The following is a 127,534-nucleotide window of genomic DNA, read 5'->3' on the forward strand; positions in this document are numbered from 1 at the left end:
TTGCTGAACCTTGCATTGTATCCTGACCATGATAACCTGCCTGATCCTTGTTGCTGAACCTTGCATTGTATCCTGACCACAGTAACCTGTCTGATCCTTGTTGCTGAACCTTGCATTGTATCCTGACCACAGTAACCTGTCTGATCATCGTTGCTGAACCTTGCTTTGTATCCTGACCACAGTAACCTGTCTGATCCTTGTTGCTGAACCTTGCTTTGTATCCTGACCACAGTAACCTGTCTGATCCTCGTTGCTGAACCTTGCTTTGTATCCTGACCACAGTAACCTGTCTGATCCTTGTTGCTGAACCTTGCTTTGTATCCTGACCACAATAACCTGCCTGATCCTTGTTGCTGAACCTTGCTTTGTATCCTGACCACAGTAACCTGTCTGATCCTCGTTGCTGAACCTTGCTTTGTATCCTGACCACAGTAACCTGTCTGATCCTTGTTGCTGAACCTTGCTTTGTATCCTGACCACAGTAGCCTGTCTGATCCGTGTTGCTGAACCTTGCTTTGTATCCTGACCACAGTAACCTGTCTGATCCGTGTTGCTGAGTCTTGATTTGTATCCTGACCACAATAACCTGTCTGATCCGTGTTGCTGAACCTTGCTTTGTATCCTGACCACAGTAACCTGTCTGATCCTCGTTGCTGAACCTTGCTTTGTATCCTGACCACAGTAACCTGTCTGATCCTTGTTGCTGAACCTTGCATTGTATCCTGACCACAGTAACCTGTCTGATCCTTGTTGCTGAACCTTGCATTGTATCCTGACCACAATAACCTGTCTGATCCTTGTTGCTGAACCTTGCTTTGTATCCTGACCATGATAACCTGCCTGATCCTTGTTGCTGAACCTTGCTTTGTATCCTGACCACAGTAACCTGTCTGATCCTTGTTGCTGATCCTTGCTTTGTATCCTGACCATGCTAACCTGTCTGATCCTTGTTGCTGAACCTTGCATTGTATCCTGACCACAGTAACCTGTCTGGTCCTTGTTGCTGAACCTTGCTTTGTATCCTGACCATGATAACCTGCCTGATCCTTGTTGCTGAACCTTGCTTTGTATCCTGACCACAGTAACCTGTCTGATCCTTGTTGCTGAACCTTGCATTGTATCCTGACCACAATAACCTGTCTGATCCTTGTTGCTGAACCTTGCATTGTATCCTGACCACAGTAACCCGTCTGATCCTTGTTGCTGAACCTTGCATTGTATCCTGACCACAGTAACATGTCTGATCCTTGTTGCTGAACCTTGCATTGTATCCTGACCACAATAACCTGTCTGATCCTTGTTGCTGAACCTTGCTCTGTATCCTGACCACAATAACCTGTCTGATCCTTGTTGCTGAACCTTGCTCTGTATCCTGACCACAATAACCTGTCTGATCCTTGTTGCTGAACCGTGCATTGTATCCTGACCACAATAACCTGTCTGATCCTTGTTGCTGAACCTTGCATTGTATCCTGACCACAGTAGCCCGTCTGATCCTTGTTGCTGAACCTTGCATTGTATCCTGACCACAATAACCTGTCTGATCCTTGTTGCTGAACCTTGCTTTGTATCCTGACCACAGTAACCTGTCTGATCCTCGTTGCTGAACCTTGCTTTGTATCCTGACCACAGTAACCTGTCTGATCCTTGTTGCTGAACCTTGCTTTGTATCCTGACCATAATAACCTGTCTGATCCTTGTTGCTGAACCTTGCTTTGTATCCTGACCACAGTAACCTATCTGATCCTTGTTGCTGAACCTTGCTTTGTATCCTGACCACAGTAATCTGTCTGATCCTTGTTGCTGAACCTTGCTTTGTATCCTGACCACAGTAACCTGTCTGATCCTTGTTGTTGAGCCTTGCTTTGTATCCTGACCACAATACCCTGCCTGATCCTTGTTGCTGAACCTTGCTTTGTATCCTGACCACAGTAACCTGTTTTATCCTTGTTGCTGAACCTTGCTTTGTATCCTGACCACAATAACCTGTCTGATCCTTGTTGCTGAACCTTGCATTGTATCCTGACCACAGTAACCTGTCTGATCCTTGTTGCTGAACCTTGCTTTGTATCCTGACCACAGTAATCTGTCTGATCCTTGTTGCTGAACCTTGCTTTGTATCCTGACCACAATAACCTGTCTGATCCTTGTTGCTGAACCTTGCATTGTATCCTGACCACAGTAACCTGTCTGATCATCGTTGCTGAACCTTGCTTTGTATCCTGACCACAGTAACCTGTCTGATCCTCGTTGCTGAACCTTGCATTGTATCCTGACCCCAGTAATCTGTCTGATCCTTGTTGCTGAACCTTGCTTTGTATCCTGACCACAGTAACCTGTATGATCCTTGTTGCTGAACCTTGCTTTGTATCCTGACCACAGTAACCTGTCTGATCCTTGTTGCTGAACCTTGCATTGTATCCAGACCATGCTAATCTGTCTGATCCTCGTTGCTGAACCTTGCTTTGTATCCTGACCACAATAACCTGTCTGATCCTTGTTGCTGAACCTTGCATTGTATCCTGACCACAGTAACCTGTCTGATCCTTGTTGCTGAACCTTGCTTTGTATCCTGACCACAGTAACCTGTCTGATCCTTGTTGCTGAACCTTGCATTGTATCCAGACCATGCTAATCTGTCTGATCCTCGTTGCTGAACCTTGCTTTGTATCCTGACCACAATAACCTGTCTGATCCTTGTTGCTGAACCTTGCTTTGTATCCTGACCACAATAACCAGTCTGATCCTTGTTGCTGAACCTTGCATTGTATCCAGACCATGCTAATCTGTCTGATCCTCGTTGCTGAACCTTGCTTTGTATCCTGACCACAATAACCTGTCTGATCCTTGTTGCTGAACCTTGCATTGTATCCTGACCACAATAACCTGTCTGATCCTTGTTGCTGAACCTTGCTTTGTATCCTGACCACAGTAACCTGTCTGATCCTTGTTGCTGAACCTTGCATTGTATCCTGACCACAGTAACCTGTCTGATCCTTGTTGCTGAACCTTGCATTGTATCCTGACCACAGTAACCTGTATGATCCTTGTTGCTGAACCTTGCATTGTATCCTGACCACAGTAACCTGTCTGATCCGTGTTGCTGAACCTTGCATTGTATCCTGACCACAGTAACCTGTCTGATCATCGTTGCTGAACCTTGCTTTGTATCCTGACCACAGTAACCTGTCTGATCCTTGTTGCTGAACCTTGCTTTGTATCCTGACCACAGTAACCTGCCTGATCCTTGTTGCTGAACCTTGCATTGTATCCTGACCACAGTAACCTGTCTGATCCTTGTTGCTGAACCTTGCATTGTATCCTGACCACAGTAACCTGTCTGATCATCGTTGCTGAACCTTGCTTTGTATCCTGACCACAGTAACCTGTCTGATCCTTGTTGCTGAACCTTGCTTTGTATCCTGACCACAGTAACCTGTCTGATCCTTGTTGCTGAACCTTGCTTTGTATCCTGACCACAGTAACCTGTCTGATCCTTGTTGCTGAACCTTGCTTTGTATCCTGACCACAGTAACCTGTCTGATCCTCGTTGCTGAACCTTGCTTTGTATCCTGACCACAGTAACCTGTCTGATCCTTGTTGCTGAACCTTGCTTTGTATCCTGACCACAGTAACCTGTCTGATCCTTGTTGCTGAACCTTGCTTTGTATCCTGACCACAGTAACCTGTCTGATCCTTGTTGCTGAACCTTGCTTTGTATCCTGACCACAGTAACCTGCCTGATCCTTGTTGCTGAACCTTGCATTGTATCCTGACCACAGTAACCTGTCTGATCCTTGTTGCTGTACCTTGCATTGTATCCTGACCACAGTAACCTGTCTGATCCTCGTTGCTGAACCTTGCTTTGTATCCTGACCACAGTAACCTGTCTGATCCTTGTTGCTGAACCTTGCTTTGTATCCTGACCACAGTAACCTGTCTGATCCTTGTTGCTGAACCTTACTTTGTATCCTGACCACAGTAACCTGTCTGATCCTCGTTGCTGAACCTTGCTTTGTATCCTGACCACAGTAACCTGTCTGATCCTTGTTGCTGAACCTTGCTTTGTATCCTGACCACAGTAACCTGTCTGATCCGTGTTGCTGAACCTTGCTTTGTATCCTGACCACAGTAACCTGTCTGATCCGTGTTGCTGAGTCTTGCTTTGTATCCTGACCACAATAACCTGTCTGATCCGTGTTGCTGAACCTTGCTTTGTATCCTGACCACAGTAACCTGTCTGATCCTCGTTGCTGAACCTTGCTTTGTATCCTGACCACAGTAACCTGTCTGATCCTTGTTGCTGAACCTTGCATTGTATCCTGACCAGAATAACCTGCCTGATCCTTGTTGCTGAACCTTGCTTTGTATCCTGACCACAGTAACCTGTCTGATCCTTGTTGCTGAACCTTGCATTGTATCCTGACCACAGTAACCTGTCTGATCCTTGTTGCTGAACCTTGCATTGTATCCTGACCACAATAACCTGTCTGATCCTTGTTGCTGAACCTTGCTTTGTATCCTGACCACAGTAACCTGTCTGATCCTTGTTGCTGATCCTTGCTTTGTATCCTGACCATGCTAACCTGTCTGATCCTTGTTGCTGAACCTTGCATTGTATCCTGACCACAGTAACCTGTCTGGTCCTTGTTGCTGAACCTTGCTTTGTATCCTGACCATGATAACCTGCCTGATCCTTGTTGCTGAACCTTGCTTTGTATCCTGACCACAGTAACCTGTCTGATCCTTGTTGCTGAACCTTGCATTGTATCCTGACCACAATAACCTGTCTGATCCTTGTTGCTGAACCTTGCATTGTATCCTGACCACAGTAACCCGTCTGATCCTTGTTGCTGAACCTTGCATTGTATCCTGACCACAATAACCTGTCTGATCCTTGTTGCTGAACCTTGCATTGTATCCTGACCACAGTAACATGTCTGATCCTTGTTGCTGAACCTTGCATTGTATCCTGACCACAAGTAACCTGTCTGATCCTTGTTGCTGAACCTTGCTCTGTATCCTGACCACAATAACCTGTCTGATCCTTGTTGCTGAACTTTGCTTTGTATCCTGACCACAATAACCTGCCTGATCCTCGTTGCTGAACCTTGCATTGTATCCTGACCACAGTAACCTGCCTGATCCTCGTTGCTGAACCTTGCATTGTATCCTGACCACAATAACCTGCCTGATCCTTGTTGCTGAACCTTGCATTGTATCCTGACCACAGTAACCCGTCTGATCCTTGTTGCTGAACCTTGCATTGTATCCTGACCACAGTAACCTGTCTGATCCTTGTTGCTGAACCTTGCATTGTATCCTGACCACAGTAACCTGTCTGATCCTTGTTGCTGAACCTTGCTTTGTATCCTGACCACAATAACCTGTCTGATCCTTGTTGCTGAACTTTGCTTTGTATCCTGACCACAATAACCTGTCTGATCCTTGTTGCTGAACTTTGCTTTGTATCCTGACCATGATAACCTGCCTGATCCTTGTTGCTGAACCTTGCATTGTATCCTGACCACAATAACCTGTCTGATCCTTGTTGCTGAACCTTGCATTGTATCCTGACCACAGTAACCTGCCCGATCCTTGTTGCTGAACCTTGCTTTGTATCCTGACCACAATAACCTGCCTGATCCTTGTTGCTGAACCTTGCATTGTATCCTGACCACAATAACCTGTCTGATCCTTGTTGCTGAACCTTGCATTGTATCCTGACCACAGTAACCTGTCTGATCATCGTTGCTGAACCTTGCTTTGTATCCTGACCACAGTAACCTGTCTGATCCGTGTTGCTGAGCCTTGCTTTGTATCCTGACCACAATAACCTGCCTGATCCTTGTTGCTGAACCTTGCTTTGTATCCTGACCACAGTAACCTGTCTGATCCTTGTTGCTGAACCTTGCTTTGTATCCTGACCAAAATAACCTGTCTGATCCTCGTTGCTGAACCTTGCTTTGTATCCTGACCACAATAACCTGTCTGATCCATGTTGCTGAACCTTGCTTTGTATTCTGACCACAGTAACCTGTCTGATCCTTGTTGCTGAACCTTGCTTTGTATCCTGACCACAATAACCTGTCTGATCCATGTTGCTGAACCTTGCTTTGTATTCTGACCACAGTAACCTGTCTGATCCTTGTTGCTGAACCTTGCTTTGTATCCTGACCACAATAACCTGCCTGATCCTTGTTGCTGAACCTTGCTTTGTATCCTGACCACAGTAACCTGTCTGATCCTCGTTGCTGAACCTTGCATTGTATCCTGACCAGAATAACCTGTCTGATCCTTGTTGCTGAACCTTGCATTGTATCCTGACCACAATAACCTGTCTGATCCTTGTTGCTGAACCTTGCTTTGTATCCTGACCATGATAACCTGCCTGATCCTTGTTCCTGAACCTTGCTTTGTATCCTGACCACAGTAACCTGTCTGATCCTCGTTGCTGAACCTTGCATTGTATCCTGACCAGAATAACCTGCCTGATCCTTGTTGCTGAACCTTGCTTTGTATCCTGACCACAGTAACCTGTCTGATCCTTGTTGCTGAACCTTGCTTTGTATCCTGACCACAGTAACCTGTCTGATCCTTGTTGCTGAACCTTGCATTGTATCCTGACCACAATAACGTGTCTGATCCTTGTTGCTGAACCTTGCATTGTATCCTGACCACAATAACCTGTCTGATCCTTGTTGCTGAACCTTGCATTGTATCCTGACCACAATAACCTGTCTGATCCTTGTTGCTGAACCTTGCATTGTATCCTGACCACAATAACCTGTCTGATCCTTGTTGCTGAACCTTGCATTGTATCCTGGCCACAATAACCTGTCTGATCCTTGTTGCTGAACCTTGCTTTGTATCCTGACCACAATAACCTGTCTGATCCTTGTTGCTGAACCTTGCTTTGTATCCTGACCACAATAACCTGTCTGATCCTTGTTGCTGAACCTTGCATTGTATCCTGACCACAGTAACTTATCTGATCCTTGTTGCTGAACCTTGCTTTGTATCCTGACCACAGTAACCTGTCTGATCCTTGTTGCTGAACCTTGCTTTGTATCCTGACCATAGTAACCTGTCTGATCCTTGTTGCTGAACCTTGTATTGTATCCTGACCACAATAACCTGTCTGATCCTTGTTGCTGAACCTTGCTTTGTATCCTGACCACAATAACCTGTCTGATCCTTGTTGCTGAACCTTGCTTTGTATCCTGACCACAATAACCTGTCTGATCCTTGTTTCTGAGCCTTGCTTTGTATCCTGACCACAGTAACCTGTCTGATCCTTGTTGCTGAACCTTGCTTTGTATCCTGACCACAATAACCTGTCTGATCCTTGTTGCTAAACCTTGCTTTGTATCCTGACCACAATATCCTGTATGATCCATGTTGCTGAACCTTGCTTTGTATCCTGACCACAGTGACCTGTCTGATCCTTGTTGCTGAACCTTGCATTGTATCCTGACCACAGTAACCTGTCTGATCCTTGTTGCTGAACCTTGCTTTGTATCCTGACCACAATATCCTGTATGATCTTTGTTGCTGAACCTTGCTTTGTATCCTGACCACAATAACCTGTCTGATCCTTGTTGCTGAACCTTGCTTTGTATCCTGACCACAATAACCTGTCTGATCCTTGTTGCTGAACCTTGCATTGTATCCTGACCACAATAACCTGTCTGATCCTTGTTGCTGAACCTTGCTTTGTGTCCTGACCGCAGTAACCTGTCTGATCCTTGTTGCTGAACATTGCTTTGTATCCTGACCACAGTAACCTTTCTGATCCTTGTTGCTGAACCTTGCTTTCTATCCTGACCACAGTAACCTGTCTGATCCTTGTTGCTGAACCTTGCTTTGTGTCCTGACCACAGTAACCTGTCTGCTCCTTGTTGCTGAACCTTGCTTTGTATCCTGAGCACAGTAACCTATCTGATCCTTGTTGCTGAACCTTGCTTTGTATCCTGACCACAATAACCTGTCTGATCCTTGTTGCTGAACCTTGCTTTGTATCCTGACCACAATAACCTGTCTGATCCTTGTTGCTGAACCTTGCTTTGTATCCTGAGCACAGTAACCTATCTGATCCTTGTTGCTGAACCTTGCTTTGTATCCTGACCACAATAACCTGTCTGATCCTTGTTGCTGAACCTTGCATTGTATCCTGACCACAGTAACCTGTCTGATCCTTGTTGCTGAACCTTGCTTTGTATCCTGACCACAATAACCTGTCTGATCCTTGTTGCTGAACCTTGCATTGTATCCTGACCACATTAACCTGTCTGATCCTTGTTGCTGAACCTTGCTTTGTATCCTGACCACAGTAATCTGTCTGATCCTTGTTGCTGAACCTTACTTTGTATTCTGACCACAATAACCTGTCTGATCCTTGTTGCTTAACCTTGCTTTGTATCCTGACCACAATAACCTGTCTGATCCTTGTTGCTGAACCTTGCTTTGTATCCTGACCACAATAACCTGTCTGATCCTTGTTGCTGAACCTTGCTTTGTATCCTGACCACAGTAATCTGTCTGATCCTTGTTGCTGAACCTTGCTTTGTATCCTGACCACAATAACCTGTCTGATCCTTGTTGCTGAACCTTGCTTTGTATCCTGACCACAGTAATCTGTCTGATCCTTGTTGCTGAACCTTGCTTTGTATCCTGACCACAATAACCTGTCTGATCCTTGTTGCTGAACCTTGCATTGTATCCTGACCACAGTAACCTGTCTGATCCTTGTTGCTGAACCTTGCTTTGTATCCTGACCACAATAACCTGTCTGATCCGTGTTGCTGAACTTTGCATTGTATCCTGACCACAGTAACCTGTCTGATCCTTGTTGCTGAACCTTGCATTGTATCCTGACCACAATAACCTGTCTGATCCTTGTTGCTGAACCTTGCATTGTATCCTGACCACAGTAACCTGTCTGATCCTTGTTGCTGAGCCTTGCTTTGTATCCTGACCACAGTAACCTGTCTGATCCTTGTTGCTGAACCTTGCTTTGTATCCTGACCACAATATCCTGTCTGATCCTTGTTGCTGAACCTTGCTTTGTATCCTGACCACAGTAACCTGTCTGATACTTGTTGCTGAACCTTGCATTGTATCCTGACCACAATAACCTGTCTGATCCTTGTTGCTGAACCTTGCTTTGTATCCTGACCACAGTAACCTGTCTGATCCTTGTTGCTGAACCTTGCTTTGTATCCTGACCACAATAACCTGTCTGATCCTTGTTGCTGAACCTTGCTTTGTATCCTGACCACAGTAATCTGTCTGATCCTTGTTGCTGAACCTTGCTTTGTATCCTGACCACAATAACCTGTCTGATCCTTGTTGCTGAACCTTGCATTGTATCCTGACCACAGTAACCTGTCTGATCCTTGTTGCTGAACCTTGCTTTGTATCCTGACCACAATAACCTGTCTGATTCTTGTTGCTGAACCTTGCTTTGTATCCTGACCACAATAACCTGTCTGATCCTTGTTGCTGAACCTTGCTTTGTATCCTGACCACAGTAACCTGTCTGATCCTTGTTGCTGAACCTTGCTTTGTATCCTGACCACAGTAACCTGTCTGATCCTTGTTGCTGAACCTTGCTTTGTATCCTGACCACAGTAACCTGTCTGATCCTTGTTGCTGAACCTTGCATTGTATCCTGACCACAGTAACCTGTCTGATCCTTGTTGCTGAACCTTGCATTGTATCCTGACCACAATAACCTGTCTGATCCTTGTTGCTGAACCTTGCATTGTATTCTGACCACAGTAACCTGTCTGATCCTTGTTGCTGAACCTTGCTTTGTATCCTGACCACAATATCCTGTCTGATCCTTGTTGCTGAACCTTGCTTTGTATCCTGACCACAGTAACCTGTCTGATCCTTGTTGCTGAACCTTGCATTGTATCCTGACCACAATAACCTGTCTGATCCTTGTTGCTGAACCTTGCATTGTATCCTGACCACAGTAACCTGTCTGATCCTTGTTGCTGAACCTTGCTTTGTATCCTGACCAAAATAACCTGTCTGATCCTCGTTGCTGAACCTTGCTTTGTATCCTGACCACAATAACCTGTCTGATCCATGTTGCTGAACCTTGCTTTGTATTCTGACCACAGTAACCTGTCTGATCCTTGTTGCTGAACCTTGCTTTGTATCCTGACCACAATAACCTGTCTGATCCATGTTGCTGAACCTTGCTTTGTATTCTGACCACAGTAACCTGTCTGATCCTTGTTGCTGAACCTTGCTTTGTATCCTGACCACAATAACCTGCCTGATCCTTGTTGCTGAACCTTGCTTTGTATCCTGACCACAGTAACCTGTCTGATCCTCGTTGCTGAACCTTGCATTGTATCCTGACCAGAATAACCTGTCTGATCCTTGTTGCTGAACCTTGCATTGTATCCTGACCACAATAACCTGTCTGATCCTTGTTGCTGAACCTTGCTTTGTATTCTGACCACAATAACCTGTCTGATCCTTGTTGCTGAACTTTGCTTTGTATCCTGACCACAATAACCTGTCTGATCCTTGTTGCTGAACTTTGCTTTGTATCCTGACCATGATAACCTGCCTGATCCTTGTTGCTGAACCTTGCATTGTATCCTGACCACAATAACCTGTCTGATCCTTGTTGCTGAACCTTGCATTGTATCCTGACCACAGTAACCTGCCCGATCCTTGTTGCTGAACCTTGCTTTGTATCCTGACCACAATAACCTGCCTGATCCTTGTTGCTGAACCTTGCATTGTATCCTGACCACAATAACCTGTCTGATCCTTGTTGCTGAACCTTGCATTGTATCCTGACCACAGTAACCTGTCTGATCATCGTTGCTGAACCTTGCTTTGTATCCTGACCACAGTAACCTGTCTGATCCGTGTTGCTGAGCCTTGCTTTGTATCCTGACCACAATAACCTGCCTGATCCTTGTTGCTGAACCTTGCTTTGTATCCTGACCACAGTAACCTGTCTGATCCTTGTTGCTGAACCTTGCTTTGTATCCTGACCAAAATAACCTGTCTGATCCTCGTTGCTGAACCTTGCTTTGTATCCTGACCACAATAACCTGTCTGATCCATGTTGCTGAACCTTGCTTTGTATTCTGACCACAGTAACCTGTCTGATCCTTGTTGCTGAACCTTGCTTTGTATCCTGACCACAATAACCTGTCTGATCCATGTTGCTGAACCTTGCTTTGTATTCTGACCACAGTAACCTGTCTGATCCTTGTTGCTGAACCTTGCTTTGTATCCTGACCACAATAACCTGCCTGATCCTTGTTGCTGAACCTTGCTTTGTATCCTGACCACAGTAACCTGTCTGATCCTCGTTGCTGAACCTTGCATTGTATCCTGACCAGAATAACCTGTCTGATCCTTGTTGCTGAACCTTGCATTGTATCCTGACCACAATAACCTGTCTGATCCTTGTTGCTGAACCTTGCTTTGTATCCTGACCATGATAACCTGCCTGATCCTTGTTCCTGAACCTTGCTTTGTATCCTGACCACAGTAACCTGTCTGATCCTCGTTGCTGAACCTTGCATTGTATCCTGACCAGAATAACCTGCCTGATCCTTGTTGCTGAACCTTGCTTTGTATCCTGACCACAGTAACCTGTCTGATCCTTGTTGCTGAACCTTGCTTTGTATCCTGACCACAGTAACCTGTCTGATCCTTGTTGCTGAACCTTGCATTGTATCCTGACCACAATAACCTGTCTGATCCTTGTTGCTGAACCTTGCATTGTATCCTGACCACAATAACCTGTCTGATCCTTGTTGCTGAACCTTGCATTGTATCCTGACCACAATAACCTGTCTGATCCTTGTTGCTGAACCTTGCATTGTATCCTGACCACAATAACCTGTCTGATCCTTGTTGCTGAACCTTGCATTGTATCCTGGCCACAATAACCTGTCTGATCCTTGTTGCTGAACCTTGCTTTGTATCCTGACCACAATAACCTGTCTGATCCTTGTTGCCGAACCTTGCTTTGTATCCTGACCACAATAACCTGTCTGATCCTTGTTGCTGAACCTTGCATTGTATCCTGACCACAGTAACTTATCTGATCCTTGTTGCTGAACCTTGCTTTGTATCCTGACCACAGTAACCTGTCTGATCCTTGTTGCTGAACCTTGCTTTGTATCCTGACCATAGTAACCTGTCTGATCCTTGTTGCTGAACCTTGTATTGTATCCTGACCACAATAACCTGTCTGATCCTTGTTGCTGAACCTTGCTTTGTATCCTGACCACAATAACCTGTCTGATCCTTGTTGCTGAACCTTGCTTTGTATCCTGACCACAATAACCTGTCTGATCCTTGTTTCTGAACCTTGCTTTGTATCCTGACCACAGTAACCTGTCTGATCCTTGTTGCTGAACCTTGCTTTGTATCCTGACCACAGTAACCTGTCTGATCCTTGTTGCTGAACCTTGCTTTGTATCCTGACCACAATAACCTGTCTGATCCTTGTTGCTGAACCTTGCTTTGTATCCTGACCACAATATCCTGTATGATCCTTGTTGCTGAACCTTGCTTTGTATCCTGACCACAGTGACCTGTCTGATCCTTGTTGCTGAACCTTGCATTGTATCCTGACCACAGTAACCTGTCTGATCCTTGTTGCTGAACCTTGCTTTGTATCCTGACCACAACAACCTGTCAGATCCTTGTTGCTGCTGAACCTTGCTTTGTATCCTGACCACAATAACCTGTCTGATCCTTGTTGCTGAACCTTGCTTTGTATCCTGACCACAATAATCTGTCTGATCCTTGTTGCTGAACCTTGCTTTGTATCCTGAGCACAGTAACCTATCTGATCCTTGTTGCTGAACCTTGCTTTGTATCCTGACCACAATAACCTGTCTGATCCTTGTTGCTGAACCTTGCATTGTATCCTGACCACAGTAACCTGTCTGATCCTTGTTGCTGAACCTTGCTTTGTATCCTGACCACAATAACCTGTCTGATCCTTGTTGCTGAACCTTGCATTGTATCCTGACCACAGTAACCTGTCTGATCCTTGTTGCTGAACCTTGCTTTGTATCCTGACCACAGTAATCTGTCTGATCCTTGTTGCTGAACCTTGCTTTGTATTCTGACCACAATAACCTGTCTGATCCTTGTTGCTTAACCTTGCTTTGTATCCTGACCACAATAACCTGTCTGATCCTTGTTGCTGAACCTTGCTTTGTATCCTGACCACAATAACCTGTCTGATCCTTGTTGCTGAACCTTGCTTTGTATCCTGACCACAGTAATCTGTCTGATCCTTGTTGCTGAACCTTGCTTTGTATCCTGACCACAATAACCTGTCTGATCCTTGTTGCTGAACCTTGCTTTGTATCCTGACCACAGTAATCTGTCTGATCCTTGTTGCTGAACCTTGCTTTGTATCCTGACCACAATAACCTGTCTGATCCTTGTTGCTGAACCTTGCATTGTATCCTGACCACAGTAACCTGTCTGATCCTTGTTGCTGAACCTTGCTTTGTATCCTGACCACAATAACCTGTCTGATTCTTGTTGCTGAACCTTGCTTTGTATCATGACCACAATAACCTGTCTGATCCTTGTTGCTGAACCTTGCTTTGTATCCTGACCACAGTAACCTGTCTGATCCTTGTTGCTGAACCTTGCTTTGTATCCTGACCACAGTAACCTGTCTGATCCTTGTTGCTGAACCTTGCTTTGTATCCTGACCACAGTAACCTGTCTGATCCTTGTTGCTGAACCTTGCATTGTATCCTGACCACAGTAACCTGTCTGATCCTTGTTGCTGAACCTTGCATTGTATCCTGACCACAATAACCTGTCTGATCCTTGTTGCTGAACCTTGCATTGTATCCTGACCACAGTAACCTGTCTGATCCTTGTTGCTGAGCCTTGCTTTGTATCCTGACCACAGTAACCTGTCTGATCCTTGTTGCTGAACCTTGCTTTGTATCCTGACCACAATATCCTGTCTGATCCTTGTTGCTGAACCTTGCTTTGTATCCTGACCACAGTAACCTGTCTGATACTTGTTGCTGAACCTTGCATTGTATCCTGACCACAATAACCTGTCTGATCCTTGTTGCTGAACCTTGCTTTGTATCCTGACCACAGTAATCTGTCTGATCCTTGTTGCTGAACCTTGCTTTGTATCCTGACCACAATAACCTGTCTGATCCTTGTTGCTGAACCTTGCATTGTATCCTGACCACAGTAACCTGTCTGATCCTTGTTGCTGAACCTTGCATTGTATCCTGACCACAGTAACCTGTCTGATCCTTGTTGCTGAACCTTGCTTTGTATCCTGACCACAGTAATCTGTCTGATCCTTGTTGCTGAACCTTGCTTTGTATCCTGACCACAGTAACCTGTCTGATACTTGTTGCTGAACCTTGCATTGTATCCTGACCACAATAACCTGTCTGATCCTTGTTGCTGAACCTTGCTTTGTATCCTGACCACAGTAATCTGTCTGATCCTTGTTGCTGAACCTTGCTTTGTATCCTGACCACAATAACCTGTCTGATCCTTGTTGCTGAACCTTGCTTTGTATCCTGACCACAGTAACCTGTCTGATCCTTGTTGCTGAACCTTGCTTTGTATCCTGACCACAATATCCTGCCTGATCCTTGTTGCTGAACCTTGCATTGTATCCTGACCACAATAACCTGTCTGATCCTTGTTGCTGAACCTTGCATTGTATCCTGACCACAGTAACCTGTCTGATCCTTGTTGCTGAACCTTGCTTTGTATCCTGACCACAATAACCTGTCTGATTCTTGTTGCTGAACCTTGCTTTGTATCCTGACCACAATAACCTGTCTGATCCTTGTTGCTGAACCTTGCTTTGTATCCTGACCACAGTAACCTGTCTGATCCTTGTTGCTGAACCTTGCTTTGTATCCTGACCACAGTAACCTGTCTGATCCTTGTTGCTGAACCTTGCATTGTATCCTGACCACAGTAACCTGTCTGATCCTTGTTGCTGAACCTTGCATTGTATCCTGACCACAATAACCTGTCTGATCCTTGTTGCTGAACCTTGCTTTGTATCCTGACCACAGTAACCTGCCTGATCCTTGTTGCTGAACCTTGCATTGTATTCTGACCACAGTAACCTGTCTGATCCTTGTTGCTGAGCCTTGCTTTGTATCCTGACCACAGTAACCTGTCTGATCCTTGTTGCTGAACCTTGCTTTGTATCCTGACCACAATATCCTGTCTGATCCTTGTTGCTGAACCTTGCTTTGTATCCTGACCACAGTAACCTGTCTGATCCTTGTTGCTGAACCTTGCATTGTATCCTGACCACAGTAACCTGTCTGATCCTTGTTGCTGAACCTTGCTTTGTATCCTGACCATGATAACCTGCCTGATCCTTGTTCCTGAACCTTGCTTTGTATCCTGACCACAGTAACCTGTCTGATCCTCGTTGCTGAACCTTGCATTGTATCCTGACCAGAATAACCTGCCTGATCCTTGTTGCTGAACCTTGCTTTGTATCCTGACCACAGTAACCTGTCTGATCCTTGTTGCTGAACCTTGCTTTGTATCCTGACCACAGTAACCTGTCTGATCCTTGTTGCTGAACCTTGCATTGTATCCTGACCACAATAACCTGTCTGATCCTTGTTGCTGAACCTTGCATTGTATCCTGACCACAATAACCTGTCTGATCCTTGTTGCTGAACCTTGCATTGTATCCTGACCACAATAACCTGTCTGATCCTTGTTGCTGAACCTTGCATTGTATCCTGACCACAATAACCTGTCTGATCCTTGTTGCTGAACCTTGCATTGTATCCTGGCCACAATAACCTGTCTGATCCTTGTTGCTGAACCTTGCTTTGTATCCTGACCACAATAACCTGTCTGATCCTTGTTGCCGAACCTTGCTTTGTATCCTGACCACAATAACCTGTCTGATCCTTGTTGCTGAACCTTGCATTGTATCCTGACCACAGTAACTTATCTGATCCTTGTTGCTGAACCTTGCTTTGTATCCTGACCACAGTAACCTGTCTGATCCTTGTTGCTGAACCTTGCTTTGTATCCTGACCATAGTAACCTGTCTGATCCTTGTTGCTGAACCTTGTATTGTATCCTGACCACAATAACCTGTCTGATCCTTGTTGCTGAACCTTGCTTTGTATCCTGACCACAATAACCTGTCTGATCCTTGTTGCTGAACCTTGCTTTGTATCCTGACCACAATAACCTGTCTGATCCTTGTTTCTGAACCTTGCTTTGTATCCTGACCACAGTAACCTGTCTGATCCTTGTTGCTGAACCTTGCTTTGTATCCTGACCACAGTAACCTGTCTGATCCTTGTTGCTGAACCTTGCATTGTATCCTGACCACAGTAACCTGTCTGATCCTTGTTGCTGAACCTTGCATTGTATCCTGACCACAATAACCTGTCTGATCCTTGTTGCTGAACCTTGCATTGTATTCTGACCACAGTAACCTGTCTGATCCTTGTTGCTGAGCCTTGCTTTGTATCCTGACCACAGTAACCTGTCTGATCCTTGTTGCTGAACCTTGCTTTGTATCCTGACCACAATATCCTGTCTGATCCTTGTTGCTGAACCTTGCTTTGTATCCTGACCACAGTAACCTGTCTGATCCTTGTTGCTGAACCTTGCATTGTATCCTGACCACAGTAACCTGTCTGATCCTTGTTGCTGAACCTTGCTTTGTATCCTGACCATGATAACCTGCCTGATCCTTGTTCCTGAACCTTGCTTTGTATCCTGACCACAGTAACCTGTCTGATCCTCGTTGCTGAACCTTGCATTGTATCCTGACCAGAATAACCTGCCTGATCCTTGTTGCTGAACCTTGCTTTGTATCCTGACCACAGTAACCTGTCTGATCCTTGTTGCTGAACCTTGCTTTGTATCCTGACCACAGTAACCTGTCTGATCCTTGTTGCTGAACCTTGCATTGTATCCTGACCACAATAACCTGTCTGATCCTTGTTGCTGAACCTTGCATTGTATCCTGACCACAATAACCTGTCTGATCCTTGTTGCTGAACCTTGCATTGTATCCTGACCACAATAACCTGTCTGATCCTTGTTGCTGAACCTTGCATTGTATCCTGACCACAATAACCTGTCTGATCCTTGTTGCTGAACCTTGCATTGTATCCTGGCCACAATAACCTGTCTGATCCTTGTTGCTGAACCTTGCTTTGTATCCTGACCACAATAACCTGTCTGATCCTTGTTGCCGAACCTTGCTTTGTATCCTGACCACAATAACCTGTCTGATCCTTGTTGCTGAACCTTGCATTGTATCCTGACCACAGTAACTTATCTGATCCTTGTTGCTGAACCTTGCTTTGTATCCTGACCACAGTAACCTGTCTGATCCTTGTTGCTGAACCTTGCTTTGTATCCTGACCATAGTAACCTGTCTGATCCTTGTTGCTGAACCTTGTATTGTATCCTGACCACAATAACCTGTCTGATCCTTGTTGCTGAACCTTGCTTTGTATCCTGACCACAATAACCTGTCTGATCCTTGTTGCTGAACCTTGCTTTGTATCCTGACCACAATAACCTGTCTGATCCTTGTTTCTGAACCTTGCTTTGTATCCTGACCACAGTAACCTGTCTGATCCTTGTTGCTGAACCTTGCTTTGTATCCTGACCACAGTAACCTGTCTGATCCTTGTTGCTGAACCTTGCTTTGTATCCTGACCACAATAACCTGTCTGATCCTTGTTGCTGAACCTTGCTTTGTATCCTGACCACAATATCCTGTATGATCCTTGTTGCTGAACCTTGCTTTGTATCCTGACCACAGTGACCTGTCTGATCCTTGTTGCTGAACCTTGCATTGTATCCTGACCACAGTAACCTGTCTGATCCTTGTTGCTGAACCTTGCTTTGTATCCTGACCACAACAACCTGTCAGATCCTTGTTGCTGCTGAACCTTGCTTTGTATCCTGACCACAATAACCTGTCTGATCCTTGTTGCTGAACCTTGCTTTGTATCCTGACCACAATAATCTGTCTGATCCTTGTTGCTGAACCTTGCTTTGTATCCTGAGCACAGTAACCTATCTGATCCTTGTTGCTGAACCTTGCTTTGTATCCTGACCACAATAACCTGTCTGATCCTTGTTGCTGAACCTTGCATTGTATCCTGACCACAGTAACCTGTCTGATCCTTGTTGCTGAACCTTGCTTTGTATCCTGACCACAATAACCTGTCTGATCCTTGTTGCTGAACCTTGCATTGTATCCTGACCACAGTAACCTGTCTGATCCTTGTTGCTGAACCTTGCTTTGTATCCTGACCACAGTAATCTGTCTGATCCTTGTTGCTGAACCTTGCTTTGTATTCTGACCACAATAACCTGTCTGATCCTTGTTGCTTAACCTTGCTTTGTATCCTGACCACAATAACCTGTCTGATCCTTGTTGCTGAACCTTGCTTTGTATCCTGACCACAATAACCTGTCTGATCCTTGTTGCTGAACCTTGCTTTGTATCCTGACCACAGTAATCTGTCTGATCCTTGTTGCTGAACCTTGCTTTGTATCCTGACCACAATAACCTGTCTGATCCTTGTTGCTGAACCTTGCTTTGTATCCTGACCACAGTAATCTGTCTGATCCTTGTTGCTGAACCTTGCTTTGTATCCTGACCACAATAACCTGTCTGATCCTTGTTGCTGAACCTTGCATTGTATCCTGACCACAGTAACCTGTCTGATCCTTGTTGCTGAACCTTGCTTTGTATCCTGACCACAATAACCTGTCTGATTCTTGTTGCTGAACCTTGCTTTGTATCATGACCACAATAACCTGTCTGATCCTTGTTGCTGAACCTTGCTTTGTATCCTGACCACAGTAACCTGTCTGATCCTTGTTGCTGAACCTTGCTTTGTATCCTGACCACAGTAACCTGTCTGATCCTTGTTGCTGAACCTTGCTTTGTATCCTGACCACAGTAACCTGTCTGATCCTTGTTGCTGAACCTTGCATTGTATCCTGACCACAGTAACCTGTCTGATCCTTGTTGCTGAACCTTGCATTGTATCCTGACCACAATAACCTGTCTGATCCTTGTTGCTGAACCTTGCATTGTATCCTGACCACAGTAACCTGTCTGATCCTTGTTGCTGAGCCTTGCTTTGTATCCTGACCACAGTAACCTGTCTGATCCTTGTTGCTGAACCTTGCTTTGTATCCTGACCACAATATCCTGTCTGATCCTTGTTGCTGAACCTTGCTTTGTATCCTGACCACAGTAACCTGTCTGATACTTGTTGCTGAACCTTGCATTGTATCCTGACCACAATAACCTGTCTGATCCTTGTTGCTGAACCTTGCTTTGTATCCTGACCACAGTAATCTGTCTGATCCTTGTTGCTGAACCTTGCTTTGTATCCTGACCACAATAACCTGTCTGATCCTTGTTGCTGAACCTTGCTTTGTATCCTGACCACAGTAACCTGTCTGATCCTTGTTGCTGAACCTTGCTTTGTATCCTGACCACAATATCCTGTCTGATCCTTGTTGCTGAACCTTGCTTTGTATCCTGACCACAGTAACCTGTCTGATACTTGTTGCTGAACCTTGCATTGTATCCTGACCACAATAACCTGTCTGATCCTTGTTGCTGAACCTTGCTTTGTATCCTGACCACAGTAATCTGTCTGATCCTTGTTGCTGAACCTTGCTTTGTATCCTGACCACAATAACCTGTCTGATCCTTGTTGCTGAACCTTGCTTTGTATCCTGACCACAGTAACCTGTCTGATCCTTGTTGCTGAACCTTGCATTGTATCCTGACCACAATAACCTGTCTGATCCTTGTTGCTGAACCTTGCATTGTATCCTGACCACAGTAACCTGTCTGATACTTGTTGCTGAACCTTGCATTGTATCCTGACCACAGTAACCTGTCTGATCCTTGTTGCTGAACCTTGCATTGTATCCTGACCACAGTAACCTGTCTGATCCTTGTTGCTGAACCTTGCTTTGTATCCTGACCACAGTAATCTGTCTGATCCTTGTTGCTGAACCTTGCTTTGTATCCTGACCACAGTAACCTGTCTGATACTTGTTGCTGAACCTTGCATTGTATCCTGACCACAATAACCTGTCTGATCCTTGTTGCTGAACCTTGCTTTGTATCCTGACCACAGTAATCTGTCTGATCCTTGTTGCTGAACCTTGCTTTGTATCCTGACCACAATAACCTGTCTGATCCTTGTTGCTGAACCTTGCTTTGTATCCTGACCACAGTAACCTGTCTGATCCTTGTTGCTGAACCTTGCTTTGTATCCTGACCACAATATCCTGTCTGATCCTTGTTGCTGAACCTTGCTTTGTATCCTGACCACAGTAACCTGTCTGATACTTGTTGCTGAACCTTGCATTGTATCCTGACCACAATAACCTGTCTGATCCTTGTTGCTGAACCTTGCTTTGTATCCTGACCACAGTAATCTGTCTGATCCTTGTTGCTGAACCTTGCTTTGTATCCTGACCACAATAACCTGTCTGATCCTTGTTGCTGAACCTTGCATTGTATCCTGACCACAGTAACCTGTCTGATCCTTGTTGCTGAACCTTGCTTTGTATCCTGACCACAATAACCTGTCTGATTCTTGTTGCTGAACCTTGCTTTGTATCCTGACCACAATAACCTGTCTGATCCTTGTTGCTGAACCTTGCTTTGTATCCTGACCACAGTAACCTGTCTGATCCTTGTTGCTGAACCTTGCTTTGTATCCTGACCACAGTAACCTGTCTGATCCTTGTTGCTGAACCTTGCATTGTATCCTGACCACAGTAACCTGTCTGATCCTTGTTGCTGAACCTTGCATTGTATCCTGACCACAATAACCTGTCTGATCCTTGTTGCTGAACCTTGCATTGTATTCTGACCACAGTAACCTGTCTGATTCTTGTTGCTGAACCTTGCTTTGTATCCTGACCACAATAACCTGTCTGATCCTTGTTGCTGAGCCTTGCTTTGTATCCTGACCACAGTAACCTGTCTGATCCTTGTTGCTGAACCTTGCTTTGTATCCTGACCACAATATCCTGTCTGATCCTTGTTGCTGAACCTTGCTTTGTATCCTGACCACAGTAACCTGTCTGATCCTTGTTGCTGAACCTTGCATTGTATCCTGACCACAATAACCTGTCTGATCCTTGTTGCTGAACCTTGCATTGTATCCTGACCACAGTAACCTGTCTGATCCTTGTTGCTGAACCTTGCTTTGTATCCTGACCAAAATAACCTGTCTGATCCTCGTTGCTGAACCTTGCTTTGTATCCTGACCACAATAACCTGTCTGATCCATGTTGCTGAACCTTGCTTTGTATTCTGACCATAGTAACCTGTCTGATCCTTGTTGCTGAACCTTGCTTTGTATCCTGACCACAATAACCTGTCTGATCCATGTTGCTGAACCTTGCTTTGTATTCTGACCACAGTAACCTGTCTGATCCTTGTTGCTGAACCTTGCTTTGTATCCTGACCACAATAACCTGCCTGATCCTTGTTGCTGAACCTTGCTTTGTATCCTGACCACAGTAACCTGTCTGATCCTCGTTGCTGAACCTTGCATTGTATCCTGACCAGAATAACCTGTCTGATCCTTGTTGCTGAACCTTGCATTGTATCCTGACCACAATAACCTGTCTGATCCTTGTTGCTGAACCTTGCTTTGTATCCTGACCATGATAACCTGCCTGATCCTTGTTTCTGAACCTTGCTTTGTATCCTGACCACAGTAACCTGTCTGATCCTCGTTGCTGAACCTTGCATTGTATCCTGACCAGAATAACCTGCCTGATCCTTGTTGCTGAACCTTGCTTTGTATCCTGACCACAGTAACCTGTCTGATCCTTGTTGCTGAACCTTGCTTTGTATCCTGACCACAGTAACCTGTCTGATCCTTGTTGCTGAACCTTGCATTGTATCCTGACCACAATAACCTGTCTGATCCTTGTTGCTGAACCTTGCATTGTATCCTGACCACAATAACCTGTCTGATCCTTGTTGCTGAACCTTGCATTGTATCCTGACCACAATAACCTGTCTGATCCTTGTTGCTGAACCTTGCATTGTATCCTGACCACAATAACCTGTCTGATCCTTGTTGCTGAACCTTGCATTGTATCCTGGCCACAATAACCTGTCTGATCCTTGTTGCTGAACCTTGCTTTGTATCCTGACCACAATAACCTGTCTGATCCTTGTTGCTGAACCTTGCTTTGTATCCTGACCACAATAACCTGTCTGATCCTTGTTGCTGAACCTTGCATTGTATCCTGACCACAGTAACTTATCTGATCCTTGTTGCTGAACCTTGCTTTGTATCCTGACCACAGTAACCTGTCTGATCCTTGTTGCTGAACCTTGCTTTGTATCCTGACCACAGTAACCTGTCTGATCCTTGTTGCTGAACCTTGTATTGTATCCTGACCACAATAACCTGTCTGATCCTTGTTGCTGAACCTTGCTTTGTATCCTGACCACAATAACCTGTCTGATCCTTGTTGCTGAACCTTGCTTTGTATCCTGACCACAATAACCTGTCTGATCCTTGTTTCTGAACCTTGCTTTGTATCCTGACCACAGTAACCTGTCTGATCCTTGTTGCTGAACCTTGCTTTGTATCCTGACCACAATAACCTGTCTGATCCTTGTTGCTGAACCTTGCTTTGTATCCTGACCACAATAACCTGTCTGATCCTTGTTGCTGAACCTTGCTTTGTATCCTGACCACAATAACCTGTCTGATCCTTGTTTCTGAACCTTGCTTTGTATCCTGACCACAGTAACCTGTCTGATCCTTGTTGCTGAACCTTGCTTTGTATCCTGACCACAATAACCTGTCTGATCCTTGTTGCTGAACCTTGCTTTGTATCCTGACCACAATATCCTGTATGATCCTTGTTGCTGAACCTTGCTTTGTATCCTGACCACAGTGACCTGTCTGATCCTTGTTGCTGAACCTTGCATTGTATCCTGACCACAGTAACCTGTCTGATCCTTGTTGCTGAACCTTGCTTTGTATCCTGACCACAATATCCTGTATGATCCTTGTTGCTGAACATTGCTTTGTATCCTGACCACAACAACCTGTCAGATCCTTGTTGCTGCTGAACCTTGCTTTGTATCCTGACCACAATAACCTGTCTGATCCTTGTTGCTGAACCTTGCTTTGTATCCTGACCACAATAACCTGTCTGATCCTTGTTGCTGAACCTTGCTTTGTATCCTGAGCACAGTAACCTATCTGATCCTTGTTGCTGAACCTTGCTTTGTATCCTGACCACAATAACCTGTCTGATCCTTGTTGCTGAACCTTGCATTGTATCCTGACCACAGTAACCTGTCTGATCCTTGTTGCTGAACCTTGCTTTGTATCCTGACCACAATAACCTGTCTGATCCTTGTTGCTGAACCTTGCATTGTATCCTGACCACAGTAACCTGTCTGATCCTTGTTGCTGAACCTTGCTTTGTATCCTGACCACAGTAATCTGTCTGATCCTTGTTGCTGAACCTTGCTTTGTATTCTGACCACAATAACCTGTCTGATCCTTGTTGCTTAACCTTGCTTTGTATCCTGACCACAATAACCTGTCTGATCCTTGTTGCTGAACCTTGCTTTGTATCCTGACCACAATAACCTGTCTGATCCTTGTTGCTGAACCTTGCTTTGTATCCTGACCACAGTAATCTGTCTGATCCTTGTTGCTGAACCTTGCTTTGTATCCTGACCACAATAACCTGTCTGATCCTTGTTGCTGAACCTTGCTTTGTATCCTGACCACAGTAATCTGTCTGATCCTTGTTGCTGAACCTTGCTTTGTATCCTGACCACAATAACCTGTCTGATCCTTGTTGCTGAACCTTGCATTGTATCCTGACCACAGTAACCTGTCTGATCCTTGTTGCTGAACCTTGCTTTGTATCCTGACCACAATAACCTGTCTGATTCTTGTTGCTGAACCTTGCTTTGTACCATGACCACAGTAACCTGTCTGATCCTTGTTGCTGAACCTTGCTTTGTATCCTGACCACAGTAACCTGTCTGATCCTTGTTGCTGAACCTTGCTTTGTATCCTGACCACAGTAACCTGTCTGATCCTTGTTGCTGAACCTTGCTTTGTATCCTGACCACAGTAACCTGTCTGATCCTTGTTGCTGAACCTTGCATTGTATCCTGACCACAGTAACCTGTCTGATCCTTGTTGCTGAACCTTGCATTGTATCCTGACCACAATAACCTGTCTGATCCTTGTTGCTGAACCTTGCATTGTATCCTGACCACAGTAACCTGTCTGATCCTTGTTGCTGAGCCTTGCTTTGTATCCTGACCACAGTAACCTGTCTGATCCTTGTTGCTGAACCTTGCTTTGTATCCTGACCACAATATCCTGTCTGATCCTTGTTGCTGAACCTTGCTTTGTATCCTGACCACAGTAACCTGTCTGATACTTGTTGCTGAACCTTGCATTGTATCCTGACCACAATAACCTGTCTGATCCTTGTTGCTGAACCTTGCTTTGTATCCTGACCACAATAACCTGTCTGATCCTTGTTGCTGAACCTTGCTTTGTATCCTGACCACAATAACCTGTCTGATCCTTGTTGCTGAACCTTGCTTTGTATCCTGACCACAGTAATCTGTCTGATCCTTGTTGCTGAACCTTGCTTTGTATCCTGACCACAATAACCTGTCTGATCCTTGTTGCTGAACCTTGCATTGTATCCTGACCACAGTAACCTGTCTGATCCTTGTTGCTGAACCTTGCTTTGTATCCTGACCACAATAACCTGTCTGATTCTTGTTGCTGAACCTTGCTTTGTATCCTGACCACAATAACCTGTCTGATCCTTGTTGCTGAACCTTGCTTTGTATCCTGACCACAGTAACCTGTCTGATCCTTGTTGCTGAACCTTGCTTTGTATCCTGACCACAATAACCTGTCTGATCCTTGTTGCTGAACCTTGCTTTGTATCCTGACCACAGTAACCTGTCTGATCCTTGTTGCTGAACCTTGCATTGTATCCTGACCACAGTAACCTGTCTGATCCTTGTTGCTGAACCTTGCATTGTATCCTGACCACAATAACCTGTCTGATCCTTGTTGCTGAACCTTGCATTGTATCCTGACCACAGTAACCTGTCTGATCCTCGTTGCTGAACCTTGCATTGTATCCTGACCACAGTAACCTGTATGATCCTTGTTGCTGAACCTTGCTTTGTATCCTGACCACAATAACCTGTCTGATCCTTGTTGCTGAACCTTGCTTTGTATCCTGACTATAGTAACCTGTCTGATCCTTGTTGCTGAACCTTGCATTGTATCCTGACCACAATAACCTGTCTGATCCTTGTTGCTGAACCTTGCTTTGTATCCTGACCACAGTAACCTGTCTGATCCTTGTTGCTGAACCTTGCTTTGTATCCTGACCACAATAACCTGTCTGATCCTTGTTGCTGAACCTTGCTTTGTATCCTGACCACAATATCCTGTCTGATCCTTGTTGCTGAACCTTGCTTTGTATCCTGACCACAGTAACCTGTCTGATCCTTGTTGCTGAACCTTGCATTGTATCCTGACCACAATAACCCGTCTGATCCTTGTTGCTGAACCTTGCTTTGTATCCTGACCACAGTAACCTGTCTGATCCTTGTTGCTGAACCTTGCTTTGTATCCTGACCACAGTAACCTGTCTGATCCTTGTTGCTGAACCTTGCATTGTATCCTGACCACAGTAACCTGTCTGATCCTTGTTGCTGAACCTTGCATTGTATCCTGACCACAATAACCTGTCTGATCCTTGTTGCTGAACCTTGCATGGTATCCTGACCACAGTAACCTGTCTGATCCTCGTTGCTGAACCTTGCATTGTATCCTGACCACAGTAACCTGTATGATCCTTGTTGCTGAACCTTGCTTTGTATCCTGACCACAATAACCTGTCTGATCCTTGTTGCTGAACCTTGCTTTGTATCCTGACTATAGTAACCTGTATGATCCTTGTTGCTGAACCTTGCTTTGTATCCTGACCACAATAACCTGTCTGATCCTTGTTGCTGAACCTTGCTTTGTATCCTGACCACAGTAACCTGTCTGATCCTTGTTGCTGAACCTTGCTTTGTATCCTGACCACAGTAACCTGTCTGATCCTTGTTGCTGAACCTTGCATTGTATCCTGACCACAGTAACCTGTCTGATCCTTGTTTCTGAACCTTGCTTTGTATCCTGACCACAGTAACCTGTCTGATCCTTGTTGCTGAACCTTGCTTTGTATCCTGACTGTAAGGATTGGTCACTTTACAGACCCACTGGACCTTCAGGGATGACCTAGAAAACCTAGAAGTAATACTCTGTGTTTTCTTTACCAGTACTGGCGTTGAATCTGATCAGCCACAAGTAAAGACGCACACACAGTTTGTGGTTGACAAGCAGATTAATGATTGCCTTTTCAATCATTATATTTATACAGTAATTTGTACAGTCTGCACAGCCGCAGTAGACATAGAAATTCCCACTGATTTACATGATACAAGATTTACATAATACATGATTTAAATAATAGGACTTTCCCAGCATAACATATGACATATCTCTGCAGGTGTTTATGGACAGTTAGGGTGGCACATTAAAAGTTTCCTGTAAATTGAAGAGATGGACAAAGATAGAACAGAATTAGAGAAGTGAGAATGCAGTGTAGCATGACAGGTACAATCTTCAAGCTCTAGCTAAACTAGAATCTTACACATTATACATGGATTCTAAGATGGCTGCAGAAAAGACAAAATGGCTGCCAGTGGATATACTTATATACTTATGCTTAAAATACCCTACAATTCCCTCCTTTTTAGACATTTTCCAAAGGAAAAATGGCTACACAGATCATGCTAATGTTGTCCCCTCCGGAGTAGAATTCTGGGGGATGCAATTTAATTGTATCTTTATAAAAAAATCATACTAATGTCAATTATTTAGCAAATTATTTAGCCTTGTACAGAACTAACATATCAGTGGGCAAGATTCTGGTCACAGTCTCCCAATGAGATAATGGACATATATAACTTGGCCTGCAGCAGGAATATTTCTTTTAGATCAATACAAGCTTATATCAGTACTTACTCCAAGAGAAGCTTCCATCTGCTCTTGTCTAGAAAAGGGCTTTTCTAAATACTAGGCCTTAGGTCGGCCAAGGTCAAAAAAAAAAAAACCCTTATGATAGCAACTAGCTCATGCATAAGGTGGCCATATTTAGGAGAGGGTGGTCTTTGACTTTACAATTTAGTTTACAACCCATTTTTGAGGCATGGCAGACCTTTCCCCCTCCATCAGCCACTGTACTCCAAGCTATCTCTGTATCCTTTACTCAAAGTCGCACACTCCTGTTAACCCAGGGGGTGGACACCAACCCAACTACAATCATACTCAGGTCTTAATGCCCAGAGTACAGAGGCTGAGATCAGAAATACAGGAGTACTGCCTGAACTCACCAAACAAATCAAAACATAGCTACAGGCCTCAGTCCAGGACACATTTGTGAAAGGGAATACAGATCACAGCAAGAGACTAGGGTACAAGGCTGCATGAGACCATCAACATCTCTGGCCTTCCAATTATCCCATATTAAATATACCAATCCGGTTGCTCAAGGCAACTGTGTTGCTGTGAAATTGTAGTCCATCACACCAATCATACTGACCAAAACCTGTTATGCTTGTTCAGCACAAATAGATAAACAAACTCTGACAATTTAGTACAGGAAGGGAATGTTAGCTAATTGACTTTTTACCACAGTAATGGTAAATATCTATACAGACACACTACAAATCAAAGCAGAAAAAGATGTAACTAATAGCAACCGCTGCCATAGATACTCTTTCAAGGTCAGGACTAACAGAACAACTGTAATGATGGCTACCTTCAGATTTAACTATACTAAAAGGACTCTGCTAATCAAACATATGGACACTTCAACAACTATATCCACAATCAGGATAGGACAAAATATAATACTCTAGCAAAACTTAGCAAGACAACTATGGCCCACTTGAATCTACTAAAGACCAAGGTACCAAAAAATAGGAGACTTGTTCCCTGAAAATCGCCCACTGAGATCAGGCCTGCTGCATTATATGGGTCAGTAACACATAAGCGTATGTATATAGATATATATATTTTACTGTCTGATGAATATACAGTTTTATAGTTATCTGGGTTGAAGAAAGAGGTGTGTACATAACGTTTAACCAAAAACAATGTACCACACCGGCCCATTTCACTGCTGATCCAGAGGAAGGCAAAAAACCCTTATAAGGCATAGTGTAATTAGCCCCAAAAAGGGAAAATTCCTTCCCGACTCCAAAATGGCAATCAGAAAAAATCCCTGGATTATTAGCATTTGGCCTTATTTAGTAATTGAGATAAAAAAAAATATCAGCTCATTACATATCAACCCATTATCTAACTTACAAAAAAAACCCTAATCCTAATTTTTACTTTAAGGATGATATAGCAGAGATGAAGGCTGTTTACTTATTCAGAACACATCATTAACCCATAATGTGACTTACGACTAAATCCCATTCTATAATATCCTTAATATAGTGACCCACCCCTTATGGCAGCTGATTCAATCATTGATCTAAGATCGGCATTGAAAATATCCAATCCTTGATCAGACAAGTGAACCCTATCAGGGCGGAATAAGTTAGGCCGGGAACCCTCAAGCTTATTATGCCAGTAAGAAAAACCCCTTATAGCTGGCAGGGATCTAGATAATGCCCTATTAATGAATGTCTTAATGGCCCTTAATCTATCTTGGGGAAAAATCCACACCCGTCTGGGAATGATTTCAGAGAAGACCAACACACATTGGGGAATAATCTCATGAATGCGCATGAAATCATATTTCATGCGGTGTAACAAATCAATAGTGTTAGCTTTACCCACGTCATTCCCACCCAAGTGACAAATAAGAATGTCTGGCATAGGAAATTTCCGCATTAAAGAAGTAACCCTACCAAAAAACATATTCCAAATCATCCCTCTAATACTGAACCAATAGATCATGAAGTTATTTTTAGATAACCCAAGGTTTTCCCCATAGTCACTATTAATAGCTTTCCTACGGGCCCAATACACATAAGAATGTCCCACAATCCATACAATCTTCCTGGGTCTGAGATCCAGATCTTGTTCCATTCTTCAACAGATGACACACGCAACTATGAAACTGATGAAAAGTCTCTTTTTGGGATTCAGGCCTTAGTCGAACTATTTCACCCAAAACAGTGGATCCAGTAAGAAATCCTTCTGTAAAGATAGACTCAGGATAGCCTCAGACTCCCTTCTGGATGGATTCCTCTGGATGGATTCTGGTCAGGCAGCCAGCCAGCTCTTGTCTGGCAAGTTGTTTCTGAAAGAATAAAGAAAAATGTGCGAGCATCATGTTTTTCCCAAAAATCCAATACGTCATTTATTTTTCCTAGTACTTGTAATACTAATAGGATTCATACTCTCCACCATGAACTTCAAAACATACTTATCGGATCTTTCTATGATCCTAACGGATCTCTCGCAATACCCCGTTCGCATGACGTCGTGTCGCTGTACCCGTGCGAGTATGTGACTCCATACATGGCAGAGAGGATAAATTCCCAATGAATTTTTACACCATAATGAATTCCCATTTTTCCATTACAAGTCACACTCTCATTCCATCATACCTTCCACAATCATACCACAAACCCTAAATAGTGATGTATTTAAAGAACTTAGGTGGCCCTAGTGTGATATCTACCTCACTACCCCTTCTTACTACACCACTACATGAAATGACATGACACAGATCACTAGGCCTGGGCAGGGCTGGACATGTGTATAGACAACAAACTAACATGACCGTTCCATATACCTCCTTTCCCCCATTTGACCATACATTAAAGTTATTTTAATGTCTGGTCAGAGTTAGTAAGCTATAAGGCATACTATGAGCAGGGTCCCAGTACAGCGGAACAGTGGGCAGCACTGTCTCCCTGTAATAGGGTTGGGTCCCCTTTCAGATTTAAAGTTACAGACATACAAAGAACATCTATAGTGTCCTTTTCCCCATAGTGCGCTTAAGGTACTACAGCTATGGTTGTCCCCGAGACACACTTCTATAGGCACATATACAAAGAACAGCACTACAGAGACTAGGCTAAGGCCTCCTTACTAAACAGACACTGAACTACAGATCAAGCAGAACTGAAATTAAAATCCTGTCAGAGGTAAAGCTTCTAACCAGCACACTATAAAACAGTGCATTTTTTTCCTCTAGAGTCTTCAGAACAGTGAAAAATCCATAAAATGATTGTCATACCAACATCAAATGATTCTACAGTTTGTAAAAAAAAAAAAAGTTCAAGCACTAAAATAAGCTATTTTCCTAAGGATAAAAAAATGTACTTATTTTCCTATGCTGAGTGTAAGGATTTAATTTAATTTAATTTAATTGTAAGAGTTTTGGGCTTACAAAAAACATATATTCTTATTAAATACAGGAGATGACCACAATAATGACCTGGACCCATATATGAAGCCTTAAATGGCGTTTCTGCTAAAGTATTATGCAGTGACAGCATACTACCCACAGAAACTCAGATACAGGAAATTCAGTGTTTTTATGCAAATCATGCAGACGGATCTCAAAATTGCTTCATAGTTTTACAAATCTACGATCAGATACAATATCTCTGTAACAGTGATACTTAGAAACATCAGAATGTAGGCAGTTGCATTTCATTTTAACAATGTGGTTTTGGAGGAGCATTTTCTTCTTCTCTCTGTGTGGCGAAGAGAGATAGATTTATGATGAGGACTTATTATTATTTTTTATATATTCTGGTGGACCAGACCAGCATGGAGGACTTTACAGAGACTTTACAGAGGCGGCATTTCAACAAAACGTAGGTGTGTTTTTATATAAGATATCTATCTGTTAGGAGTTTTATTTAAAACATTCCCTATCAACATATGAGCAAAATTTTTCCCTAAAAATGCCTAGGAATGATCCGCATTGAACCACTGAATATAATATATGAATCCTATATGACTCTGAAATACAATGTTATTTCAGTAGTCCATAGAAATTCTGTTCAAAAGAACACAACTAACTATTACTTTTTAAAAAAATGTGATACAATTTCTAACTCTAATTACACATATTATGGGTCTAAGTGACAATTGCCATCATATCCATAAAGTTATTAAGTTGTACTAAAAGCTCAATTCATTTTACACAAAAAACTATACTAACACGGTGGTGCAGCAACCAGTGCTTTCACCTTGCAATGTTATTCAAATCTCTGCCTGGTCAACATCTGCACGGAGTTCGCATGTCCTCCTCGTGTCTGCATGGGTTTCCCCCAGGCATTCAGTTTCCTCACCCAAAAAAAAACACAGACAAATCTATTCTGTAATATGGGAAACTTCATTTACATACATATAGACCTGGGTGACAGTTGGTAATTTTAATTAATGTAATTTAATTTAAAGATACTAAGTTTCAGGAGAAAAATCATTCTTATTAAAAAACTTCCTATACTAGACTTGTGGACTTATTTAGAGACTGCCACGTGTGTAGTGAACACAGAAGCAGGTATATTAAAGAAAAATAGGGACAACAAGGAATATATATATTTAAATTATTCACTGTTCCAAATACTCCAATAATATAACTCATAAAATTCCTACTTTTATATATCCGCATATACGTATATTACATGTATACGTATATACAGATATATTATATTCATAATGACTCTAAGCTCTAAAGACTCTTTAGCAGTAGCACGTTTAAGTTAGTTCCTCATTTTACTTCTGGTGGCGTAGTTTCCCAGAGAAGAGAAATAAAAAACCACTTTTAAAAAATGACATTTAACCCTTTCCAGACTCTGCCACTTATCAAGTATACATCCGTATATATGCAGAAATCATTATTAACAGAGAAAAAGAGATAAAAATACTACTATTTCATAAGGACAATATACCTGACATTACTCCATACATACGGACATATATGTTTCCTAATTAATCTAATGTTTAATGTTAAACCCTATTAGAGTAAAAAGTAATAAACTTTGTACTTCCTCATTTCTCTCCTCATTTTACTTTTCCTGTCACTGACTCCTTCAGAAGAGGAACCCACACAGATGTTGGCAGGCGTAGATTAGATCCCTTAAAAATGACATGTCCTCATCTTTAACCCTTTCAAACTTAAAGGGGAATTCTAACACTATTTAATAAAACTAATACTTTCTGATTATTTCAGAATTACATCTGCATTTAGCTAAAAAATCATTACCCATAATTCTGCAGTATCTGTCTAATTAAAAGAACTAATTTAAATAAGTAATCTCCTAATGAGAAAGAAGAAAATCTATTTTGTGAGGCAGATATACCCATAGTTTCAACATATACTTTTACGGGTGAACTAAGGAACTGCGGGCCCTGGTGTAGGTTTTACATCAGGCCCCTCCAAGAACTCTATACATAGCAATTGATACAGCGCGCCAAAATTTGCCAAAGACAACTACAGTGCCAGGGGTGTAAGGAAGGGATTGGAAACAGTGTGTTAAGGATTGCTATTTATTCAAAGCATCTATAGAGCATTTATAGAAGTGATTATTAACATTACAGGATCACTAGAGAGTTAGTACTGTGATAGAGGGTGGACCCTTCGGGGCCCTTCTAGACCAAAGGCCTCGGTGCGGTCACTACCTCTGCACCCCCTATTGCTACGTCCCTGCGAATATCACCTCTCTCTACCATACATATGACAGGCATGTACTCGATACAATCTCTCAATTTCCACACATATGTGTCAGTTTACACATAATACATATGAATACATTATGATACATGTTATTTTATAATTATACCCTAATTTGCAGGAATTAATTATATTACTGTATTTCGGAAATGTTTCTTTTACAAAGAAGTTTATATTAAATGACCCATGGATAATTCAGACAATTTTATTGATCGGTCATCTACAAAAAGTCCAGTATAACAGAATTTTTCCCAAGGTGGCATCTGAAACCAGTTTTGTACGTACATAGAATTTATACTGGCGATTTTCTGCAAGTGACCGCTCTTATCTGAGTTTCATGAGTGTCCCCAATATTAATTTTACTAACCATCTCTCAGAAATACAGTAAGAATCTTATAACACTTTATATAATACTTTTTTCATCGCTGGCGCAACTTATAGACGAAGAACACACATTACTAGTCAACTGTTCGGTAAAAATAATGAGGGGCAAATTCTAACCAATTCTCTGCCCCTTGATACATATATTCATAGTCCCAGTTAGTATTATGTGACAAATCTTTTTTTTCCTTTAAACATAAGTTTTTAATTAACATCATATGGATTAGACTATTACTTCCAATTAAAGGAAATTGTGGACTAAAATTTATTTCTCTTGCCTTCTCCACTATATTTTCTATCCAGGGGTGAACTAGATATCTTTTTCCAGATACTCTTATAACAAAATCTACACATGACTCAAAACTCATAGGCGTAGGGGCAGGAATTAACTTAACAATGTCCTGGCCCTCCTCACCCAATTCAAGTTTATAATATACTTTCTTGGCCATTTATTAAGTTTACTGTATTAATAGAGAAATATATTATTCAAGTCTAGGGATCCTTTTTAAACCCAATCTATTATTTTTATTACAGAAGACCAACCAGACACACAACCACAAGTATATATGACAAATTTCATACCACAAAACACATAGAAGAAATTACAGACTTATTTTACATAATCAATGTAGATGTCTACGTGTAAACAACACAATACAGTGGAGCCAAAATCACTCTATATAATGATTTTGGGCTTGAAGTTCCACACAGATGAAAAACAAAAACCAACAAATTATCTTATAACTCTATGTAATAGATGTAAGATAAACAGACAAGTAGACAAAACATATATTAGAAATCACAAAGTATTTGAACCCACATAATCAATATGTACTATGGCGCCTATCTAAACCCTTATTCTTACCAAAAGAAATTATTTCTAATTCCTTACCAAAAGGAATTATTTCTATATGTATAGAAATATTCTTCTTTCCTAAAGAAGAAATTATTTACTGAGCTGATCAAACCCAGACAGACAGATTAAATTTTCCCCAAAAATCTGACACCCAATTCATTCAGACTTTTACCTAAAAGGTCCGAAAATTTTTAAATTTAAACTTATCACAAGTCAACCTATTACCTGTCCCTTCTTACCTGTCATCCCCAGCTTTTTATTTCCAAATTAAGGTCTATATATTAAAAACTATACTATTAAAATTTTTAGACCCCAAGTCTAAATACTATTCAAACCTGAGTTGCCTGCATCGACACTCACGACAATTCACATAAGTAATAAACAGTCTTCAGGACAAAGACATAATTAGTACTTACGTGAATTGGAGAAGTGAGGTGTTCGAAGAATCCAGGACGAGATCCCCCAACTGTAAGGATTGGTCACTTTACAGACCCACTGGACCTTCAGGGATGACCTAGAAAACCTAGAAGTAATACTCTGTGTTTTCTTTACCAGTACTGGCGTTGAATCTGATCAGCCACAAGTAAAGACGCACACACAGTTTGTGGTTGACAAGCAGATTAATGATTGCCTTTTCAATCATTATATTTATACAGTAATTTGTACAGTCTGCACAGCCGCAGTAGACATAGAAATTCCCATTGATTTACATGATACAAGATTTACATAATACATGATTTAAATAATAGGACTTTCCCAGCATAACATATGACATATCTCTGCAGGTGTTTATGGACAGTTAGGGTGGCACATTAAAAGTTTCCTGTAAATTGAAGAGATGGACAAAGATAGAACAGAATTAGAGAAGTGAGAATGCAGTGTAGCATGACAGGTACAATCTTCAAGCTCTAGCTAAACTAGAATCTTACACATTATACATGGATTCTAAGATGGCTGCAGAAAAGACAAAATGGCTGCCAGTGGATATACTTATATACTTATGCTTATGCTTAAAATACCCTACACTGACCATAGTAACCTGTCTGATCCTTGTTGCTGAGCCTTGCATTGTATCCTGACCACAGTAACCTGTCTGATCCTTGTTGCTGAACCTTGCATTGTATCCTGACCACAGTAACCCGTCTGATCCTTGTTGCTGAACCTTGCTTTGTATCCTGACCACAGTAACCCGTCTGATCCTTGTTGCTGAACCTTGCTTTGTATCCTGACCACAACAACCTGTCTGATCCTTGTTGCTGAGCCTTGCATTGTATCCTGACCACAGTAACCTGTCTGATCCTTGTTGCTGAGCCTTGCATTGTATCCTGACCACAGTAACCTGTCTGATTCTTGTTGCTGAACCTTGCTTTGTATCCTGACCACAGTAACCTGTCTGATCCTTGTTACTGAACCTTGCTTTGTATCCTGACCACAGTAACCTGTATGATCCTTGTTGCTGAACCTTGCTTTGTATCCTGACCATAATAACCTGTCTGATCCTTGTTGCTGAACCTTGCTTTGTATCCTGACCACAGTAACCTGTCTGATCCTTGTTACTGAACCTTGCTTTGTATCCTGACCACAGTAACCTGTCTGATCCTCGTTGCTGAACCTTGCATTGTATCCTGACCACAGTAACCTGTCTGATCCATGTTGCTGAACCTTGCATTGTATCCTGACCACAGTAACCTGTCTGATCCTTGTTGCTGAACCTCGCTTTGTATCCTGACCACAGTAACCTGTCTGATCCTTGTTGCTGAACCTTGCTTTGTATCCTGACCACAATAACCTGTCTGATCCTTGTTGCTGAACCTTGCTTTGTATCCTGACCACAGTAACCTGTATGATCCTTGTTGCTGAACCTTGCTTTGTATCCTGACCACAGTAACCTGTCTGATCCTTGTTGCTGAACCTTGCATTGTATCCTGACCACAGTAACCTGTCTGATCCGTGTTGCTGAACCTTGCTTTGTATCCTGACCACAATAACCTGTCTGATCCTTGTTGCTGAACCTTGCTTTGTATCCTGACCACAATAACCTGCCTGATCCTTGTTGCTGAACCTTGCATTGTATCCTGACCACAGTAACCTGTCTGATCCTTGTTGCTGAACCTTGCTTTGTATCCTGACCACAATAACCTGTCTGATCCTTGTTGCTGAACCTTGCTTTGTATCCTGACCACAATAACCTGCCTGATCCTTGTTGCTGAACCTTGCATTGTATCCTGACCACAGTAACCCGTCTGATCCTTGTTGCTGAACCTTGCTTTGTATCCTGACCACAATAACCTGTCTGATCCTTGTTGCTGAACCTTGCATTGTATCCTGACCACAGTAACATGTCTGATCCTCGTTGCTGAACTTTGCTTTGTATCCTGACCACAATATCCTGTATGATCCTCATTGCTGAACCTTGCTTTGTATCCTGACCACAATAACCTGTCTGATCCTTGTTGCTGAACCTTGCTTTGTATCCTGACCACAGTAACCTGTCTGATCCTTGTTGCTGAACCTTGCTTTGTATCCTGACCACAATAACCTGTCTGATCCTCGTTGCTGAACTTTGCTTTGTATCCTGACCACAATATCCTGTCTGATCCTTGTTGCTGAACATTGCTTTGTATCCTGACCACAATAACCTGTCTGATCCTTGTTGCTGAACCTTGCTTTGTATCCTGACCACAATAACCTGTCTGATCCTTGTTGCTGAACCTTGCTTTGTATCCTGACCACAGTAACCTGTATGATTCTTGTTGCTGAACCTTGCTTTGTATCCTGACCACAGTAACCTGTATGATCCTTGTTGCTGAACCTTGCTTTGTATCCTGACCACAGTAACCTGTCTTATCCTTGTTGCTGAACCTTGCTTTGTATCCTGACCACAATAACCTGTCTGATCCTTGTTGCTGAACCTTGCTTTGTATCCTGACCACAGTAACCTGTATGATCCTTGTTGCTGAACCTTGCTTTGTATCCTGACCACAATAACCTGTCTGATCCTCATTGCTGAACCTTGCTTTGTATCCTGACCACAATAACCTGTCTGATCCTTGTTGCTGAACCTTGCTTTGTATCCTGACCACAATAACCTGTCTGATCCTCGTTGCTGAACCTTGCATTGTATCCTGACCACAGTAACCTGTCTGATCCTCGTTGCTGAACCTTGCATTGTATCCTGACCACAATAACCTGTCTGATCCTCGTTGCTGAACCTTGCATTGTATCCTGACCACAGTAACCTGTCTGATTCTTGTTGCTGAACCTTGCTTTGTATCCTGACCACAGTAACCTGTCTGATCCTCGTTGCTGAACCTTGCTTTGTATCCTGACCACAGTAACCTGTCTGATCCTTGTTGCTGAATCTTGCTTTGTATCCTGACCACAATAACCTGTCTGATCCGTGTTGCTGAACCTTGCTTTGTATCCTGACCACAGTAACCTGTCTGATCCTCGTTGCTGAACCTTGCTTTGTATCCTGACCACAATAACCTGTCTGATCCTTGTTGCTGAACCTTGCTTTGTATCCTGACCACAGTAACCTGTCTGATCCTTGTTGCTGAACCTTGCTTTGTATCCTGACCACAGTAACCTGTCTGATCCTTGTTGCTGAACCTTGCATTGTATCCTGACCACAATAACCTGTCTGATCCTTGTTGCTGAACCTTGCATTGTATCCTGACCACAATAACCTGTCTGATCCTTGTTGCTGAACCTTGCATTGTATCCTGACCACAATAACCTGTCTGATCCTTGTTGCTGAACCTTGCATTGTATCCTGACCACAGTAACCTGTCTGATCCTTGTTGCTGAACCTTGCATTGTATCCTGACCACAATAACCTGTCTGATCCTTGTTGCTGAACCTTGCATTGTATCCTGACCACAATAACCTGTCTGATCCTTGTTGCTGAACCTTGCTTTGTATCCTGACCACAATAACCTGTCTGATCCTCGTTGCTGAACCTTGCATTGTATCCTGACCACAATAACCTGTCTGATCCTTGTTGCTGAACCTTGCATTGTATCCTGACCACAATAACCTGCCTGATCCTCGTTGCTGAACCTTGCATTGTATCCTGACCACAATAACCTGTCTGATCCTTGTTGCTGAACCTTGCATTGTATCCTGACCACAGTAACCTGTCTGATCCTTGTTGCTAAACCTTGCTTTGTATCCTGACCACAGTAACCGGTCTGATCCTCGTTGCTGAACCTTGCTTTGTATCCTGACCAAAATAACCTGTCTGATCCTCGTTGCTGAACCTTGCATTGTATCCTGACCACAGTAACCTGTCTGATCCTTGTTGCTGAACCTTGCTTTGTATCCTGACCACAGTAACCTGTCTGATCCTTGTTGCTGAACCTTGCTTTGTATCCTGACCACAATAACCTGTCTGATCCTTGTTGCTGAACCTTGCTTTGTATCCTGACCACAACAACCTGTCTGATCCTTGTTGCTGAACCTTGCATTGTATCCTGACCACAGTAACCTGTCTGATCCTCGTTGCTGAACCTTGCTTTGTATCCTGACCACAGTAACCTGTCTGATCCTTGTTGCTGAACCTTGCTTTGTATCCTGACCACAGTAACCTGTCTGATCCTTGTTGCTGAACCTTGCATTGTATCCTGACCACAATAACCTGTCTGATCCTTGTTGCTGAACCTTGCTTTGTATCCTGACCACAGTAACCTGTCTGATCCTCGTTGCTGAACCTTGCTTTGTATCCTGACCACAGTAACCTGTCTGATCCTTGTTGCTGAACCTTGCTTTGTATCCTGACCACAGTAACCTGTCTGATCCTTGTTACTGAACCTTGCTTTGTATCCTGACCACAGTAACCTGTATGATCCTTGTTGCTGAACCTTGCTTTGTATCCTGACCATAATAACCTGTCTGATCCTTGTTGCTGAACCTTGCTTTGTATCCTGACCACAGTAACCTGTCTGATCCTTGTTACTGAACCTTGCTTTGTATCCTGACCACAGTAACCTGTCTGATCCTCGTTGCTGAACCTTGCATTGTATCCTGACCACAGTAACCTGTCTGATCCATGTTGCTGAACCTTGCATTGTATCCTGACCACAGTAACCTGTCTGATCCTTGTTGCTGAACCTTGCTTTGTATCCTGACCACAGTAACCTGTCTGATCCTTGTTGCTGAACCTTGCTTTGTATCCTGACCACAATAACCTGTCTGATCCGTGTTGCTGAACCTTGCTTTGTATCCTGACCACAGTAACATGTCTGATCCTCGTTGCTGAACTTTGCTTTGTATCCTGACCACAATATCCTGTATGATCCTCATTGCTGAACCTTGCTTTGTATCCTGACCACAATAACCTGTCTGATCCTTGTTGCTGAACCTTGCTTTGTATCCTGACCACAGTAACCTGTCTGATCCTTGTTGCTGAACCTTGCTTTGTATCCTGACCACAATAACCTGTCTGATCCTCGTTGCTGAACTTTGCTTTGTATCCTGACCACAATATCCTGTCTGATCCTTGTTGCTGAACATTGCTTTGTATCCTGACCACAATAACCTGTCTGATCCTTGTTGCTGAACCTTGCTTTGTATCCTGACCACAGTAACCTGTATGATTCTTGTTGCTGAACCTTGCTTTGTATCCTGACCACAGTAACCTGTATGATCCTTGTTGCTGAACCTTGCTTTGTATCCTGACCACAGTAACCTGTCTTATCCTTGTTGCTGAACCTTGCTTTGTATCCTGACCACAATAACCTGTCTGATCCTTGTTGCTGAACCTTGCTTTGTATCCTGACCACAGTAACCTGTATGATCCTTGTTGCTGAACCTTGCTTTGTATCCTGACCACAATAACCTGTCTGATCCTCATTGCTGAACCTTGCTTTGTATCCTGACCACAATAACCTGTCTGATCCTTGTTGCTGAACCTTGCTTTGTATCCTGACCACAATAACCTGTCTGATCCTCGTTGCTGAACCTTGCATTGTATCCTGACCACAGTAACCTGTCTGATCCTCGTTGCTGAACCTTGCATTGTATCCTGACCACAATAACCTGTCTGATCCTCGTTGCTGAACCTTGCATTGTATCCTGACCACAGTAACCTGTCTGATTCTTGTTGCTGAACCTTGCTTTGTATCCTGACCACAGTAACCTGTCTGATCCTCGTTGCTGAACCTTGCTTTGTATCCTGACCACAGTAACCTGTCTGATCCTTGTTGCTGAATCTTGCTTTGTATCCTGACCACAATATCCTGTATGATCCTTGTTGCTGAACCTTGCTTTGTATCCTGACCACAGTAACCTGTCTGATCCGTGTTGCTGAACCTTGCTTTGTATCCTGACCACAGTAACCTGTCTGATCCTCGTTGCTGAACCTTGCTTTGTATCCTGACCACAATAACCTGTCTGATCCTTGTTGCTGAACCGTGCTTTGTATCCTGACCACAGTAACCTGTCTGATCCTTGTTGCTGAACCTTGCTTTGTATCCTGACCACAGTAACCTGTCTGATCCTTGTTGCTGAACCTTGCATTGTATCCTGACCACAATAACCTGTCTGATCCTTGTTGCTGAACCTTGCATTGTATCCTGACCACAATAACCTGTCTGATCCTTGTTGCTGAACCTTGCATTGTATCCTGACCACAATAACCTGTCTGATCCTTGTTGCTGAACCTTGCATTGTATCCTGACCACAGTAACCTGTCTGATCCTTGTTGCTGAACCTTGCATTGTATCCTGACCACAATAACCTGTCTGATCCTTGTTGCTGAACCTTGCATTGTATCCTGACCACAATAACCTGTCTGATCCTTGTTGCTGAACCTTGCTTTGTATCCTGACCACAATAACCTGTCTGATCCTCGTTGCTGAACCTTGCATTGTATCCTGACCACAATAACCTGTCTGATCCTTGTTGCTGAACCTTGCATTGTATCCTGACCACAATAACCTGCCTGATCCTCGTTGCTGAACCTTGCATTGTATCCTGACCACAATAACCTGTCTGATCCTTGTTGCTGAACCTTGCATTGTATCCTGACCACAGTAACCTGTCTGATCCTTGTTGCTAAACCTTGCTTTGTATCCTGACCACAGTAACCGGTCTGATCCTCGTTGCTGAACCTTGCTTTGTATCCTGACCAAAATAACCTGTCTGATCCTCGTTGCTGAACCTTGCATTGTATCCTGACCACAGTAACCTGTCTGATCCTTGTTGCTGAACCTTGCTTTGTATCCTGACCACAGTAACCGGTCTGATCCTCGTTGCTGAACCTTGCTTTGTATCCTGACTACAATATCCTGTATGATCCTTGTTGCTGAACCTTGCATTGTATCCTGACCACAGTACCTGTCTGGTCCTTGTTGCTGAACCTTGCTTTGTATCCTGACCACGATTATCTGCCTACTTCTTGTTGCCAACCACTGCCTGGACTTTGACTAAGATTGTCTGCTGGATTCCATGTTGCCAACCCTGCTTCTGTTACTGGATTTCGCTACCTTCTGCCTGGTTTGATGTCTGCATGGACATGGATTTGCATGAACTCTGCCTGGACTGACCTTAGGCTTGTATAAAGTATTACGCTATATCTGAGAGTCTCTGGACTACCTTGCCAGAAGCATCTGCACCTCCAGTCATCTGCTCCTCCCATCTAGACTGCCTCCTCCTTCGGGCGGCAGGTGACTGTATATGTTTACTTGTGAACACTGTGCCTTTTATATCTTGCATTGCTAGAGTTATCAGGTTCTGTGGGTGGATTACTATCTGTCAGTCTGTATGTTACATCTACCTGCAGGGTGTATTGTAGTTCCTTGCCAGGCAGGAGTTTCTGCAGGTGTTATGGGCTGGGCTGAGGGTCAGTCATATGGGCATACAGTCTGACCTATAGTCATTGACCAGACAAGCCTGACAGTATCACGGGCCATGTCTGGGAGCGTTCACTGAGTTTAAATACAAAGCCTAACTAATCAACACAAAGCAGAATTGAAAATCAACCAATGAGATATCAGCGTGTCAGCAGGTCAGCTGACACACGTGCACTACTGTTTACTTCTGCTGAGCATGAACTGGGAATGCGTCAGCCACTTGTCCAATAGAGAACGAGAGTCACCCTGCGTTTCAGTGACGTCACGGAAGTTGGGGCTGCAGCCCGGGTCTCGGCGCCCTGACGCCGGTGAAATACCGCGGATCTTACATAAGGAGAATATTTGGGCTTGATTCGTTTTGTTAAGTTTCACTCCCAGTTTGATCAGCAAGTCTCTGGTAAATGCTTTGTGGGCTTTCCAAATGGTAGTGGGATTAACAGGATCATTATCATCAAAAGTAAAAAATTCTGTAATTTGCTTCTGTAGAAGTTGAATGTTTTGGGAGGGGGAGAGAAGAGAGTTATTCAATCTCCAAGGTTTGCAATGATGGTAGTGCTGAAGAGTGTCAGTGATTAGTAGGATGGGAGCATGCTCTGTCCAGGAGATAGGACACACGATGCAGTCTGTAGCATACTGTAATGTGAGGGAATCTAGAAGGAAGTAGTCTATCCTGCTGTAGGATGGGAGCATGCTCTGTCCAGGAGAGAGGACACACGATGCATACCGTAATGTGAGGGAATCTAGAAGGAAGTAGTCTATCCTGCTGTAGGATGGGAGCATGCTCTGTCCAGGAGACAGGACACACGATGCATACTGTAATGTGAGGGAATCTAGAAGGAAGTAGTCTATCCTGCTGTAGGATGGGAGCATGCTCTGTCCAGGAGATAGGACACACGATGCATACTGTAATGTGAGGGAATCTAGAAGGAAGTAGTCTATCCTGCTGTAGGATGGGAGCATGCTCTGTCCAGGAGATAGGACACACGATGCATACTGTAATGTGAGGGAATCTAGAAGGAAGTAGTCTATCCTGCTGTAGGATGGGAGCATGCTCTGTCCAGGAGACAGGACACACGATGCATACTGTAATGTGAGGGAATCTAGAAGGAAGTAGTCTATCCTGCTGTAGGATGGGAGCATGCTCTGTCCAGGAGACAGGACACACGATGCATACTGTAATGTGAGGGAATATAGAAGGAAGTAGTTTATCCTGCTGTAGGATGGGAGCATGCTCTGTCCAGGAGACAGGACAAACGATGCATACTGTAATGTGAGGGAATCTAGAAGGAAGTAGTCTATCCTGCTGTAGGATTTGTGGATGTGAGAGAAGAAGGAGAAGTCGTGTTAACTTCCACGAAGGGCTCTCCAGGGGTGTGAGAAAACGGGGAAAAGCTATACTGGGTGCTGGTCATTCTCTGGTTGTCTTCCGTTGCGATCACTACGTGGTAGCACTCAGACCTTTTGTCAGTATCTGTGTTATACTTCAGACTAGTTCCAGGGTGTTGATGACTACGGAGCTCACACCCAAGACTAGGAATTCTGTGTACTATCTGTATTACCATCCGTTATACTTCAGACTAGTTCCAGGGTGTTGATGACTACAGAGCTCACACCCTAGACTAGGAATTCTGTGTACTATATGTATTACCATCTGTTATACTTCAGACTAGTTCCAGGTTGTTGATGATCAAGGACCTCACACCCAAAGATTAGGAATCTGTATTACCATCTTGTTATATCTAGACTAGTTCCATGGTGTTGATGATCAAGGAGCTCACACCCAAGACTAGGCATTGTTTATTATCTGTTATGACCTTCTGCTTTCCTGACCTCTCTTCTCATCTCTGATTTGGTACTTTGCTATATCTGATAACCTGTTGCCAAACCCTGCTTGTCTTAGGATTCCGTATCAGTCTTCTGTCTCTGTATCTGATCTGCCCGTGTGTTGCCGACCTGGCTTGTCCGACCTCGAGAACTATCTCCTCTGGTTAGAGATAGTTCACAGAGCTGTCAGTGACACTCCACCATTGGTGTCACTCACACTCTGGTCCTTCCCACATTTAGCCTGACTCCTCCCCTTGGGGAGCTCCAGGCTTTGGAAGGAGCCTGTTCTTTAGGCAGTATCCCATACTGCCTGGTACCCCCTTTACGGGGCCCTCCTCAAAGTATTACTGTTGCATCAAACACTCATACTTCTCAGGTGTCCAGAGGTTAGAGATATATCTGATTATCGGTGATACTGCAGATCATCAATAATCAGATATATATCTGTATTCTCGGTGATACTGCAGATCACCAGTAATCAGACCCTCTCTGTGTTACACCGATCGTTACAGAACGGCAGACCCAACACAAATGGACGCACTCAGTCGTCTGGGCACACTTACCACTTCGGTGGGTAACATCAACCAAGTGCTGGGTTGTCACCGAATTAATTGACGCTTTGACCGGGTCTATACAAACCCTACAGACGGCTGTGGATGAAGTGCGATCTCCTCCTAGCACAGACATACGTATGCCTGTACCTGAAAAATGTTCTGGTCACAGATCTGACTTCCGAAAAAAGTAGAGTGTTATCATACTTTGAGTTAGGACCTAAATCTTCAAGCACTATGGCCCAAAGGGTTACATTTATTAAGACTTTATTATCTGGCGATTCCCAGACCTGGGCGTACAGTCTCCCCATCGGTCACCCAGCCCTGGCCTTTGTAGAGGAATTTTTTAAAGCTATGGATGTAATTTACGACGACCCAGACATTGCCTCGACTTCTGAGCGGAAGCTCAAACTTTTGCATCAAGGCAAAGGTCTGGTTGAAGATTATGCTGCTGAATTTAGGGGATGGTCGGTATCGGCCAGGTGGGATACTTTTGCCCTTCTAGATTGTTTTTTATCAGGGTTGTCAGACGACGTCTCTGATCTTATGTTAAGTCAGCCTGAACCCAAATCCATCGATGAGGCCATTTTATCGGCCATTAGGATAGATCGTCGGCTGCGCTATCAGAGGCAGACCCAGGGGAAAAAACACATGAGAATGGTGTCCCATGCTGCGCCTCCAGTAACTCCAACTCCTCCCGCATCACCTTACTCGGAGCCAATGCAGATTGGTCGGTCTAAGTTGTCTCAGGTGGAGTGGAAACGCAAAATATCAGAGCAGCTCTGTCTGTATTGTGCAGAGGGGGGTCATAGAGTGCAGAATTGCCCTAAGAAATCGGGAAATGCTACTGCCTAGGTGTAGTTGGGGGTAATACCCTAGGCGTACAATTTTTACCCCTAGATGAAAAACGTTTGCTTCTTCCTTGTACGATTACATGGGAAGATAAATCTGAAGTCACTGAGGCCTTCGTTGATTCAGGCTCAGCGGCTAATTTTATAGATTACGAATTGGCTAAGAAATTGGGTATTCCGCTCACCCCGGTAACACCACCTATCCAAGTTACAGCAGTGGATGATTCCCCCCTGCAACGTAACCGTCCTCTGTCTCAGACACCAGAGGTGGGAGTCACTATAGGGGTGCTGCATAGGGAGAAGTTGCATTTTTTTGTGTTACACATGACAACCTCCACTATCATCCTTGGCATGCCTTGGTTACAACTTCACTCCCCTCAGATTAATTGGGCCACTGGTCAGCTAACTAGCTGGTCAGCCCATTGCTTTCATCATTGTTTAGTGAGGGTGACCTTGGGTCAGACCAGGATTCATGTGGAGGGAGTACCAGAACAATATTCTGAATTTTCAGATGTGTTTTGTCCCAAAGCTGCAGATAAACTACCTCCACATCGCCCCTTCGATTGCCCCATCGATCTCCGATCTGGTTGTATGCCCCCTAGAGGTATTCTCTACAATTTGTCTGGGCAGGAAAAAGTGGCCATGCAAGAATACATCCGTGAAAACTTAGCTAAGGGTTTCATTCGCCCTTCCCGGTCGCCTGCTGGAGCAGGTTTCTTTTTTGTAAAGAAAAAAGACGGAGGCCTTCGGCCATGCATTGATTACCGGGGCCTGAATAAAATCACAGTAAAAAAATCGCTATCCATTGCCTTTGATAGACGATTTATTCACTCAGGTCACCAATGCTAAGATTTTCTCGAAGTTGGATTTGCGGGGTGCATACAACCTGGTGCGGATCAGAGAGGACGATAAGTGGAAGACGGCCTTTAACACACCCGATGGGCATTACGAGTACCTGGTGATGCCCTTCGGGTTGTGTAACGCCCCGGCCGTCTTTCAGGAACTCATTAATGAAGTATTTAGGGAGGTGTTGGGTAAATTTGTCCTGGTATATCTGGATGATATACTAATCTTCTCAGATAACCTCTCGGAGCACAGGGCTCATGTCAAATTTGTGCTGCACAAGTTAAGACAGAACATGCTTTATGCTAAATTGGAGAAATGCATTTTTGAGGTAACATCTGTCACTTTTCTGGGGTACATAATTTCCACCTTGGGTCTTTCTATGGATCCTGCCAAAGTCTCTGCTGTCCTGGAATGGCCTCAGCCAGTGGGACTGAAGGCTCTACAGAGATTCTTAGGGTTCGCTAATTACTATAGAAGGTTTATAAAGGGGTACTCCCCAGTCATAGCACCCCTCACCAGTCTCACAAAGAAAGGGGCAGATACCAACCATTGGCCCCCCGAAGCTCTGGCTGCTTTCTCCAATTTAAAAGAATTGTTTTGCTCTGCACCCATTTTGAGACATGTAGACACCTCCTATCCCTTTATTGTGGAGGTGGACGCCTCAGAGGTCGGAGTAGGGGCTGTGCTGTCTCAGCGTTCTGGGTTGCAGGGAAGATTACACCCGAGTGCCTATTTCTCTTGTAGGTTTTCACCAGCAGAGAAAAACTACGATATAGGCAACAGGGAGCTCCTAGCCATTAAATTGGCCTTCGAAGAATGGCGTCATTGGCTAGAAGGAGCAGAACATACGATTACCGTTTACACTGATCACAAAAGATTGGAATACATTGAAGGGGCTAAGAGATTGAGTCCCCGACAGGCTCGGTGGTCACTGTTTTTCTCGAGATTCAGATTTATAATTACGTATACCCCAGGAAGTAAAAACATTAAAGCAGATGCTTTATCCAGATGTTTTGAGCCAGAGACAGCACAGCCCTCAGACCCAGAGACTATTATCCCACAGAGAGTAGTGTTGGCAGCCACAGAGACCTGGAGGAACTGGACTGAAACCTTGAGTCCCTTCCAGCAGGATGTCCCTGAAGGAAAGCCTGAGGGGGTCATGTTTGTACTGTTGCCGTTTCGTCTCCAGATATTGCAGATGTTCCACTCCCACAAAAATGCGGGACATCCTGGGGCCTCCAGAACACAGGATCTTGTTGCTAGGTGGGCTTGGTGGCCTTCATTGGCAACTGACTGCAAGGAGTATGTTAGAGAGTGTGCAGTATGTGCAAAAAGCAAACCCTCCCGTCTGGCACCTGTGGGAACGTTGCAGCCTTTGCCCACCCCGAGTGAACCATGGACTCACTTGTCCATGGATTTTGTGGGTGAGCTTCCGAGGTCTGAGGGCATGTCGGTCATTTGGGTGGTAGTTGACCGTTTCAGTAAAATGGCCCATTTTGTGCCCCTGAAAGGACTCCCCTCGGCCCAGGAGTTGGCCGATCTTTTCATCATCCACATTTTCCGGCTACATGGCATTTCGGAAAACATTGTGTCAGATCAAGGAGTCCAATTTGTTTCTAAATTTTGGAGGGCATTTTGTCATCAAATGGGCATGGAACTGTCATTTTCGTCAGGCTACCACCCACAAACCAATGGTCAGACTGAGAGAATTAATCAGTCATTGGAACAGTTTCTAAGGTGTTATGTTGCGGATGCGCAAAATGATTGGGTCAAGTTCTTGCCGTTTGCAGAATTTGCGCACAATAATCTGAAAAGCTCTTCTTCTGGATTCTCTCCATTTCAGGTGGTAACTGGAAAGTTGCCTAAGCTCTCCACACTGCCAGTAGCTTCCACTCCGTTTCCAGCTTTGGAGGCTTGGCGAAAGTCTTTTAAAAACATTTGGGGGATCGTGAAAAATAATTTGGAGAAGGCTTTTCAAAGTCAGAAAGGTCAAGCTGACAAGAAACGTTCCATAGAGTGGAAGTTCCGGCCAGGAGACTTGGTCTGGGTGTCCACGCGTCATTTGACCCTGAAACAGCCCTCGCCCAAGTTAGGACCCAGATTTGTGGGCCCTTTTTCTGTAACCAGGAAAATCAACAATGTTACTTATGCCATTGATCTTCCTGCCAGCATGCGTGGTGTAAGATCGTTCCATGTGTCCCTGCTTAAGCCAGCAGTCCATGTGGGTGCCACTCCTCCTCCTCCTGTGATGGTAGATGACCAACCTGAGTACGAAGTAGAAAAGATTTTAGACTCACGTGTTGTACAGAACTCAGTGCAGTATCTAGTTCACTGGAAAAGGTATGGGATTGAGGAGAGAACATAGGTACCTGAGTGTTGCATGCATGCGGATAAATTAAGGAGGGAGTTCCACGCTTTATATCCTGAGAAACTGGGTAGGAGCTGTCCGGAGTCCACTCCTCAGGGTGGGGTGGGTACTGTGAGAAAACGCGGAAAAGCCGCCGCGTGTACTCAGAACAAGGCGGCTGAGTCCGCATCCAACGCGGCAGCTTGCACGCGTGGGCCTGCATACAGTAGTGTAGCCGAACGCGGAGGAACCGCCGCATGCCTTGATAGCGGTGCGGCGGATTCCTCGTCCAGCACGGCGGGTGCTTCACAACACATGTCTGGTGTGGCTGGGACTGATAGTCCACACAGGTTCAGAAAGACGCGCGCGCTGAGAGGCAGAAATTTTATGACTGCCAGAAGGGAGTCAGCTGACCCAGCCGGTCAGGCTGACGATGCAGCCAGTTTTCATTGGTCCAGCACTTAGGGGAGGCGCTGGAGAGCACTTTGCTATATATACTGGGTGCTGGTCATTCTCTGGTTGTCTGCCGTTGCGATCACTACGTGGTAGCACTCAGACCTTTTGTCAGTATCTGTGTTATACTTCAGACTAGTTCCAGGGTGTTGATGACTACGGAGCTCACACCCAAGACTAGGAATTCTGTGTACTATCTCAGTAGGAGAACAGAGGCGCCAGCAGGATAAAAGTGGATAAAAACTTTAAAATTTGCTGGGAGGAAGTGGTGGACTTACCTCCATAAAGCAGACACGGAAGACTGTCTGAATAGTAGTCACATTTATTAATTAGTACCCCAAAACAGTGCAACGCGTTTCGCAGGCCCAGCCCGCTTCATCAGGCAATAAGAATGGGGACAAGACAGAATTTCAGCAATAGCAGGTGTAGCGCCTCATCACTGAGGCTGGGCCTGCGAAACGCGTTGCACTGTTTTGGGGTACTAATTAATAAATGTGACTACTATTCAGACAGTCTTTCGTGTCTGCTTTATGGAGGTAAGTCCACCACTTCCTCCCAGCAAATTTTAAAGTTTTTATCCACTTTTATCCTGCTGGCGCCTCTGTTCTCCTACTGCTATACCGTGTCCACCCCTGGTGGAGGGTAGTGTTGGGCGAACAGTGTTCGCCACTGTTCGGGTTCTGCAGAACATCACCCTGTTCGTGTGATGTTCGCGTTCGGCCGAACACCTGATGGTGTTCGGCCTTTTAAGTTCGGGTTCGCCCCGAACTTCTAATAGCCGCCGAACAGGGCCGAACAGGGCCCCTGTTCGGCCGAACAGGGCACTGTTCGGCCGAATACTGCCCCCCTATGGGGTCGCAGGCATAAGGGGGGAGCATGCCCCGATCGCGGGGGGGGTCGGAAATTCCACCCACCCCCTCCGCTAGCGCTCCCCCCTCTGCCCGCTTCCCCATACAAAAGTTTAAGCAAAGTACCTGTAGTGGATGGCCTGGCAGTGGGCGGCACTGTGGAGTGAGGAGGAGGAGTCCGGAGAGTGACGCGTTGAGGGAGGCCGGGCAGCGGGCGTGAGGTCAGAGAAAGGGCGGAAGTACCACAAGGGTACTTCCGCTGAACCGCCCGCTGCCCGGCCTCCCTCAACTCGTCACTCTCCGGACTCCTCCTCCTCACTCCACAGTGCCGCCCACTGCCAGGCCATCCACTATACAGGTACTTTGCTTAAACTTTTGTATGGGGAAGCGGGCAGAGGGGGGAGCGCTAGCGGAGGGGGTGGGGGGAATTTCCGACCCCCCCCGCGATCGGGGCATGCTCCCCCCTTATGCCTGCGACCCCATATGGCCCCCAAAAGCTGGATGTTCGGAAAGTTCGGGGTTCGGCCCGAACATGCCGAACATCTCGGCCATGTTCGGCGAACTTTCCCGAACCCGAACATCCAGGTGTTCGCCCATCACTAGTGGAGGGGTGATCTGCCCCCTTTCGCATCTACAGAGAGCGACTTCTTATCCCTGAGTGAGGACAGGTCTAATCTCCTCACCTGCCTATACAGTGGTTGCCTGTGTGGTAACCCATGTTTGTGAGTATAATTTTCTCACGATAACCTTTACTTCATTTATGCTTAACATACTACACTATATTGGGCTCTCGGTTTCTCTACACTTTATCTGTGTACTATCTGTATTACCATCCGTTATATTTCAGACTAGTTCCAGGGTGTTGATGATCAAGGACCTCACACCCAAAGATTAGGAATCTGTATTACCATCTTGTTATATCTAGACTAGTTCCAGGGTGTTGATGATCAAGGAGCTCACACCCAAGACTAGGCATTGTTGATTATTTGTTATGACCTTCTGCTTTCCTGAGAACTCTTCTCATCTCTGATTTGGTACTTCGCTATATCTGATAACCTGTTGCCAAACCCTGCTGGTCTTAGGATTCCGTATCAGTCTTCTGTCTCTGTATCTGATCTGCCCGTGTGTTGCCGACCTGGCTTGTCCGACCTCGAGAACTATCTCCTCTGGTTAGAGATAGTTCACAGAGCTGTCAGTGACACTCCACCATTGGTGTCATTCACACTCTGGTCCTTCCCACATTTAGCCTGACTCCTCCCCTTGGGAAGCTCCAGGCTTTGGAAGGAGCCTGTTCTTTAGGCAGTATCCCATACTGCCTGGTACCCCCTTTACGCGGACCCTCCTCAAAGTATTACTGTTGCATCAAACACTCATACTTCTCAGGTGTCCAGAGGTTAGAGATATATCTGATTATCGGTGATACTGCAGATCATCAATAATCGGATATATATCTTTATTCTTGGTGATACTGCAGATCACCGGTAATCAGACCCTCTCTGTGTTACACCGATTGTTACAAGGGGTCATAGAACTGCTCCTTGTAGATCCAGGATTGAAGAGATGGAACTTTGTGGGGACCTCTGTATGTAGAGTCTAAGGATGGAGATATACAAATGTCGCCTCCTATGATCGGGTTGCCTTGTTTGTGTTCTTTGATGGTACTTAACCACTTTACCCCCAGCAGAGCGGATTTCTCCGTCCCTTTTTCCACCCTGTTAACACCAGGGACGGAGAAATCCGCACCTGACGCCGCTCCCGCCGCTGTCCGCGCTCCCGCTCGCTCATCCGCGCGCCCCGCGCTCGTGCACGCCGCCGCCCGCGAGAAGCAGCGCGATCATTGTGAAAAAAAAGTTTCCCAGCCTCATAACACTTCCTGCAATTGCAGGACGCATAAACAAAAAGTTGCTGTGGCCATCTTGTAGCCAAATAGTAAAACTATACCCTAAAGCATTTTTCATATACAAATACATTAGTTATACACTAAAAATTAACTCATTACCTCCCACACTCCCCAATTTATTTATTTTTGTTATTAAAAAAGAAAAAAAAATTACAATTAAAAAAATACATAAATAGTTACCTTAGAGACTGAACTTTTTAAAATTTATGTCAAGAGGGTATAACACTTAGAGATGAGCCGAAATTTTCGAAATTTCGAACTGCTTTTATTACGAATGCGAAATTTAACATTACGACCCAAATTCGTAATTTCGTAATTAATTTTCAAATCGTAATTTACAATTTCGTAATCGAAATTTCACTCCCGTAATGACGAATTTCGTGTCTCCAACCGAAATTTTACTTTTTCAGGTTTGTAAAGGTTTCTATCCCTCTAGATGCCTAAAATGAATAGGCCAGCCTCCTCCTCCTCCCTCTCTCTCTCCAGAGATTTGTAGTATTTCAAAACCATACTCACATTCATGACATGTCCAGGGATCAAACCCAGGCCAACCACATGGAAGACAGCTATGCTCACCACCATACCACCAAACACACACTAAATAGACTGCTAACCTAAATCTTACTTGTAGACAGTCATATGAGACACATGCTGGGTGCAGGGCTTTGTGATTGGACCATGCGATAGAGTGAGGTGCAAAAATGAAATCATGCCTAGCAGAGGATGGTTTCACAGTGCTAAATGCTAGGCTGGCTGTGGTGCAATTGGTTAGTGTGTCTGGCTGGTAACAGCAAGGTTACAGGTTCAATTCCATCCAGGCATGTCTTTTCCTTTTGCGTTCAACAGTTGTCCAAACAGAGCCAACAGAGCCCCAGATAGCCATGTAGAGTTAGGTCACAGCTAGCCTGGCTGTGGTGCAATTGGTTAGTGTGTCTGGCTGGTAACAGCAAGGTTACAGGTTCGATTCCATCCAGGCATGTCTTTTCCTTTTGAGTTCAACAGTTGTCCAAACACCGAGCACAAAGTTTTGCATGCGTAAAGTTTTACGCACGCAAAATACCCCATGGGGTTCAATGGCGCAGTGCGCGCACGCAAAAGGAAAAGACATGCCTGGATGGAATCAAACCTGTAACCTTGCTGTTACCAGCCAGACACACTAACCAATTGCACCACAGCCAGGCTAGCTGTGACCTAACTCTACATGGCTATCTGGGGCTCTGTTGGCTCTGTTTGGACAACTGTTGAACGCAAAAGGAAAAGACATGCCTGGATGGAATCGAACCTGTAACCTTGCTGTTACCAGCCAGACACACTAACCAATTGCACCACAGCCAGCCTAGCATTTAGCACTGTGAAACCATCCTCTGCTAGGCATGATTTCATTTTTGCACCTCACTCTATCGCATGGTCCAATCACAAAGCCCTGCACCCAGCATGTGTCTCATATGACTGTCTACAAGTAAGATTTAGGTTAGCAGTCTATTTAGTGTGTGTTTGGTGGTATGGTGGTGAGCATAGCTGTCTTCCATGTGGTTGGCCTGGGTTTGATCCCTGGACATGTCATGAATGTGAGTATGGTTTTGAAATACTACAAATCTCTGGAGAGAGAGAGAGAGAGAGAGGGAGAGAGAGAGAGAGAGGGAGAGAGAGAGAGAGAGAGAGAGGGAGGAGGAGGAGGAGGGTTGGTTATTCATTTTAGGCATCTAGAGGGATAGAAACCTTTGCAAACTTTAAAATACTAAATTTCGTAATCGTAATTACGAAAATTTGCGTAATTTGCGAAAATTACGAAATTTCGATTACTGCTAAAATCGTAATTGTAGTAATTTCGCGAAATTTCGGAAATTCGTAATTAGGTCATTACGCTCATCTCTAATAACACTGTTACTTTATAAACTATGGGCTTGTAATTAGGGATGGACGCAAAACTGAAAAAAATGCACCTTTATTTCTAAATAAAATATTGTCGCCAAACATTGTGATAGGGACATAATTTAAACGGTTTTATAACCCAGACAAATGGGTGAATATATTTCATGGGTTTTAATTACAGTAGCATGCATTATTTAAAAACTATAAAGGCAGAAAACTGAAAAATAATATTTTTTTTCTCACATTTTTTCCTATTTCCCCATTAAAACACATTTAGAATAAAATAATTCTTGGCATAATGTCCCACCTAAAGTGGCTGGATGGTGTACTGGTTAAGGGCTCTGCCTCTGACACAGGAGACCTGGGTTCGAATCTCGGCTCTGCCTGTTCAGTAAGCCAGTAATTCAGTAAGGAGTTCTTTGGGCAAGACTCCCTAACACTGTTACTGCCTACTGAGTGCACTCTAGTGGCTGCCTCGCAAGCGCTTTGAGTCCGACAGGAGAAAAGCGCTATACAAAAAAAGTTGTTATTATTATTATTATTATTAAAGAAAGCCTAATTGGTTGCGAAAAAAACAAGATATTGTTCATTTCATTGTGATAAGTAATGATAAAGTTATAGACTAATGAATGGAAGGAGCGCTGAAAGGTGAAAATTGCTCTGGTGCTGAAGGGGTAAAACCCCTCAGTGGTGAAGTGGTTAAAGCGGGAGTGTCACCATAAAAATCAAATTTCAACAGCAACTGGTCTGAGTGTATTAAGTGATAAAGATGCTAATCCTGCATTCAAAACTTTCAAGACTTTTTCTGCTGTTATGGTTTGGAGTTATCACATAATTAAGGAGCACTGGCCCTTTAGTAGTCAGTGCCAAACAGTTGCATGCTGGGGGTTCTTTTTATCTATAATCTATTTCTCCTCTTCCATTTATTTCCCTGCCTAGCTGCCTATCTGAAACCTGATCCCCTGCTCACTTGTGTTTACAAGCAAGGCTGAGGTGACTCAGCGATTGGAGGATAAAAGTAAAAAAGCAAAAGGCAGAAATGACATCAGGATTTAGCCTAAACTGTGGGCAAAAGACATGGCCCCCACCAGGAACAGAATTCTCGTCATTTACTATATAACATTCACTGAAATGAAAACGTGGACAGTATAATACATGTGTTATGTAAGTAGATCAAGTATTTATCTACTTATATTATATGTAGACTACTTAGAGATGTGGCGAACTGTTTGCCCGGCGAACATCTCTGAAACTCTTACTACTTCCGGGTCGCACTGACCTGGAGTAGTACGCCTGCGCTGCCCGGCTGAGCGCGTCCTAGATCGCGCTCCTGTTGCCGGGCACTCTCTGCGCATGAGCGTGACGTCATTCATGAAGAGCTCCAGGGATTTGGAGATGTTCGCCGGCATCTCTATATGTAGTTTTTTTCCTGGCATAGTATGGCTGATCCTCCTGCTTTACAGTCTTCTTCAGACAGGACATTTGGTCTGAGTTAGGGGCGTAGACAGAGACCAGGGTGTATTGGATGCGCATTATTTTGCAGACAGTAAGTATGGGCCTTGGGGGTCTCTTATTATTTTGTCTATTGTGGGTGAGAGTCTATTATGGAAGGATATTAGAACACCTCTTTTTCTTCTGGAAATTGCTCATTAGGGGATTAGAAAATGCTTTGTGAATACTGTGACTTTACCATCTGCAAAGTGAGTTTCTTGTGCCATTATTATGTCCGCATTTGATCTTAAAGCTTCCCCAAAGCAATGCTCTGTTTTGGAGTGAATTGAGGCCGTGGGTATTTATTGATAACAGCTTAAGTTTCATAATGAGGGAGTAAGGTTATGTGGGGTAGAGGGAAGACCAGGATCCGTAAGACCATGAAAGCAGTTGTGCACTTGAAACACGGGTAGCAGAAACAACGGGAAGAAGCTTTGTGAAAAGCATAAATGCTGATGGTGGTCAGTAAGAAAAAGGATGTGGGATGTATGGAATTGCGGCCACATCTTGTCTGAGGGGCTGAGCAGACGTTCTCTGAGGCAGAGCAGGGAGTAAGAGAATGTAGTAAACTACAGTGTCTTTCTTTTATTATACTGAGTGTCTTGAGGTAGCTTTTGAGCCGGAGGCTTAGATGTTGATTGCGAGATTCCTGCAGCAGGGCGGATGCCCCAGTTCTTTAGAAGCCTTAGACCTCCTCCTGTTGTTTTGATCACATGAGTTGTACCTGATCTGGAGATCAACAATTTGGTGGGAAACCCCCATCTGTAGGGGATGTTGTTGGCTCTTAAAGCTCCCGTTATGGGTTGTAGGTTTCTTCTGGGAGCGAGTGTTGCCTGGGATACATCAGGATATATTTGAATGTCCTTAAAGGGATCAGGAAGAGAACCATTTCTCCTAACCGCCTCAAGTAGCCCTTCTTTAGTTGTGAAACAGACATTTTGCAATGATATCTCTTGGAGCTGTGTTTGGTATAGTCGGAGGTCTGGGGAGCCTGTGAGCTCTATCTATCATTAATTGGTAGTCCTTCAGGTTAGGTAGAGAGGCTTGGATTAGGTCAGTTAGGTAAGGTTTAATATCATTTGGTAAAACTTGTTCGCTAACAGCTCAGTGGCGATTTCTATCTTCAGCTTAGAGGCCTTGACAATCCAGCTCTCCAACACAGGAGCTGTAAGTATCAGAGGATTTGGCCAATATTGATGGGGTGAGATGTCAGTGAAGGAGTCATTTTTGAAGTGTTTCCCAGTGGGAGTTACATGATGAATATTTTAACACTGAATTAGTGTCTCGTTTGATAGATAATAGATCAATGTTAGCGTGGAGGTCTAAGCACCATTGGTTAAGAAATGTAGTAAATCTTGTTGGGTAAGCACTGGTTAGGAAGTCATACCATTGAGAAACGCCCCCCTTGAGTGGTAGACGGCTATTCATAAGATTACAAATCATTCTGGGGAAAGAGGAAGTTGTAGGACTTTATCTGTAAGAAGATGAGACATGTGCAGGTGTTTAGAGTAGTTTTGATGAGAGAGGTGGAATTGCCCTTCCAGTTGTGAGAATGATATAAGTCTAAGCTGTACGGTGATGCCATTTATATGATGAATTCCTGCATCACGCCAAGCCGCTATTGGTAAGTTGGGAATAAATTGTTGGACGGTCTGTAAGGGAAGTTTAGTGGTCATCAGAACAAATGTGTGAGGAGATGACCAGTTCCCATGCCTTAGTTGTGGCCATTATTGAGGGGATGTTTGTTGTAGTGTGTGGAAGGTTCAGAGATATTAGGGATAAGTACTGTTTACAGGTAAGCCAATTATCTCTTGTTCTGTAACAACCCAGAGGTTCATTGAAAAAGGAAAATACATATTTTTCTTTTTTCAGTATAATGTTTATTTCAGAATCAAGATACAACTAGAGCTGAGAACAATACAAAGATACTTGTAAACAAAGATAATGCACATTTGGAAAGACAGAAGCAACTTAATTCTTAATACACATAACTATTACAATAGAACGACCAGCCCATACTGGGGGAAACTACATGATCCCAACCCAAATGTATGGCTGGTTGGAGGGCTGCAGGCCCCTCAGTGAGATTAAGTGATTGGTGTGGGGGTCATAGACCTGCCAATCACAGAGCTGAGAGAACGAGTAGATTAGGCTGGTAACTTTTATCCATGAGACGTCTTCAATTATACTGAAATAAAAGTCATATCAGGAAAATGCAAAAGCACCTCGAAATGCAGAGGAGTATTGTTCCATCGTCTGGGTTTTAAGTAATAAGTAGAGTAAATACTACTTCTCGGTAACCTTATAGTAAGAGGCCCTTGAGAAGCTGTGTAAGGTTTCTACAATGTGAGAGAGATAATACAGGGTTGGGTAAAGTGAGGATTACATTGTCTGCAAATAGTCCTAGCTTGTGCTCCTAGTTGCCTATTGATGTGCCGGAAATGTTGGGATTGGACCTTATTGCCTCTGCTAATGTTTCCATAATGAAAGCCAATGTTAGCAGTGACATGGGGCACCCTTGCCTTGTGCCACTGGTAATGCTGAAGGGTTTAGATTTACAACCTGAGTGTGAGACCGTAGCCATCGGGTTTGTGTAAAGAGCACACCAACCAATCGTAAACGTTTGTGGCTCTGCCTCCAGAAGTCTCTAGTGGATGAGACCTGTATGGCAGCTGTGACATAGTATGATGGGATCAGCGGGTCTTTGCCACAGCAATCTCTTGTTATCAGGAGTGGTTGTTCAGCCAGATAAAAGTGTTCTGGCTTTTAATTACTTTTCAGGAGAGCCATGGCTGCATGTGACAGCAGATCCTGCCTCATATGCATAGATAGAGCAGCTGGTTTATTAACCTTTGCACTGGAAAGCTTTGAAAGTGTACACAGGCAAGCTGTAACTAGGCTTAGTACTATATGTAGCCATGTTTATCTCATCATCTCACCTCAGTTCTGGGACTTGCTTTACAAACTAATGCAGTGAGCAGCATGAGAGAGAACACGGGATTCTGGGTAAATATGCTGCCATGTGCATCTAGCAAGGAATAAAACACACAACACAAATATGGCGTCTCACCAGTGTGACAGCTCATGTATGATTAGCTGTGATCTCTGTACAAAACATTTCCCACACTCAGCACATGGATAGGTATTCTCTACAGTGTGACATCTCTTACAGTATGTATGGTAAGCTGTGATTTCCATCTAAAACATTTCCCTCACTCAGTACATACCTAAAGCTTCTCACCAGTGTGAGATCTCTTATGTATGTCAAGCTCTGATTTCTGTGCAAAACATTTCCCACACTCAGCACATAAATAAGGCTTCTCTCCAGTGTGAGATCTCTTATGCATGTTAAGCTGTGATTTCTGTGCAAAACATTTCCCACACTCAGCACATGCAAAGGGCTTCTCTCCAGTGTGAGATCTCTCATGTACGACAAGCTGCGATTTATATGAACAACATTTCCCACACTCACTACATGAATATAGCTTCTCTCCAGTGTGAGTTCTTTCATGAATATTAAGTTGTGATTTCTGTGCAAAAGATTTACCACACTCAGCACATGGATAGGGCTTCTCTCCAGTATGGGATCTCTCATGAATGACAAGGCTTGATTTTCGAACAAAACATTTCCCACACTCAGCACATGAATAGGGCTTTTCTCCAGTATGGGATCTCTGATGCCCGACAAGAAGTGATTTCCGAACAAAACATTTCCCACACTCTGCACATGGATAGGGCTTCTCTCCAGTGTGATGTCTCTCATGTCTGGTAAGCTCTGATTTCTTTACATAACTTTTCCCACACTCAGCACATGAATAGGGCTTCTCTCCAGTGTGATATCTCTCATGATTTGCAAGCTCTGATTTCCATACAAAACATTTCCCACACTCAGCACATGAATATGGCTTCTCTCCAGTGTGAGATCTGTTATGTTTGACAAGCTCTGCATTCCATACAAAACATTTCCCACACTCAGCACATGAATATGGCTTCTCACCAGTGTGATATTTCTCATGTGTGACAAGCAGTGATTTCCGTGCAAAACATTTCCCACACTCAGCACATGAATAGGGCTTCTCACCAAAGTGAGATCTCTCATGACTGACGAGCTCTGATTTATATGAAAAACCTTTCCCACACTCCGCACATGAATAGGACTTCTCACCGGTGTGAGATCTCTCATGACTGACAAACTGTGATTTATATGAAAAACATTTCCCACACTCAGCACATGAATAGGGCTTCTCACCAGTGTGGGATCTCTCATGTATGACAAGGTTTTGTTTAATTGAAAAGCATTTCCCACACTCAGCACATGCATAGGGCTTTTCCCCAGTGTGAATTCTCTCATGTACAACAAGATGTGCTTTGTGTAAAAAACATTTCCCACACTCAGCACATGAATAGGGCTTCTTTCCAATGTGAGATTTCTCATGAATGACAAGATGTGATTTGTGTAAAAAACATTTCCCGCACTCAGCACATGAAAATGGCTTCTCCCTAGTGTGAATTCTCTCATGTATGACAAGATGTGATTTCTGTACAAAACATTTCCCACACTCAGCACATGAATAGGGCTTCTTTCCAGTGTGAGATCTCTTATGACTGACAAGATGTGATTTCCGCACAAAACATTTCCCACACGTGGAACAGGAATGAGACCCTCCAGCAGGGGGAGAGCTATGCTGGGTATGAGGCCCCTCAGGGTTAGACAGGTGAGGAGAGTCTTGGGGAATATTTGGGGTCACCAGGATATCTGCAGGAGACTCTTGTCCAGTGACATCATCATCCGTTGTACAGTCTGTGGATACAGAGAGACGAGTCTCTGAGAGGTTCCTGATGCCGGGACTCCGCGCTGCAAATAGAGAAACATCATCACTTCCAGTTAGAGAATTCTGAGGGGAGGAGTGTGGTAATATATTGGGGTAATGTTACCCCCATTGCTGATAATGTTAAGGATAATAACAGAACATATTTCTGTCTTTTTTTTCTGTCTACTGGGTAAAACCTCAGATGTGTATTGTGCTTGGTAGTAATTGGCCACCTGGCCAGAGTAATCTGAAGGATAATGTAAGTCTGCATGTAAATGTACATTACCTCTGCCCTCATTGTCCAGCCGGGGAAACTGTGTGTACTGCTAATTAGCGGCCAATTGAGGAAGAATAGGCTGGTCGGCATGGCTTTTGAGTCTGGTGTCAGCTATTGTCCCATTATACAAGGAAAGCCTGCTAAGAGTCTTGAGGAAAGGGGGAAGCTGACACCTGAATGTTTGAAATGTATTTGACAGCCTACTGGAAATTATGGAAGGGGTGAAGTCCTTTTGATACCATTTTCTACCTGTGGAAATTGAATTATTGGTGGAGGTGCAACCTCCTTATCTTTGATCAGCTAGGAAGTACTGTCAACAATGGGGTTGTCACCTGTAACGTGGACTAGGGAAATCTTTTCATGTATGTGGGCTATTGTACATTTTTCGCAGGTGGATGTTAGATCTCTGGAGATCCAATTATGACTGAGGATGTAATTAAATCTAGCTTCCCCCCGTCCACACAGGCTTACAGCCTCGAGGCGAATATTTCATTATAAAAACCAGGGGACATCTACCTCAAATCAGTTCTCTTCTGACGGTAGTGGCAGCCGGTCTCCTGGCCCAAGCTAGTGAACTCCTGGTCTAACCAGAATTGTGTCCGTCCACAAAAGTCCAAGGTTCTTCTATCTGGATTCCTGTATTTTTGATAAACAAATTGCTTGGTGTTGTATCTTTGTAACCTGTTATCTTTGTAACTTTTATCTTGTAACTATTTTTACTTAGTTTTTTGTAATCTTTTTGTATATATTAAGTTCTGCATTGTTCTATGTTTTTCTAGAATATTAAATTATTATTTAATAAGTTTGACTTCTGCCGTACTAAACTAACACTCATAGCCTAGAAGAGACTGAAGTGTAACCGTGTATAAGTTCATGCCTAATTGTACGCTTGAGCAACACTACCGTATGAAATTGTAATTGCATTGTGTGTGGGGGCGTTTGTCATACGTTGGCCTAAGCGCGCAGCTGACCCAACGTACGAACAACGCCAGTGCGAGTAGCGACAGCAGAGTGGCTAACAGTATCGTTCGGAACGACTGTTAGTGGGTCTTTGCTTCACGACAGTGTAAGATTGCAACTGTGTGTGTGTGTGGGTGCGTGGCGTTCCCGTATTTGGCCTAAGCGCAAAGCTGACCCAAATACGAAAACGCGGAGTGCGCGCTGAGGACTCGACAGCAGAGTGGAAGTGTCTAGCGAACCACTAGTGGTGGCAGTGAGAGGTGTTCTGAGGGGTCCCAGCCTTGTTTTAGCTTGACTAAGGCTGCTTCCCCTCTCAGTCTGGTCAAACCCGCAGTCGGGAACCGTATACGCAGGTGTGCCGCGGGCCGGTTCTTGACATAATTGGCTGGCAGTGGTGGGATCGTTTGGTACATTAGTACGCAGTTTAGCTCGCTATTCTGAGTACTAAAGGTTGGAAGTTTGCTAGAAGCAACTAGCCTACAGAAGTCTACTCAGTGCAGAATCTATATACGTTTTTTTTGTTCAAAGATACACACTGGGTATTTGCTTTCCCTTCCCCCCTTTTTTCTTTTTCTTTTTTGCAACACGATGGCTCAGAAAGCATCCAGCTATGCAAGGCAAAATAAAGAGATGCTACTCCACCTGTGTGAGCACAAAGGCATCGAGACGGTGAGCGGCCAGACTAAGGAGCAGTTGGTTCGTGCCCTCGAGGAGCATGATGAGGCAGAGCAAGCCCGTGCTTCAACGTCAGCGGATGCAGCTCACGACACGCCAGAGGAGGAATCGCTCACGCCACAGAATGCAAGTGGAGACGATGTCCTGGACGATCCACCAAGCAGGGAGATGCCATCTCTGGAAGCTGATCTACAGCTACTGAACTCGGCTGATCCTGAACTGCGCCTAAAGCTGATCCTACTGCACCGACAGGCAGAGGAAGGAAGAGCTGAACGGCGACACCAGGCCGAGAGGGAAAGTGCTGAACGGCAACACCAGCTGGAGCTGGCTAAACTTCAGCAGCAGAACCGGTCTGCTGGACCCGCAGAACGCGAAGGTGAGCGAGTCCACAGAATCCCCCTGGATAAGTTCCCCGCTATGGACAAGGATTCTGACATAGACACTTTCCTACAGAGGTTTGAAAGGACTTGTCGGCAGTATGGGGTGCCCCGTGAGCAGTGGGCAAGATACCTCACACCAGGGCTGAGAGGCAAGGCCCTGGAGGCATTTGTGAGTCTCCCCCAGGAGGAAGAAACAGACTTTGAGGCAATTAAGAAAGCCATCATTGCACGATACCACCTCACGCCAGAGGTGTATCGAAAACGTTTCAGGACAGTGCAGCGAGGTCCTAATGACAGCTACCTGGATCATGCTTGCAACCTGCGCACTGCCTTCCAGCAGTGGCTAAAAGGACGGTCAGTTAAAAACTTGGATGCCCTGCAGGAGCTGATGATAAAAGACCAGTTCCTACACACGTGTCCTGTTGAGGTCCGGCTGTTTGTGCTGGATCGAGAACCAAAGACAGTGGATGAGGCTGCGGAAATGGCCGATGCCTACACCGCCCATAGAGCACCTGAGTCCCGGAGGACTACTACGCCCAGCTGGAGGGGAGAACAGATTGCTAAACCTGTGTCACCCAGCACCCAGAGGAGGCAAGCACCGCTGTCTCCTGGATTCAGGCAACCAACCACTGACACTCGGAAATGCTTTGTATGTGACAGGGTGGGTCATATCAGCATGACTTGCCCAGAGAGGAAGAGGGAGGCCCAAAAATCCAGTGAGGCCTCAAACCCCAGTGAAGTCCCAACGGCTTTGTGTGCTACCAGGAATGCCACTGGCTATGCAGAGAATCTGCAGCTTGTCTCGGTTGGGGGTACAGTTGCCACTGGGCTGAGAGACACTGGAGCAGAAGTGACTCTCATACATCCCCAGCTTGTGAACCCAGAGCAGTACATACCTGTGAAAATGATTGCTGTCAGAGGAATTGGGGGTGTCACCCCAGCCATACCCACCGCCTTGGTCCACCTGGATTGGGGGGCCGGCAGTGGACTGAAAGAAGTTGGGGTAACTGACAAAATCCCCACCAACGTTTTGCTGGGTACTGACCTGGGACGGTTAGTGGCCCGGTATGAGCCTACTCCAAACCCTGTGGAGCCTGCATCCCCAGCAGAAGTTCAGGACTCTTGCAAGGTACTGTCTGATAATGCTGTGCAAATGGGGAGTGCTGGTGAGGCCCCAGGGGCTATGGACTGTGTACTAGGAGCCAGCCCTAGTGAGTCTCCAGTGCCTAGGCCTGGAGTGGGACATGTTGATACAAGGAATGCAGAACCGGATGATGTCATTTATGACGCACGGACTATCGAGGCGATCGAGGCAGGAACTGTTGATGATACTTGTGAAGTGCTGAGTAGCAATGTGTGTAATGATACAGATAATGTGGATGCTTTATGTGATGTCCCAAATGACAATATATGTAGGGCTGATAATGCTGATGTCATATGTGTTGTACTACATAATGCTGTGTGTCATGTGGACACTCCGTCAGCTGCCGGAGTAACCAGCGGCGCTCGCTGGGCTGCAGCAGGTGGACTGTCCACTGAAGGGGCAGATGGCACCAGGCCGGGTCTTCCCCCTTCCCCTTCAGATGGTTTCCAGACCAAAGGTGAGGTGGTTTATGATACGTGTAATGTGGACGCTCCCTCCGCTGCAGTGGTAACCCGCAGCGCTAGCAAGTCTACAGCAGAGGGACTGTCCACTGAAGTGGCAAATGTTGCTGGGTCAGCCACATCCAATCCGGAACCTGGCCCTGAGGGCCCAGGAGCCTCTCCGTCTGCAGCCTTCCTGGAATGTGTGACAGGCAGCACTGAGCTCTCTGGGGCTGTTCGATTTGACAGCAGCCTGGAAGAGCTCAGGGGGCTAGCCAGCAGGTCACCAGCTGGGAGGGGCGGGCTGAGAGGGTCCTGGGAAGTTATTCCCTCTGAGCTGTCCGAAGTGGAGGAGGCAGACCGGCAGATAATCGTTCCCCAAAGGGACCGAGAGATAGCTCCTGCCACTATAGAGGAAGTGCGTGTAGCGACGGTTGGAACCCTTCCCCAGCTGCAGCACTGTCTCTATGGTCGCGAATTCACTGTCGTCACTGACCCACATTCCCCTGGTTGGTTACGTCAGGTTGCCAAGGGCAACGACACATTGCAGCAACCTGACCTAGCTTTCCAGTCGTGTAGCTTGGAGCTAACTGACAGGTGGGGAACCCTCCTGAGGATGCTAAAGGGTTACCCCACCCGGCCAGGCCGTCAATGTAGGCTTTGGCAGGATGATTCGTTAGAATCACCTGCCAGCGCTATCCGGAAGGGGAGCAATCATGGGAATGCTGATGGGTTGTCCCGTCAAGCAGAACCAACAATGTAGGCGCAGGCAGGATAATCTGGGAAGATCATCTGCCTTGCCCGATTCTAAAGAGGGGAGGTGTGGTGATATACTGGGGTGCTGATAATGTTAAGGATAATAACAGAACATATTTCTGTCTTTTTTTTCTGTCTACTGGGTAAAACCTCAGATGTGTATTGTGCTTGGTAGTAATTGGTCACCTGGCCAGAGTAAACTAAAGGATAATGTAAGTCTGCATGTAAATGTACATTACCTCTGCCCTCATTGTCCAGCCGGGGAAACTGTGTGTACTGCTAATTAGCGGCCAATTGAGGAAGAATAGGCTGGTCGGCATGGCTTTTGAGTCTGGTGTCAGCTATTGTCCCATTATACAAGAAAAGCCTGCTAAGAGTCTTGAGGAAAGGGGGGAACTGACACCTGAATGTTTGAAATGTATTTGACAGCCTACTGGAAATTATGGAAGGGGTGAAGTCCTTTTGATACCATTTTCTACCTGTGGAAATTGAATTATTGGTGGAGGTGCAACCTCCTTATCTTTGATCAGCTAGGAAGTACTGTCAACAATGGGGTTGTCACCTGTAACGTGGACTAGGGAAATCTTTTCATGTATGTGGGCTATTGTACATTTTTCGCAGGTGGATGTTAGATCTCTGGAGATCCAATTATGACTGAGGATGTAATTAAATCTAGCTTCCCCCCGTCCACACAGGCTTACAGCCTCGAGGCGAATATTTCATTATAAAAACCAGGGGACATCTACCTCAAATCAGTTCTCTTCTGACGGTAGTGGCAGCCGGTCTCCTGGCCCAAGCTAGTGAACTCCTGGTCTAACCAGAATTGTGTCCGTCCACAAAAGTCCAAGGTTCTTCTATCTGGATTCCTGTATTTTTGGTAAGCAAATTGCTTGGTGTTGTATCTTTGTAACCTGTTATCTTTGTAACTTTTATCTTGTAACTATTTTTACTTAGTTTTTTGTAATCTTTTTGTATATATTAAGTTCTGCATTGTTCTATGTTTTTCTAGAATATTAAATTATTATTTAATAAGTTTGACTTCTGCCGTACTAAACTAACACTCATAGCCTAGGAGAGACTGAAGTGTAACCGTGTATAAGTTCATGCCTAATTGTACGCTTGAGCAACACTACCGTATGAAATTGTAATTGCATTGTGTGTGGGGGCGTTTGTCATACGTTGGCCTAAGCGCGCAGCTGACCCAATGTACGAACAACGCCAGTGCGAGTAGCGACAGCAGAGTGGCTAACAGTATCGTTCGGAACGACTGTTAGTGGGTCTTTGCTTCACGACAGTGTAAGATTGCAACTGTGTGTGTGTGTGTGGGTGCGTGGCGTTCCCGTATTTGGCCTAAGCGCAAAGCTGACCCAAATACGAAAACGCGGAGTGCGCGCTGAGGACTCGACAGCAGAGTGGAAGTGTCTAGCGAACCGCTAGTGGTGGCAGTGAGAGGTGTTCTGAGGGGTCCCAGACTTGTTTTAGCTTGACTAAGGCTGCTTCCCCTCTCAGTCTGGTCAAACCCGCAGTCGGGAACCGTATACGCAGGCGTGCCGCGGGCCGGTTCTTGACAAGGAGCAATTATCATTAGGGAGGGTCAGTGAGCTGCTGAGAATTCCAAGTTGGTGCAAAGTTTATGCAGATTAGGAATGGGCCAGATACAGCAGCTGCATTACTCTGCATACAATTTGCACCATCTCAGAGATATTGGCATATCACTGACCGTGATGGTCAGCCTGACATAGAACTGCAGAAGGTTGTGCTCATTACAGGCAGCCAATCACAGGGCAATAACTTTGCCTTGCATGAATACTAAATGTAACTATAAATTAAGGCAAACAAATGCATTTCCTGACAAATCTGATTATCTGCATAGAATTTGCATGACATTTGCATACAATCAGATTTATCCACACCTCACTGACCCTCCCTAATAGTAGTGCTCACACTCAGTCGGTAATTACGAGTTCCTTTAATTACCAATCAGTAATAGCACTTACTAATCATAAATGGAAATTTGTAATTAGGAGAAATTATGAATGCCGACCACAGATGTACTCGAATTTACTACAAATGTACTCGCAATGGTGGGCAGATTCCAAGAGACAAATCTCTGATTAGAGAGAGATCTGTCAGCTGCCCATAAACTGCAGACCAATTCCCGACCAATGTCATGCCCAGTGCCCAATATACATTACCTGTCCACAGCCTCAGCTTGCTCCAGGCTACCTCTGCCGTCCATATACGTGGGCACCACATGGTTGCCTAGTAACGGTGCATGTGTGACAACTGACACATGTGACCATGTTACTAGGCAACCACGTGGTGCATGTATGGACAGCAGAGAGATCTTAGAGCAAGCAGAGGCTGCGGACAGGAAATGTATAGCGTGCACTGGGCACCGGGGGGACATTACACGTTAGGGGAACAGAGTCGGGGATTTCATTGCATTTGTCGCTTGTCCTGATATCACCCACTGTTACCGCGGCACACCCGATATCACCCGCTGTTACCGCTACACACCCCATATCACCCGCTGTTACTGCTGCACACCCGATATCACCCGCTGTTACCGCTGCACACCCCATATCACCCGCGGTTACCGCTGCACACCCCATATCACCCGCTGTTACCGCTGCACACCCGATATCACCCGCTGTTACTGCTGCACACCCGATATCACCCGCTGTTACTGCTGCACACCCGATATCACCCGCTGTTACCGCTGCACACCCGATATCACCCGCTGTTACCGCTGCACACCCCATATCACCCGCTGTTACCGCTGCACACCCCATATCACCCGCTGTTACCGCTGCACACCCCATATCACCCGCTGTTACCGCTGCACACCCCATATCACCCGCTGTTACCGCTGCACACCCGATATCACCCGCTGTTACCGCTGCACACCCCATATCACCCGCTGTTACCGCTGCACACCCGATATCACCCGCTGTTACTGCTGCACACCCCATATCACCCGATGTTACCACTGCACACCCCATATCACCCGCTGTTACCGCTGCACACCCCATATCACCCGCTGTTACCGCTGCACACCCCATATCACCCGCTGTTACCGCTGCACACCCCATATCACCCGCTGTTACCGCTGCACACCCGATATCACCCGCTGTTACTGCTGCACACCCGATATCACCCGCTGTTACCGCTGCACACCCGATATCACACGCTGTTACCGCTACACACCCGATATCACACGCTGTTACCGCTGCACACCCGATATCACCCGCTGTTACCGCTGCACACCCGATATCACCCGCTGTTACCGCTGCACACCCCATATCACCCGCTGTTACCGCTGCACACCCCATATCACCCGCTGTTACCGCTGCACACCCGATATCACCCGCTGTTACTGCTGCACACCCGATATCACCCGCTGTTACCGCTGCACACCCCATATCACCCGCTGTTACCGCTGCACACCCGATATCACCCGCTGTTACTGCTGCACACCCGATATCACCCGCTGTTACTGCTGCACACCCGATATCACCCGCTGTTACTGCTGCACACCCCATATCACCCGCTGTTACTGCTGCACACCCCATATCACCCGCTGTTACTGCTGCACACCCGATATCACCCACTGTTACTGCTGCACACCCCATATCACCCGCTGTTACCGCTGCACACCCCATATCACCCGCTGTAACTGCTGCACACCCGATATCACCCGCTGTTACTGCTGCACACCCCATATCACCCGCTGTTACCGCTGCACACCCGATATCACCCGCCGCTGTTACCGCTGCACACCCCATATCACCCGCTGTTACCGCTGCACACCCGATATCACCCGCTGTTACTGCTGCACACCCCATATCACCCGCTGTTACCGCTGCACACCCCATATCACCCGCTGTTACCGCTGCACACTCCATATCACCCGCTGTTACCGCTGCACACCCCATATCACCCGATGTTACCACTGCACACCCCATATCACCCGCTGTTACTGCTGCACACCCGATATCACCCGCTGTTACTGCTGCACACCCGATATCACCCGCTGTTACCGCTGCACACCCGATATCACCCGCTGTTACTGCTGCACACCCCATATCACCCGCTGTTAGGGTTTGTGTGTTCAGTTAGCTTAGCTGCTAGGCCTAGGTAGGGGGGATAGATGAGGGATTGTAGTGACACAATACTTGTTTTATACTTGTGAGTAGAGATGGCCCGAACGGTTCGCCCGCGAACGGTTCCAGGCGAACTTTGGGTGGTTTGCGTTCGCCAGCGAAGGCGAACTTTTGCGGAAGTTCGATTCGCCCCATAATGCTCCATTACGGTAAACTTTGACCCTCTGCATCACAGTCAGCAAGCACATTGTCACCAATCAGGCTACACTCACTCCTGGAGCCCCACCCCCCACCCCCTTATAAAAGGCAAGGTTCTTCAGCCGTTTTACTCCCTCGTCTGCCTACAGTAATTAGTGAAGGGACAGCTGCTGACAGACTCTGCTAGGGAAAGCTTAGTTAGGCTCTTGTAGGCTTGTTAGCTTGCTCCTAGGCAGATTGTTATTCCTTATATTGCACCCCACAACAGCTTCCCTCCTTCCTCCTCTCTCTTTTTTTCCCTCCTCCTCCGGAGGAGGAAGAGGATCTTGTCTTCCAGGGAATTGTAGGATTTCAAAAGCCAGCTCACATACATTGGCCGGGAATCGAACCCAGGGCTAGTGCTTGGTAGGCAGCTCTCCTCACCAGTATACCACCACCAACACTACATGCTGAAGCCAGCCTAGCATGTACCATTGTGATATATCCAAGAGAAAAAGGAGCTTGCTTAGGGATTTGTAGGATGTCAAAAGCCAACTCACATACATTGGCCAGGAATCGAACCCAGGCCTACCACTTGGTAGGCTGCTATTCTAACCATTATACCACCAACACAAAACACTAAAATGCTACATGCTGAAGCCAGCCTAGCATGTACCATTGTGATATACCCAAGATAAAAATTAGCTTGCTTAGGTATTTGTAGGATGTCAAAAGCAAGCTTTCATACATTGTCCGGGAAGGGAACCCAGGTCAACTGCTTAGAAGGCAGCTATCCTAACCATTATACCACCGACACTACATGCTGAAGCCAGCCTAGCATGTACCATTGTGATATACCCAAGAGAAAAATGAGCTTGCTTAGGGATTTGTAGGATGTCAAAATCCAGCTTACATACATTGGCCAGGAATCGAACCCAGGTTAACTGCTTAGAAGGCAGCTATGCTCACCACTATACCACCACCAACGCTACATGCTGAAGCCAGCCTAGCATGTACCATTGCAATATACCCAAGAGAAAAATGAGCTTTCTTATTTGCCTAATTTGCTAGATGAATGCAGTGGGACGATGAAAAGCTAGGTGGCCATGCAACCATTCCTGCTAACCCAAAGCTTACTTGTGCCCTACAACACATTGGCTTAAGACTTGACCAAATCCAATGCTCCAATATGGGGAAGCTTCTCTGTTTGCTGTTTTTTTCTTAAGTGTGGTGTCACAGTTCCCTCATCTCTTCAACTACAAGAAAGGCCCAGCAGTGAGCTATAAAAGTATGTATACACATTACATTATATTGTCGAAAATAAAGAAGGCAAAATATGAATGTATTGCAATATAAGGTGGTTGGTTAGAAGGGAGAGAGATGGTATTCCCATATTGCTGGCAGACCTAGTCCAAGACCAGCCATCACTAACCCTTATGGGGAGGCTGCTTGGATCTAAGACGGTCAGCTGATGTGGGTAATTGGAGCAGGGGCTGATGGCCGACCAATTACATTGTGTGTTATGAGTAGAGAAGATGTCTTTTATAAGCCCTGAGTATAGATGTGTAGTGTCAGGGATGGCATCATTGATTGCTACATATTATTGTATAATAACCACATTTTTCAAATGTTTAGTATGGTTAGATGCTGTATCAGTAGGGAGGGTCAGAAACCAGTCATCTATAACTCATAACTAACAGACTAACATGGATACCTTAACACTGTGAACGACTAATTCTCTGTCCTCTGTCTTCAGGATCACAAGGATTTAGAGGGAAATTTACAAGAGAGATATCCCTAAAAGATTGATAAAACAGGTCGTATAGCTTAGACCATATCTATGTCTAGGATGTATAGTGCCTATTCGTATTCTGAGGGGTTTAGATAGGATTCCATTATTATGTTCCTTTTAAAGATGGGTGGTAATTTCGTACAACATAGGTCCTCTGTTGATTTCCAATTACGTGTGATTAAATGTTGGGCAGCTATAATTAAGCGACATATTTCTTTCTTACATAGAGGGTCGAGTTTTTCAATATCCAAACAAAATAAATCCATTGAGGATGATAGTGTAAAGTCTGAGATATAGTGACTTTTAATATATGATTTAAGGGTATTCCATAATTTAGATATTTTGGGACAATCCCATAGCATATGCAGCATAGTGCCTGTGTGTTTACCCCATCACCAACATGTAGGAGTGTTATCCGTTGAAAATGAGGCAAGTTTCCGAGGAGTTAGGTACCAACGTGTAGTAGTTTTGAGGAGAGAGATTGGCGTCTTGAAAGCTTTGCAAGAGATCTATAATGAATAGCGGAGATGCCGCCGCGTGGGCAAGCGGCATGGCGGCTATCTCCGCGTCCCAGCCGGCGGCTTCTGCCGTGCAGCAACTTGATGCTGGTTCACCTGGTCCTTCTAGTGCACACAGATGGAGAGCTACGCGCGCACGCGCTGGAAGACAGGACCTTTATGCTAGTAGAAGGGGAGTCAGCTGATCAGGCCGATCAGCTGACTCCAGCTATGCTCCGGATTGGCTGAGTGACTGGGGCGGCGCTGTGGAGTGCTTTTGGTATATATAGGACTTGCCTGTCACTTGCAAGTTGTCTGCTTTTGCGAATATTTACGTGTTAGCGCTCAGACCTGAGTCAGATCCCACAGTGTGTTAGAACCAGCCGGAGCTGGGAATTCACACTGAGTCAGATTCCATTGATAGCTTTAAAGTACTATTGCTTGCTACTGTTTATGTGTTAGACTATTTCCCAGGTGTTGAGACCAAGGACCTCACACCTAAGACTAGGAGATTGCTACTGTTTATCCGTTAGACTAGATACCAGGTGTTGAGACCAAGGACCTCACACCTAAGACTAGGATTGAGATATATTACTGTTACCTGTGACCTTTGGTTTTCCTGACTACTCTCCTGTTCTCTGATTCGGTACTTCCGCTCATCTGATTATCTGTTGCCAACATTGCCTGTACCTGGATACCGAATCAGTCTTCCGCATCTGTACCTTATCTGTCCGTGTGTTGCCGACCTGGCTTGTCTGACCTTTCTGGCTTTCACCTAGCCCTTGGGTGATCAGCCTTACTGTACTATCTGTGACACTTACTGTAACGATTGGAGTCAGCAAGCTATTCTGATTATTGGTGATCTGCAGTATCACCTATAATACCGATATATACCTGATTATATGGTGATCTGCAGAATCACCAATAATGCAAGTATAGCGTGACACGATACAATCGTACACAAGAGGGTGCTTGGTACAATAGAGTATCTCTATAGGGCACAGAGATACAACCTCTAGCAAGCTGGAACAGCAGACAACAATAATAATATTGTAACGACTGGTGTCAGCACACAGAGAGTATCCGATTATTGGTGATCTGCAGTATCACCGACAATACAGATATATACCTGATTATTAGTGATCTGCAGAATCACCGATAATACAAGTACGGCTAACTTCTGGACACCAAATAAAGTGTAAGTGTTTGGGTGCAACTGTAACTTTAATAGTTTGAAGAAACCTCACCAGAGGGGCTGGTGAGGTACTATCAGTACACTGAGCGTGCACTAGCGTACAAGCTCCAGCAATCTGGAGAACAATACTGAAGAGGCTGAATCTCCCGAGGAGCAGGTGATTCAGAATATACTGCTGGCAAATGAACACCCGAGGGGCGGGTGAGTCAAACTGTACTGCAGCCTAAGAGATACAGTAATACTAAAATGACAGATACCTAGAGAGCAGGTAATTAAGGCTGAACTATAGCCTAGCAGAGTTGCTTAACCAGCGGAGCTGGCGCAGTAAACACCTCACCAGTGGCGAAGGCCCACTGGCGAGTAGAATGGTCAGGCAGGCAAGGGTCGGTAACAGAGAGGTACGTATCGGTACAAAATCGTGAGACAAGAGAGTAAACGGTAATCAGGCAGAGGTTCAGCAACAGGTAGACAGAAGGGCGAAAGTACAGAATCAGAAGGCAGGATCAGAGTCAGAGGTAATAGCTAAGAGTCATACACAGGAGATCAATACAGTAGTAATATCCTAGTCTGGGTGTGAAATCCGTGGCATCAACACCCGGGAACTAGTCTACAAGTAACAATAGCAATACAGCAATATCCTAGACTAGGTGTGAAATGCTTAGCATCAACACCAGGGAACTAGCCTAAGGTCTGCGCGCTAACACGCAAGTATTCACGACAACAGACAATCCTACAATGAAGCCCGGAGGCTTATGAAGCAGAGGAGACCCCACTGGCACGCCCCTCCGAATCAGCCAATCCTGAGCGCCGTGGGACTCCTCTGACGTCAGCCGACCGACAGGCATAAAGGTCCCGTCTGTGCGCGCGCCCACGCGCTACGGCGACCCCCTGCCCGAAAGAACGTTCCGTCCTCGCCGTCCTGGACGCCGAGGGTACGGATGGCCGCATGGAGGCAGCTGCGGCGGCGGTGCTGTTCGTCGCAGCTGCCTCGTTTCTCACAAATATACAGTGTAAATTCAAGTCTGTGGAAATATCCACCACACCGTAAAGCAAAACTTAAATCTAAAAAATTAGCAGTCGACCCAGAATCCACAAATGCTGTGGTAGGAAAGTTCTGCCCTTCCCAGTTTAGGGAGCAGGGCAATAATATTTTTTCTTGTATAGGGGGTGAAACTACTCCGCTTAGGGTGGTACCCCAACCACACCTAAGCTAAGGAGTTTCCCGACTTCCTTCCACAGTTTTGTGCCATGTGGCCCTTCTCTCCGCAGTACATGCAGAGACCCTCTTTGCGTCTTCTTGACCTCTCAGCCTCCGTAAGGCGCCCGTGGCCTAGCTGCATAGGCTCCTCAGTCTCCACTGCTGCCGAACTACAAGCACCTGAAGCCCTGGAGTACATGGGGTACCTGCCCTTCTTATTGTATCTCAGACGTCTATCTATTTTAATAGATAGTGATATAGCCCTATCTAGGTCTTTGGGTTCTGGGTGACTAACCATCACATCAGTGACTGCCTCTGATAACCCATCTAGGTATCTATCCAGGAGAGCATACCGCTCCCATCTAGAGGAGACTGCCCACTTCCTGAACTCCGACGCATACTCCTCTGCGGTACTGCGTCCCTGTCTAAGGCTTTTGAGTTTACGTCCAGCCGTGGCGGCACTATCCGGATCATCGTAAATGACCGCCATGGCTTTAAAAAACTCCTGGACAGAAGAAAGGGCAGGATGCTCATCAGGTAAGCCGTAAGCCCAGGTCTGGGAGTCTGCATGTAAGAGAGTCTTGATGAGAGTAACCTTCTGCGCCTCGGTTCCCGAGGACACAGGTCTCATCTGAAAGTAAGATAACACTCTGTGGCGGAAGTTCTGGAAATCTGCCCTAGCGCCTGAAAATCTCTCAGGAATATTCATTTTAGGCTCACTAGGAGCCGGGGGAGGTAGAACGTTAAGTGGTGGTTGCAGCCTCTGGACAGTCTCAGTCAGCTGAGTAATCTGAGCACGCTGTGCAGTCACAGTAATCTTCAGCTGTTCTACTTCTGCCCTTACGGTCTGAAGCTGATTTACCACCTCCTCCATCTTACTTCTTTCTGGTCTGTGTTTATGTAACGATTGGTGTCAGTAAGCACCGCTATTCTGATTATTGGTGATCTGCAGTATCACCAATAATACAGATGCTATACCTGATTATATGGTGATCTGCAGAATCACCAATAATGCAAGTATAGCGTGACACGATACAATCGTATGCAAGAGGGTGCTTGGTACAATAGAGTATCTCTATAGGGCACAGAGATACAACCTCCAGCAAGCTGGAACAGCAGACAACAATAATAATATACAGTGTAAATTCAAGTCTGTGGAAATATCCACCACACCGTAATTCCTCAGAGGTGTGGTTACCTCTGAATGGGAACCCCGTGTGTGAGATCCTCCAAAGGACGGAGTGGAGGAGTCTCGGCCTCCAGCAGCAAGGGTTTGCTAGTGGCGGTCATCTCAAAGAGACAAGCCTCTGATAGAACCCTACAGTTGGAGACGTTCCACTGAAGGGAGAAAGGTCAGACAAAATGAGGTTCGGCAACAGATCAGGCAGCAGCAGTACAGAAACGTGAGACAAGAGAATAGTTGGAAACCAAGCCAATAGTCGATAACGGTACGGGCTGGCGAAGTACAGGATCAGGAAGCAGAAGAGTAGTCAAGACAGGCACAGAATCATACACAATAAATCAATACAGTTCAATATGCGTATATACTGGCGATAAACCAATATATAACACAATACCAGAGACAAGGCTGACTAGGTCTGAGTGCTGACACAGGGTATCGCAAACACAGATGAAGTGTGACTGAAAAGCACTTCCTTATATACTGCCTGGGAGAGAAGTCTCCACCCCAGGCAGTAACCAATCAGAGCAGGCTAAAATGTCAGCTGACCTCCAGGTCAGCTGACACGCTTTCTAAGAGTATAAAGGCGTGTCTGTCGGGCACACCCGCCCCCTAGAGGCAAGATGGCAGAGCCCTGGTGAGCAGCATGCTGGTGAGTTTGGAGTAGAGTGCTCGGACAGGTTTGCGCAGCGGATGCAGACGAATTACTGTTGCACCAAACACAATACCACATTGGGTGTCCCGTGTCTAGCTATACTAGTATTATTGGTGATTCTGCAGATCACCACATAATCAGGTATAGCATCTGTATTATTGGTGATACTGCAGATTACCAATAATCAGAAAAATCTGTGTTGCTGACACCAATCGTTACAAGATCTTTGTGCAAGTATTAATTTTGTAATTGGGATATCAGCTCCTATATCTGCGGACCAGGCAACTGCATATTTGGATAGAGGGGATTTGTGTGGTGTATTTAGGACATTGTACCCGAAGGCAATAATGCCTTGTGTTGGTTTGGTCGTGTTAAGCATTGTCACTATATGATCATTTCACTCAGGCATGGTAATCTGTTTGGATTTGAGATAGCTGATTACTCTATAAATGGAGAATTTAGAGGCTTGTGTTATTGAGGGTTGATCAGATAATTATTTGAGAACAAGGAAACCATCAGAGTTGTATAAGGTGATCAGGGGGCAAGATCAGTGTGCTGTTGTGCTTACTAAAAGGGCTGCCTCCTCCCCTGGTGGTCGCTCGGTCACTGGAACCACCAGGGGAGGAGGCAGCCTGTATAATGCACTTTGTATACATTACAAAGTGTTTTATACACTTTTTGTATGCGGCAGATCGGGAGTTAACAACCCGCCGGCGGTGCTAATTTGCTGGCGGGTTGATGTTGCGGGTGGGCGGAGCCTAATGCCAGCGGATGCGCGCGATCCTCGGCTAATCAGTCCCCCAGGTGCCGCCGCCGATCGGCGTTACGAAGTCCTGGGGGTGCCACTTTGCTGCCGCCTATTGGTAGTGGGTGGTCAGCAAGCAGTTAAACATAATTATGGCAATCAAGGTGTAAGGGACTCACCTGTCAGCGATTCCAGCACTGGCTCAGGCGGCTCGCATGGCGGAGTGCGGCCGCGAGCTTCCTCTTCAGTCTCGTCCGGCGGCATCCCTGGAACACCTGCGGCAGTGACTAGAGATGTCCCGAACGGTTCGCCGGCGAAAGGTTCCAGGCGAACTTCGGGTGGTTCGCCTTCGCTGGTGAAGGCGCACTTTCCCGGAAGTTCAATTCGCCCCATAATGCTCTATGAGGGTCAACTTTGACCCTGTACATCACAGTCAGCAGGCACATTATAGCCAATCCAGCTACACTCAGCCCTGGAGCCCCACCCCCTCTTATATAAGGCAGGCTCCGGCAGCCATTACACTTACTCCTGTGCCTGCTGCTAGTCAGTATAGGGCGAGCTGCTGCAGACTTGTTCTCCTAGGGACAGATTAGTCAGGCTCTTGGCTTGTTAACTTGCTCCTGGCTGAATCTTATTGCTTAAAGAGGAACTGAACTGAAAAAAAAGTCACTAAATTGAGCCTCCTTATCCCTTTGAAATTAATGATTAGACACAAAACACTTGTGAAGGGCAATATAAAAGTAGATATATTTGTGCAATACAACTATGAATTAAAGAGAATGGCAGGCTCCATCTTGCAGCTCTATCCCTCCATTTTGCAGCTCTCACTCCATGGGAGGTGCAGAGTCTGATTCTGTGGGCGGTGTTACAGTTGGAGTTAGACATGCCCATTCACGCCCACAGAATGAGATTTACAGCCCAGTGTCATGAGGTCATCATCAGTCGCCCTGTTACAGGAAAGTGACAGCTGTGGCTTCTGCTGCTGCCATGCACTGTACTGACACACACCTTGATAAAGTATTATTTTTTCTCTAACTATGCCTCCTGCAGTGTGGGATCTTGGCCTCAATGCACTAAGCTTTATCAAACACTTTATCAAACGTTTGATAATTTTCCTCATGGGTAAAATCTAATTTTGAATTCACTAAGGTGTTACAGATTTATCGAATGTTTTATCGATGAAATGATCAATAAATCTATAACACCTTAGTGAATTCAAAATTAGATTTTACCCATGAGGAAAATTATCAGACGTTTGATAAAGTGTTTGATAAAGCTCTGTGAATTGAGGCCAAGTGTTGTCTATCTGTAGTCCTGCAGCTCTTCCCATTCGTTTTGTGCCAGATCCCATATCATGTCCTGTAGTCATGCAGCTCTCCCCTTTCATATCCTGTCCGGCAGAGGTAGGGGGGTCACGCTGCAGAGGGAATCCGCTCCTATGTCAAACACCCCCGCCCCCCTTCTCCTCCTTGTAGGTGTCACGCAGGGGGAATCCCCTCTTACATCATCCAGCCACCCTTTTCCTCCCCTGTAGGTAGCTTGACAGATGGAATCCCCTCTTATTTCACCACCCCCTGCAAGCCCCCCCTCTCCTACCAGTACATAGCGCATGGGCTAATTAAGCCTCATTTGAATCACTCATGATTCAGGTTGGGGATCATCCCAGCTCTCATACACACTAAGAGAGGTTTGGCACTTCACAGTATAAAAAAGACTGAACAGGTTTTTCCCCCAAAAAATCAAATATATATGCTTCACTGTCAATGCTTCACTCTTTAAAAAACTGACCAAATGTCCACTAAAAAAATATGACCGGCACGCATATGCTTCACTGATATTACGTCAATTACTAATTTCAGGAAAACAGTTTTTTGCCGAAAAGCAACCCTTTTAGATACACAAATGCCCCCTTTCGTTATCAGTTCACATACACACCAAGAGATGTTTGGCGCGTCACAGTGTAAAAAGGACTGTTATATGTTTTTAGTGGACGGACATTTGTTTAGTTTTATATAGAGTGAAGCATTAACAGTGAAGCATATATATGTATTCATGTTTTTTTGGGGGAAAAACTTGCTCAGTCTTTTTTACACTGAAGCGCCAAACCTCTCTTAGGCTCCCTGCACGCGATTCCGATTTCGATATGAGAGAGATTTGTCTCTTGGTCGAATCTACCCATATATCGCAGCTCATTTTTTTTAATTTTCGGCTGATAACTCCTTTAAGGCTGGTTTCACACCAGGACGTTGCGTTTTAGGGGACGTTATGGTCGCATAACGTGCCCCTAACGCAACGCCTGGTGCTCTCTGCTGTGGACGTCAGAGTGAGCCGCGTTGTGCAGCTCACTCTGGCGTCCGTGATGCCGTGATGCGTACTCTTGGACGCATGCAGCATCACGTGGTCCCGCCCGGCCAATCGCCGCACAGAGCGGCCGCTTCAGGAAGTAAACACTGCACGTCACTGAGTGCAGTGAATATTAATTAGCCATGTGCCCGGCCGCTCTCCGCTCCTCCCCAACATTACTGAGCATGTGCAAGCAGTCTAACGCGGCTCTGCCGCTTATAAAGTACTGCATGCAGTACGTTGTCTAATGGCGCAGCGTTACTAAGTAACGCAACGTGGGCACTGTGAACAGCCCATTGATTTTTCATTGCTGTGCGGTGGGCTGCGTTACAGGCTGCTCTAACGTGCGCCTGTAACGTCCCACTGTGAAACCAGCCTAAAGGGAAGGGTCACAATAATTAAAAAATACAATTCAACTTACCTGGGGCTTCCTCCAGCCTGTGGCAGGCAGGACGTGCCCTCGACGCTGCTCCGGAGGCTCTTGGTCTTCTCCATTGGCGCACCCGACCTAGCCAGGTCGGCTTCCAGGTCGGGCTCTGTGTGCACTCCATAGTGCCTGCGCAGTACAGCCCGGAGGACGTCCAATGACGTCAGCGCGCCCGAGTGAAACGCACTATGGAGCGCACAAGAGCCCGACCTGGAAGCCGGCCTGGCCAGGTCGGGTGCGCCATCGGAGAAGACTGGGAGCCTCCGGAGTGGCGTCGAGGGCACGTCCTGTCTGCCACGGGCTGGAGGAAGCCCCAGGTAAGTGGATTTGTATTTTAATTTTTTTTCTTGTCGTCCGTAGATCTTCCCTTTAACTCGGAACACCGTGCCATCTTTGTCCCCTGTAAAGTGCTTTTTATATTGCGCCTATATATATTGTGTAGCGGTTACGGCTATTTCAAATGTACGCCCTGTAACTGCTGCATAACCAGATATTCATTCTGCTGTCACTATGTGCTCTCATCGCTTGTAACCGATACTGTTACAAGATAACTCTCTGTTGTAACTGCGGGTATATATATACACACACACATACATATATATATCCATGTATAGTTATGAATTATAGTAATGCTTGTAATAGTGGTGAAATGAGTGACATATTCTGTATTAAATTTTCACTCTCCTCTGCCCTAACGCCTAACTGCTGTCACATCACTGCTAGTCGTACAGCAGGAACAGCGGCTATGAAAAAGTACAACAGAGCAAGAACAGCGGTTACAAGTGATGAGAGCACATAGTGAACAGAGGAGCAGAGCAAATATTTATATTATAGCCGAATTATAGTTGTTGTTCTTCTGCATTCACAGTATTAGAAACTAGACAGCAGTTTATGATAGCCACAAATTTCGCAATTGCGGCTTTGCACATTTAATGCGGATAATATTGTGGCTAGATTTATGACATTGAGAAGATGGTTGTGGATCATTTCTCAGGTCTTAGTCCTAATAGTAAACACAGTGATACACACAGCATAATGAGATATTCAAGAGCTACATGTGTTTACTACTAGCTGCAAGCAGGAGTGATAGCCAGACACTATGACTCAGCTATCAGCAGCCCTCCGAAATCACTAAGCTTCAACCAGCCGGCCTTTGAACTATTGTGTCAGGGAATCACTGTTTTTGTTGTTTTACTGATCTTTTGAAGTGTGGGACTGAGCTTTTCTCTTCCCAAGGCAGCTATTTGGAATGCGCTGGCCACCCGTGCATAACATTGTTTTCTGCTCCTTATATAGCCGCTTGCTTCTCTGCCCTCACGCTTCCACCCAGGACAGCTTGCCTCTTTCCTATCCACCTCTCTGTTCTGATGTCTGTCTCGTCCCTCTGCTGCGTGCTCCGCTCTGCCTGTCATTTCACTACTGTCAGTGTTATTGTTCTGGCTTCGGAGGAGGCGCCCCCTGATGACGTCCTTTGTAAACATCAGGCCCGCAGAAAGCTAATTACATTGTAGGAGGAATTTGCCGAAGGTGTCCCATAGTTCTCTGCGAAGCTGACGGCAGTAACCACGTGACTGCCGCGGCAAACTACATCACAAGTGGGCAAGGCTTAATCATCTATTTTATATTATACATTTTATTTACTTGTATTCAAGATATACTGTACACTTTTTGCCTATACTTTTTAAAAAGTATTCCAATGGTTTGTTTTAATATTTAGAGTTCAGTTCCTCTTTAAATAGCACCCCTCATTCAACAGCTCTTTTCAGAGCTAATCCTGTTTATATATTTTTTTCCTGTGTGTCAAACTGACACTTGTGTTGTTGCATATACAGCATTGCTAATTCATACAGTGTGTGCCACTGCCAGCAGCCTAGCAGCACATTCAGTGACTACCTGTGTGTGTGACAGGGAGCTGCACATTGTACTACACAGTACTGCATATACCTACTAGTACCTGTTGTGTTTAGTTAACCCACCTCATCACTGCATATACCTACCTTTGTGTTGAGTGAACTCACCTCAGTGCATATAACTACCTTTGTTGAGTGAACTCACCTCTCTGCATATAACTAGCTGTTATGTTGAGTGAACTCACCTCTCTGCATAAAACTACCTTTGTGTTGAGTGAACTCACCTCACTGCATATAACTACCTTTGTTGAGTGAACTCACCTCTCTGCATATAACTAGCTGTTGTGTTGAGTGAACTCACCTCTCTGCATATAACTACCTTTGTGTTGAGTGAACTCACCTCACTGCATATAACTACCTTTGTTGAGTGAACTCACCTCTCTGCATATAACTACCTTTGTGTTGAGTGAACTCCCCTCACTGCATATAACTACCTTTTGTGTTAAGTGAACTCACCTCACTGCATATAACTACCTTTTGTAACATCCGCAGTAATGGCGGCTGCGGGCACGCAGGGTGTCTCCGCAGCCGCCTCGCCTTCCTGTTCAGGGACTTCACCCGTGCCTCTGGCGTCTAGTACACTGAGGATGGGTTTGTCTTTTGCACATAGGGTTGCCGTATCAGGACCTTTATGCGGGGAGGAGGCACGTCAGCTGACCAGCCAGTCGGCTGACGTCAGAGGAGACTCACGGCACTCCGGATTGGCTGATTGTTGTGGGCGCGGCCGTGGGGTCTCCTCTGCTTCATAAGCCATTACTGTTCACTCGCAACTTGTCTGCTGTTGCGAATACTCACGTGTTAGCGCTCAGACGTTAGATAGTATCCGGTGTGCTTTGATCTGGGAGGAAACCGGGGATTTCACACAAGACTAGGATTATTGTATTACTGTATATTGATATTCTGTGTATGACTCTGGCTACCCTCTGACTCTGCTCTTGCTTATCGTTTCTGTACTTCTGCCCATCTGACTCTGTTGCTGAGCCCTGCCTGATGTCTTACTGCTCTCTTGCCTGCCGATTCTGTGCTGTACCTGCCCGCCTGTTGCTGATCTCCGCCTCTCTGACCTTTCTGCTCACCAGTGGGCCCTTGTCACTGGTGGGGTGCTCTTCTAATAGTGCCCACCGGATCCTCTGGTGAGGTTTTGTCAAACTATTCGGTTGCTGTGTTCTAGTGGTGCCCACCAGCTCCTCTTGTGAGGTTTTGTTGAACTATTCAGCTACTGTGTTTTAATAGTACCCACCAGCTCCTCTGGTGAGGTTTAGCCAAACGAATCAGTTACTGTGTTCTAATAGTACCCACCAGCTCCTCTGGTGAGGTTTTGTCAAACTATTCAGTTACTGTGTGCCAATAGTGCCCACCAGATCCTTTGGTGAGGTCTAGCTGGACTATTATGTTGCTGTTGCGCCAAGCACTACATACTTTGTATTCTGCCGGCTATGCTTGTATTGTTGGTGATACTGCGGATCACCACATGATCAGGTGTAGCGTCTGTGTTGTTGGTGATTCTGCAGATCACACATAATCAGACGTCTGTGTTGCTACTCCAATCATTACACCTTGAGTGAACTCACCTCACTGCATATAACTACCTTTGTTGAGTGAACTCACCTCTTTGCATAAAACTACCTTTGTGTTCAGTGAACCCACCTCACTGCATCTATGTAACGATCGGTGTCAGCACACAGAGAGAATCTGATTATTAGGTGATCTCCAGTATCACCAAGAATACAGATATATACCTGATTATTGATGATCTGCAGAATCACCAATAATACAAGTATAACTAACCTCTGGACACCTGATAAAGTGTAAGTGTTTGGTGCAACAGTATATGAGCCTGGACCACCTGAGGAGCAGGTGACCCTAGACCATATAATGAGTATCTCCTAGTCAGGGTTGGAGATAACCAGAGAGCCAGTGATTCCCTGAACTGCTGGGAGTCAGACTCTACTGCAGTTAAAGGACTCCTATGAGATAGAGTCCCTGACTGGATTACAGAGAGGTCCCTCTGAGGGACAGGGAGTCCCTGCAGCTACTGGACACCCCACCGTGGGGGTGTCACAGGTAGAAGGGTCGGCCAGGCCGGGTCGGCAACACACGAGCAGATAAGGTACAGAGACAGAAAGCTGATTCGGTAACCAGGGACAGGCAGGGTTGGCAACAGGTAATCAGATATGCGTAGGTACCGAATCAGAGAGCAGGAGAAGGGTCAAGAGAGCAATAGGCCATAACAGATATCAAGCAGAGGCCTAGTCTAGAGTGTGAGGTCCGTGGTCTCAACACCCAGGAACTGGTCTAAAGAATAACACAGCAATGACACAGTATCCCTAATCTTGGGTGTGAAGTCCGTGGTCTCAACACCCTGGAACTGGTCTAAAGTATAATACAGTAATAACACAGTATCCCTAAGCTTGGGTGTGAGGTCCGTGGTCTCAACACCCTGGAACTGGTCTAAGGTATAACACAGTAATGACACAGTATCCCTAAGCTTGGGTGTGAGGTCCGTGGTCTCAACACACTGGAACTTGTCTAAGGTATAACACAGTAATAACACAGTAATCTGGCTAAGTGTGAATTCCCAGGTGCACCTGGTTCTAACACACTATGAGATCTGACTATGGTCTGAGTGCTAACACATAAGCATTCGCAACGGCAGACAACCAGCAACTGACAGGCAAGATGTATATATAGCAGAGCGCTCCTCAGCTCCGCCCAGTCCCATTCAGCCAATCACCTACTGCGCTGGGATCAGCCGATCGTCCCGTCCTGATCAGCTGATCCCTCTCCTACTGGCATAAAGGGCTTGCCTGTTAGCGCACACGCGCACGCGTAGCTCTCCATCTGTGTGCACTACTAGGCTCAGACAAACCAGACGCATGCTGCTGCGGAGAAACCGCCGGTCTGAACGTGGAACCAGCCGCCTCACTGTCAGACCGCGCGGCGGTGTCTCCGCAATCCATTACAATCTACCTACCTTTGAGTTGAGTGAACCCACCTCACTGCATATACCTAGCGTCACCCCGAGATGGACAAAATGGACAAACCAGGTAGAGGAAGAGGTGGAGGCAGACCCAGAGGAAGGCCACCTGGCACCGGCAGGTGTGTGCGAGGTGGTGTTGCTGTGATTTCGTGCGGACCTGGCCCAAAGTACAGTGCTCAGAAGAAGGCACGTGCCATCACAAAATTGTGAGGACGTGGTTGAGTATTTAACACAGAACACCTCATCTCCCCCAGCCACCAGCGCTACAACAAGCACCACATCCACTGCATTTGACACTTCGCAGCAGTTATTTGAAGTGGAAATCACTGATTCACAGCCAATACAGCTACAATAAGATGAAGGCGCTAAGCAAGTTACCCCACCTGATACGTCTGAGTTAGGTGGCGATAGTATGGACGTAACGTGTAAGGAGGGGCATGGTGAACCACCTGAAGTTGGTGCAGTTGTGGAGTTGTCTGAAGAAAGCAAAGCTGGGCAGGAGGTTTATGATGATGATTATACGGATGTCACGTATGTTCCCAATAGAGGAGATGACCAGGGGGACAGTTCAGAGGAGGAGTCAGAGAGGAGTAGGAGGAGAAGAGTCCATGAAAGAAGCAGAGGGAGCTTGTCCTCAGAAACAGCTGGGGGCAGTGTCCGGCGCCATGTATCGCCAGCTATGAACAGGCAGCCAACATGCCCTTCAAGGTCAGCTGCTGATGCCACCGTAGTGCCATCTCCCCAGGGGGGCTCAGCGGTTTGGACATTTTTTAACGTGTGTACCTCAGATCGGAGCAAAGCCATCTGTTCTCTCTGCCTCCAAAAAATGAGCCGTGGAAAGGCCAACACTCACGTAGGGACAAGTGCCTTACGAAGGCACCTGGAGAAAAGGCACAAACAGCAATGGTAAGAACACCTGAGGAAAAGCAGCACCCTAAAGACAAGCCACCCTCCTTCTCCTCTTCCTCCTTCAGGTGCATCGTCTTCATACGCTTTCTCCCTTGCACCTTCACAGCCACCCTCCTCCACACTGCCTGTGCCCTTGAGCGGGTCCTGCTCCTCTGCCCACAGCAGTAGCCAGGTGTCCGTGAAGGAAGTCTTTGAGCGGAAGAAGCCCATTTCTGCCAGTCACCCTCTTGCCCGGTGTCTGACAGCTGGCGTGGCGGAACTATTAGCTCGCCAGCTATTACCATACAAGCTGGTGGAGTCAGAGGCTTTCCGTAAATTTGTGGCCATTGGGACACCGCAGAGGAAGATACCAGGCTGCAATTATTTTTCACAAAAGGCCATACCCAAACTGTACCGTGCAGTTGAGAGGCAAGTGGTGTCATCTCTTGTGAAGAGCGTTGGGTCAAGGGTCCACCTGACCACGGATGCCTGGTCTGCCAAGCACGGGCAGGGCCGCTAATTTACATACACAGCCCATTGGGTCAACCTGGTGACCGATGGCAGCAAGCAGGGAGTGCGTGGCTGCGCAGCGGACCAACTTGTCACACCTCCACGGCTTGCAGGCAGGCCTCCTGCCACCTCCTTTCCTTCTCCTCCTGCTACATCCACTTTGCTGTCATCCTCCTCCTCCTTGGCTGAGTGGCAGTTCAACTCTACTGGTGCTGCCATCTCCTCTCCAGCTACACAGCCCCATCTCCCCAGAGCCTATGCTGCATGCCAGGTACGACAGTGTCACGCCATTTTAGACATGTCTTGCCTCAAAGCGGAGAATCACACTGGACCAGCTCTCCTGGCTGCTCTTAACAAAGAGGTGGAGCAATGGCTGACACCGCACCAGCTGGAGATCGGCAACGTGGTGTGTGACAACGGCAGCAATCTCATTTCCGCGTTGAATTTGGGAAAGCTGACACATGTACCCTGCATGGCACATGTGCTGAATCTGGTCGTGCAAAGATTTGTCTCAAAGTACCCAGGCTTAGAGGACGTCCTGAAGCAGGCCAGGGAGTTGCGTGAGCATTTCAGGCGGTCTTACACGGCCATGGCAAGCTTTGCAGACATTCAGCGGAGAAACAACTTGCCGGTGAGACGCCTAATTTGCGATAGCCAGACTCTCTGGAATTCGACGCTGCTCATGTTCTCTTGCCTGCTAGACCAGGAGAAAGCCGTCACCCAGTACTTGTATAATTACAGTAGAAGGACATAATCTGGGAAGATGGGGATGTTGGGGCCCAACCACTGGACACTGATGCGAAATGCATGCAGGACCATGAAGCCGTTTGAGGAGGTGACCAACCAGGGTGAGTCGCGCTGAAGGCACCATCAGCGACTTGATCCCCTACGCTTACTTCCTGGAGCGTGCCGTGCGTCAAGTGGTGGATGAAGCTGTGGAGGTGCGTGAACAGGAACAGTTACAGCAGGAGGAGTCGTGGGAACGATTTTTATCCGAACCAGATGTTTCCTCGACACCTGGGGGTGAAGGAGGAAGAGGAGGAGTCGTGTGGGGAAGGAGAGGAGTCAGACTCGGATGAGGAAGGTGTTTCTGTGGAGGAGGAAGAGGCGGCGGCAGAAGAACAACCACGGCAGCTGTCATAGGGGGCTTCTGCTGCTCCACGTTCCCGTGGTATTGTTCGTGGCTTGGGGGAGGAAGAGAAGTTGTGTGACGTCACTGAGGAAGAGCAAGAGGAGATGGAGAGTACGTCTGGATCCAACTTTGTGCAGATGGCCTCTTTCATGTTGTCCAGCCTGTTGAGGGACCCCCGTATCAAAAAAACTCAAGGGGAATGGCCTGTACTGGGTGGCCACGCTACTAGACCCTCGGTATAGGCAGAAAGTGGCGGATCTGTTACCAACTCAACACAAGGCGGAAAGGATGCAGTACTTGTAGAACAAGCTGTCAATGATGCTGTACAATGCTTTTAAGGGTGATATGACAGTACAACGCAATAAAGGTACCACTGGCAGTAATCCTCCTCCTCCCAAGTCCACGCAGGCAAGGACAGGACGCTCCAGCGATCTCAGGGTGATGTCGGACATGCGGACGTTCTTTAGTCCAACACCTCGCCGTAGCCCTTCCGGATCCACTCTCCACCAACGTCTGGGCCGGCAAGTAGCCGACTACCTGGCCTTAACTGTGGATGTACACACTGCGACTGCGAGCAGCGACAATGAACCCTTGGTCTACAGGGTGCGCAGGCTTGACCTGTGGCCAGAGCTGTCCCAGTTTGCCATACAACTTCTCTCTTGCCCTGCCGCAAGCGTCCTGTCAGAAAGGACCTTCAGTGCAGCTGGAGGCATAGTTACTGAGAAGAGAAGTCGTCTAAGTCACGACAGTGTTCAGTACCTCACCTTTATCAAAATGAATGAGGCATGGATCCCTGAGGGATATTGCACGACCGAAGACTAAGTCAGTCCCCCCACACACAGCATCTCTGCCTGCAGGCCGCTTGCCTTCTCCGCCACCACCAACAGGGTCCAAGACTCGAGGCGGATTCCAGAATTTTTAAGCAGCGGCCGCTATACTAATTTTTCTGGTGCATGTACATGCCTGCCTAATTTTTCTGGCTGCACTGCGGGCGGCTGCAACAAAAAAAAAGGCATGTACATGTGCCCATCCCCCTTCATGATCATTACCTTGCCGCGGTGAAGGGGCTTGCGTATCACAATGAAGCAATGACCGCCGGCTATATGAGTGTCTCGGGTGGGGGTGGCACACCAAAGAGAATAAGATCGTTGTTTCATTGTGGTCAGACCAAATTTGATCAGCTGGACAGTCACTGTTCTGTCATTCAGCTACATCAGCCGGGCGACCATATGGGCTGTAAAGCCACCATCACCTGCACTCTCGTCATGGTGCGCACCAGTCCAGCATGGCCGTCACTACACAAACGGCTGTTTGCAGTCACTGCATACCTTTCACTGCATCTGTGACTGCACATTGTATTATACCTGGCAGTCAGTGCAGAACATGCACTTGAATGGGATGGCAGACTTGCCCTCCATAACGGATTCCCTTTAAAGGATTTAAAGTTGATTCATTACAACTAGGGCCTCAAAAGTCCTCCTGAGTCCTGTATTGTTATTTTTGGTCACTACCTCGGGGCAGGCATGCCTGCTGCCCTCCTTGCAATGTATGTGTGGTGGTAGCCGTTTCTTAGGCTCCAACTCCGGAACGCAATAGAAACCGGATTCCCCGGCCATTACCCGTGTTCAGTCACCATGGTACTGAGACTATAGTACCATCTACAGTTTCACACAATTGAAAAAAATGGCAATCTTGCCCTCCATAAAACATTCTTGGCAAATGCTTTTGACTTGGTTTGTCTTCCGCTGGCTCAAGGGTCCATCTGACCACAGATGCCTGGTCTGGCAAGCACGGTCAGGGCAGCTACAGCATGGTTCTCAGCAGGCTCCCACTTCGGGCCGGAATACAACCTTCATTCCCCGTGGTGAAAATGGCAGACTTGCCCTCCATAACTGATTCCCGTTAAAGGATTTAAAGTCTATTCATTTCAAAGACAGCAGGGCCTCTCGAGTCCCGTATTGTTATTTTTGGTCACTACCTCGGGGCGGGCATGCCTGCTGCCCTCCTTGCAATGGATGTGTGGTGGTAGATGACCGTTTGTTAGGCTAAAACTCCGGACCGGAATCACACCAGGAAGGGTTCCCCCGCCATTACCCTTGGTCACAATGGCAGACTTGCCCTCCATAATAGATTCTCGTTACAGGTACTGAACAGAAAGTAGAAAATGTAATGTAAAAAAAATAGATGTAAGCTTTAACAATGGTAGAGAAAGAACCATCAAAAGTTGATAAGGCAGTCAGAAATTACCTGGCATCACTGAGTGAGGAAGAGCAATCTCACCATGGTGCGCACCAGTCCAGCACGGCCGTCACTACACAGACAGCTGTTTGCGGTGCGTTACACAGTGAGTTTGGTGTGTCAGTGTGAAGCAGTACACTAATTACACTACCTGATTGATGTATACACATGCAAGATGTTTGAAAGCACTTTAGGCCTGCAATTTAGCATGCAATGTGATTTCTGCCTTTATAACGCTGCTTTGCGTCCCATCCAGATTTTTTCCCCGGGACTTTTGGCATGTATCCCATTCTGCCATGCCCCCCTCCAGGTGTTAGACCCCTTGAAACATCTTTTCCATCACTTTTGTGGCCAGCATAAGTGTTTCTAGTTTTCCAGGTTTGCCTCCCCATTGAAGTCTATCACAGTTTGCAAACTTTTTCGCGAACCGAACCTTCCGCAGAGGTTCGCGAACTGAAAATCGGAGGTTCGCAACATCTCTAGCAGTGACTGGGAATGCGCGTCTCCCCTGCATTCCTGAACAGGCAGGTGCAGCTCAGAGCAGCTCTTATGCCCCCCGACGTCGGCAATGATCAGCTGAGAGCTTTGTCAGCTGACATTCAGGCAGGATGCTGTGTGCTGATTGGTTACTGTAGGTTGGGGGCCGGCTTTGGGCGGGCTTTTTGGGTATTTAATCCCCGTCTCTCATTCAGTCCTTGCCCACAATAGCGATCAGTTTGCTGGTTGTTACGGGTCTTGCTAATTGTATTTCTCATGCGTTAGCTAGTTCTTGATAAATATATATGCAAATCTGTGAATATATATTTATCCGTTAGTTGAGCGGTTTGTTATTTTTCTGAATTACTGTGTATGACCTCTTGCTTATTCTTGACCTCGTTTCTGCCTCAGCCCCTTGTACCTTAGCCATCTGATCTCCTGTGTATGACTCTAGCATGTTTACGACCTAGCTTTTGTCTCAGCCTATTCTACCAAAGCCATCTGATATTTTGTGTGTGACCTTAGCCTGTTAACGGCCTAGCTTTTGTCTCAGCCTATTGTACCGAATCCATCTGATCTGTGTATGACCCTAGCCAGTTACCGACCTAGTCTTTGTCTCAGCCTTTTGTACCGAAGCCTTCTGATCTTACGTGTATGACCTTAGCCTGTTACCAACTCTGATTTTGTCTAGCCCACTGAACTGCAGATAACTGATATGTGTATTACCACATATATTGTGTAGTGATCCACATAGCACCTAGCGTCACACATGGCATTGCGATCTGTGGTCTTATTGGCCATTATCACCATCACTACTTGTCAGCAACACTTCATACACATTCATTCTAAAATTACTGCTGATTACCCACCTGTTCTGCCCTCTGTAACATTGTCCTCCTCTTTACTTGTCCTCATCATGTCACCCTCCTCCATAGACTGCTGATCACTCCTCACATATGTCTCTTCTTCTTCCTCTTTACTTGTCCTCCTCATGTCACCCTCCTCCATAGACTGCTGATCACTCCTCACATACGTCTCTTCTTCTTCCTCTTTACATGTCCTCATCATGTCACCCTCCTCCATAGACTGCTGATCACTCCTCACATATGTCTCTTCTTCTTCCTCTTTACATGTCCTCCTCATGTCACCCTCCTCCATAGACAGCTGATCACTCCTCGCATATTTCTCTTCTTCTTCCTCTTTACATGTCCTCCTCATGTCACCCTCCTCCATAGTCTGCTGATCACTCCTCACATATGTCTCTTCTTCTTCCTCTTTACATGTCCTCCTCATGTCACTCTCCTCCATAGACTGCTGATCACTCCTCACATATGTCTCTTCTTCTTCCTCTTTACATGTCCTCATCATGTCACCCTCCTCCATAGACTGCTGATCACTCCTCACATACATCTCTTTTTCTTCCTCTTTACTTGTCCCCATCACTTCACCCTTCTCCACAGACTGCTGATCACTCCTCACATATTTCTCTTCTTCCTCTTTACGTGTTTTCATCATGTCACTCTCCTCCATAGACTGCTGATCACTCCTCACATACGTCTCTTCTTCTTCCTCTTTATATGTCCTCATCATGTCACTCTTCTCCATAGACTGCTGATCACTCCTCACATAAGTCTCTTCTTCTTCCTCTTTACTTGTCCTCATCATGTCTCCCTCCTCCATAGAATGCTGATCACTTCTCACATAGGTCTCTTCTTCTTCCTCTTTACTTGTCCTCATCATGTCTCCCTCCTCCATAGAATGCTGATCACTCCTCACATACATCTCTCCTTCTTCCTCTTTACTTGTCCTCATCATGTCTCCCTCCTCCATAGACTGCTGATCACTCCTCACATACGTCTCTTCTTCTTCCTCTTTATATGTCCTCATCATGTCACCCTCCTCCATAGACTGCTGATCACTCCTCACATACGTCTCTTCTTCTTCCTCTTTAACCACAGCACTTTCATGTATCACTTCTCCACCCTAAGTGCACATAAAGAAAGGGGAAAAAATGATGAAGACATATAGGAGCATATACAGAATACAAAATACAGTTTGGAGTCTCTGGGGACCCCAATTCTACCTACCTGATAATGGCCGAGGGGGGCGAGATCTTCCTGTGGACAATCCCGGGAATAAAGAGGACCTGTACATCTCTCTGGTGGGTTTCTGTTACTGGATACATCTGTAGGAAACACACACACTGACTGAATACATTGTCTCTATGTGATTATCAGATGATGGGGGATCTAGGTGGACAATCCTAGGAATAAAGAGGACCTGTACATCTCTCTGGTGGGTTTCTGTTACTGGATACATCTGTAGGAAACACACACACTGACTGAATACATTGTCTCTATGTGATTATCAGATGATGGGGGATCTAGGTGGGCAATCCTGGGAATAAAGAGGACCTGTACATCTCTCTGGTGGGTTTCTGTTACTGGATACATCTGTAGGAAACACACACACTGACTGAATACATTGTCTCTATGTGATTATCAGATGATGGGGGATCTAGGTGGACAATCCTGGGAATAAAGAGGACCTGTACATCTCTCTGGTGGGTTTCTGTTACTGGAGACATCTGTAGGAAACACACACACTGACTGAATACATTGTCTCTATGTGATTATCAGATGATGGGGGATCTAGGTGGGCAATCCTGGGAATAAAGAGGACCTGTACATCTCTCTGGTGGGTTTCTGTTACTGGATACATCTGCAGGAAACACACACACTGACTGAATACATTGTCTCTATGTGATTATCAGATGATGGGGGATCTAGGTGGGCAATCCTGGGAATAAAGAGGACCTGTACATCTCTCTGGTGGGTTTCTGTTACTGGATACATCTGTAGGAAACACACACACTGACTGAATACATTGTCTCTATGTGATTATCAGATGATGGGGATCTAGGTGGACAATCCCGGGAATAAAGAGGACCTGTACATCTCTCTGGTGGGTTTCTGTTACTGGAGACATCTGTAGGAAACACACACACTGACTGAATACATTGTCTCTATGTGATTATCAGATGATGGGGGATCTAGGTGGGCAATCCTGGGAATAAAGAGGACCTGTACATCTCTCTGGTGGGTTTCTGTTACTGGATACATCTGTAGGAAACACACACACTGACTGAATACATTGTCTCTATGTGATTATCAGATGATGGGGGATCTAGGTGGGCAATCCCGGGAATAAAGAGGACCTGTACATCTCTCTGGTGGGTTTCTGTTACTGGATACATCTGTAGGAAACACACACACTGACTGAATACATTGTCTCTATGTGTTTATCAGATGATGGGGGATCTAGGTGGGCAATCCTGGGAATAAAGAGGACCTGTACATATCTCTGGTGTGTTTCTGTTACTGGATACATCTGTAGGAAACACACACACTGACTGAATACATTGTCTCTATGTGATTATCAGATGATGGGGGATCTAGGTGGGCAATCCTGGGAATAAAGAGGACCTGTACATATCTCTGGTGTGTTTCTGTTACTGGATACATCTGTAGGAAACACACACACTGACTGAATACATTGCCTCTATGTGATTATCAGATGATGGGGGATCTAGGTGGGCAATCCCGGGAATAAAGAGGACCTGTACATCTCTCTGGTGGGTTTCTGTTACTGGATACATCTGTAGGAAACACACACACTGACTGAATACATTGTCTCTATGTGATTATCAGATGATGGGGGATCTAGGTGGACAATCCTGGGAATAAAGAGGACCTGTACATCTCTCTGGTGTGTTTCTGTTACTGGATACATCTGTAGGAAACACACACACTGACTGAATACATTGTCTCTATGTGATTATCAGATGATGGGGAATCTAGGTGGACAATCCTGGGAATAAAGAGGACCTGTACATCTCTCTGGTGGGTTTCTGTTACTGGATCCATCTGTAGGAAACACACACACTGACTGACTGAATACATTGTCTCTATGTGATTATCAGATGATGGGGAATCTAGGTGGACAATCCTGGGAATAAAGAGGACCTGTACATCTCTCTGGTGGGTTCCTGTTACTGGATACATCTGTAGGAAACACACACACTGACTGAATACATTGTCTCTATGTGATTATCAGATGATGGGGGATCTAGGTGGGCAATCCTGGGAATAAAGAGGACCTGTACATCTCTCTGGTGGGTTTCTGTTACTGGATACATCTGCAGGAAACACACACACTGACTGAATACACTGTCTCTATGTGATTATCAGATGATGGGGGATCTAGGTGGGCAATCCTGGGAATAAAGAGGACCTGTACATATCTCTGGTGTGTTTCTGTTACTGGATACATCTGTAGGAAACACACACACTGACTGAATACATTGCCTCTATGTGATTATCAGATGATGGGGGATCTAGGTGGGCAATCCCGGGAATAAAGAGGACCTGTACATCTCTCTGGTGGGTTTCTGTTACTGGATACATCTGTAGGAAACACACACACTGACTGAATACATTGTCTCTATGTGTTTATCAGATGATGGGGGATCTAGGTGGGCAATCCTGGGAATAAAGAGGACCTGTACATATCTCTGGTGTGTTTCTGTTACTGGATACATCTGTAGGAAACACACACACTGACTGAATACATTGTCTCTATGTGATTATCAGATGATGGGGGATCTAGGTGGGCAATCCTGGGAATAAAGAGGACCTGTACATATCTCTGGTGTGTTTCTGTTACTGGATACATCTGTAGGAAACACACACACTGACTGAATACATTGCCTCTATGTGATTATCAGATGATGGGGGATCTAGGTGGGCAATCCCGGGAATAAAGAGGACCTGTACATCTCTCTGGTGGGTTTCTGTTACTGGATACATCTGTAGGAAACACACACACTGACTGAATACATTGTCTCTATGTGATTATCAGATGATGGGGGATCTAGGTGGACAATCCTGGGAATAAAGAGGACCTGTACATCTCTCTGGTGTGTTTCTGTTACTGGATACATCTGTAGGAAACACACACACTGACTGAATACATTGTCTCTATGTGATTATCAGATGATGGGGAATCTAGGTGGACAATCCTGGGAATAAAGAGGACCTGTACATCTCTCTGGTGGGTTTCTGTTACTGGATCCATCTGTAGGAAACACACACACTGACTGACTGAATACATTGTCTCTATGTGATTATCAGATGATGGGGAATCTAGGTGGACAATCCTGGGAATAAAGAGGACCTGTACATCTCTCTGGTGGGTTTCTGTTACTGGATACATCTGTAGGAAACACACACACTGACTGAATACATTGTCTCTATGTGATTATCAGATGATGGGGAATCTAGGTGGACAATCCTGGGAATAAAGAGGACCTGTACATCTCTCTGGTGGGTTTCTGTTACTGGATACATCTGTAGGAAACACACACACTGACTGAATACATTGTCTCTATGTGATTATCAGATGATGGGGGATCTAGGTGGGCAATCCTGGGAATAAAGAGGACCTGTACATCTCTCTGGTGGGTTTCTGTTACTGGATACATCTGTAGGAAACACACACACTGACTGAATACATTGTCTCTATGTGATTATCAGATGATGGGGGATCTAGGTGGGCAATCCTGGGAATAAAGAGGACCTGTACATCTCTCTGGTGGGTTTCTGTTACTGGATACATCTGTAGGAAACACACACACTGACTGAATACATTGTCTCTATGTGATTATCAGATGATGGGGGATCTAGGTGGACAATCCTGGGAATAAAGAGGACCTGTACATCTCTCTGGTGGGTTTCTGTTACTGGATACATCTGTAGGAAACACACACACTGACCGAATACACTGTCTCTATGTGATTATCAGATGATGGGGGATCTAGGTGGGCAATCCTGGGAATAAAGAGGACCTGTACATCTCTCTGGTGGGTTTCTGTTACTGGATACATCTGTAGGAAACACACACACTGACTGAATACATTGTCTCTATGTGATTATCAGATGATGGGGGATCTAGGTGGCCAATCCTGGGAATAAAGAGGACCTGTACATCTCTCTGGTGGGTTTCTGTTACTGAATACATCTGTAGGAAACACACACACTGACTGAATACATTGTCTCTATGTGATTATCAGATGATGGGGGATCTAGGTGGACAATCCCAGGAATAAAGAGGACCTGTACATCTCTCTGGTGGGTTTCTGTTACTGGATACATCTGTAGGAAACACACACACTGACTGAATACATTGTCTCTATGTGATTATCAGATGATGGGGGATCTAGGTGGCCAATCCTGGGAATAAAGAGGACCTGTACATCTCTCTGGTGGGTTTCTGTTACTGGATACATCTGTAGGAAACACACACACTGACTGAATACATTGTCTCTATGTGATTATCAGATGATGGGGGATCTAGGTGGACAATACTGGGAATAAAGAGGACCTGTACATCTCTCTGGTGGGTCTCTGTTACTGGATACATCTGTAGGAAACACACACACTGACTGAATACATTGTCTCTATGTGATTATCAGATGATGGGGGATCTAGGTGGACAATCCTAGGAATAAAGAGGACCTGTACATCTCTCTGGTGGGTTTCTGTTACTGGATACATCTGTAGGAAACACACACACTGACTGAATACATTGTCTCTATGTGATTATCAGATGATGGGGGATCTAGGTGGGCAATCCTGGGAATAAAGAGGACCTGTACATCTCTCTGGTGGGTTTCTGTTACTGGATACATCTGTAGGAAACACACACACTGACTGAATACATTGTCTCTATGTGATTATCAGATGATGGGGGATCTAGGTGGACAATCCTGGGAATAAAGAGGACCTGTACATCTCTCTGGTGGGTTTCTGTTACTGGAGACATCTGTAGGAAACACACACACTGACTGAATACATTGTCTCTATGTGATTATCAGATGATGGGGGATCTAGGTGGGCAATCCTGGGAATAAAGAGGACCTGTACATCTCTCTGGTGGGTTTCTGTTACTGGATACATCTGCAGGAAACACACACACTGACTGAATACATTGTCTCTATGTGATTATCAGATGATGGGGGATCTAGGTGGGCAATCCTGGGAATAAAGAGGACCTGTACATCTCTCTGGTGGGTTTCTGTTACTGGATACATCTGTAGGAAACACACACACTGACTGAATACATTGTCTCTATGTGATTATCAGATGATGGGGATCTAGGTGGACAATCCCGGGAATAAAGAGGACCTGTACATCTCTCTGGTGGGTTTCTGTTACTGGAGACATCTGTAGGAAACACACACACTGACTGAATACATTGTCTCTATGTGATTATCAGATGATGGGGGATCTAGGTGGGCAATCCTGGGAATAAAGAGGACCTGTACATCTCTCTGGTGGGTTTCTGTTACTGGATACATCTGTAGGAAACACACACACTGACTGAATACATTGTCTCTATGTGATTATCAGATGATGGGGGATCTAGGTGGGCAATCCCGGGAATAAAGAGGACCTGTACATCTCTCTGGTGGGTTTCTGTTACTGGATACATCTGTAGGAAACACACACACTGACTGAATACATTGTCTCTATGTGTTTATCAGATGATGGGGGATCTAGGTGGGCAATCCTGGGAATAAAGAGGACCTGTACATATCTCTGGTGTGTTTCTGTTACTGGATACATCTGTAGGAAACACACACACTGACTGAATACATTGTCTCTATGTGATTATCAGATGATGGGGGATCTAGGTGGGCAATCCTGGGAATAAAGAGGACCTGTACATATCTCTGGTGTGTTTCTGTTACTGGATACATCTGTAGGAAACACACACACTGACTGAATACATTGCCTCTATGTGATTATCAGATGATGGGGGATCTAGGTGGGCAATCCCGGGAATAAAGAGGACCTGTACATCTCTCTGGTGGGTTTCTGTTACTGGATACATCTGTAGGAAACACACACACTGACTGAATACATTGTCTCTATGTGATTATCAGATGATGGGGGATCTAGGTGGACAATCCTGGGAATAAAGAGGACCTGTACATCTCTCTGGTGTGTTTCTGTTACTGGATACATCTGTAGGAAACACACACACTGACTGAATACATTGTCTCTATGTGATTATCAGATGATGGGGAATCTAGGTGGACAATCCTGGGAATAAAGAGGACCTGTACATCTCTCTGGTGGGTTTCTGTTACTGGATCCATCTGTAGGAAACACACACACTGACTGACTGAATACATTGTCTCTATGTGATTATCAGATGATGGGGAATCTAGGTGGACAATCCTGGGAATAAAGAGGACCTGTACATCTCTCTGGTGGGTTCCTGTTACTGGATACATCTGTAGGAAACACACACACTGACTGAATACATTGTCTCTATGTGATTATCAGATGATGGGGGATCTAGGTGGGCAATCCTGGGAATAAAGAGGACCTGTACATCTCTCTGGTGGGTTTCTGTTACTGGATACATCTGCAGGAAACACACACACTGACTGAATACACTGTCTCTATGTGATTATCAGATGATGGGGGATCTAGGTGGGCAATCCTGGGAATAAAGAGGACCTGTACATATCTCTGGTGTGTTTCTGTTACTGGATACATCTGTAGGAAACACACACACTGACTGAATACATTGTCTCTATGTGTTTATCAGATGATGGGGGATCTAGGTGGGCAATCCTGGGAATAAAGAGGACCTGTACATATCTCTGGTGTGTTTCTGTTACTGGATACATCTGTAGGAAACACACACACTGACTGAATACATTGTCTCTATGTGATTATCAGATGATGGGGGATCTAGGTGGGCAATCCTGGGAATAAAGAGGACCTGTACATATCTCTGGTGTGTTTCTGTTACTGGATACATCTGTAGGAAACACACACACTGACTGAATACATTGCCTCTATGTGATTATCAGATGATGGGGGATCTAGGTGGGCAATCCCGGGAATAAAGAGGACCTGTACATCTCTCTGGTGGGTTTCTGTTACTGGATACATCTGTAGGAAACACACACACTGACTGAATACATTGTCTCTATGTGATTATCAGATGATGGGGGATCTAGGTGGACAATCCTGGGAATAAAGAGGACCTGTACATCTCTCTGGTGTGTTTCTGTTACTGGATACATCTGTAGGAAACACACACACTGACTGAATACATTGTCTCTATGTGATTATCAGATGATGGGGAATCTAGGTGGACAATCCTGGGAATAAAGAGGACCTGTACATCTCTCTGGTGGGTTTCTGTTACTGGATCCATCTGTAGGAAACACACACACTGACTGACTGAATACATTGTCTCTATGTGATTATCAGATGATGGGGAATCTAGGTGGACAATCCTGGGAATAAAGAGGACCTGTACATCTCTCTGGTGGGTTTCTGTTACTGGATACATCTGTAGGAAACACACACACTGACTGAATACATTGTCTCTATGTGATTATCAGATGATGGGGAATCTAGGTGGACAATCCTGGGAATAAAGAGGACCTGTACATCTCTCTGGTGGGTTTCTGTTACTGGATACATCTGTAGGAAACACACACACTGACTGAATACATTGTCTCTATGTGATTATCAGATGATGGGGGATCTAGGTGGGCAATCCTGGGAATAAAGAGGACCTGTACATCTCTCTGGTGGGTTTCTGTTACTGGATACATCTGTAGGAAACACACACACTGACTGAATACATTGTCTCTATGTGATTATCAGATGATGGGGGATCTAGGTGGGCAATCCTGGGAATAAAGAGGACCTGTACATCTCTCTGGTGGGTTTCTGTTACTGGATACATCTGTAGGAAACACACACACTGACTGAATACATTGTCTCTATGTGATTATCAGATGATGGGGGATCTAGGTGGACAATCCTGGGAATAAAGAGGACCTGTACATCTCTCTGGTGGGTTTCTGTTACTGGATACATCTGTAGGAAACACACACACTGACCGAATACACTGTCTCTATGTGATTATCAGATGATGGGGGATCTAGGTGGGCAATCCTGGGAATAAAGAGGACCTGTACATCTCTCTGGTGGGTTTCTGTTACTGGATACATCTGTAGGAAACACACACACTGACTGAATACATTGTCTCTATGTGATTATCAGATGATGGGGGATCTAGGTGGCCAATCCTGGGAATAAAGAGGACCTGTACATCTCTCTGGTGGGTTTCTGTTACTGAATACATCTGTAGGAAACACACACACTGACTGAATACATTGTCTCTATGTGATTATCAGATGATGGGGGATCTAGGTGGACAATCCCAGGAATAAAGAGGACCTGTACATCTCTCTGGTGGGTTTCTGTTACTGGATACATCTGTAGGAAACACACACACTGACTGAATACATTGTCTCTATGTGATTATCAGATGATGGGGGATCTAGGTGGCCAATCCTGGGAATAAAGAGGACCTGTACATCTCTCTGGTGGGTTTCTGTTACTGGATACATCTGTAGGAAACACACACACTGACTGAATACATTGTCTCTATGTGATTATCAGATGATGGGGGATCTAGGTGGACAATACTGGGAATAAAGAGGACCTGTACATCTCTCTGGTGGGTCTCTGTTACTGGATACATCTGTAGGAAACACACACACTGACTGAATACATTGTCTCTATGTGATTATCAGATGATGGGGGATCTAGGTGGACAATCCCGGGAATAAAGAGGACCTGTACATCTCTCTGGTGGGTTTCTGTTACTGGACACATCTGTAGGAAACACACACACTGACTGAATACATTGTCTCTATGTGATTATCAGATGATGGGGGATCTAGGTGGACAGTCCTGGGAATAAAGAGGACCTGTACATCTCTCTGGTGGGTTTCTGTTACTGGATACATCTGTAGGAAACACACACACTGACTGAATACATTGTATCTATGTGATTATCAGATGATGGGGGATCTAGGTGGACAGTCCTGGGAATAAAGAGGACCTGTACATCTCTCTGGTGGGTTTCTGTTACTGGATACATCTGTAGGAAACACACACACTGACTGAATACATTGTCTCTATGTGATTATCAGATGATGGGGGATCTAGGTGGGCAACCCTGGGAATAAAGAGGACCTGTACATCTCTCTGGTGGGTTTCTGTTACTGGATACATCTGCAGGAAACACACACTGACTGAATACATTGTCTCTATGTGATTATCAGATGATGGGGGATCTAGGTGGGCAATCCTGGGAATAAAGAGGACCTGTACATCTCTCTGGTGGGTTCCTGTTACTGGATACATCTGTAGGAAACACACACACTGACTGAATACATTGTCTCTATGTGATTATCAGATGATGGGGGATCTAGGTGGACAATCCTGGGAATAAAGAGGACCTGTACATCTCTCTGGTGGGTTTCTGTTACTGGATACATCTGTAGGAAACACACACACTGACTGAATACATTGTCTCTATGTGATTATCAGATGATGGGGGATCTAGGTGGACAATCCCGGGAATAAAGAGGACCTGTACATCTCTCTGGTGGGTTTCTGTTACTGGATACATCTGTAGGAAACACACACACTGACTGAATACATTGTCTCTATGTGATTATCAGATGATGGGGGATCTAGGTGGGCAATCCTGGGAATAAAGAGGACCTGTACATCTCTCTGGTGGGTTTCTGTTACTGGATACATCTGTAGGAAACACACACACTGACTGAATACATTGTCTCTATGTGATTATCAGATGATGGGGGATCTAGGTGGACAATACTGGGAATAAAGAGGACCTGTACATCTCTCTGGTGGGTTTCTGTTACTGGATACATCTGCAGGAAACACACACTGACTGAATACATTGTCTCTATGTGATTATCAGATGATGGGGGATCTAGGTGGGCAACCCTGGGAATAAAGAGGACCTGTACATCTCTCTGGTGGGTTTCTGTTACTGGATACATCTGCAGGAAACACACACTGACTGAATACATTGTCTCTATGTGATTATCAGATGATGGGGGATCTAGGTGGGCAATCCTGGGAATAAAGAGGACCTGTACATCTCTCTGGTGGGTTCCTGTTACTGGATACATCTGTAGGAAACACACACACTGACTGAATACATTGTCTCTATGTGATTATCAGATGATGGGGGATCTAGGTGGACAATCCTGGGAATAAAGAGGACCTGTACATCTCTCTGGTGGGTTTCTGTTACTGGAGACATCTGTAGGAAACACACACACTGACTGACTGAATACATTGTCTCTATGTGATTATCAGATGATGGGGGATCTAGGTGGACAATCCCGGGAATAAAGAGGACCTGTACATCTCTCTGGTGGGTTTCTGTTACTGGATACATCTGTAGGAAACACACACACTGACTGAATACATTGTCTCTATGTGATTATCAGATGATGGGGGATCTAGGTGGACAATCCTGGGAATAAAGAGGACCTGTACATCTCTCTGGTGGGTTTCTGTTACTGGATACATCTGTAGGAAACACACACACTGACTGAATACATTGTCTCTATGTGATTATCAGATGATGGGGGATCTAGGTGGACAATCCTGGGAATAAAGAGGACCTGTACATCTCTCTGGTGGGTTTCTGTTACTGGATACATCTGCAGGAAACACACACACTGACTGAATACATTGTCTCTATGTGATTATCAGATGATGGGGGATCTAGGTGGACAATCCTGGGAATAAAGAGGACCTGTACATCTCTCTGGTGGGTTTCTGTTACTGGATACATCTGTAGGAAACACACACACTGACTGAGTACATTGTCTCTATGTGTATATCAGATGATGGGGGATCTAGGTGGACAATCCTGGGAATAAAGAGGACCTGTACACCTCTCTGGTGGGTTTCTGTTACTGGATACATCTGTAGGAAACACACACACTGACTGAATACATTGTCTCTATGTGATTATCAGATGATGGGGGATCTAGGTGGGCAATCCTGGGAATAAAGAGGACCTGTACATCTCTCTGCTGGGTTTCTGTTACTGGATACATCTGTAGGAAACACACACACTGACTGAATACATTGTCTCTATGTGATTATCAGATGATGGGGGATCTAGGTGGACAATCCTGGGAATAAAGAGGACCTGTATATCTCTCTGGTGGGTTTCTGTTACTGGATATATCTGTAGGAAACACACACACACTGACTGAATACATTGTCTCTATGTGATTATCAGATGATGGGGGATCTAGGTGGGCAATCCTGGGAATAAAGAGGACCTGTACATCTCTCTGGTGGGTTTCTGTTACTGGATATATCTGTAGGAAACACACACACTGACTGAATACATTGTCTCTATGTGATTATCAGATGATGGGGGATCTAGGTGGGCAATCCTGGGAATAAAGAGGACCTGTACATCTCTCTGGTGGGTTTCTGTTACTGGATACATCTGCAGGAAACACACACACTGACTGAATACATTGTCTCTATGTGATTATCAGATGATGGGGGATCTAGGTGGACAATCCCGGGAATAAAGAGGACCTGTACATCTCTCTGGTGGGTTTCTGTTACTGGATACATCTGTAGGAAACACACACACTGACTGAATACATTGTCTCTATGTGATTATCAGATGATGGGGGATCTAGGTGGACAATCCTGGGAATAAAGAGGACCTGTACAGCTCTCTGGTTGGTTCCTGTTACTGGATACATCTGTAGGAAACACACACACTGACTGAATACATTGTCTCTATGTGATTATCAGATGATGGGGGATCTAGGTGGGCAATCCTGGGAATAAAGAGGACCTGTACATCTCTCTGGTGGGTTTCTGTTACTGGATACATCTGCAGGAAACACACACACTGACTGAATACATTGTCTCTATGTGATTGTCAGATGATGTGGGATCTAGGTGGGGAATACCAGGAATAAAGAGGACCTGTACATCTCTCTGGTGGGTTTCTGTTACTGGATACATCTGCAGGAAACACACACACTGACTGAATACATTGTCTCTATGTGATTATCAGATGATGGGGGATCTAGGTGGACAATCCTGGGAATAAAGAGGACCTGTACATCTCTCTGGTGGGTTTCTGTTACTGGATACATCTGCAGGAAACACACACACTGACTGAATACATTGTCTCTATGTGATTGTCAGATGATGTGGGATCTAGGTGGACAATCCTGGGAATAAAGAGGACCTGTACATCTCTCTGGTGGGTTTCTGTTACTGGATACATCTGCAGGAAACACACACACTGACTGAATACATTGTCTCTATGTGATTGTCAGATGATGTGGGATCTAGGTGGACAATCCTGGGAATAAAGAGGACCTGTACATCTCTCTGGTGGGTTCCTGTTACTGGATACATCTGTAGGAAGCACACACACTGACTGAATACATTGTCTCTATGTGATTATCAGATGATGGGGGATCTAGGTGGACAATCCCGGGAATAAAGAGGACCTGTACATCTCTCTGGTGGGTTTCTGTTACTGGATACATCTGCAGGAAACACACACACTGACTGAATACATTGTCTCTATGTGATTGTCAGATGATGTGGGATCTAGGTGGACAATCCTGGGAATAAAGAGGACCTGTACATCTCTCTGGTGGGTTTCTGTTACTGGATACATCTGCAGGAAACACACACACTGACTGAATACATTGTCTCTATGTGATTGTCAGATGATGTGGGATCTAGGTGGACAATCCTGGGAATAAAGAGGACCTGTACATCTCTCTGGTGGGTTCCTGTTACTGGATACATCTGTAGGAAACACACACACTGACTGAATACATTGTCTCTATGTGATTATCAGATGATGGGGGATCTAGGTGGGCAATCCTGGGAATAAAGAGGACCTGTACATCTCTCTGGTGGGTTCCTGTTACTGGATACATCTGTAGGAAACACACACACTGACTGAATACATTGTCTCTATGTGATTATCAGATGATGTGGGATCTAGGTGGACAATCCCAGGAATAAAGAGGACCTGTACATCTCTCTGGTGGGTTCCTGTTACTGGATACATCTGTAGGAAACACACACACTGACTGCATACATTGTCTCTATGTGATTATCAGATGATGGGGGATCTAGGTGGACAATCCTGGGAATAAAGAGGACCTGTACATCTCTCTGGTGGGTTTCTGTTACTGGATACATCTGCAGGAAACACACACACTGACTGAATACATTGTCTCTATGTGATTGTCAGATGATGTGGGATCTAGGTGGACAATCCTGGGAATAAAGAGGACCTGTACATCTCTCTGGTGGGTTTCTGTTACTGGATACATCTGCAGGAAACACACACACTGACTGAATACATTGTCTCTATGTGATTGTCAGATGATGTGGGATCTAGGTGGACAATCCTGGGAATAAAGAGGACCTGTACATCTCTCTGGTGGGTTCCTGTTACTGGATACATCTGTAGGAAGCACACACACTGACTGAATACATTGTCTCTATGTGATTATCAGATGATGGGGGATCTAGGTGGACAATCCCGGGAATAAAGAGGACCTGTACATCTCTCTGGTGGGTTTCTGTTACTGGATACATCTGCAGGAAACACACACACTGACTGAATACATTGTCTCTATGTGATTGTCAGATGATGTGGGATCTAGGTGGACAATCCTGGGAATAAAGAGGACCTGTACATCTCTCTGGTGGGTTTCTGTTACTGGATACATCTGTAGGAAACACACACTGACTGAATACATTGTCTCTATGTGTGTATCAGATGATGGGGGATCTAGGTGGATAATCCTGGGAATAAAGAGGACCTGTACATCTCTCTGGTGGGTTTCTGTTACTGGATACATCTGTAGGAAACACACACACTGACTGAATACATTGTCTCTATGTGATTATCAGATGATGGGGGATCTAGGTGGACAATCCTGGGAATAAAGAGGACCTGTACATCTCTCTGGTGGGTTTCTGTTATTGGATACATCTGTAGGAAACACACACACTGACTGAATACATTGTCTCTATGTGATTATCAGATGATGGGGGATCTAGGTGGGCAATCCTGGGAATAAAGAGGACCTGTACATCTCTCTGGTGGGTTTCTGTTACTGGATACATCTGTAGGAAACACACACACTGACTGAATACATTGTCTCTATGTGATTATCAGATGATGGGGGGTCTAGGTGGGCAATCCTGGGAATAAAGAGGACCTGTACATCTCTCTGGTGGGTTTCTGTTACTGGATACATCTGTAGGAAACACACACACTGACTGAATACATTGTCTCTATGTGATTATCAGATGATGGGGGGTCTAGGTGGGCAATCCTGGGAATAAAGAGGACCTGTACATCTCTCTGGTGGGTTTCTGTTACTGGATACATCTGTAGGAAGCACACACACTGACTGAATACATTGTCTCTATGTGATTATCAGATGATGGGGGGTCTAGGTGGGCAATCCTGGGAATAAAGAGGACCTGTACATCTCTCTGGTGGGTTTATGTTACTGGATACATCTGTAGGAAACACACACACTGACTGAATACATTGTCTCTATGTGTTTATCAGATGATGGGGGATCTAGGTGGGCAATCCTGGGAATAAAGAGGACCTGTACATCTCTCTGGTGGGTTTCTGTTACTGGATACATCTGTAGGAAACACACACACTGACTGAATACATTGTCTCTATGTGATTATCAGATGATGGTGGATCTAGGTGGACAATCCTGGGAATAAAGAGGACCTGTACATCTCTCTGGTGGGTTTCTGTTACTGGATACATCTGCAGGAAACACACACACTGACTGAATACATTGTCTCAATGTGATTATCAGATGATGGGGGATCTAGGTGGACAATCCTGGGAATAAAGGGGACCTGTACATCTCTCTGGTGTGTTTCTGTTACTGGATACATCTGTAGGAAACACACACACTCACTGAATACATTGTCTCTATGTGATTATCAGATGATGGGGGATCTAGGTGGACAATCCTGGGAATAAAGAGGACCTGTACATCTCTCTGGTGGGTTTCTGTTACTGGATACATCTGTAGGAAACACACACACTGACTGAATACATTGTCTCTATGTGATTATCAGATGATGGGGGATCTAGGTGGACAATCCTGGGAATAAAGAGGACCTGTACATCTCTCTGGTGGGTCTCTGTTACTGGATACATCTGTAGGAAACACACACACTGACTGAATACATTGTCTCTATGTGATTATCAGATGATGGGGGATCTACGTGGACAATCCTGGGAATAAAGAGGACCTGTACATCTCTCTGGTGGGTTCCTGTTACTGGATACATCTGTAGGAAACACACACACTGACTGAATACATTGTCTCTATGTGATTATCAGATGATGGGGGATCTAGGTGGACAATCCTGGGAATAAAGAGGACCTGTACATCTCTCTGGTGGGTTTCTGTTACTGGATACATCTGTAGGAAACACACACACACTGACTGAATACATTGTCTCTATGTGATTATCAGATGATGGGGGATCTAGGTGGACAATCCTGGGAATAAAGAGGACCTGTACATCTCTCTGGTGGGTTTCTGTTATTGGATACATCTGTAGGAAACACACACACTGACTGAATACATTGTCTCTATGTGATTATCAGATGATGGGGGATCTAGGTGGGCAATCCTGGGAATAAAGAGGACCTGTACATCTCTCTGGTGGGTTTCTGTTACTGGATACATCTGTAGGAAACACACACACTGACTGAATACATTGTCTCTATGTGATTATCAGATGATGGGGGATCTAGGTGGACAATCCTGGGAATAAAGAGGACCTGTACATCTCTCTGGTGGGTTTCTGTTATTGGATACATCTGTAGGAAACACACACACTGACTGAATACATTGTCTCTATGTGATTATCAGATGATGGGGGATCTAGGTGGGCAATCCTGGGAATAAAGAGGACCTGTACATCTCTCTGGTGGGTTTCTGTTACTGGATACATCTGTAGGAAACACACACACTGACTGAATACATTGTCTCTATGTGATTATCAGATGATGGGGGATCTAGGTGGACAGTCCTGGGAATAAAGAGGACCTGTACACCTCTCTGGTGGGCTCTGGTTACTGGATACATCTGTAGGAAACACACACACTGACTGAATACATTGACTCTATGTGATTATCAGATGATGGGGGATCTAGGTGGACAGTCCTGGGAATAAAGAGGACCTGTGCATCTCTCTGGTGGGTTTCTGTTACTGGATACATCTGTAGGAAACACACACACTGACTGACTACATTGTCTCTATGTGATTATCAGATGATGGGGGATCTAGGTGGACAGTCCTGGGAATAAAGGGGACCTGTACATCTCTCTGGTGGGTTTCTGTTACTGGATACATCTGTAGGAAACACACACACTGACTGAATACATTGTCTCTATGTGATTATCAGATGATGGGGGATCTAGGTGGACAGTCCTGGGAATAAAGAGGACCTGTACATCTCTCTGGTGGGTTTCTGTTACTGGATACATCTGTAGGAAACACACACACTGACTGACTACATTGTCTCTATGTGATTATCAGATGATGGGGGATCTAGGTGGACAGTCCTGGGAATAAAGGGGACCTGTACATCTCTCTGGTGGGTTTCTGTTACTGGATACATCTGTAGGAAACACACACACTGACTGAATACATTGTCTCTATGTGATTATCAGATGATGGGGGATCTAGGTGGACAATCCTGGGAATAAAGAGGACCTGTACATCTCTCTGGTGGGTTTCTGCTACTGGATCCATCTGTAGGAAACACACACACTGACTGAATACATTGGGCCTGATTCACAAAGCGGTGCTAACAGTTAGCACCCTGGTGAAAAGCCCTTTATCATGCCTAAACTCAGTTTAGGCATGATAAGTTTAGGTGTGATAAGTTTAGGTGTGATAAGTTTAGGCGTGATAAGTTTAGGTGTGATAAGTTTAGGCATGATAAGTTTAAGCACCAACTGCGTTAGCACCGCAGTGCACAGCTGATCAAAAGTTTTACGCTAGCAAAGACTGGTGCACTTCGTATAAAGTTTAATGGCGCTGCTTTGCGTGCGGGACTTTGCAAGCGATCTAAACTTATCTAAACTTAGCATGCCTAAACTTATCACACCTAAACTTATCATGCCTAAACTTATCACACCTAAACTGGCTTTTCACCAGAGTGGTGCAATGGTTATCATGCCTAAAGTCTCAAACTGGGTTAGCACCGCTTTGTGAATCGAGCCCATTGTCTCTATGTGCTTATCAGATGATGGGGGATCTAGGTGGACAATCCTGGGAATAAAGAGGACCTGTACATCTCTCTGGTGGGTTTCTGTTACTGGATACATCTGTAGGAAACACACACACTGACTGAATACATTGTCTCTATGTGATTATCAGATGATGGGGGATCTAGGTGGGCAATCCTGGGAATAAAGAGGACCTGTACATCTCTCTGGTGGGTTTCTGTTACTGGATACATCTGTAGGAAACACACACACACACTGAATACATTAGGCTTGATTCACAAAGCGGTGCAAAGTGTTTGCACGCCAGTGAAAAGCCCCTTATCACGCCTAAACTCACTTTAGGCGTGATAAGAAGAAACTCGCGCGAAGTTACCGCGCGTACGCGCGTAAGTGCGCGCGCAGCACCCGACGCTTCGCGCGAAGCTCCCATTAAACCCTATGGGACTTTGCGCGCGGTAACTTCGCGCGAAGAGCAGGAAAAAGCGGTGATAACTCAGTGGTGAAAAGGTCATCACGCCTAAAGTCTTTTAGGCGTGATAACTGGGTTATCACCGCTTTGTGAATCAAGCCCATTGTCTCTATGTGATTATCAGATGCTGGGGGATCTAGGTGGACAATCCTTGGAATAAAGAGGACCTGTACATCTCTCTGGTGGGTTTCTGTTATTGGATACATCTGTAGGAAACACACACACTGACTGAATACATTGTCTCTATGTGATTATCAGATGATGGGGGGGATCTAGGTGGACAATCCTGGGAATAAAGAGGACCTGTACATCTCTCTAGTGGGTTTCTGTTACTGGATACATCTGTAGGAAACACACACACTGACTGAATACATTGTCTCTATGTGATTATCAGATGATGGGAGGGATCTAGGTGGACAATCCTGGGAATAAAGAGGACCTGTACATCTTTCTAGTGGGTTTCTGTTACTGGATACATCTGTAGGAAACACACACACTGACTGCATACATTGTCTCTATGTGATTATCAGATGATGGGGGATCTAGGTGGACAATCCTGGGAATAAAGAGGACCTGTACATCTCTCTGCTGGGTTTCTGTTACTGGATACATCTGTAGGAAACACACACACTGACTGAATACATTGTCTCTATGTGATTATCAGATGATGGGGGATCTAGGTGGACAATCCTGGGAATAAAGAGGACCTGAACATCTCTCCGGTGGGTTTCTGTTACTGGATACATCTGTAGGAAACACACACACTGACTGAATACATTGTCTCTATGTGATTATCAGATGATGGGGGATCTAGGTGGACAATCCTGGGAATAAAGAGGACCTGTACATCTCTCTGGTGGGTTTCTGTTACTGGATACACCCGTAGGAAACACACACACTGACTGAATACATTGTCTCTATGTGATTATCAGATGATGGGGGGGATCTAGGTGGACAATCCTGGGAATAAAGAGGACCTGTACATCTATCTGGTGGGTTTCTGTTACTGGATACATCCGTAGGAAACACACACACTGACTGAATACATTGTCTCTATGTGATTATCAGATGATGGGGGATCTAGGTGGACAATCCTGGGAATAAAGAGGACCTGTACATCTCTCTAGTGGGTTTCTGTTACTGGATACATCTGTAGGAAACACACACACTGACTGAATACATTATCTCTATGTGTTTATCAGATGATGGTGGATCTAGGTGGACAATCCTGGGAATAAAGAGGACCTGTACATCTCTCTGGTGGGTTTCTGTTACTGGAGACATCTGCAGGAGACACACACACTGACTGAATACATTGTCTCTATGTGATTATCAGATGATGGGGGGGATCTAGGTGGGCAATCCTGGGAATAAAGAGGACCTGTACATCTCTCTGGTGGGTTTCTGTTACTGGATACATCTGTAGGAAACACACACACTGGCTGAATACATTGTCTTTATGTGATTATCAGATGATGGGGGATCTAGGTGGACAATCCTGGGAATAAAGAGGACCTGTACATCTCTCTGGTGGGTTTCTGTTACTGGATACATCTGTAGGAAACACACACACTGACTGAATACATTGTCTCCATGTGATTATCAGATGATGGGGGATCTAGGTGGGCAATCCCGGGAATAAAGAGGACCTGTACATCTCTCTGGTGGGTTTCTGTTACTGGATACATCTGTAGGAAACACACACACTGGCTGAATACATTGTCTCTATGTGATTATCAGATGATGGGGGATCTAGGTGGGCAATCCTGGGAATAAAGAGGACCTGTACATCTCTCTGGTGGGTTTCTGTTACTGGATACATCTGCAGGAAACACACACACGGACTAAATACATTGTCTCTATGTGATTATCAGATGATGGGGGGGATCTAGGTGGACAATCCTGGGAATAAAGAGGACATCTCTCTGGTGGGTTTCTGTTACTGGATACATCTGTAGGAAACACACACACTGACTGAATACATTGTCTCTATGTGATTATCAGATGATGGGCGGTCTAGGTGGACAATCCTGGGAATAAAGAGGACCTGTACATCTCTCTGGTGGGTCTCTGTTACAGGATACATCTGTAGGAAACACACACACTGACTGAATACATTGTCTCTATGTGATTATCAGATGATGGGGGATCTAGGTGGACAATCCTGGGAATAAAGAGGACCTGTACATCTCTCTGGTGCGTTCCTGTTACTGGATACATCTGTAGGAAACACAACACACTGACTGAATACATTGTCTCTATGTGATTATCAGATGATGGGGGATCTAGGTGGACAATCCTGGGAATAAAGAGGACCTGTACATCTCTCTGGTGGGTTTCTGTTACTGGATACATCTGTAGGAAACACACACACTGACTGAATACATTGTCTCTATGTGATTATCAGATGATGGTGGATCTACGTGGACAATCCTGGGAATAAAAGAGGACCTGTACATCTCTCTGGTGGGTTTCTGTTACTGGATACATCTGTAGGAAACACACACACTGACTGAATACATTGTCTCTATGTGATTATCAGATGATGGGGGATCTAGGTGGACAATCCTGGGAATAAAGAGGACCTGTACATCTCTCTGGTGGGTTTCTGTTACTGGAGACATCTGTAGGAAACACACACACTGACTGAATACATTGTCTCCATGTGATTATCAGATGATGGGGGATCTAGGTGGACCCCAAGTACTGCTCTCTCCTGTACAAGTAATGAGAGTCTCCTCTTACCCGGTGATGTGAGGGGTGTCTGACTCTCCATCATGGGGTCCTTGTAGAGGTCCTGGTGTCCTCCTATATGCTGCCCTTGGTCCATGGGGAGATAGTTAGTGACAATGTGACAAGTTATGGAGGATTAGGGCTTCACAAGAGGGACGAGACGTCAGAAATCCTGTGAAATATCTTCAGCTATCTTGTTATGTCCTCTACTGCCAGTTCCAGCAATGGCTTCCCTCTACTTCCTCCCACATCACCTCTACCACCCAACTTCCTGTCTGTGCCAAACAGCACCTCCTGTCACCCTGGTAGTGAGATTGCCATCTTGTGGTCATCATGAGAACTGCGGCCTTATGTAATATTTTGTGAATTCTGCAGGTTTTTTTAATTATGCTTCTGCTGATTATTAAAATTGCAGTCATAATTCTAAACATGTAAACTTCATGCAAACTCTGGAGGAATGAAAGTGCCAATAAAGCTCTCTTTTTCCATCAAGCATACGCTGTACCTTAGGTCAGTTCATGTTTTGACCTTTGGCCAAGTTGTACTTCCTACCAGATAAAGCACACAGCCTCTTGGTATGACTATTGTACTACCCCACTGTAACATCTGTAGGAATGGCGGCTGGGGACATGCAGGGTGTACCCGCAGCCGCCTTTGTTCACTCTTCCCAGACCTCATCCGTTCCGTCGGCTTCTAGCACGCCGGGAACGGTACTGTCATCTGCTCATGGGGTCGCTGTATCGCGCGGGCGTGCGCGGAGACAGGACCTTTATGCTGGGAGAAGGCGCGTCAGCTGACCTGCCGGTCGGCTGACGTCAGAGGTGACTCTCGCCGCTCGGATTGGCTGTTTCCTAGCTGGGCGTGGCTGAGAGCCTTCCTCTGCTTCTTAAGCCTCCGTTCTCCATTAGCTAGCTGTCTGCTGTCGTGAATACTTCGTGTTAGCGCTCAGACCTTAGACTAGTATCCGGTGTGCTTTGATCTGGGAGGAAACCAGGGATTTCACACAAAACTAGGACTATTGTATATTGTTATTATTTGATTACCTGTGTATGATTCTGGCTATTCTCTGACCTCGCATTTGCTTACTGATTCTGTACTTCTGCCCAGTGGCGGACACAGCCAGCAGTGGGCCCCTGTACAAAATTGTAATTGTGGGCCCCCTACGACCTGCGGCAAAATATGGTCGTGGCTACAACCTGTGGCGCGCTTCGCGCCCTGCTGATCTATTTGGCTGCAGTAATAAACTGAATTACACCAGCAACAAGCATGCAGCTAATCTTCTCAGTTCTGACAATATTGTCAGAAACCCCTGACCTGCTGCATGCTTGTTCAGGGTCTATGGTTGAAAGAATAAGAGACAGAGGACCAGCACGGCAGCCAGGCAACTGGTATTGCTTAAAAGGAGAGAAATATGGCAGCCTCAAGATTATTCTCACCTCAGGTTCCCTTGAAAAGTGCAACGCAAAGACAGTGGGCCCAAGTTTTGGTGACCCTTTCCCCAGAAAATTCACATAATTGTGCAGGTTTTCTCAAGAAAATACACATCATGTCGGCAGATATGCCCAGAAAATACGTGCAATCATGTCGGCAGATATGCCCAGAAAATACGTGCAATCATGTCGGCAGATATGCCCAGAAAATACGTGCAATCATGTCGGCAGATATGCCCAGAAAATACGTGCAATCATGTCGGCAGATATGCCCAGAAAATACGTGCAATCATGTCGGCAGATATGCCCAGAAAATACGTGCAATCATGTCGGCAGATATGCCCAGAAAATACGTGCAATCATGTCGGCAGATATGCCCAGAAAATAAGTGCAATCAAGTTGGCAGATATGCCCAGAAAATACGTGCAATCAAGTCGGCAGATATGCCCAGAAAATACGTGCAATCATGTCGGCAGATATGCCCAGAAAATACGTGCAATCATGTCGGCAGATATGCCCAGAAAATACGTGCAATCATGTCGGCAGATATGTCCAGAAAATAAGTGCAATCAAGTCGGCAGATATGCCCAGAAAATACGTGCAATCAAGTCGGCAGATATGCCCAGAAAATACGTGCAATCAAGTCGGCAGATATGCCCAGAAAATACGTGCAATCAGGTCGGCAGATATGCCCAGAAAATACGTGCAATCATGTCGGCAGATATGCCCAGAAAATACGAGCAATCATGTCGGCAGATATGCCCAGAAAATACGTGCAATCAAATCGGCAGATATGCCCAAAAAATACGTGCAATCAAGTCGGCAGATATGCCCAGAAAATACGTGCAATCTGGATACATCTGTAGGAAACACACACACTGGCTGAATACATTGTCTCTATGTGATTATCAGATGATGGGGGATCTAGGTGGACAATCCTGGGAATAAAGAGGACCTGTACATCTCTCTGGTGGGTCTCTGTTACTGGATCCATCTGTAGGAAACACACACACTGACTGAATACATTGTCTCTATGCGATGATCAGATGATGGGGGATCTAGGTGGGCAATCCTGGGAATAAAGAGGACCTGTACATCTCTCTGGTGGGTTCCTGTTACTGGATACATCTGTAGGAAACACACAGTGACTGAATACATTGTCTCTATGCGATTATCAGATGATGGGGGATCTAGGTGGACCCCAAGTACTGCTCTCTCCTGTACAAGAAATGAAAGTCTCCTCTTACCCAGTGATATGAGGGGCGGCTGAGGCTGACTCTCCATCATGGCGTCCTTGTAGAGGTCCTGGTGTCCTATATGCTGCCCTTGGTCCATGGGGAGATAGTTAGTGACAATCAGAATCAGAATCAGAATCAGAATTCGTTTATTTCGCCAAGCACGGTTGGGCCGTGCCCGGAATTGGATTTGACACATTGAAGGCACAAAAAGAGTTATACAACAGAAAGGAGTAGTACACAGAGCAAGGGTAATACAACAGGACATGAGAATACACATTGACGTTTTATACACATTATCGTTTGACGTAGAGCATTTCGGGTCTAGCAGGGACAGCGGTGTGTGACAGCAGGTGACTCTAGCATGACCTAAGCAAGGCAGATAACAACGCAGCCGCAGTCAAGGTCAGATGTTAGACTGGAGACGGCTACAGGGGGGGTCAGTACAACGGGCAGAGTTCAAGAGTCTGATGGCAGTGGGGAAAAAAGTGTTCATACGCCTAGTGGTTTTAGCAGGGATGGACCGGAACCTCTGACCTAGTTTGAGTCGCCTGAAAAAAGCGTGGCCAGGGTGCGAGTGGTCACGCACAATTTTCATTGCTCTGTTACGCAGTCTGGTGTTGTAGATGTGATCAAGAGGGGGAAGAGGTTTCCCGATGATCCTCTCCGCTGCGCTGATGACCCTCTGAAGTTTGTATCTGTCACTGGTGGTGCAGCCAGCGAACCAGACCAGGATGGATGAGCAGAGGACTGACTCGATCGTCGCAGAGTAGAAGGACCTCAGAAGTTCTTGGGCCATACCAAACTTCTTTAGTTGGCGAAGGAAGAAGAGTCTTTGCTGAGCCTTCTTCTGAGTTGCGGTGGTATTTGCCCTCCAGGTCAGATCGTGAGAGATGGTTGTACCCAGAAGGCGGACACTGGGAACCCTAGCGACTTCGGTACCCTCAATGTACATCGGGGGGGGGGGGATTACTGGCATACTTCCTGAAATCAATGACCATCTCCACGGTTTTGGCTGTGTTGAGAACCAGCCTATTCTCTCTACACCAATTGCGGACTCTGTCAACCTCCTGGCGGTAGGCCTGCTCGTCATTCTCACTGACAAGGCCAACAATTGTGGTATCGTCCGCAAATTTGATGATTTTGACAGAGTCCGCAGTGGATGTGCAGTTATTCGTGTATAGGGAGAACAGGAATGGCGACAAGACACAGCCCTGAGGGGCTCCAGTGTTGGTCACTCTGGGTCTGGAGGATATGTCGCCCAGCTTCACAACCTGGGACCTGTTCGAGAGAAAGTCTGTGATCCAGAGACGAAGAGTCGGATGAACTTCCAGCTCCATGAGATTATCCTGCAGGATACGGGGGCAGATAGTGTTAAAGGCCGAGCTGAAGTCCAGGAGAAGGATTCTAGCATATGAGTTCGGCCTGTCTAGGTGGTCAGTGATAAACTCCAGGCAGATGTTGATAGCATCGTCCGTGGACCTGTTTGCTCTGTATGCGAACTGGAGAGGGTCCAGTCGGTCTAGAGTAGTGTTCTTGAGCAGAGACAGGACCAGTTTTTCAAAGGTCTTCATGACAACTGATGTTAGGGCCACCGGCCTGAAGTTGTTTAGGTCTGAAACCCCTTGCTTTTTTGGGACGGGAATGATGATGGATTCCTTGAAGCATGTAGGGACCATCCCTACGCAGAGGGATCTGGCATAGATAGAGGTGAGGACAGGGGCCAGCTGCCGTGAACAGGTCTTAAGACATCCAGGTGACACGCCATCAGGACCAGATGCTTTCCTGGCATTCAAGGAAGACAGGAGGCGAAGAACGTCGGTCTCGGATACTGTCGGGGGAGGGCATATGCTCAAGCTAGGTTCTGGGGGGAGGGTGGAAGGAGTTGACTGCCCCCCAGGGGTCGCCGGCAGGGCCGGATTTGTACTTTTTACTGCCCTAGGCCAACTATACCGTCTGTATGGTTGTTATCTCTGTGTGCCCCAATGATAATTCTCCTTATTTTCCATCATTGGTTTCACAGACAATAGCTATTTTAGTAATACGCATATAGATTATAAGTTATGTTTTCCTTAAGAACTTTTAAGTTATGTTTGCCATCTCGTTAATGATGGATCCATTTATTGTGTCACCATGGGAGTTAGGCTGATGTGTACAGTACCTTCAGGATACAGCTTACATGTCTTGCAGGGATGACAAGTACAGGACAGAGAGTTCAAATGTTAAAGCTGTCCTTGTAGATAGGGATGGCTGCATAGAACAGCTTTACTGCCCTTCACTGAGCCGCCCCTAAATTTCTAGTGCCCTAGGCCATGGCCTATGTGGCCTTGCCAGAAATCCGGCCCTGGTCGCCGGGACCTCAAACCTGCAATAAAAGTTGCTGAGTTCCTCGGCAAGCTCGGAGCAGGGAGTAGCCTGTTGGGGTGTGGGCTTATAGCTAGTGGCAGCCTTCAGGCCCTTCCAGACAGCCCGAGGGTCCTTTGACAATGTGACAAGTTATGGAGGATTAGGGCTTCACAAGAGGGAGGAGATGTCAGAAATCCTGTGAAATATCTTCAGCTATCTTGTTATGTCCTCTGCTGCCAGTTCCAGCAATGGCTTCTCTCTACTTCCTCCCACATCACCTCTACCACCCAACTTCCTGTCTGTGCCAAACAGCACTTCCTGTCACCCTGGTAGTGAGATTGCCATCTTGTGGTCATCATGAGAACTGCGGCCTTATGTAATATTTTGTGAATTCTGCAGGTTTTTTTAATTATACTTCTGCTGATTATTAAAATTGCAGTCATAATTCTAAACAGGTAAACTTCATGCAAACTCTGGAGGAATGAAAAGGCCAATAAAGCTCTCTTTTTCCATCAAGCATACGCTGTACCTTAGGCCAGTTCATGTTTTGACCTCTGGCCAAGTTGTACTTCCTACCAGATAAATGACTCTGCCTCTAGGCATGACTATTGTACTACCCCACTGTGAGAAAACGCGGAAAAGCCGTCGCAGGTGCTCAGAGCAAGGCGGCTGATTCCGCGTCTAACGCGGCGGTTTGCACGCATAGGCCTACACCTGCTAGTATGGCCGAACGCGGATAAACCGCCGCATGCTCTGATTGCGGTGCGGCTGGTTCCGTGTCCAGCACAGCGGGTGGTTTACAACACATGGCTGGTGTGGCTGGGACTGATAGTCCACACAGGTTCAGAAGGACGCGAGAGGCAGAACTTTTATGACAGCCAGAAGAGAGTCAGCTGACCAAGCTGGTCAGCTGACAATCCAACCAGTTCCCATTGGTCCAGCACTTAGGGGAGGCGCTGGAGAGCGCTGTGCTATATATACTGGGTGCTGGTCATTCTCTGGTTGTCTGCCGTTGCGATCACTACGTGGAAGCACTCAGACCTTTTTGTCAGAATCTGTGTTATTCTCTAGACCAGTTCCAGGGTGTTGATGATCACAGACCTCACTCCCCAGACTAGGAATACTGCATACCATCTCTGTTATATCTCAGACTAGTTCCAGGGTGTTGATGATCAAGGAGCTCACACCCAAGACTAGGACTTGTGTTATCATTCTGTTATACTTCAGACTAGTTCCAGGGTGTTGATGATCACGGAACTCACACCCAAGACTAGGCATTGTTTATTATCTGTTATGACCTTCTGCTTTCCTGACCACTCTTCTGATCACTGATTTGGTACTTCGCTATATCTGATACTCTGTTGCCAAACCCTGCGTGTTTTAGGATTACCAAATCAGCCTCCTGTCTGTGTACCTTATCTGTCTGTGTGTTGACGACCTGGCTTGCCCGACCTCGAGAGCTATCTCCCCAGTTAAGAGATAGTTCACAAATCTGTTAGTGACACCCCCCCCCCCCCCCCTTGGTGTCACTCACACTCTGGTCCTTCCTATTCCCAGTCTGGTCACTCCCTTGGGAGTTCTCTGACCATAGGAAGGAACGTGTTCTTTGTGCAGTATCCCTTACTGCCTCATCACCTGCTTGGCAGGTGCGGTCCTCAAAGTATTACTGTTGCACCAAACACTCTTATCACTCAGGTGTCCAGAGGTTAGTGACAGTGGTGCTCGGATACCCCTTTTTATAATTCGACTTTGGTCGAATTCGAATAGTAAATTATTCGAATTCGGTCGAATATTCGAGTCGAATATTTTTTACTATTCGATTCGACCTCGGACTTCGAGCTCACTATTCGAGTCGGTATTCGAGCTCATTATTTGAGCTGACTATTCGAATTGGCCTTAAATAGCTTCCAACACTTGTTTTGAGGGTGAATGATGCAAGAAACATCTTTTTTTCCAAGTAACAACAGCAAGTGATTATGTGGGGATGTTCCTTTAAAAAAAAAAGGTGGAAAGAGAAGTTGTGTCCAAAATTTTGTTCAGTACTGTATATACTTCTTCTTCTTCTTCTTTATCTTCTATATCTTCTTCTTCTATTTCTTCTTCTTCTTCTTCTTCTTCTTCTTCTTCTTCTTCTTCTTCTTCATCTTCTTCTTCATCATCTTCTTCATCATCTTCTTCTTCATCTTCTTCTTCTTCTTCTTCTTCTTCATCTTCTTCTTCTTCATCTTCATCTTCTTCATCTTCATCTTCTTCATCTTCTTCATCTTCTTCTTCTTCATCTTCTTCTTCTTCTTCTATATCTTCTTTTTCTATATCTTCTTCTTCTTCTTCTTCTATATCTTCTTTTTCTATATCTTCTTCTTCTTCTTCTTCTCCTTCTTCTTCTTATTCTATATCTTCTTCTTCTTCTATATCGTCTTCTTCTTCTTCACTTATTTCTCTTTTATATTTTTTTTTTTTAAAGAAATGCAGCTATTTTTGAGCGTAATAAATAGCTGGTGGCGCATGCATGTTGGAAGCGCCATTGTATGTGCTCCCTGGCAGTGGAAACACACAGACAGCAGGAGGTAAATTCAGCAGCAGCAGGAGGAGGATGATTGTGTGGCAGCAGGCAGTCAATGAGGCAGGCAGCGTGACATAATAGCCCTGGTACCTAGCGGTGATACCAGGGCTGTAAATAAACACAGCAGGCAAGAGGTCCCAGACAGCGGTCGTGCAGCCCACATCGTGTCCAATACACAACTGGGACAACACAGTTTTCAACCCGGGCACCTCAGAAAAATTAAACCTTTTTTTTTTTTATGGTTTTTTTGTTTTGTTTTTACAACAAATTACACAGATATAGCTATTGTTTGACGTAATAGCTGGTGGCAGAGTGGCAGCAGAGGGTAAATCTGTGTACCCTGGCAGTGGGAAACACAGACAGCAGGAGGTAAATTCAGCAGCAGGAGGAGGAGGATGAGTGTGTGGCAGCAGGCAGTCAATGAGGCAGGCAGCGTGACATAATAGCCCTGGTACCTAGCGGTGATACCAGGGCTGTAAATAAACACAGCAGGCAAAAGGTCCCAGACAGCGGTCGTGCAGCCAACATCGTGTCCAATACACAACTGGGACAACACAGTTTTCAACCCGGGCACCTCAGAAAAATTAAACCTTTTTTTTTTTTTTAAGGTTTTTTTGTTTTGTTTTTACAACAAATTACACAGATATAGCTATTGTTTGACGTAATAGCTGGTGGCAGAGTGGCAGCAGAGGGTAAATCTGTGTACCCTGGCAGTGGGAAACACAGACAGCAGGAGGTAAATTCAGCAGCAGGAGGAGGAGGATGAGTGTGTGGCAGCAGGCAGTCAATGAGGCAGGCAGCGTGACATAATAGCCCTGGTACCTAGCGGTGATACCAGGGCTGTAAATAAACACAGCAGGCAAGAGGTCCCAGACAGCGGTCGTGCAGCCCACATCGTGTCCAATACACAACTGGGACAACACAGTTTTCAACCCGGGCACCTCAGAAAAATTAAACCTTTTTTTTTTTATGTTTTTTTTTTTTTTTTTTTTACAGCAAATTACACAGAGATATAGCTATTGTTGGACGTAATAGCTGGTGGCAGAGTGGCAGCAGAGGGTAAATCTGTGTACCCTGGCAGTGGGAAACACAGACAGACAGCAGCAGCAGCAGGAGGAATGGAGGAGTAATGTGAGCAGCTATTGTTTGACGTAATAGCTGGTGGCAGACTGGCAGCAGAAGGTAATTCTGTGTACCCTGGCAGTGGGAAACACAGACAGACAGCAGCAGCAGGAGGAATGGAGGAGTAGTGTGAGTGTGGCAGCAGGCAGGCAGCGTGACATAATAGCCCTGGTACCTAGCGGTGATACCAGGGCGTAAATAAACACAACAGGAGGTCCCAGACAGCGGTCGTGCAGCCCACATCGTGTCCAATATACAACTGGGACAACACAGTTTTCAACCCGGGCACCTCAGAAAAATTAAACCTTTTTTTTTTTTTTTTTTTTAAAGGTAAATACAGGCAGCAGGGGCAGCTATTGTTTGACGTAATAGCTGGTGGCAGAGTGGCAGCAGAAGGTAAATCTATGTACCCTGGCAGTGGGAAACACAGACAGACAGCAGCAGCAGCAGCAGGAGTAATGGAGGAGTAATGTGAGTAGCTATTGTTTGACGTAATAGCTGGTGGCAGAGTGGCAGCAGAAGGTAAATCTATGTACCCTGGCAGTGGGAAACACAGACAGACAGCAGCAGCAGCAGCAGGAGTAATGGAGGAGTAATGTGAGTAGCTATTGTTTGACGTAATAGCTGGTGGCAGAGCGGCAGCAGAAGGTAAATCTGTGTACCCTGGCAGTGGGAAACACAGACAGACAGCAGAAGGGCAGTACACAGCAGCCCACTGTAGATGTAAAATGTGTGGCTGCAGGCGACGTAATAGTCAAAGTGAACCAGGCTGGCTTAGTGAGCAGGAGCCAGGAGGTGGTAAAGGGTGGTAAGGCGCATTAACGATGGTTCTTCCAGCAGCCAGTTCATGTCCCCCTCTCGCCGACAACAGGGGCCAGGAACTCGCCTTCCACCCACGCCTGGTTCATCTTGAGAAACGTCAGTCTGTCCACAGACTTGTGAGACAGACGTGAGCGTTTCTCGGTGACCACGCCACCAGCTGCACTGAAGCAGCGCTCGGACAGCACGCTGGAAGGGGGACAGGACAGCACTTCCAGGGCGTACTGCGCCAGCTCGCTCCAGATCTCCAGGCGCTTGACCCAATACTCCATGGGATCAACCGGGGCATTGCTCTCAAGCCCGCTGTAGGACCCCATGTAGTCAGCCACCATGCGGGTCAGGCGCTGGCTGTGACCGGAGGAGGATGCTGCTGCATGCACCTCCTCTCTAGTCACTGCTGCCGGAGCCTCTACAGTCCTGTAGAGCTCGTTGCTGAGAGACAGCAGGTCTGTGGGGCACTTGCTGCTGGATGCAGGCACCTGCTGCTGCCTCTGTGCTGGCTGGACAGTGGGGGTGGAAGGCTTCCTCCAAGCGCTCAACAAGGGCCTGCTGCAAGCTCCTTATTTGTTGCGCTGGGTCTCCTCCTGCAGGCGGCAGGAACTGGCTCAACTTCCCCTTGAGGCGTGGGTCCAACATCATGCTGATCCAGATGTCCTCCCTCTGCTTCATCTGGATCACCCTGGGGTCCCTGCGCAGGCACGTCAGCATGTGCGCTGCCATTGGGAAGAGGCGGGCCACGTGTGCTGGCACATCGACGGCAGTGCTGTCCTCATCCTCCTCCTCTCCCTCCTCAGCCTCATCCTCTCTCCACCCCCGCACCAACTCAGCTGCACTGTGCTGATCCCCCTCATCAGCAGCAAGGTCAGGGACCTCCACCAAGTCCTCCTCCTCCTCCCCCTCAGAGGTGGACTGTGCAGCTGCATGCCGCTCCTGCTGGTCCAAGGCTGCCGCTCCCTGTTTCAGCAAAGCATCGAGGGCCCTGTTCAGCAGACAAACCAGGGGCACCCACTCGCAGACCATAGCATGGTCCCTGCTCACCATGTTAGTGGCCTGCAGAAAGGGAGCCAGCACTAAGCACACCTGCTGCATGTGCCTCCAGTCATCATCGGGGACGATGGACGGGATGTTGCTGGTCTTGTCCCTTCTCTGAGCGGCGGAAACAGTGGCCAGGGCAAGGTACTGGTTGACAGCGTGCTTCTGTTCAACCAGACGCTCCAACATCGCCAGGGTGGAGTTCCAGCGAGTTGGAACGTCAATGATCAGCCGATGGCGTGGCAGCTCCAGCTCCTTTTGCACGTCTTCCAGGCTCGCACAGGCTGCAGCCGAGCGCCAAAAGTGACGCACAACGTTCCTTGCCGTTTCCAGCAGTTCGCCCATCCCCTGGTAGGTGCGCAAGAACTTCTGCACCACCAGGTTCAGCACGTGGGCAAGACAGGGGATGTGGGTCAGGTTTCCCCTGTCGATTGCGGCAACCAGATTGGCCCCATTGTCGGCCACCACCTCTCCGACTCTGAGGCCTCTGGGGGTCAGCCAAATCCTCTCCTGCTCCTGGAGTTTGGCCAACACATGGGTTGCCGTCAGTTTGGTCTTCCCAAGGCTGACCAAGTGCAGCAGCGCTTGGAAGTGGCGTGGCTTCACGCTGCTGCTGAGGCGGGGGGTTTGGCCAGGTGTGCCGGAGGATGGCAGAGGATCGGAGGAACCTGCTGCAGTTCCCCTGACCCTGCGGGGTGGCACCACCCACTGTGTTGCTGCTGCTGCTGCTGCTGTGCCCGCTGCTGCTCTCCCATCCTCACCCCCTTCCACCAAGCTGACCCAGTGGACAGTGAAGGACAGGTAGCGGCCTGTCCCGAAGCGGCTGCTCCAGGAGTCCATGGTGACGTGGACCCTTTCACCAACCGCATGCTCCAGCCCTCGCTCCACATTGGCCATCACAAAGCGGTGCAGTGCAGGAATGGCCTTGCGGGCGAAGAAGTGTCTGCTGGGGAGCTGCCAGTCTGGGGCTGCACAAGCAAGCAGCGCACGCATGTCGCTCCCCTCCTGCACGAGCGTGTACGGCAGGAGTTGGGAGCACATGGCCCGTGCCAGCAAGCCGTTCAGCTGCCGCACGCGACGGCTGCTGGGAGGCAGAGCCCTAACCACCCCCTGGAAGGACTCGCTCAAAAGGCTCTGGCGTGGCCTTTTGCTACCACGGGAATCAGCGGACACAGCAGAGGAGGCCACTGAGGACTGGCTGCCAGAACAGGCCTCAGTGTCGGCGGCAGGAGTTGCAGAGGGGGGAGGAGCAGTGCGTTTCCGCACTCCTGCTGGTGCTGCTGGAGGAGCAGGAGGGCGGGTGGCTGCTGTTGCTGCTGCTGAAGGCTGTGCAGTGATGGGTGTGGTGCCACTGCCAGCACCAGATGCCTTCAGCCTCTGGAACTCCTCATGCTGGTGGAAATGTTTAGCAGCAAGGTGGTTGATGAGCGAGCTGGTGCTGAACTTTAAGGGGTCTGCACCTCTGCTCAACTTCCGCTGACAGTGGTTGCAAGTGGCGTACTTGCTGTACACTGTGGGCATGGTGAAAAATCGCCAGATTGGTGACAAAAACAACCCCCTACGGCCCGGAGCCGCTGCTGCCTGTCTCCCTGTGGTGGTCGGGGGGGGGGGGGGGGGGGCTTGGGTGCGGCTGGTGGTGGTACTGGCAGATGCTGCTGCTGCCGCTGCTGCTGAGCCTGAGACACCAGCAGGCTGTGGGACCTGCCTACTGCTGCCAATGCTTGCAATGATGCGCCTCCTTGCAAGGCCCACAAGCGCATCCTCCTCCTCCTCCTCAGAGCTGCTGAGGACGACATCCCCTGGAGCTGGTGGCACCCAGTCTTTGTCTGTCACCGTGTCATCATCATCATCCCCCTCCTGAAACATGTCCTGCTGGGATGATGACCCCCCAAACTCCTCTCCTGATGCATGGATGGGCTGCTTGACTGTCGCCACAGTCTTGCTGTCCAATCCCTCCTCCCCCAAAGTGCCCATCAGCATCTCCTCCTCCAAATCGCCAACAACAGCAGACAATTTACTCATGATGCCTGGGGTCAAAAGACTGCTGAATGACAGATCTCCAAGTGACGGTGAACTGGCCTCCTCCCCAGGCCCTGCTGGGCGGCTGCTGCGAACAGGGGTGGTGGTGGTGGTGGTGAGGGTGGAGGCCTCGGATGCAGAGCTGATGGCGGGCTGCTCATCCTCCATCATCAGTTGCATCACAGTGGCTGCATCCTTTTCCTCAATGGGACGTTTCCGACCCGGCCGGAGGAAAATAGGAGCAGGTGCTACACGCTTCTGCTGCTGTGTCTCTGCAGCGTGAGTTGCAGATGCTCCTGCTGGGCGCCCAAGGCGTCCACGGCCAGTGGCTATAGGAGGAATGTTAGCCACTGACGCAGCTGCTGCTGCTGCGGAACTGTGCATGGTGGCGCGGCTTGCCACAATGCTGCTCCCTCTCCTCCTGATTCCCTTGCTGCCCTTCCCATTGCCCAAACCGCGCTGGCTGCCACTTCCAGACATCTTAGATGTTTTGGGCGTAAATACAAAAAGTTTTTAAAAAGGGCGGGTGAAAAAGTGGGGTACTTTAATGGAGTGGGTTGGTGGGTGAGGTGACACTAATCACTAAGTGATTAGATCGCTAAGTGATTACTAGTACAGTACAAATACAAAATACAATAATCGGTAATCAGTAAGTGTGAACAGTGAACAGTGAGTGTGTTCCCTAGTACACTAACTAGAAAATACAATAATCAGTAGTAATCTGATTCAGTAGAAGGAAATAGAGTGTGTGTACACTACAGACAGTGAGTGCACGCACACACACACGCAGGAGCTAGCCTATGAACAGTGACTGAGTGTCCCTACTAGTACAGTATGTAGTAACGGTCAGTAAGTACAACTAGAAATTACAATAATCAGTAGTAATCAGAAGGAAATAGAGTGTGTGTACACTACAGACAGTGAGTGCACGCACGCACACACACACGCAGGAGCTAGCCTATGAACAGTGACTGAGTGTCCCTACTAGTACAGTAAGTAGTAACGGTCAGTAAGTACAACTAGAAATTACAATAATCAATCAGTAGTAATCAGAAGGAAATAGAGTGTGTGTACACTACAGACAGTGAGTGCACGCACACACACACACGCAGGAGCTAGCCTATGAACAGTGACTGAGTGTCCCTACTAGTACAGTAAGTAGTAACGGTCAGTAAGTACAACTAGAAATTACAATAATCAATCAGTAGTAATCAGAAGGAAATAGAGTGTGTGTACACTACAGACAGTGAGTGCACGCACGCACACACACACGCAGGAGCTAGCCTATGAACAGTGACTGAGTGTCCCTACTAGTACAGTAAGTAGTAACGGTCAGTAAGTACAACTAGAAATTACAATAATCAATCAGTAGTAATCAGAAGGAAATAGAGTGTGTACTGTGCACGCACACACACGCAGGAGCTATGAACAAACAGTGACAGTGAGTGTCCTAGTACAGTTACAGTATATAACTACAAAATACAATTAATCAGTAGTAAAGGACAGCAGAAACACTGGTATAGATAAGATGAGAGAAATAAAGTAACAGAGGACAGGAGGACAGCTGCCCACACAGGCAAGGCCCTGAGGCCTAAAGCTGTAAGCTTGCCTGCAGCAGCTGGCTGTCTCTAGTAACACACAAGCTACTAACTAAAATACAATGTCTATCTAACTAACAACAATATAGGTGTATATAGGAGGTGTATGTGAGCAAAAACGCTAGGTAATTGACCACTATAGAGCTCTTGCTAAGCCAAAGCACAAAGGAGCAGATCTCTCTCTGTACAAAGTCAGGCAAGGACGGAAAAACGGAACATGGCGGCCGCTATTTATAGGGTAGGGGCTGGCCAGGGTCCCCCTCTGTGATTGTCTGCCGTCAGAGGGCCTGGGAGCCCTCTGATTGGCTCAAAGGACATCAATCTGGGCTATGACGCTATTCGAGCTCGGTATTCGAGCTCGAATAGCGCTGTTTGCTCGAATAGCGCGAATAGTGAATGAGCTATTCGAGTTTACTCGAATAGCCCATTCGAATACCTGCAGCTATTCGGAGCTCGAATACCGAGCTCGAATAGCTAAAAAAGAGCTCGAATATTCGAGCTCTGTTGAGCACCACTGGTTAGTGATATATCTGATTATTGGTGATACTGCAGATCATCAATAATCAGGTATATATCTGCATTTTTGGTGATACTGCAGATCACCAATAATCAGATCCTCTCTGTGTTACACCGATCGTTACACCCACCTCTTGTTTCCTTATACCTTTAGATTGTAAGCTTGCAGAGGCAGGGCTCTCTCACCCTTTTGTGTTTGGGATTTTGTTACTGGCTGGAAGGTGTAATGGTTAAGGGCTCTGCCTCTGACACAGGAGATCTGGGTTCAAATTTCAGCTCTGCCTGTTCAGTAAGCCAGCACCTATTCAGTAGGAGACCTTAGGCAAGTCTCCCTAACACTGCTACTGCCTATAGAGCATGCCCTAGTGGCTGCTGCTCTGGCGCTTTGAGTCCGCTAGGAGAAAAGCACGATATAAATGTTATTTGTCTTGTCTTGTCATTTCTTCATATTAATTCTGTCACTGTTATTACTGATTCTGCATCTTGTAACAACTCTGTATTTTCTATGTCTATAATCTGTATTATTTTGTACCCCAAGTATTACTAACCTCCCTTATGGGGGGGCAGAGGAGCAGCACCCTGTCAGTAAGTAATGGTACTCCCCAGACCCCCGCACCCCCAGTGGCACACACCATTACCAACCTCCCTTATGGGGGGCAGAGGAGCAGCACCCTGTCAGTAAGTAATGGTGCTCCTCCAGACCCCCGCACCCCCAGTGGTACACACCATTACCAACCTCCCTTATGGGGGCAGAGGCTGCTCCTCTGCCCCCCATAAGGGAGGTTGGTAATGGTGTGTGCCACTGGGGGTGCGGGGGTCTGGGGAGTACCATTACTTACTGACAGGGTGCTGCTCCTCTGCCCCCCATAAGGGAGGTTGGTAATGGTGTGTGCCACTGGGGGTGCGGGGGTCTTGGGAGCACCATTACTTACTGACAGGGTGCTGCTCCTCTGCCCCCCATAAGGGAGGTTGGTAATGGTGTGTGCCACTGGGGGGTGCGGGGGTCTGGGGGAGCAGCATTACTGACTGACAGGGTGCTGCTCTTCTGCCCCCCATAAAGGAGGTTAGTAATGGTGTGTGCCACTGGGGGTACAGGGGTCTGGGGGAGCACCATTACTGACTGACAGGGTGCTGCTCCTCTGCCCCCATAAGGGAGGTTGGTAATGGTGTGTGCCACTGGGGGTGCAGGGGTCTGGGGGAGCACCATTACTTACTGACAGGGTGCTGCTCCTCTGCCCCCCATAAGGGAGGTTGGTAATGGTGTGTGCCACTGGGGGGTGCGGGGGTCTGGGGGAGCAGCATTACTGACTGACAGGGTGCTGCTCCTCTGCCCCCCATAAGGGAGGTTGGTAATGGTGTGTGCCACTGGGGGTGCAGGGGTCTGGGGGAGCACCATTACTTACTAACAGGGTGCTGCTCCTCTGCCCCCCATAAAGGAGGTTGGTAATACTTGGGGTACAAAATAATACAGGTGATATACATACAAAATACAGAGTTTGTACAAGATGCAGAATCAGTAATAACAGTGAC

At 45.9% G+C, this 127,534-nt stretch overlaps 1 protein-coding gene across 1 annotated transcript; it reads right to left on the reverse strand.

Moving 5' to 3' along the window:
- Positions 1-56,830: 56,830 nt before the first annotated feature.
- Positions 56,831-111,554, reverse strand: LOC137535619 (zinc finger protein 420-like). The gene is made up of 4 exons (XM_068257478.1): positions 111,337-111,554; positions 90,916-91,013; positions 89,698-90,811; positions 56,831-59,790 (listed from the first exon to the last, which is right to left on the reverse strand). The coding sequence occupies exons 1-4, from the start codon at positions 111,419-111,421 to the stop codon at positions 58,163-58,165; spliced, it is 2,925 nt and encodes a 974-aa protein (XP_068113579.1). The 5' UTR covers positions 111,422-111,554; the 3' UTR covers positions 56,831-58,162.
- Positions 111,555-127,534: the final 15,980 nt, after the last annotated feature.

The sequence above is a fragment of the Hyperolius riggenbachi genome, chromosome 10 (assembly GCF_040937935.1).
Source record: "Hyperolius riggenbachi isolate aHypRig1 chromosome 10, aHypRig1.pri, whole genome shotgun sequence".
In the NCBI taxonomy this organism is placed as follows: domain Eukaryota; kingdom Metazoa; phylum Chordata; class Amphibia; order Anura; family Hyperoliidae; genus Hyperolius; species Hyperolius riggenbachi.

Bases quoted from the DNA above. Each gene is read 5' to 3' on its own strand.
- LOC137535619 (XM_068257478.1), bottom strand. From the start codon at position 111,421: ATGGACCAAGGGCAGCATATAGGAGGACACCAGGACCTCTACAAGGAC. The intron at 91,014-111,336 runs GTAAGAGGAGAC...TGTTTCCTACAG, and splicing joins GACACCCCTCACATCACCGG to ATGTATCCAGTAACAGAAAC. The intron at 90,812-90,915 runs GTAGGTAGAATT...ATGTGCACTTAG, and splicing joins CCCCCCTCGGCCATTATCAG to GGTGGAGAAGTGATACATGA.